General features: G+C 37.7%; 2 protein-coding genes and 1 pseudogene across 2 annotated transcripts; 2 read left to right on the forward strand and 1 right to left on the reverse strand.

Annotated features, from left to right (window-relative positions):
* Positions 1 to 11757: 11757 nt before the first annotated feature.
* Positions 11758 to 12201, reverse strand: LOC130683235 (transcription initiation factor TFIID subunit 10-like; annotated as a pseudogene).
* A 51063-nt stretch (positions 12202 to 63264) lies between these two features.
* LOC130683236 (serine/threonine-protein kinase TAO1-like) lies at positions 63265 to 85433 on the forward strand. The gene is made up of 10 exons (XM_057499498.1): positions 63265 to 63446; positions 68831 to 68902; positions 71473 to 71574; positions 72833 to 72878; positions 73445 to 73541; positions 75076 to 75189; positions 77619 to 77713; positions 80999 to 81092; positions 82674 to 82755; positions 85305 to 85433. Exons 1-10 carry the CDS (start codon positions 63315 to 63317, stop codon positions 85431 to 85433), a joined length of 963 nt encoding a protein of 320 aa, XP_057355481.1. The 5' UTR covers positions 63265 to 63314.
* A 5371-nt stretch (positions 85434 to 90804) lies between these two features.
* On the forward strand, positions 90805 to 121217 carry LOC130683482 (serine/threonine-protein kinase TAO1-like). Its single transcript, XM_057501134.1, is given in 8 exon segments — positions 90805 to 91454; positions 99540 to 99668; positions 102198 to 102401; positions 104764 to 105003; positions 108924 to 109136; positions 110048 to 110230; positions 120103 to 120363; positions 120366 to 121217. Coding segments are annotated over 8 exon segments (1602 nt in total). The 5' UTR covers positions 90805 to 91268; the 3' UTR covers positions 120552 to 121217.
* Positions 121218 to 135773: the final 14556 nt, after the last annotated feature.

Consider the following 135773-nt stretch of genomic DNA (forward strand, 5'->3'; position numbering starts at 1 on the left):
GGATTACGTGGCAAAGACTGCTCCATGCTCACCAAAATCTACATCCTGCTCTTAGCCCATCGCTCTATTTCCCAGTCTCTCCTGTAGTCGTATGCAGCTTTGTGATTGAGTTCTGCTCTAGCCCATGGGAGATGAGCAGAAATACATGCTGCTTGTGAAATTGCCCCATACGCAACTGCCAGTGACACTCCTCTCTGCTAGTGCTGCTCTCCAGCTGCCTGAAATTGAGATGCCCCCTGGGTGCCCTTGGAAACCCTTAGTTGAAGATGGCAGAGCATCCGGGAGCTTGGGACCCAGAGATGACATGAAGAATGGTCTCCTGCTGACCTCATCACGCACCAGTCCTGTAACAGAGGGAAGAAATAGCTTCTGTCATATCCGAGGCACTGTACAATTTGGGGTTTATTTGTTAGAGCATCAAGCATTACCCTAACCCGCTCAGATAGTAGCAAATGGAGTTGGAAACTGCAGCCACCCAGCCTTGACTCTGACCCAATACAGCCGAGGGATGATTTCACTGACTCCTTGCTTGCTTTTGCTAATTGAAGGAATGGTGATATCATGTGCTGAAGGCCACCCAACAAGGGAGAGTTGGTGCTCTTTGAATGGCAGCACTCTGGGGCTACAGAAAGGAAAACACAAAGTTGCACAAAATGCTGCAGGGTCGCCAAGACAGAATGATGAGTCCACGTGCTATCTGGGCTATGCTCTGCAGGATCCATAATGTGTTGGATGCTGTCCCAAGGGCAGAGACCAGTTCTGAGTGCCAGGGCAGTAGAGGCAGAAACAGGGGCTTGTGGGGAGGCCACGCAGCCAGTGGCTGGCACACAGAGTTCTCTTCCCAGAAAAGAAGGATCCTTTTAGTTAAATGTAATAAATCTCCTTTTAAGTAACACATGGCTGGGCTTGTTACTTTCGCTTTTAGGGCCCTGAAACTGGTTAAAAGAGCAATTCACATGAGCCACAAGGGAAGGAACAACTGGGATACCTAGACTGGAACCAACTCTCCCCACAGCTGGGCAGCTTTTTAAAGAGGAAACCTGGGTCGTTTACTAAAGACTTCCCCAAAAGCCATGAATTTGTGTACTTGTATCAGATCCCAGTCTCGAGGTCGGTTCTTGACTTTATGCTGACTGACAGGGGCACATCCCAGGAGGCCAATCACGGCAGAGACAGGAAGCCGTGTTACAAACAACAAAGTCTAGGGGCTGTGCAGTCGAGAGAAGACGAGACCCGGGATGGCTATGATTCCAGTTTATACATATATGAGGGCCTTTCAGGCGGGTCCACAGGGCTGGTGTCATGGTTGCACAGTTAGACAGATGTGGACATTCAGTGTAGAGGAGAACTAATCCCCTTATGGTTACAGCTGTCCCAGGGTGGACAGGTTGGCCTGACAGTAGTGAGCTGCCTATCAGGAGGGGGATGCAAGCAGAATTGGAATGGCTATCTCTCAGAAAGGTTGCCACAGGGGCTCCTCTTTGTCTGGGATAGCAGGGTCATGTGTTTGGAGGACACTTCAGGTCTAAAATGCTAAGCTTCTGAGAGAAGATCCTTTCCCAGAACAGAATGCCATCTATTGTTTTGTGCTCCCCATTCCAGCATCCACTCCCTTTTCTTGTGATAATCCATACCCCAAGCATGTTTTGCAGGGATCACCTTTCCTAGTTTAAGGGCTCAGGGACAAGTAGAGCCAACCCCTGTCCCAGGCGCAAAGCATGCTATCTGTGTTCTCTAAGCTTAAGGTCAGGCCACAGCTCTGGTGACAGTGATTAGTGCAGGAGGGAACAAGCAACTCAAGTTAGTCCAATCACAGTGAAGTTTAGGTAGGAGCTCCCAGGGAGAAAATCTTGCTCTCTGCTGCAGATCTAGAATCGGGAAGGCTGCAACTAATGCTGGCATGGGGGCCTGAAGATGGAGCCACAGAACCTGGCTGGGAAGCAGTGAAAATCCAGGTCCTGATCCCAATGCCTAAGTGCCTGGATCCAGCTATACCTGAAGTGAGTGGTTTTTCAGTGTATTGAACCAATATAATCCATTTTTTATCAATAGTGTTTGAGATGTGATTTTTTTCTTCACTCTCAACTGATAGAGGGTCCTGGCTAACGTGATGGGTTTTAGTGGAGAGTCTTGAGAAATAACAAAGGAGTAATAAGAATAGGAAACCAGCAATGACTTTGAGAAAGACCACAGAAAGAGGAAAGGGGACCTGTTAGCCTTTTGCCTGGGTCCCCAAGGCTGGCCAACCATGGAAGAGCCAACCACAGGAGCAGCTGGTGTGCATATCAGTAACGTCCCTAAAATTCCAGCCCAAGAAAATCATCCTAAATATTCAAAACCATCCTACACAAAACTGCTCTTTGAAGCATTATGTGTAACTTTGAAAACTTGGAGACAGTCTAAATGTCCAAAAACCAGGGGCTGGTCCACTGAGTTTGCTGCCTTCAAAAATGACATTTATGAAGTGTGTGTAATAACATGGGAAGTTCTTATGATGGTGTGAGTGAAATCAGGGCATGAAACTGTAGAGTCAATATGAATTCAACTCTGTGAAAAGGAAAAAAAATTGTAGAATCAATATGAATTCAACTGTGTGAACAGGGCAAACAAAGAATGTAAATGTACCCAAAAGTTGAAGCTTGGATGGTGGGACCATTTTTCTTTTACCTTTGCATTATTTTCTAAATTCTCTTCATGGTTTTTTAAATGGAAGGAAGCATTGTGTGATGTTCATTGATATATATATAGAGAGGACATCCCCACAGCGCCCCCCACACAATCAGTTTCAGAAAAAAGGGACAGATGAGGGACCTCTCTAACCCTTTGCCCAGCTAGAGGCAGAGGAACCCTGGAGCCACTCCGATGGACACGGGCCCAGCAGGAGTGTCTTGGGACTTCACAACCACAGGTCCCAGCGTGTGCCCCTTGGGATGCCCCAGCTGAGAGCCTGATATACATGCCGAAGGGCTGCCTTCCCCAAGTGGATGGAATTGTCCCCATTTCATGAAAGACCCGAGTGCTGGAAAGGGGGAGTGGTCCCACAGGCTGATCAGAACACAAAGCTCCAGAATGGGGGCTGTCTGGCTGCAGACTCCACCTCCAGGACGAGCTCGGGAGTAGAATGTGCAAGAACATAGGTGACGAGTAGAAGGCCCTTAGAGGTGACAGGGTCCACCCGCTCCTCATGCAAATGGAGAAACCAAAGCCAGAGAAGCTGTGACCAGCCGAGGTCTCGTAGCTTAGCAGTAGCAGAGCTCAGGTCGGCACCCAGCACCCCTGGGCCCTGCTTCCGCGTCCACCCAGGCAGCTCTCTGCCTGGGACAGGCAGGGAGGGGGCCTGCCAGAAGCGGAGGGAGGCCCTGTGGCTCTGGCTGGGTGGGTTTCTGTTTGTTCTCTGTGTGTGGAGCCCCTGGTCATGTTCTCTCCAGCCCTCACCCAGAATTGAGATTCTCAGGGGCGCTGAGAAGGGGGCGCCACTCTCACTGACTCTCTTCCTCCCTACCCTGGACCTTACAGCAGCCTCTACTCTGGTCTCCTGAGACAAGACTCCTGCTTGCAACCACCAGTGGGTCCCCACTGCTCCCTGCTAAGGCCCAGCCCCTCTGCTTTACTGTACAAGGCCCTCTGACCCAGCTCCCATTTGTCCCCTAGCCCCCATTCCAGCCACATTGAGCCTGCTGAGTCTAGGGTGACCATAATCTATCACCCGAACTGGGGCACCTTTAAGAGTGGAAGGGAGCTCTGTGGACAATCGTGCTGGAGCACCTTGCATTGACTGGGCTGTCCCAGACGCACCTGGGCCTGCGGTCACCCCAAGGCCAGGTCCTTTTGTAACATAATCTTACTATGTTCCCATCAGTTTTCTAACGTCTCCCCTTTCTACTTGGCAAAGGCCTATTCATCCTTCCAGGCAAGTTGAAACCACACATCCTCTGCGAAGTGAAACCCTCCCTGCCTCCAAGAGACAGGAGAATTACTCTCTCCTCTGCACCCAAACAGTTGGTTAGCACCTGTATTACAGTGCCTGACACAGTGACTTTGCTCAGGGCTTCTCAACCTCCGCACTTAGTGACATTTGGGGCCAGAACATTCTTGGTTATAGGAGTATGTCCTGTGCATTATAGAATCTTTTGCAGATCCTTGGCCTCTACTCACTAGATTCCAGTAACAACTCACCGCCTCTACCCAGTTGTGACAACTGAAAAAATGTTTCCAGACATTACCAAGAGCACCCCCAGGGAGAACCACTGTCTTACCAATGAGTTTTTGTCCTTTATGCCGTGAATTCCAAGAGAGCATTTTATTCTCTTCTGCACTGGTCAGTGCCCCGCGCAGAGTAGGTGCTTAGTACAAACTGCCTACGGAATGAATGAGTTAGAATGACCCAGAAGAACCCCAGAAATGTCTAACTCGCTAGCACCCTTGGGTGCGTTCCCAGTCGTGACCACTGGAGGGCGGGAATGGCCTGCCGAAAGCACAGAGCTGGAGGCGGGAAAGGCACAGATCAGGGAGACCCCAACTCTGGGGGCCCAGGGCCCCCATGGCTCTGGGGGCTGCGGTGACAAGGAAGGCCCCAGTCCCCTTAGCTGGTTCCTCATCACCTCCCTGCCCTGTAAATATTCTTACCCCGCAGGACTCACTTCTCAGACCTCTATTCTTTTCTATTCTCCATCCTGGGCTCTCATTCGGTGCCTAATTTTAAATACCATCTACATGCTGATAACTCCCAAAGCCACATTTCTGATCCAGAAATTTCCCCAAATTCATGAATCTATTCCAACTGCTTACCAACACCTCCATTCAGAGATCTAATTAATAGGCATGGGTAACAGTGCAGCCAAACCTGAGCTCCTGACATCCCTCCACCTCTGGGCCAAACCCCAGTCTTTCTCCACCCCGGCAGATGGCCACTCCAGCCTCCCATTGCCCCATCCGAGCCCTCGGGCTCGCTCTTCTCCATCCCCACGTCACTCACTCAGGTCATGGCTCAAACGCACCTGGAGGCGTCTCTGTCCTGCCATTTCCACTTAGTTCACCCCACGGCTGTAACTACTTACCACGACGTCATTTTGGTTAGTTTCTTGTTTATTCCCTTTCTTTGTCCCCCCCTTGTGGTCTCACTAGGGTCACAGCTAGTGTCCACTGTTATGTCCCCAGGGCAGGGCACGGGGTAAGTGCTCATTAAATAGTTGTGCAGTGAGAGTGAGTTAAGGACTTGAGGGGATGAGGGCAAGTCCTCCGTGGAAGAGCCCTGAGCTGACCGAGGAGAAATCCACTTTCAGGCCGGCGGGTTCTCCTAAAAAGAGATGGCCCGCAGCAGAGGCGCCTTTGTCCAACACAGAGCACTGAATCTCCCCGAAGTTTGGGCGAAGCGGAAGGCATGAGAGGCACATTTATTGGATGCCTATGATGGATTAGGAGGATAAACTATAAGGCCCAACAGAGTGGGCTCTGCTTGACTCTGTCCTGCCTGTGAGACCACAGATAAGCACATTAATATCTCTAGGCTGTGGTTTCATACCTGGAAACTGAGGACAGTCATCATAACAGCCTGGTAGGGCTGCTAGAGGAATGGGGACTTAGTATGCGTAAAGCACGTTGAACAGTGGCTGCCGTGTGGCAAGTGCTACGGCAGAGTAGCTGCTGTCTGCGCCATGCGCTTCCCATCGCTCATGTGGTGCTTAGAACACTGTTGGGTAAGTGATTTTATTAGCCCATTTTGCAGATAGGAATGTTGAAACTCAGAGGCGATGTGTCGCTTACCTGAGGCCTCACAGCTAGAGAGAGACATTCCAGCACAGCTGTCTGACTCCTTTCCCAGAGTGGGTGGGTGGCCAAACAATAGGCCCCACATTAGGCCCTGGGGCCCCTCCTCCCCTTGTCCCCTGCTCTGGTTTCTGCTGCCACCACCATCATCAGGGCAGCTCAGTGCTTAGTACCTCTGCTTTTTAGCTCTGGCCCAAGGGAAACACAAATTCCTTCCCACCTGCATGAGCAGCTCCAAATAAGGCTGGTGTATTAAAGAAAGCTTTGCTAAACATTGAAGCAGTCGGGGTCCTCAGGCAGGGGTTTCTGTTCCTAACCTCCCCCCCCAGCCTTCTCCCCATCCCCAGGGGACAAGAACAGCAGCCCCAGGGCACCAGCACAGTGGAGGTCCCACCAGGCCCATCTGCTGCCCAGGCCCTTCCCTGGGGATTTGGGTTCAGCGGGTGAAGAGAAGTCTGCAGTCTGCGCTCTACCAGGTTTCCAGGTGATTTTTGTCTTGGAAAAGTTTGAAAACCACTGGCATAGAATTGAGGGTGTGGATTCTAGAGTCAGACCACCTGGGTTCAGATGCCAGCACCACCTGTTCCTGTGTGATTCTGAATAGCTTTTCAACCTCTCTGATCCTCCATTTCCTTTTCTCTGAAATGTGGGTCATAAAACTACCTAGCTGGTAGGGTTGAATGAGGGTTCAATGAAATCATGCCTGCAAAGTGCTTAACACAATGGCCTGCTCTGAACAAAACAAGTTACTGTTGCGATTGTCAGTACTGCGGTCCTTTGTATTGTCCAAAGGGAAGCTTCCCGGAGTCTCAGATTCCCTGGGGCCCAAAGCTCAGTGCGGTGCCTTTTGCCAGTCCCTGGTGCCAGGCAGTCTCAGGGGTCCAGGCTCGGGATCCAGCCTCGGGGTCGTAGCCGTGGGGACCCAGCCTGAGGGGCCCAGTACAGTAAGGGCATGTTCTCAGCGCTCAAGAGAACGCTGACACCTGTCATTCAGGTAATGCCTCCTGGGTCACATGGACCCCACCCCCTAGAACTGTCCATGCAGGAGGCAGGTGGCCCTCTCAGACTCCCAGGCCCTGCACTGAGATGGAACCCATAGCCTGGAGGGAAAGTGAGGGCATGGAGGACCCCAGACACCTCCTTTTGTTTCTGGGGAGCCACTGGCATATGGCCTGTGACTAGATGCTGACTGACAGGTGTGACCTTATCTGCTCCCTGCCTTTGCCTGGAGACAAGCCACTCCTCAAGACATCAGGGATGCTGGGGCTAAGAAGATGCTGGCCCCCACTTCAGGGCCATGTGCCACTCCGGAAGGAAACACAGCGATGAGCGGGCTCTCCAACTAGCGAGCAAGAGCTCCTTCCTGGTGCTCCCCACCAGCCTCCGGACATGACCTGTGCTCTGACCCTGGCCCTCCTGGCCCTCCCCTCCTCAGCCCCTCCTGTCCCACAGGAGGTGGAAGGTGGAGGTGACCAGTCATTTGGGAAGCAGGGGTCTGGGACCAGCTGGGAGAGCAGGAAGAGCCTCAGACGGGACTTGGAGCAGAGGTGGATGGATGAAGGGACCTAGAGGGTGAGAGACATGGAAGGCAGCCTGGACGCCTTGGTGGGCCTGCGAGCGTGCAGCCTCATCCCTACGGGCGATGCTGACTTCTCCCACCCTGCCCCGAGCGCCTTGCACTGGGAGCCCTGCTCCTGCTCTGGTCCCGGCCTCCACTCACGCCCTGCTCTTGACAGGAGGCCTTCCGGGCAGACCCCCTTGTACTGACTTACCTGATCCCTGCTTGCCTCTCGGGCTTCCGCCTGAAGTCACAGTCTACATAGGCTGCCCTGAATGTCCCCCTTCCCCCGACTGGCTGGCGTCCTCCTGGACCCCTCTGCTCCCCGCACACAAGCCCACCCCTCCCCGCTCCAGGCCCTTTGCAGGACCAGCTCCCCACATCAGACTGGGCTCTCATGGGAGCAGACACTCTATCTGGTGGCCGACTCTCTCCCAGCCCCTTCACAGAGCCCAGCCTTGGAGCTGCTGACAGAAGCCTGCAAAGGAAAGAAGCTCTCAGGAGTCCCAACAGGAGGACATGCTGCCTGGCCTCTCGGCGACCCTGAGTTAAGCCCTCTTTCCTGGCCTCCAGGCCAGATTCTCTCCGTGCCACCCTGGGAGCCCCAGGCCTGGGGGAGAGGTCACCTGTGACCCAGGGGCTGAGAGATTCCTATCAGGTAAGGCCACCCTGCACAGCAGCTGGAAACATCTAGATGAGAGAGAGTCGGGAGCACCCATCAGCAGAGCTGCGGCCCTCAGAGCCTGAGACAGTAACCTGTCAGCCAAGGTGCCCCGTGAATATTTCACAGCTGTCAATGTTTAATTAGTGTGGACAGATTAACTCTGAAATCACACACACGTGGGCTGGGCTCCCCACACCTAGAGGGGGGGATTAGAGGAGAGGCCATGCTCGCTGCCATATGGCCAGAGACGCTGCTCACATCCCCCCAGCCACCCTGCTGCAGGAAGTGGGGCTCCTCAGGAACCTCAGGGAAGGGACGCTGGGAAAGCGGAGGGAAGTGCCTCCCTCTCCGGAGGGGTCTGGGTATGGTGGGGCGAGGTCAGGGCTGGGGCCTGCTCTCGCTGTCAGCAGCCCTCTTCCGGGCCTCCCAGACCCCAGCCTGACTTCCGGGAGCAGGTGTCGGTGTGTAATTACCTCCGTGCCTTTGGCATTTCTGGATTATGCTGTTTGTTTATTGCTTCTGCAGCAGTACCGGGAATCTTTTATTCCCTTTAAGTTTCTTTGAGTTTTATCACATCTTGTGCCACTTTTTAATTTAATGGAGTATCCTTGGACTTCAACATCTGGTAATAAATTACCATTGTTGATGCAGTGTTTATAAAAACATTTGATCAGGGGCTTGTAAAATTTCAGAGCTGGACCTGGGCTCTGCCTGCCTCTCCATGCTGAGGTTAACCTGCCAGCACAAAGAGGAAGTCGGGTCCCACAAACGTACCAGCTTATTCCATGCCCTTGTACCTTTGGGCATGCCCTACTTTCTGCTTTGATCACCTTTCTTCCATTTCTTCCTCCTCCAAGACTAGACAGAGATCTTTTTCCTCCAAGAAGTTGTCACTGAGATCGTATTTTGTAATCATCTGCTAAGCTGAACTCCTCAAAGACAGGAAACAAAACTTCTAAACACATCATGCCTAACTTGGGAATGGGTACATAGTGGGTGCTTAGTGATTTGTTGTTACTTTTAATAAATGGAGGTAAAAAGGAATTTTAGATAGGAACTGAGCTCTCAGAGCACACTGTGATACAGCTGTCTTTCAGTAAGCTCTTGCTGCATAACAAAACCAGCACAAAATCTCAATGGGATAGGATAGTAAGCATTTATTTTCGAGAATATTCAGGTCAGCTGAAATTTGGCTGGTCTAAGTTCAGTTGAGCAATTTGCTTCAAGCCACAGCAGCTGGGGAGCTCTGTTTCTCCCTGAAAGACTGGGGGTTGGCTGAGGGGCTCTGCTCCAAGTGTCTCTCATCCATCCTACACTAGTGGGCTAGCTGGGGCATGCTCATCTCGTGGCAGTGGCACGGGTGCAAGAGAACACACCCAACCACACAAGCACATTTCAAGTCCTTGATTTTGGCACATTGCTAACATCTCATTGAGCAAAGCAAGTCATGTGGTGAAGTCTGAAGTCAGGAAACAGGGACATAAACTCCATATATAATGAAGCCATGGCAAGGGTTAGATGAAGGGAGTAAATAATTAATCCATCACAAAGGGATTCCCAGCACACTATGCACAGGACCCCAGAATGACAATGGGGCAGGAGAGAGACTAGTTCTACAGACCTCTCCAACCATCATCCCCACCCTCTGAAGCCACCCCCGCCAGAGCACCAGAGTTAACAAAACAGCAACAGAGATGAGATTTGAGATTAAAGAAGCCACTGATGTGAGCCACGGGTTATGGCACAAAAGCAGAAAGAAGGGGACAGAACCAAAGCTGAGAATCAAAGTCAAGGCCAGTTTTTAGATGCCAAAAGACAGAAGTCAGAGACAAGGGCAAATAATGGGCTTGGCCAAGAAGCATAGAAAACAGCCTTGTTGCTCAGGCCTGGCTGTGGGTCCAACACACGCTGTTGCCTTGGGAAGCCCCGCCCACCAAGGAAGCCCCTCCCACCCAGGCGCCGTCTCCCGTCGGCGTGATCCTTAAGGACTTCGGACTTTGTGAACCTGACCGTTCCTGATGGCTCGGACGTCCGTTACCCTCAGGCCCACTTCCTCAACCTCCCCCCTATTTCTTTCTCCTCAACATACCAACTCCGAAATCCTCCCTAAACATCTCCATGCAAAAATCAGACAGCCTCTCTCTACATCATCCGAATCCCGGGGCCTCAGGACGAAGGATGATTACCAGCAGCGGGTCACTGACAGGTAGGTGAATTTCTCTCCGACGTGTGGAATCAAATATTGAGAGTTAAAGGAAGCAGCTGGTGGAAGGGAAAGGAATCTTCTTTGGAATCAGAAAGACATGGGTTCAAATTCTGCCACCACCGTTTGCTAGCTGAATAATCTTGAAGAGCCACATGAACTCAGAGGCTCCATTTCCTTGCCTGTAAAATGTGTTCATCAGGGAACCACACAGGGCCGCCAGGGGGTCAAATGACAACACGTGCAACGCAAGGCACCAGGCCTAGTGCGCGAGCTCGAGCTTGACATATGGCGTCCTTTGCGCTCCCTCTTTGGCCCCAAGCTCTTGGATTTTCACTGATTCTGCCTCCCTCCTCAAAAAATATATATACATACATATAAATTAAAATACCTGCCAAGGGTTTAGTCCCCTCAGCCCCTAAGGCCTCTATCCGGACATGGTGATTTGGACTGGGTAGGCATTATCCAATTGTTCTAAGTATTCTCTTTCCTACCTTTCATCAACTATATTAACAAGGCTTCTGTCCCTTTCTAATTGCCCATCCCTTGGATTTTTTTTCTTTTCCTTGTTAAAGACCAATTTTACAAAGCACTTCAGCAGCTCAGCCATTTTTATCATCATCATTAATTTTATTTCCCTTCTCATTTATTAATGGGCCAGGAGGCTCTCAAGGATTTCTTCCCCCTGATATATTTGTAAAACTCCCTTCCTATTCCCTTTGGCGGCCCCAACACTCCCTACAGCTTTTATTTCTTCCCTTGGCTGCCCTGCTCTTTCTCTGCTGCCTTTGCTGACTCCAGACCTTCCTTTCTGGACCCCCTCCCTGGCTGCCTCCTGTGATCCTCCTCTGCTACCCCTCCCTCCTCCCTCCCTCCTCAGACTTCATGGCAGGCCTGGCCTCTGAGACGGTCTCCAGTGGGGGCCCTGGAGGCCTTTAGTTAGCAGCAGGGGCTTGTCTGCTTGTTTCTGTTCTGCTCCCACTCTGTGAGCAGAGAGGCCCTTTTATCCACGTTGGCAGTCGGATGGAAGGGACCAGAGGCCTAGCCCCCTCCTACCGCTTCATTGCGTTAAATGTATCCTGCCACTCCCTTCTGGCCTGTAAGGTTTCTGCTGAGAAGTTCTGATGATAGCCTGATGGGTTTTCCTTTGCATGTGATCTTTTTAGTCTCTTTGGCTGCTTTTGATAGTCTGTCCTTATCCTTGATCTTTGCCGTTTTAATTATTATATGTCTTGGTGTTGTCTTCCTTGGGTCCCTTGTGTTGTGAGAACTGTGCACCTCCATTGCCTGAGAGACTATCACTATCCCCAGATTGGGGATGTTTTCAGCAATTACCCCCTCAAAGACACTTTCCCTTTTTTATTTCTCTTCTTCCTCTGGTACCCCTATACGAACATTATTCTGTTTGGATTGGTCACACAGTTCTCTCAATATTTTTTCATTCCTAGAGATTCTTCTTTCCTGTTGCTCTTTCAGGATTAGTTGCATTATATGTTCATACTATATGTGGTTTTGGGAGGAAGCCTCTGTCTCACCTCTCCTGCCACCATCTTTAAACCAATCCTGTCAGTAGTGTAGCTTCTTTACACTGATGTCATACTCACTGAGGGCCAGGGTCAAGTCTTCCATAGTTAAATGTACTTGCGGCCTTTGCCTTTGCTTTGGGAGGTGCCAGAGGCTGTGCCTTTCATTTTGTGTTGTTGCAGGGCATCATGGGCAGTATCTGAGATGAATTGATGGGCAGCTAGGGAGATGAGCTGAATTACATGTGCGTTCACGGCCTCAAAGCCAGCATGGTGCAGCAGTATCCAGTCAATACATCTGGGAATATAGATATGGAATCCTTCAGCTGCAATCAGGAAGTCCACTAGAGGTGTGCTGGGTACCATCGGCCTCACCGCTCCATTGGCAGTGTTGAGAGTGGCCCCCTCTGAGGACGCTGCACCGCGCAATGATGGCTTCCCCGCTCCGCTCGGCCAGCTCTCCAGCCTGCACTGCCGTGCTTCCCATGCCCCCTGCTCGCCTCCAGCCGCAGACACCCCTGCTGTCACTGTGGGGCTGGCCTTGTTCCTTTTTGCAGCAGTGCACTGAGGGCCGTGCTGAGGGGCACAGGCAGTAGAAGCCAGTGCTTCTTTGCAGTCTGAGCCTCAGCCGCTACGGTTTGTCAACCGGGTGCAGGACGCAGCTTTCTATTTCTTCTTGAGTGAGTTCTGGTAGTTAATAACTAGCACAACCAAGTAATTTGCCCATTTCAGCTATTTTGTCAAATTTAGGAGTTTAGAGGTGTTCATTGTATTTCCGTATCCTTTTAATGTCTTTAGGGATATAGTAATATCCCCTCTTTTGGGAAATTTGCTCTTGTTTTCTTTGGTTAGCTTGGCACCGTTCTTTCAGTTGTACTGACTTTTGTTTCTCTGCAAAAAACTAGCTTTCATTTTACTGATTTTGTTGTTTAGTTTCATTGATTTCTATTCTGTCTTTAGTATGTCCTTCTATATTTAGTTTTGGTTTTATTTGCTTTTCCCTTTCTAGATTTTAAGATGGGAGCTTGGATTGTTCTTTCGAGTCTTTTTCTACTATGACTTAGTGCCTTAATTTCTGAGTAAGAATCCTGTAAATTTTATGTTATATTTTTATTTTCACACAATTCATATTATTTTCTCTTTTCCCTTGAAATATCTTTATTGACCCATGGGTTACTTAGAAGTGTATGCAATTTCCAAACTTGAGGTTGTTTTGCTTTTGACTGTTTTGTTACTGATTTTAAGTTTATTACCCTCTTATCAGAAAATGTTTTGTATGAATTGAAATTTTTCACTTGTTAAGATTAGTTTTATGGCCCAAGGTATGATGTCATAGTGAATGTCATAATGCACACTTGAAAAGAATGCCCGTTGTGTTGTGGCCAGGTGACATACCTGAATGTCATTCGGTCCTGTTGGTTGGTGGTGTTGGTCTATGGTGGTGGTGTTCGAGTTACAGACTTTTCTCTTTTCAGTTGTATCAATTTTTCCTTCCTGTAATTTGAAGCTCTTTTGTCAGGTGAGTGTACATTTAGAATTTGATGAATGGAATCATAAAATTATGTAATGTCCCTCTTTACTCCTTGTAATTTTCATAGCTCTGAAGCTCTGAATATTTTGTCTGGTATTAATATAGCCTTTAGCTTTCTTTTGTTTAATATTTCACATTTCCCTTGAAGGAGGTCAGATTCTGTTAGATTCCATCATCTGTGTCTGTGTCTTTGTCTCTCTCTCTCTCTCTCTCTATTTTTTCTTTTTAAATTCATTCCACAAGACTTTTGCTTAGATGAAGGATTCTCTTCTGGGTTGGCAGTTCTTTTCTTTCCTCCCTTTAAAGATATTATTCAACATTCTGTGGCCTCCGTTGTATTTCATGAGAAATCTGTAATCATTCAAATTTTAGTTTATCTTTGGTTTTCAGCATCATGACATAGGCCTTATAAGGCCTGACTGTTTGTTACTGATTTTGAGTTGAGGCCTTCTCAGACCTAAACTCTTTGAAATTGCTGTTTGGGGTTAGCTGAGCATCTTGAATCTCTAAATTTATGTTTTTCTCAAATCTGTGATCTTTTCAGTATTCAGTAAGAATTGTTTTCTCTAAAATAATTAAATTTTATTTTCCTTTGTATAACACCTATAATGTGAAATTTAGACAAATTGATACTGTCCCACAAGTTTCTAAGGATGTATTCATTTTCTCCAATGCTTTTTCCTCTCTTTTCTTCAGTCTAGATAATTTCTATTGCTCTCTTATCTTCAGGTTTACAGACTCTTCTATCATTTCTTTTCAGGGGTTGAGCCCATGCACTTTCTTTTAATTACATTTTTCAGTTCTAAATTTTTCCATGTGAATCTGTTTTTATAGTTTGTATTTTTCTGCTAAGAACTTAAGTCTTTCCAGTTTTTTCAAGAGTGTTAACCATTAGCGCATGTACTATGCTTATAACAGCTGCTTTAAAGTCTTTATATGATAATTCCAGCATGAGGCATCTCAAAATAGGCATCTGTCCATTCTTCCCCTGCTAATTTGTCACATTTTCCAGTTGTGTGTATGTGTGTGTTGTTTGTTTCACCATGTGGACTAAAGTTTGAATTTTCTTCTGGCCATTTTGAATATGATATTGTCATTTCTGAGTCATGTTTGCATCTTCTCAAGAAGGTTGATTTGTTTTATTTCTTTACTTACTTACTTTTAATTTTCAGTAAGGTATGATTGATATACAACCTTATGAAGGTTTCACATGAAAAACCAATGTGGTTACTACATTTACCCATATTATCAAGTCCTCACCCATACCCCCATGCAGTCGCTGTCCATCAGGGCAGCAAGATGCCACAGATCCACTATGTGCCTTCTCTGTGGTACACTGTTCTCCCCGTGATCCCCCACACCATGTGTACTAAGCATAATACCACTCAATCCCCTACTCCCTCCCTCCCACCCGCCCTCCCACACCCCTCCCCTTTGGCAGCGTTCTTTCAGTTGTACTGACCTTTGTTTCTCTGCATAAAACTAGCTTTGATTTACTGATTTTGTCGTTTAGTTTCATTGATTTCTATTCTGTCTTTCGTATGTCCTTCTATATTTAGATTTGGTTTTGTTTGCTTTTCTCTTACTAGATTTTAAGACGGGAGCTTAGATTATTCATTGGAGTTTTTTTCTACTATGGTTTAGGGCCTTAATTTCTGAGTAAGAATCCTGTAAACTTGATGTTATATTTTTATTTTCACACAATTCATATTATTTTCTCTTTTCCCTTGAAATATCTTTATTGACCCATGGGTTACTTAGAAGTGTATGCAATTTCCAAACTTGAGGTTGTTTTGCTTTTGACTGTTTTGTTACTGATTTTAAGTTTATTACCCTCTTATCAGAAAATGTTTTGTATGAATTGAAATTTCTCACTTGTTAAGATTAGTTTTATGGCCCAAGGTATGATGTCACAGTGAATGTCATAATGCACAATTGAAAAGAATGCCCGTTGTGTTGTGGCCAGGTTACATACCTGAATGTCATTCGGTCCTGTTGGTTGGTGGTGTTGGTCTATGGTGGTGGTGTTCGAGTTACAGACTTTTCTCTTTTCAATTGTATCAATTTTTCCTTCATGTAATTTGGAACTCTTTTGTCAGGTGAGTGTACATTTAGAATTTGATGAATGGACTCATAACATTATGTAATGTCCCTCTTTACTCCTTTAATTTTCATAGCTCTGAAGCTCTGAATATTTTGTCTGGTATTGATATAGCCTTTAGCTTTCTTTTGTTTAGTATTTCACATTTCCCTTAATGGAGGTCAGATTCTCTTAGCTTTCCATCATCTGTGTCTTTGTCTCTCTCTCTCTCTCTCTCTCTCTCTCTCTCTCTCTCTCTCTCTCTCTCTACTTTTTTTGCATTCATTCCACAAGACTTTGGCGTAGATTAGGGATTCTCTTCTGGGTTGGCCGTTCTTTCCTTTCCTCACTTTAAAGATATTATTCCACATTCTGTGGCCTCCATTGTATTTCATGAGAAATCTGTAATCATTCAAATTTTAGTTTATCTTTGGTTTTCAGCATTATGACATGTTAAAGCCTTATCAGACCTGACTGTTTGTTACTGATTTTGAGTTTAGGCCTTCTCAGACCTAAACTCTTTGAATTTGCTCTGTTTGGGACTTGCTGAGTGTCTTGAATCTCTAAATTTATGTTTTTGTCAAATCTGTGATCTTTTCTGCTTTTAGTAAGAATTGTTTTCTCTAAAATAATTAAATTTTCTTTTCCTTTATATAACACCTGTAATGTGAAATTTAGACACATTGACACTGTCCCACAAGTTTCTAAGGATGTATTCATTTTCTCCAATGTTTTTTTCCTCTCTTTTCTTCAGTGTAGGTAATTTCTATTGCTTTATTATCTTCAAGTTTACAGACTCTTCTATCATCTCTGTTCAGTGGTTGAGCCCATGCAATTTCTTTTAATTATATTTTTCAGTCCTAAATTTTCCCATGTGGATCTTCTCTTATAGTTTGTATTTTTCTGCTAAGAACTTGTCTTTCCAGGTTTTTCAAGAGTGCTAACCAATAGCACATTTACTATGCTTATAACAGCTGCTTTAAAGTCTTTGTATGATAATTCCAGCATGAGGCATCTCAAAATAAACATCTGTCCTTTCTTCCCCTTGATAATTTGTCACATTGTGCGGTTGTGTGTGTGTGTGTGTGTGTGTGTGTTGTTTGTTTCAGCATGTGGAGTAAAGTTTGAATTTTATTCTGGCCATTTTGAATATGATATTGTCATTTCTGAGTCATGTTTGCATCTTCTCAAGAAGGTTGATTTGTTTTATTTCTTTACTTATACTTTTAATTTTCAGTAAGTTATGATTGATATACAACCTTATGAAGGTTTCACATGAAAAACCAATGTGGTTACTACATTTACCCATATTATCAAGTCCTCACCCATACCCCCATGCAGTCGCTGTCCATCAGGGCAGCAAGATGCCACAGATCCACTATGTGCCTTCTCTGTGGTACACTGTTCTCCCCGTGATCCCCCACGCCATGTGTACTAAACATAATACCCCTCAATCCCCTTCTCCCTCCCTCCCACCCGCCCTCCCACACCCCTCCCCTTTGGCAGCGTTCTTTCAGTTGTACTGACTTTTGTTTCTCTGCAAAAAACTAGCTTTGATTTTACTGATTTTGTCGTTTAGTTTCATTGATTTCTATTCTGTCTTTCGTATGTCCTTCTATATTTAGTTTTGGTTTTGTTTGCTTTTCTCTTACTAGATTTTAAGACGGGAGCTTAGATTATTCATTGGAGTTTTTTTCTACTATGGCTTAGTGCCTTAATTTCTGAGTAAGAATCCTGTAAACTTGATGTTATATTTTTATTTTCACACAATTCATATTATTTTCTCTTTTCCCTTGAAATATCTTTATTGACCCATGGGTTACTTAGAAGTGTATGCAATTTCCAAACTTGAGGTTGTTTTGCTTTTGACTGTTTTGTTACTGATTTTAAGTTTATTACCCTCTTATCAGAAAATGTGTTGTATGAATTGAAATTTTTCACTTGTTAAGATTAGTTTTATGGCCCAAGGTATGATGTCACAGTGAATGTCATAATGCACACTTGAAAAGAATGCCCGTTGTGTTGTGGCCAGGTGACATACCTGAATGTCATTCGGAACTGTTGGTTGGTGGTGTTGGTCTATGGTGGTGGTGTTCGAGTTACAGACTTTTCTCTTTTCAGTTGTATCAATTTTTCCTTCATGTAATTTGGAGCTCTTTTGTCAGGTGAGTGTACATTTAGAATTTGATGAATGGACTCATAACATTATGTAATGTCCCTCTTTACTCCTTTAATTTTCATAGCTCTGAAGCTCTGAATATTTTGTCTTGTATTGATATAGCCTTTAGCTTTCTTTTGTTTAGTATTTCACATTTCCCTTAATGGAGGTGAGATTCTCTTAGCTTTCCATCATCTGTGTCTTTGTCTCTCTCTCTCTCTCTCTCTCTCTCTCTTTCTCTCTCTCTCTCTCTCTACTTTTTTTGTATTCATTCCACAGACTTTTGCTTAGACAAATGATTCTCTTCTGGGTTGGCAGTTCTTTTCTTTCCTCACTTTAAAGATATTATTCCACATTCTGTGGCCTCCATTGTATTTCATGAGAAATCTGTAATCATTCAAATTTTAGTTTATCTTTGGTTTTCAGCATTATGACATGTTTAGGCCTTATCAGGCCTGACTGTTTGTTACTGATTTTGAGTTTAGGCCTTCTCAGACCTAAACTCTTTGAATTTGCTCTGTTTGGGACTTGATGAGTGTCTTGAATCTCTAAATTTATGTTTTTGTCAAATCTGTGATCTTTTCTGCTTTTAGTAAGAATTGTTTTCTCTAAAATAATTAAATTTTCTTTTCCTTTATATAACACCTGTAATGTGAAATTTAGACAAATTGATACTGTCCCACAAGTTTCTAAGGATGTATTCATTTTCTCCAATGTTTTGCCTCTCTTTTCTTCAGGGTAGGTAATTTCTACTGCTTTATTATCTTCAAGTTTACAGACTCTTCTATCATCTCTGTTCAGTGGTTGAGCCCATGCAATTTCTTTTAATTATATTTTTCAGTCCTAAATTTTCCCATGTGGATCTTCTCTTATAGTTTGTATTTTTCTGCTAAGAACTTGTCTTTCCAGGTTTTTCAAGAGTGCTAACCAATAGCACATTTACTATGCTTATACCAGCTGCTTTAAAGTCTTTGTATGATAATTCCAGCATGAGGCATCTCAAAATAAACATCTGTCCTTTCTTCCCCTTGATAATTTGTCACATTGTGCGGTTGTGTGTGTGTGTGTGTGTGTGTGTGTGTGTGTGTTGTTTGTTTCAGCATGTGGAGTAAAGTTTGAGTTTTATTCTGGCCATTTTGAATATGATATTGTCATTTCTGAGTCATGTTTGCATCTTCTCAAGAAGGTTGATTTGTTTTATTTCTTTACTTACTTACTTTTAATTTTCAGTAAGGTATGATTGATATACAATCTTATGAAGGTTTCACATGAAAAACCAATGTGGTTACTACATTTACCCATATTATCAAGTCCTCACCCATAGCCCCATGCAGTCGCTGTCCATCAGGGCAGCAAGATGCCACAGATCCACTATGTGCCTTCTCTGTGGTACACTGTTCTCCCCGTGATCCCCCACGCCATGTGTACTAAACATAATACCCCTCAATCCCCTTCTCCCTCCCTCCCACCCGCCCTCCCACACCCCTCCCCTTTGGCAGCGTTGTTTCAGTTGTACTGACTTTTGTTTCTCTGCAGAAAACTAGCTTTGATTTTTCTGATTTTGTCGTTTAGATTCATTGATTTCTATTCTGTCTTTTGTATGTCCTTCTATATTTAGTTTTGAGTTTGTTTGCTTTTCTCTTACTAGATTTTAAGACGGGAGCTTAGGTTATTCATTGGAGTTTTTTTCTACTATGGTTTAGTGCCTTAATTTCTGAGTAAGAATCCTGTAAACTTGATGTTATATTTTTATTTTCACACAATTCATATTATTTTCTCTTTTCCCTTGAAATATCTTTATTGACCCATGGGTTACTTAGTAGTGTATGCAATTTCCAAACTTGAGGTTGTTTTGCTTTTGACTGTTTTGTTACTGATTTTAAGTTTATTACCCTCTTATCAGAAAATGTGTTGTATGAATTGAAATTTTTCACTTGTTAAGATTAGTTTTATGGCCCAAGGTATGATGTCACAGTGAATGTCATAATGCACACTTGAAAAGAATGCCCGTTGTGTTGTGGCCAGGTGACATACCTGAATGTCATTCGGTCCTGTTGGTTGGTGGTGTTGGTCTATGGTGGTGGTGTTCGAGTTATAGACTTTTCTCTTTTCAGTTGTATCAATTTTTCCTTCCTGTAATTTGAAGCTCTTTTGTCAGGTGAGTGTACATTTAGAATTTGATGAATGGACTCATAACATTATGTAATGTCCCTCTTTACTCCTTTAATTTTCATAGCTCTGAAGCTCTGAATATTTTGTCTGGTATTGATATAGCCTTTAGCTTTCTTTTGTTTAGTATTTCACATTTCCCTTAATGGAGGTGAGATTCTCTTAGCTTTCCATCATCTGTGTCTTTGTCTCTCTCTCTCTCTCTCTCTCTCTCTCTCTCTCTCTCTACTTTTTTTGTATTCATTCCACAGACTTTTGCGTAGATAAAGGATTCTCTTCTGGGTTGGCAGTTCTTTCCTTTCCTCACTTTAAAGATATTATTCCACATTCTGTGGCCTCCATTGTATTTCATGAGAAATCTGTAATCATTCAAATTTTAGTTTATCTCTGGTTTTCAGCATTATGTCATGTTTAGGCCTTATCAGGCCTGACTGTTTGTTACTGATTTTGAGTTTAGGCCTTCTCAGACCTAAACTCTTTGAATTTGCTCTGTTTGGGACTTGCTGAGTGTCTTGAATCTCTAAATTTATGTTTTTGTCAAATCTGTGATCTTTTCTGCTTTTAGTAAGAATTGTTTTCTCTAAAATAATTAAATTTTCTTTTCCTTTATATAACACCTGTCATGTGAAATTTAGACAAATTGATACTGTCCCACAAGTTTCTAAGGATGTATTCATTTTCTCCAATGTTTTTTTCCTCTCTTTTCTTCAGTGTAGGTAATTTCTATTGCTTTATTATCTTCAAGTTTACAGACTCTTCTATCATCTCTGTTCACTGGTTGAGCCCATGCAATTTCTTTTAATTATATTTTTCAGTCCTAAATTTTCCCATGTGGATCTTCTCTTATAGTTTGTATTTTTCTGCTAAGAACTTGTCTTTCCAGGTTTTTCAAGAGTGCTAACCAATAGCACATTTACTATGCTTATAACAGCTGCTTTAAAGTCTTTGTATGATAATTCCAGCATGAGGCATCTCAAAATAAACATCTGTCCTTTCTTCCCCTTGATAATTTGTCACATTGTGCGGTTGTGTGTGTGTGTGTGTGTGTGTGTGTGTGTGTGTGTGTGTGTGTGTGTGTTGTTTGTTTCAGCATGTGGAGTAAAGTTTGAATTTTATTCTGGCCATTTTGAATATGATATTGTCATTTCTGAGTCATGTTTGCATCTTCTCAAGAAGGTTGATTTGTTTTATTTCTTTACTTATACTTTTAATTTTCAGTAAGTTATGATTGATATACAACCTTATGAAGGTTTCACATGAAAAACCAATGTGGTTACTACATTTACCCATATTATCAAGTCCTCACCCATACCCCCATGCAGTCGCTGTCCATCAGGGCAGCAAGATGCCACAGATCCACTATGTGCCTTCTCTGTGGTACACTGTTCTCCCCGTGATCCCCCACACCATGTGTACTAAACATAATACCCCTCAATCCCCTTCTCCCTCCCTCCCACCCGCCCTCCCACACCCCTCCCCTTTGGCAGCGTTCTTTCAGTTGTACTGACTTTTGTTTCTCTGCAAAAAACTAGCTTTGATTTTACTGATTTTGTCGTTAAGTTTCATTGATTTCTATTCTGTCTTTCGTATGTCCTTCTATATTTAGTTTTGGTTTTGTTTGCTTTTCTCTTACTAGATTTTAAGACGGGAGCTTAGATTATTCATTGGAGTTTTTTTCTACTATGGCTTAGTGCCTTAATTTCTGAGTAAGAATCCTGTAAACTTGATGTTATATTTTTATTTTCACACAATTCATATTATTTTCTCTTTTCCCTTGAAATATCTTTATTGACCCATGGGTTACTTAGAAGTGTATGCAATTTCCAAACTTGAGGTTGTTTTGCTTTTGACTGTTTTGTTACTGATTTTAAGTTTATTACCCTCTTATCAGAAAATGTGTTGTATGAATTGAAATTTTTCACTTGTTAAGATTAGTTTTATGGCCCAAGGTATGATGTCACAGTGAATGTCATAATGCACACTTGAAAAGAATGCCCGTTGTGTTGTGGCCAGGTGACATACCTGAATGTCATTCGGTCCTGTTGGTTGGTGGTGTTGGTCTATGGTGGTGGTGTTCGATTTATAGACTTCTCCCTTTTCAGTTGTATCAATTTTTCCTTCCTGTAATTTGAAGCTCTTTTGTCAGGTGATTGTACATTTAGAATTTGATGAATGGACTCATAACATTATGTAATGTGCCTCTTTACTCCTTTAATTTTCATAGCTCTGAAGCTCTGAATATTTTGTCTGGTATTGATATAGCCTTTAGCTTTCTTTTGTTTAATATTTCACATTTCCCTTAATGGAGGTGAGATTCTCTTAGCTTTCCATCATCTGTGTCTTTGTCTCTCTCTCTCTCTCTCTCTCTCTCTCTCTCTACTTTTTTCGCATTCATTCCACAAGACTTTTGCTTAGATAAAGGATTCTCTTCTGGGTTGGCCGTTCTTTTCTTTCCTCACTTTAAAGATATTATTCCACATTCTGTGGCCTCCATTGTATTTCATGAGAAATCTGTAATCATTCAAATTTTAGTTTATCTTTGGTTTTCAGCATTATGACATGTTTAGGCCTTATCAGGCCTGACTGTTTGTTACTGATTTTGAGTTTAGGCCTTCTCAGACCTAAACTCTTTGAATTTGCTCTGTTTGGGACTTGCTGAGTGTCTTGAATCTCTAAATTTATGTTTTTGTCAAATCTGTGATCTTTTCTGCTTTTAGTAAGAATTGTTTTCTCTAAAATAATTAAATTTTCTTTTCCTTTATATAACACCTGTAATGTGAAATTTAGACAAATTGATACTGTCCCACAAGTTTCTAAGGATGTATTCATTTTCTCCAATGTTTTTTTCCTCTCTTTTCTTCAGTGTAGGTAATTTCTATTGCTTTATTATCTTCAAGTTTACAGACTCTTCTATCATCTCTCTTCAGTGGTTGAGCCCATGCAATTTCTTTTAATTATATTTTTCAGTTCTAAATTTTTCCATGTGGATCTTCTCTTATAGTTTGTATTTTTCTGCTAAGAACTTGTCTTTCCAGGTTTTTCAAGAGTGCTAACCATTAGCACATTTACTATGCTTATACCAGCTGCTTTAAAGTCTTTGTATGATAATTCCAGCATGAGGCATCTCAAAATAAACATCTGTCCTTTCTTCCCCTTGATAATTTGTCACATTGTGCGGTTGTGTGTGTGTGTGTGTGTGTGTGTGTGTGTGTGTGTGTGTGTGTTGTTTGTTTCAGCATGTGGAGTAAAGTTTGAATTTTATTCTGGCCATTTTGAATATGATATTGTCATTTCTGAGTCATGTTTGCATCTTCTCAAGAAGGTTGATTTGTTTTATTTCTTTACTTACTTACTTTTAATTTTCAGTAAGGTATGATTGATATACAATCTTATGAAGGTTTCACATGAAAAACCAATGTGGTTACTACATTTACCCATATTATCAAGTCCTCACCCATACCCCCATGCAGTCGCTGTCCATCAGGGCAGCAAGATGCCACAGATCCACTATGTGCCTTCTCTGTGGTACACTGTTCTCCCCGTGATCCCCCACGCCATGTGTACTAAACATAATACCCCTCAATCCCCTTCTCCCTCCCTCCCACCCCCCTCCCCTTTGGCAGCGTTCTTTCAGTTGTACTGACTTTTGTTTCTCTGCAGAAAACTAGCTTTGATTTTTCTGATTTTGTCGTTTAGATTCATTGATTTCTATTCTGTCTTTTGTATGTCCTTCTATATTTAGTTTTGAGTTTGTTTGCTTTTCTCTTACTAGATTTTAAGACGGGAGCTTAGGTTATTCATTGGAGTTTTTTTCTACTATGGTTTAGTGCCTTAATTTCTGAGTAAGAATCCTGTAAACTTGATGTTATATTTTTATTTTCACACAATTCATATTATTTTCTCTTTTCCCTTGAAATATCTTTATTGACCCATGGGTTACTTAGTAGTGTATGCAATTTCCAAACTTGAGGTTGTTTTGCTTTTGACTGTTTTGTTACTGATTTTAAGTTTATTACCTTCTTATCAGAAAATGTGTTGTATGAATTGAAATTTTTCACTTGTTAAGATTAGTTTTATGGCCCAAGTTATGATGTCACAGTGAATGTCATAATGCACACTTGAAAAGAATGCCCGTTGTGTTGTGGCCAGGTGACATACCTGAATGTCATTCGGTCCTGTTGGTTGGTGGTGTTGGTCTATGGTGGTGGTGTTCGAGTTATAGACTTTTCTCTTTTCAGTTGTATCAATTTTTCCTTCCTGTAATTTGAAGCTCTTTTGTCAGGTGAGTGTACATTTAGAATTTGATGAATGGACTCATAACATTATGTAATGTCCCTCTTTACTCCTTGTAATTTTCATAGCTCTGAAGCTCTGAATATTTTGTCTGGTATTAATATAGCCTTTAGCTTTCTTTTGTTTAATATTTCACATTTCCCTTAATGGAGGTGAGATTCTCTTAGCTTTCCATCATCTTTCTCTCTCTCTCTCTCTCTCTCTCTCTCTCTACTTTTTTCGCATTCATTCCACAAGACTTTTGCTTAGATAAAGGATTCTCTTCTGGGTTGGCCGTTCTTTTCTTTCCTCACTTTAAAGATATTATTCCACATTCTGTGGCCTCCATTGTATTTCATGAGAAATCTGTAATCATTCAAATTTTAGTTTATCTTTGGTTTTCAGCATTATGACATGTTTAGGCCTTATCAGGCCTGACTGTTTGTTACTGATTTTGAGTTTAGGCCTTCTCAGACCTAAACTCTTTGAATTTGCTCTGTTTGGGACTTGCTGAGTGTCTTGAATCTCTAAATTTATGTTTTTGTCAAATCTGTGATCTTTTCTGCTTTTAGTAAGAATTGTTTTCTCTAAAATAATTAAATTTTCTTTTCCTTTATATAACACCTGTAATGTGAAATTTAGACAAATTGATACTGTCCCACAAGTTTCTAAGGATGTATTCATTTTCTCCAATGTTTTTTTCCTCTCTTTTCTTCAGTGTAGGTAATTTCTATTGCTTTATTATCTTCAAGTTTACAGACTCTTCTATCATCTCTGTTCAGTGGTTGAGCCCATGCAATTTCTTTTAATTATATTTTTCAGTCCTAAATTTTCCCATGTGGATCTTCTCTTATAGTTTGTATTTTTCTGCTAAGAACTTGTCTTTCCAGGTTTTTCAAGAGTGCTAACCAATAGCACATTTACTATGCTTATAACAGCTGCTTTAAAGTCTTTGTATGGTAATTCCAGCATGAGGCATCTCAAAATAAACATCTGTCCTTTCTTCCCCTTGATAATTTCTCACATTGTGCGGTTGTGTGTGTGTGTGTGTGTGTGTGTGTGTGTGTGTGTGTGTTGTTTGTTTCAGCATGTGGAGTAAAGTTTGAATTTTATTCTGGCCATTTTGAATATGATATTGTCATTTCTGAGTCATGTTTGCATCTTCTCAAGAAGGTTGATTTGTTTTATTTCTTTACTTACTTACTTTTAATTTTCAGTAAGGTATGATTGATATACAATCTTATGAAGGTTTCACATGAAAAACCAATGTGGTTACTACATTTACCCATATTATCAAGTCCTCACCCATACCCCCATGCAGTCGCTGTCCATCAGGGCAGCAAGATGCCACAGATCCACTATGTGCCTTCTCTGTGGTACACTGTTCTCCCCGTGATCCCCCACGCCATGTGTACTAAACATAATACCCCTCAATCCCCTTCTCCCTCCCTCCCACCCGCCCTCCCACAGCCCTCCCCTTTGGCAGGGTTCTTTCAGTTGTACTGACTTTTGTTTCTCTGCAGAAAACTAGCTTTGATTTTACTGATTTTGTCGTTTAGTTTCATTGATTTCTATTCTGTCTTTCGTATGTCCTTCTATATTTAGTTTTGGTTTTGTTTGCTTTTCTCTTACTAGATTTTAAGACGGGAGCTTAGGTTATTCATTGGAGTTTTTTTCTACTATGGCTTAGTGCCTTAATTTCTGAGTAAGAATCCTGTAAACTTGATGTTATATTTTTATTTTCACACAATTCATATTATTTTCTCTTTTCCCTTGAAATATCTTTATTGACCCATGGGTTACTTAGAAGTGTATGCAATTTCCAAACTTGAGGTTGTTTTGCTTTTGACTGTTTTGTTACTGATTTTAAGTTTATTACCCTCTTATCAGAAAATGTGTTGTATGAATTGAAATTTTTCACTTGTTAAGATTAGTTTTATGGCCCAAGGTATGATGTCACAGTGAATGTCATAATGCACACTTGAAAAGAATGCCCGTTGTGTTGTGGCCAGGTGACATACCTGAATGTCATTCGGTCCTGTTGGTTGGTGGTGTTGGTCTATGGTGGTGGTGTTCGAGTTACAGACTTTTCTCTTTTCAGTTGTATCAATTTTTCCTTCCTGTAATTTGAAGCTCTTTTGTCAGGTGAGTGTACATTTAGAATTTGATGAATGGACTCATAACATTATGTAATGTGCCTCTTTACTCCTTTAATTTTCATAGCTCTGAAGCTCTGAATATTTTGTCTGGTATTGATATAGCCTTTAGCTTTCTTTTGTTTAATATTTCACATTTCCCTTAATGGAGGTGAGAGTCTCTTAGCTTTCCATCATCTGTGTCTTTGTCTCTCTCTCTCTCTCTCTCTCTCTCTCTCTCTCTCTCTACTTTTTTCGCATTCATTCCACAAGACTTTTGCTTAGATAAAGGATTCTCTTCTGGGTTGGCCGTTCTTTTCTTTCCTCACTTTAAAGATATTATTCCACATTCTGTGGCCTCCATTGTATTTCATGAGAAATCTGTAATCATTCAAATTTTAGTTTATCTTTGGTTTTCAGCATTATGACATGTTTAGGCCTTATCAGGCCTGACTGTTTGTTACTGATTTTGAGTTTAGGCCTTCTCAGACCTAAACTCTTTGAATTTGCTCTGTTTGGGACTTGCTGAGTGTCTTGAATCTCTAAATTTATGTTTTTGTCAAATCTGTGATCTTTTCTGCTTTTAGTAAGAATTGTTTTCTCTAAAATAATTAAATTTTCTTTTCCTTTATATAACACCTGTAATGTGAAATTTAGACAAATTGATACTGTCCCACAAGTTTCTAAGGATGTATTCATTTTCTCCAATGTTTTTTTCCTCTCTTTTCTTCAGGGTAGGTAATTTCTATTGCTTTATTATCTTCAAGTTTACAGACTCTTCTATCATCTCTGTTCAGTGGTTGAGCCCATGCAATTTCTTTTAATTATATTTTTCAGTCCTAAATTTTCCCATGTGGATCTTCTCTTATAGTTTGTATTTTTCTGCTAAGAACTTGTCTTTCCAGGTTTTTCAAGAGTGCTAACCAATAGCACATTTACTATGCTTATACCAGCTGCTTTAAAGTCTTTGTATGGTAATTCCAGCATGAGGCATCTCAAAATAAACATCTGTCCTTTCTTCCCCTTGATAATTTGTCACATTGTGCGGTTGTGTGTGTGTGTGTGTGTGTGTGTGTGTGTGTGTTGTTTGTTTCAGCATGTGGAGTAAAGTTTGAATTTTATTCTGGCCATTTTGAATATGATATTGTCATTTCTGAGTCATGTTTGCATCTTCTCAAGAAGGTTGATTTGTTTTATTTCTTTACTTACTTACTTTTAATTTTCAGTAAGGTATGATTGATATACAATCTTATGAAGGTTTCACATGAAAAACCAATGTGGTTACTACATTTACCCATATTATCAAGTCCTCACCCATACCCCCATGCAGTCGCTGTCCATCAGGGCAGCAAGATGCCACAGATCCACTATGTGCCTTCTCTGTGGTACACTGTTCTCCCCGTGATCCCCCACGCCATGTGTACTAAACATAATACCCCTCAATCCCCTTCTCCCTCCCTCCCACCCGCCCTCCCACACCCCTCCCTTTTGGCAGCGTTCTTTCAGTTGTACTGACTTTTGTTTCTCTGCAGAAAACTAGCTTTGATTTTTCTGATTTTGTCGTTTAGATTCATTGATTTCTATTCTGTCTTTTGTATGTCCTTCTATATTTAGTTTTGAGTTTGTTTGCTTTTCTCTTACTAGATTTTAAGACGGGAGCTTAGGTTATTCATTGGAGTTTTTTTCTACTATGGTTTAGTGCCTTAATTTCTGAGTAAGAATCCTGTAAACTTGATGTTATATTTTTATTTTCACACAATTCATATTATTTTCTCTTTTCCCTTGAAATATCTTTATTGACCCATGGGTTACTTAGTAGTGTATGCAATTTCCAAACTTGAGGTTGTTTTGCTTTTGACTGTTTTGTTACTGATTTTAAGTTTATTACCCTCTTATCAGAAAATGTGTTGTATGAATTGAAATTTTTCACTTGTTAAGATTAGTTTTATGGCCCAAGGTATGATGTCACAGTGAATGTCATAATGCACACTTGAAAAGAATGCCCATTGTGTTGTGGCCAGGTGACATACCTGAATGTCATTCGGTCCTGTTGGTTGGTGGTGTTGGTCTATGGTGGTGGTGTTCGAGTTACAGACTTTTCTCTTTTCAGTTGTATCAATTTTTCCTTCCTGTAATTTGAAGCTCTTTTGTCAGGTGAGTGTCCATTTAGAATTTGATGAATGGACTCATAACATTATGTAATGTGCCTCTTTACTCCTTGTAATTTTCATAGCTCTGAAGCTCTGAATATTTTGTCTGGTATTGATATAGCCTTTAGCTTTCTTTTGTTTAATATTTCACATTTCCCTTAATGGAGGTGAGATTCTCTTAGCTTTCCATCATCTGTGTCTTTGTCTCTCTCTCTCTCTCTCTCTCTCTCTACTTTTTTCGCATTCATTCCACAAGACTTTTGCTTAGATAAAGGATTCTCTTCTGGGTTGGCCGTTCTTTTCTTTCCTCACTTTAAAGATATTATTCCACATTCTGTGGCCTCCATTGTATTTCATGAGAAATCTGTAATCATTCAAATTTTAGTTTATCTTTGGTTTTCAGCATTATGACATGTTTAGGCCTTATCAGGCCTGACTGTTTGTTACTGATTTTGAGTTTAGGCCTTCTCAGACCTAAACTCTTTGAATTTGCTCTGTTTGGGACTTGCTGAGTGTCTTGAATCTCTAAATTTATGTTTTTGTCAAATCTGTGATCTTTTCTGCTTTTAGTAAGAATTGTTTTCTCTAAAATAATTAAATTTTCTTTTCCTTTATATAACACCTGTAATGTGAAATTTAGACAAATTGATACTGTCCCACAAGTTTCTAAGGATGTATTCATTTTCTCCAATGTTTTTTTCCTCTCTTTTCTTCAGTGTAGGTAATTTCTATTGCTTTATTATCTTCAAGTTTACAGACTCTTCTATCATCTCTGTTCAGTGGTTGAGCCCATGCAATTTCTTTTAATTATATTTTTCAGTTCTAAATTTTCCCATGTGGATCTTCTCTTATAGTTTGTATTTTTCTGCTAAGAACATGTCTTTCCAGGTTTTTCAAGAGTGCTAACCAATAGCACATTTACTATGCTTATACCAGCTGCTTTAAAGTCTTTGTATGATAATTCCAGCATGAGGCATCTCAAAATAAACATCTGTCCTTTCTTCCCCTTGATAATTTGTCACATTGTGCGGTTGTGTGTGTGTGTGTGTGTGTGTGTGTGTGTGTGTGTGTGTGTGTTGTTTGTTTCAGCATGTGGAGTAAAGTTTGAATTTTATTCTGGCCATTTTGAATATGATATTGTCATTTCTGAGTCATGTTTGCATCTTCTCAAGAAGGTTGATTTGTTTTATTTCTTTACTTACTTACTTTTAATTTTCAGTAAGGTATGATTGATATACAATCTTATGAAGGTTTCACATGAAAAACCAATGTGGTTACTACATTTACCCATATTATCAAGTCCTCACCCATACCCCCATGCAGTCGCTGTCCATCAGGGCAGCAAGATGCCACAGATCCACTATGTGCCTTCTCTGTGGTACACTGTTCTCCCCGTGATCCCCCACGCCATGTGTACTAAACATAATACCCCTCAATCCCCTTCTCCCTCCCTCCCACCCGCCCTCCCACACCCCTCCCCTTTGGCAGCGTTCTTTCAGTTGTACTGACTTTTGTTTCTCTGCAGAAAACTAGCTTTGATTTTTCTGATTTTGTCGTTTAGATTCATTGATTTCTATTCTGTCTTTCGTATGTCCTTCTATATTTAGTTTTGAGTTTGTTTGCTTTTCTCTTACTAGATTTTAAGACGGGAGCTTAGGTTATTCATTGGAGTTTTTTTCTACTATGGTTTAGTGCCTTAATTTCTGAGTAAGAATCCTGTAAACTTGATGTTATATTTTTATTTTCACACAATTCATATTATTTTCTCTTTTCCCTTGAAATATCTTTATTGACCCATGGGTTACTTAGTAGTGTATGCAATTTCCAAACTTGAGGTTGTTTTGCTTTTGACTGTTTTGTTACTGATTTTAAGTTTATTACCCTCTTATCAGAAAATGTGTTGTATGAATTGAAATTTTTCACTTGTTAAGATTAGTTTTATGGCCCAAGGTATGATGTCACAGTGAATGTCATAATGCACACTTGAAAAGAATGCCCGTTGTGTTGTGGCCAGGTGACATACCTGAATGTCATTCGGTCCTGTTGGTTGGTGGTGTTGGTCTATGGTGGTGGTGTTCGAGTTATAGACTTTTCTCTTTTCAGTTGTATCAATTTTTCCTTCCTGTAATTTGAAGCTCTTTTGTCAGGTGAGTGTACATTTAGAATTTGATGAATGGACTCATAACATTATGTAATGTCCCTCTTTACTCCTTGTAATTTTCATAGCTCTGAAGCTCTGAATATTTTGTCTGGTATTAATATAGCCTTTAGCTTTCTTTTGTTTAATATTTCACATTTCCCTTAATGGAGGTGAGATTCTCTTAGCTTTCCATCATCTGTGTCTTTGTCTCTCTCTCTCTCTCTCTCTCTCTCTCTCTCTCTACTTTTTTCGCATTCATTCCACAAGACTTTTGCTTAGATAAAGGATTCTCTTCTGGGTTGGCCGTTCTTTTCTTTCCTCACTTTAAAGATATTATTCCACATTCTGTGGCCTCCATTGTATTTCATGAGAAATCTGTAATCATTCAAATTTTAGTTTATCTTTGGTTTTCAGCATTATGACATGTTTAGGCCTTATCAGGCCTGACTGTTTGTTACTGATTTTGAGTTTAGGCCTTCTCAGACCTAAACTCTTTGAATTTGCTCTGTTTGGGACTTGCTGAGTGTCTTGAATCTCTAAATTTATGTTTTTGTCAAATCTGTGATCTTTTCTGCTTTTAGTAAGAATTGTTTTCTCTAAAATAATTAAATTTTCTTTTCCTTTATATAACACCTGTAATGTGAAACTTAGACAAATTGATACTGTCCCACAAGTTTCTAAGGATGTATTCATTTTCTCCAATGTTTTTTTCCTCTCTTTTCGTCAGTGTAGGTTATTTCTATTGCTTTATTATCTTCAAGTTTACAGACTCTTCTATCATCTCTGTTCAGTGGTTGAGCCCATGCAATTTCTTTTAATTATATTTTTCAGTCCTAAATTTTCCCATGTGGATCTTCTCTTATAGTTTGTATTTTTCTGCTAAGAACTTGTCTTTCCAGGTTTTTCAAGAGTGCTAACCAATAGCACATTTACTATGCTTATACCAGCTGCTTTAAAGTCTTTGTATGATAATTCCAGCATGAGGCATCTCAAAATAAACATCTGTCCTTTCTTCCCCTTGATAATTTGTCACATTGTGCGGTTGTGTGTGTGTGTGTGTGTGTGTGTGTGTGTGTGTGTGTGTGTGTGTGTTGTTTGTTTCAGCATGTGGAGTAAAGTTTGAATTTTATTCTGGCCATTTTGAATATGATATTGTCATTTCTGAGTCATGTTTGCATCTTCTCAAGAAGGTTGATTTGTTTTATTTCTTTACTTACTTACTTTTAATTTTCAGTAAGTTATGATTGATATACAACCTTATGAAGGTTTCACATGAAAAACCAATGTGGTTACTACATTTACCCATATTATCAAGTCCTCACCCATACCCCCATGCAGTCGCTGTCCATCAGGGCAGCAAGATGCCACAGATCCACTATGTGCCTTCTCTGTGGTACACTGTTCTCCCCGTGATCCCCCACGCCATGTGTACTAAACATAATACCCCTCAATCCCCTTCTCCCTCCCTCCCACCCGCCCTCCCACACCCCTCCCCTTTGGCAGCGTTCTTTCAGTTGTACTGACTTTTGTTTCTCTGCAGAAAACTAGCTTTGATTTTTCTGATTTTGTCGTTTAGATTCATTGATTTCTATTCTGTCTTTTGTATGTCCTTCTATATTTAGTTTTGAGTTTGTTTGCTTTTCTCTTACTAGATTTTAAGACGGGAGCTTAGGTTATTCATTGGAGTTTTTTTCTACTATGGTTTAGTGCCTTAATTTCTGAGTAAGAATCCTGTAAACTTGATGTTATATTTTTATTTTCACACAATTCATATTATTTTCTCTTTTCCCTTGAAATATCTTTATTGACCCATGGGTTACTTAGTAGTGTATGCAATTTCCAAACTTGAGGTTGTTTTGCTTTTGACTGTTTTGTTACTGATTTTAAGTTTATTACCCTCTTATCAGAAAATGTGTTGTATGAATTGAAATTTTTCACTTGTTAAGATTAGTTTTATGGCCCAAGGTATGATGTCACAGTGAATGTCATAATGCACACTTGAAAAGAATGCCCGTTGTGTTGTGGCCAGGTGACATACCTGAATGTCATTCGGTCCTGTTGGTTGGTGGTGTTGGTCTATGGTGGTGGTGTTCGAGTTACAGACTTTTCTCTTTTCAGTTGTATCAATTTTTCCTTCCTGTAATTTGAAGCTCTTTTGTCAGGTGAGTGTCCATTTAGAATTTGATGAATGGACTCATAACATTATGTAATGTGCCTCTTTACTCCTTTAATTTTCATAGCTCTGAAGCTCTGAATATTTTGTCTGGTATTGATATAGCCTTTAGCTTTCTTTTGTTTAATATTTCACATTTCCCTTAATGGAGGTGAGAGTCTCTTAGCTTTCCATCATCTGTGTCTTTGTCTCTCTCTCTCTCTCTCTCTCTCTCTACTTTTTTCGCATTCATTCCACAAGACTTTTGCTTAGATAAAGGATTCTCTTCTGGGTTGGCCGTTCTTTTCTTTCCTCACTTTAAAGATATTATTCCACATTCTGTGGCCTCCATTGTATTTCATGAGAAATCTGTAATCATTCAAATTTTAGTTTATCTTTGGTTTTCAGCATTATGACATGTTTAGGCCTTATCAGGCCTGACTGTTTGTTACTGATTTTGAGTTTAGGCCTTCTCAGACCTAAACTCTTTGAATTTGCTCTGTTTGGGTCTTGCTGAGTGTCTTGAATCTCTAAATTTATGTTTTTGTCAAATCTGTGATCTTTTCTGCTTTTAGTAAGAATTGTTTTCTCTAAAATAATTAAATTTTCTTTTCCTTTATATAACACCTGTAATGTGAAATTTAGACAAATTGATACTGTCCCACAAGTTTCTAAGGATGTATTCATTTTCTCCAATGTTTTTTTCCTCTCTTTTCTTCAGTGTAGGTAATTTCTATTGCTTTATTATCTTCAAGTTTACAGACTCTTCTATCATCTCTGTTCAGTGGTTGAGCCCATGCAATTTCTTTTAATTATATTTTTCAGTCCTAAATTTTCCCATGTGGATCTTCTCTTATAGTTTGTATTTTTCTGCTAAGAACTTGTCTTTCCAGGTTTTTCAAGAGTGCTAACCAATAGCACATTTACTATGCTTATAACAGCTGCTTTAAAGTCTTTGTATGATAATTCCAGCATGAGGCATCTCAAAATAAACATCTGTCCTTTCTTCCCCTTGATAATTTGTCACATTGTGCGGTTGTGTGTGTGTGTGTGTGTGTGTGTGTGTGTGTGTGTTGTTTGTTTCAGCATGTGGAGTAAAGTTTGAATTTTATTCTGGCCATTTTGAATATGATATTGTCATTTCTGAGTCATGTTTGCATCTTCTCAAGAAGGTTGATTTGTTTTATTTCTTTACTTACTTACTTTTAATTTTCAGTAAGGTATGATTGATATACAATCTTATGAAGGTTTCACATGAAAAACCAATGTGGTTACTACATTTACCCATATTATCAAGTCCTCACCCATACCCCCATGCAGTCGCTGTCCATCAGGGCAGCAAGATGCCACAGATCCACTATGTGCCTTCTCTGTGGTACACTATTCTCCCCGTGATCCCCCACGCCATGTGTACTAAACATAATACCCCTCAATCCCCTTCTCCCTCCCTCCCACCCGCCCTCCCACACCCCTCCCCTTTGGCAGCGTTCTTTCAGTTGTACTGACTTTTGTTTCTCTGCAGAAATCTAGCTTTGATTTTTCTGATTTTGTCGTTTAGATTCATTGATTTCTATTCTGTCTTTCGTATGTCCTTCTATATTTAGTTTTGAGTTTGTTTGCTTTTCTCTTACTAGATTTTAAGACGGGAGCTTAGGTTATTCATTGGAGTTTTTTTCTACTATGGTTTAGTGCCTTAATTTCTGAGTAAGAATCCTGTAAACTTGATGTTATATTTTTATTTTCACACAATTCATATTATTTTCTCTTTTCCCTTGAAATATCTTTATTGACCCATGGGTTACTTAGTAGTGTATGCAATTTCCAAACTTGAGGTTGTTTTGCTTTTGACTGTTTTGTTACTGATTTTAAGTTTATTACCCTCTTATCAGAAAATGTGTTGTATGAATTGAAATTTTTCACTTGTTAAGATTAGTTTTATGGCCCAAGGTATGATGTCACAGTGAATGTCATAACGCACACTTGAAAAGAATGCCCGTTGTGTTGTGGCCAGGTGACATACCTGAATGTCATTCGGTCCTGTTGGTTGGTGGTGTTGGTCTATGGTGGTGGTGTTCGAGTTATAGACTTTTCTCTTTTCAGTTGTATCAATTTTTCCTTCCTGTAATTTGAAGCTCTTTTGTCAGGTGAGTGTACATTTATAATTTGATGAATGGACTCATAACATTATGTAATGTCCCTCTTTACTCCTTGTAATTTTCATAGCTCTGAAGCTCTGAATATTTTGTCTGGTATTAATATAGCCTGTAGCTTTCTTTTGTTTAATATTTCACATTTCCCTTAATGGAGGTGAGATTCTCTTAGCTTTCCATCATCTTTCTCTCTCTCTCTCTCTCTCTCTCTCTCTCTCTACTTTTTTCGCATTCATTCCACCAGACTTTTGCTTAGATAAAGGATTCTCTTCTGGGTTGGCCGTTCTTTTCTTTCCTCACTTTAAAGATATTATTCCACATTCTGTGGCCTCCATTGTATTTCATGAGAATTCTGTAATCATTCAAATTTTAGTTTATCTTTGGTTTTCAGCATTATGACATGTTTAGGCCTTATCAGGCCTGACTGTTTGTTACTGATTTTGAGTTTAGGCCTTCTCAGACCTAAACTCTTTGAATTTGCTCTGTTTGGGACTTGCTGAGTGTCTTGAATCTCTAAATTTATGTTTTTGTCAAATCTGTGATCTTTTCTGCTTTTAGTAAGAATTGTTTTCTCTAAAATAATTAAATTTTCTTTTCCTTTATATAACACCTGTAATGTGAAATTTAGACAAATTGATACTGTCCCACAAGTTTCTAAGGATGTATTCATTTTCTCCAATGTTTTTTTCCTCTCTTTTCTTCAGTGTAGGTAATTTCTATTGCTTTATTATCTTCAAGTTTACAGACTCTTCTATCATCTCTGTTCAGTGGTTGAGCCCATGCAATTTCTTTTAATTATATTTTTCAGTCCTAAATTTTCCCATGTGGATCTTCTCTTATAGTTTGTATTTTTCTGCTAAGAACTTGTCTTTCCAGGTTTTTCAAGAGTGCTAACCAATAGCACATTTACTATGCTTATACCAGCTGCTTTAAAGTCTTTGTATGGTAATTCCAGCATGAGGCATCTCAAAATAAACATCTGTCCTTTCTTCCCCTTGATAATTTGTCACATTGTGCGGTTGTGTGTGTGTGTGTGTGTGTGTGTGTGTGTTGTTTGTTTCAGCATGTGGAGTAAAGTTTGAATTTTATTCTGGCCATTTTGAATATGATATTGTCATTTCTGAGTCATGTTTGCATCTTCTCAAGAAGGTTGATTTGTTTTATTTCTTTACTTACTTACTTTTAATTTTCAGTAAGGTATGATTGATATACAATCTTATGAAGGTTTCACATGAAAAACCAATGTGGTTACTACATTTACCCATATTATCAAGTCCTCACCCATACCCCCATGCAGTCGCTGTCCATCAGGGCAGCAAGATGCCACAGATCCACTATGTGCCTTCTCTGTGGTACACTGTTCTCCCCGTGATCCCCCACGCCATGTGTACTAAACATAATACCCCTCAATCCCCTTCTCCCTCCCTCCCACCCGCCCTCCCACACCCCTCCCCTTTGGCAGCGTTCTTTCAGTTGTACTGACTTTTGTTTCTCTGCAGAAAACTAGCTTTGATTTTTCTGATTTTGTCGTTTAGATTCATTGATTTCTATTCTGTCTTTTGTATGTCCTTCTATATTTAGTTTTGAGTTTGTTTGCTTTTCTCTTACTAGATTTTAAGACGGGAGCTTAGGTTATTCATTGGAGTTTTTTTCTACTATGGTTTAGTGCCTTAATTTCTGAGTAAGAATCCTGTAAACTTGATGTTATATTTTTATTTTCACACAATTCATATTATTTTCTCTTTTCCCTTGAAATATCTTTATTGACCCATGGGTTACTTAGTAGTGTATGCAATTTCCAAACTTGAGGTTGTTTTGCTTTTGACTGTTTTGTTACTGATTTTAAGTTTATTACCCTCTTATCAGAAAATGTGTTGTATGAATTGAAATTTTTCACTTGTTAAGATTAGTTTTATGGCCCAAGGTATGATGTCACAGTGAATGTCATAATGCACACTTGAAAAGAATGCCCGTTGTGTTGTGGCCAGGTGACATACCTGAATGTCATTCGGTCCTGTTGGTTGGTGGTGTTGGTCTATGGTGGTGGTGTTCGAGTTACAGACTTTTCTCTTTTCAGTTGTATCAATTTTTCCTTCCTGTAATTTGAAGCTCTTTTGTCAGGTGAGTGTCCATTTAGAATTTGATGAATGGACTCATAACATTATGTAATGTGCCTCTTTACTCCTTTAATTTTCATAGCTCTGAAGCTCTGAATATTTTGTCTGGTATTGATATAGCCTTTAGCTTTCTTTTGTTTAATATTTCACATTTCCCTTAATGGAGGTGAGATTCTCTTAGCTTTCCATCATCTGTGTCTTTGTCTCTCTCTCTCTCTCTCTCTCTCTCTACTTTTTTCGCATTCATTCCACAAGACTTTTGCTTAGATAAAGGATTCTGTTCTGGGTTGGCCGTTCTTTTCTTTCCTCACTTTAAAGATATTATTCCACATTCTGTGGCCTCCATTGTATTTCATGAGAAATCTGTAATCATTCAAATTTTAGTTTATCTTTGGTTTTCAGCATTATGACATGTTTAGGCCTTATCAGGCCTGACTGTTTGTTACTGATTTTGAGTTTAGGCCTTCTCAGACCTAAACTCTTTGAATTTGCTCTGTTTGGGACTTGCTGAGTGTCTTGAATCTCTAAATTTATGTTTTTGTCAAATCTGTGATCTTTTCTGCTTTTAGTAAGAATTGTTTTCTCTAAAATAATTAAATTTTCTTTTCCTTTATATAACACCTGTAATGTGAAATTTAGACAAATTGATACTGTCCCACAAGTTTCTAAGGATGTATTCATTTTCTCCAATGTTTTTTTCCTCTCTTTTCTTCAGGGTAGGTAATTTCTATTGCTTTATTATCTTCAAGTTTACAGACTCTTCTATCATCTCTGTTCAGTGGTTGAGCCCATGCAATTTCTTTTAATTATATTTTTCAGTCCTAAATTTTCCCATGTGGATCTTCTCTTATAGTTTGTATTTTTCTGCTAAGAACTTGTCTTTCCAGGTTTTTCAAGAGTGCTAACCAATAGCACATTTACTATGCTTATACCAGCTGCTTTAAAGTCTTTGTATGGTAATTCCAGCATGAGGCATCTCAAAATAAACATCTGTCCTTTCTTCCCCTTGATAATTTGTCACATTGTGCGGTTGTGTGTGTGTGTGTGTGTGTGTGTGTTGTTTGTTTCAGCATGTGGAGTAAAGTTTGAATTTTATTCTGGCCATTTTGAATATGATATTGTCATTTCTGAGTCATGTTTGCATCTTCTCAAGAAGGTTGATTTGTTTTATTTCTTTACTTACTTACTTTTAATTTTCAGTAAGCTATGATTGATATACAATCTTATGAAGGTTTCACATGAAAAACCAATGTGGTTACTACATTTACCCATATTATCAAGTCCTCACCCATACCCCCATGCAGTCGCTGTCCATCAGGGCAGCAAGATGCCACAGATCCACTATGTGCCTTCTCTGTGGTACACTGTTCTCCCCGTGATCCCCCACGCCATGTGTACTAAACATAATACCCCTCAATCCCCTTCTCCCTCCCTCCCACCCGCCCTCCCACACCCCTCCCCTTTGGCAGCGTTCTTTCAGTTGTACTGACTTTTGTTTCTCTGCAGAAAACTAGCTTTGATTTTTCTGATTTTGTCGTTTAGATTCATTGATTTCTATTCTGTCTTTTGTATGTCCTTCTATATTTAGTTTTGAGTTTGTTTGCTTTTCTCTTACTAGATTTTAAGACGGGAGCTTAGGTTATTCATTGGAGTTTTTTTCTACTATGGTTTAGTGCCTTAATTTCTGAGTAAGAATCCTGTAAACTTGATGTTATATTTTTATTTTCACACAATTCATATTATTTTCTCTTTTCCCTTGAAATATCTTTATTGACCCATGGGTTACTTAGTAGTGTATGCAATTTCCAAACTTGAGGTTGTTTTGCTTTTGACTGTTTTGTTACTGATTTTAAGTTTATTACCCTCTTATCAGAAAATGTGTTGTATGAATTGAAATTTTTCACTTGTTAAGATTAGTTTTATGGCCCAAGGTATGATGTCACAGTGAATGTCATAATGCACACTTGAAAAGAATGCCCGTTGTGTTGTGGCCAGGTGACATACCTGAATGTCATTCGGTCCTGTTGGTTGGTGGTGTTGGTCTATGGTGGTGGTGTTCGAGTTACAGACTTTTCTCTTTTCAGTTGTATCAATTTTTCCTTCCTGTAATTTGAAGCTCTTTTGTCAGGTGAGTGTCCATTTAGAATTTGATGAATGGACTCATAACATTATGTAATGTGCCTCTTTACTCCTTTAATTTTCATAGCTCTGAAGCTCTGAATATTTTGTCTGGTATTGATATAGCCTTTAGCTTTCTTTTGTTTAATATTTCACATTTCCCTTAATGGAGGTGAGATTCTCTTAGCTTTCCATCATCTGTGTCTTTGTCTCTCTCTCTCTCTCTCTCTCTCTCTACTTTTTTCGCATTCATTCCACAAGACTTTTGCTTAGATAAAGGATTCTCTTCTGGGTTGGCCGTTCTTTTCTTTCCTCACTTTAAAGATATTATTCCACATTCTGTGGCCTCCATTGTATTTCATGAGAAATCTGTAATCATTCAAATTTTAGTTTATCTTTGGTTTTCAGCATTATGACATGTTTAGGCCTTATCAGGCCTGACTGTTTGTTACTGATTTTGAGTTTAGGCCTTCTCAGACCTAAACTCTTTGAATTTGCTCTGTTTGGGACTTGCTGAGTGTCTTGAATCTCTAAATTTATGTTTTTGTCAAATCTGTGATCTTTTCTGCTTTTAGTAAGAATTGTTTTCTCTAAAATAATTAAATTTTCTTTTCCTTTATATAACACCTGTAATGTGAAATTTAGACAAATTGATACTGTCCCACAAGTTTCTAAGGATGTATTCATTTTCTCCAATGTTTTTTTCCTCTCTTTTCTTCAGTGTAGGTAATTTCTATTGCTTTATTATCTTCAAGTTTACAGACTCTTCTATCATCTCTGTTCAGTGGTTGAGCCCATGCAATTTCTTTTAATTATATTTTTCAGTCCTAAATTTTCCCATGTGGATCTTCTCTTATAGTTTGTATTTTTCTGCTAAGAACTTGTCTTTCCAGGTTTTTCAAGAGTGCTAACCAATAGCACATTTACTATGCTTATAACAGCTGCTTTAAAGTCTTTGTATGATAACTCCAGCATGAGGCATCTCAAAATAAACATCTGTCCTTTCTTCCCCTTGATAATTTGTCACATTGTGCGGTTGTGTGTGTGTGTGTGTGTGTGTGTGTGTGTGTGTGTTGTTTGTTTCAGCATGTGGAGTAAAGTTTGAATTTTATTCTGGCCATTTTGAATATGATATTGTCATTTCTGAGTCATGTTTGCATCTTCTCAAGAAGGTTGATTTGTTTTATTTCTTTACTTACTTACTTTTAATTTTCAGTAAGCTATGATTGATATACAATCTTATGAAGGTTTCACATGAAAAACCAATGTGGTTACTACATTTACCCATATTATCAAGTCCTCACCCATACCCCCATGCAGTCGCTGTCCATCAGGGCAGCAAGATGCCACAGATCCACTATGTGCCTTCTCTGTGGTACACTGTTCTCCCCGTGATCCCCCACGCCATGTGTACTAAACATAATACCCCTCAATCCCCTTCTCCCTCCCTCCCACCCGCCCTCCCACACCCCTCCCCTTTGGCAGCGTTCTTTCAGTTGTACTGACTTTTGTTTCTCTGCAGAAAACTAGCTTTGATTTTTCTGATTTTGTCGTTTAGATTCATTGATTTCTATTCTGTCTTTCATATGTCCTTCTATATTTAGTTTTGAGTTTGTTTGCTTTTCTCTTACTAGATTTTAAGACGGGAGCTTAGGTTATTCATTGGAGTTTTTTTCTACTATGGTTTAGTGCCTTAATTTCTGAGTAAGAATCCTGTAAACTTGATGTTATATTTTTATTTTCACACAATTCATATTATTTTCTCTTTTCCCTTGAAATATCTTTATTGACCCATGGGTTACTTAGTAGTGTATGCAATTTCCAAACTTGAGGTTGTTTTGCTTTTGACTGTTTTGTTACTGATTTTAAGTTTATTACCCTCTTATCAGAAAATGTGTTGTATGAATTGAAATTTTTCACTTGTTAAGATTAGTTTTATGGCCCAAGGTATGATGTCACAGTGAATGTCATAATGCACACTTGAAAAGAATGCCCGTTGTGTTGTGGCCAGGTGACATACCTGAATGTCATTCGGTCCTGTTGGTTGGTGGTGTTGGTCTATGGTGGTGGTGTTCGAGTTATAGACTTTTCTCTTTTCAGTTGTATCAATTTTTCCTTCCTGTAATTTGAAGCTCTTTTGTCAGGTGAGTGTACATTTAGAATTTGATGAATGGACTCATAACATTATGTAATGTCCCTCTTTACTCCTTGTAATTTTCATAGCTCTGAAGCTCTGAATATTTTGTCTGGTATTAATATAGCCTTTAGCTTTCTTTTGTTTAATATTTCACATTTCCCTTAATGGAGGTGAGATTCTCTTAGCTTTCCATCATCTTTCTCTCTCTCTCTCTCTCTCTCTCTCTCTCTCTCTACTTTTTTCGCATTCATTCCACAAGACTTTTGCTTAGATAAAGGATTCTCTTCTGGGTTGGCCGTTCTTTTCTTTCCTCACTTTAAAGATATTATTCCACATTCTGTGGCCTCCATTGTATTTCATGAGAAATCTGTAATCATTCAAATTTTAGTTTATCTTTGGTTTTCAGCATTATGACATGTTTAGGCCTTATCAGGCCTGACTGTTTGTTACTGATTTTGAGTTTAGGCCTTCTCAGACCTAAACTCTTTGAATTTGCTCTGTTTGGGACTTGCTGAGTGTCTTGAATCTCTAAATTTATGTTTTTGTCAAATCTGTGATCTTTTCTGCTTTTAGTAAGAATTGTTTTCTCTAAAATAATTAAATTTTCTTTTCCTTTATATAACACCTGTAATGTGAAATTTAGACAAATTGATACTGTCCCACAAGTTTCTAAGGATGTATTCATTTTCTCCAATGTTTTTTTCCTCTCTTTTCTTCAGGGTAGGTAATTTCTATTGCTTTATTATCTTCAAGTTTACAGACTCTTCTATCATCTCTGTTCAGTGGTTGAGCCCATGCAATTTCTTTTAATTATATTTTTCAGTCCTAAATTTTCCCATGTGGATCTTCTCTTATAGTTTGTATTTTTCTGCTAAGAACTTGTCTTTCCAGGTTTTTCAAGAGTGCTAACCAATAGCACATTTACTATGCTTATACCAGCTGCTTTAAAGTCTTTGTATGGTAATTCCAGCATGAGGCATCTCAAAATAAACATCTGTCCTTTCTTCCCCTTGATAATTTGTCACATTGTGCGGTTGTGTGTGTGTGTGTGTGTGTGTGTGTGTGTGTGTTGTTTGTTTCAGCATGTGGAGTAAAGTTTGAATTTTATTCTGGCCATTTTGAATATGATATTGTCATTTCTGAGTCATGTTTGCATCTTCTCAAGAAGGTTGATTTGTTTTATTTCTTTACTTACTTACTTTTAATTTTCAGTAAGGTATGATTGATATACAATCTTATGAAGGTTTCACATGAAAAACCAATGTGGTTACTACATTTACCCATATTATCAAGTCCTCACCCATAGCCCCATGCAGTCGCTGTCCATCAGGGCAGCAAGATGCCACAGATCCACTATGTGCCTTCTCTGTGGTACACTGTTCTCCCCGTGATCCCCCACGCCATGTGTACTAAACATAATACCCCTCAATCCCCTTCTCCCTCCCTCCCACCCGCCCTCCCACACCCCTCCCCTTTGGCAGCGTTCTTTCAGTTGTACTGACTTTTGTTTCTCTGCAGAAAACTAGCTTTGATTTTTCTGATTTTGTCGTTTAGATTCATTGATTTCTATTCTGTCTTTCGTATGTCCTTCTATATTTAGTTTTGAGTTTGTTTGCTTTTCTCTTACTAGATTTTAAGACGGGAGCTTAGGTTATTCATTGGAGTTTTTTTCTACTATGGTTTAGTGCCTTAATTTCTGAGTAAGAATCCTGTAAACTTGATGTTATATTTTTATTTTCACACAATTCATATTATTTTCTCTTTTCCCTTGAAATATCTTTATTGACCCATGGGTTACTTAGTAGTGTATGCAATTTCCAAACTTGAGGTTGTTTTGCTTTTGACTGTTTTGTTACTGATTTTAAGTTTATTACCCTCTTATCAGAAAATGTGTTGTATGAATTGAAATTTTTCACTTGTTAAGATTAGTTTTATGGCCCAAGGTATGATGTCACAGTGAATGTCATAACGCACACTTGAAAAGAATGCCCGTTGTGTTGTGGCCAGGTGACATACCTGAATGTCATTCGGTCCTGTTGGTTGGTGGTGTTGGTCTATGGTGGTGGTGTTCGAGTTATAGACTTTTCTCTTTTCAGTTGTATCAATTTTTCCTTCCTGTAATTTGAAGCTCTTTTGTCAGGTGAGTGTACATTTAGAATTTGATGAATGGACTCATAACATTATGTAATGTCCCTCTTTACTCCTTGTAATTTTCATAGCTCTGAAGCTCTGAATATTTTGTCTGGTATTGATATAGCCTTTAGCTTTCTTTTGTTTAATATTTCACATTTCCCTTAATGGAGGTGAGATTCTCTTAGCTTTCCATCATCTGTGTCTTTGTCTCTCTCTCTCTCTCTCTCTCTCTCTCTCTCTACTTTTTTCGCATTCATTCCACAAGACTTTTGCTTAGATAAAGGATTCTCTTCTGGGTTGGCCGTTCTTTTCTTTCCTCACTTTAAAGATATTATTCCACATTCTGTGGCCTCCATTGTATTTCATGAGAAATCTGTAATCATTCAAATTTTAGTTTATCTTTGGTTTTCAGCATTATGACATGTTTAGGCCTTATCAGGCCTGACTGTTTGTTACTGATTTTGAGTTTAGGCCTTCTCAGACCTAAACTCTTTGAATTTGCTCTGTTTGGGACTTGCTGAGTGTCTTGAATCTCTAAATTTATGTTTTTGTCAAATCTGTGATCTTTTCTGCTTTTAGTAAGAATTGTTTTCTCTAAAATAATTAAATTTTCTTTTCCTTTATATAACACCTGTAATGTGAAATTTAGACAAATTGATACTGTCCCACAAGTTTCTAAGGATGTATTCATTTTCTCCAATGTTTTTTTCCTCTCTTTTCTTCAGTGTAGGTAATTTCTATTGCTTTATTATCTTCAAGTTTACAGACTCTTCTATCATCTCTGTTCAGTGGTTGAGCCCATGCAATTTCTTTTAATTATATTTTTCAGTCCTAAATTTTCCCATGTGGATCTTCCCTTATAGTTTGTATTTTTCTGCTAAGAACTTGTCTTTCCAGGTTTTTCAAGAGTGCTAACCAATAGCACATTTACTATGCTTATACCAGCTGCTTTAAAGTCTTTGTATGGTAATTCCAGCATGAGGCATCTCAAAATAAACATCTGTCCTTTCTTCCCCTTGATAATTTGTCACATTGTGCGGTTGTGTGTGTGTGTGTGTGTGTGTGTGTGTGTGTGTGTGTTGTTTGTTTCAGCATGTGGAGTAAAGTTTGAATTTTATTCTGGCCATTTTGAATATGATATTGTCATTTCTGAGTCATGTTTGCATCTTCTCAAGAAGGTTGATTTGTTTTATTTCTTTACTTATACTTTTAATTTTCAGTAAGTTATGATTGATATACAACCTTATGAAGGTTTCACATGAAAAACCAATGTGGTTACTACATTTACCCATATTATCAAGTCCTCACCCATACCCCCATGCAGTCGCTGTCCATCAGGTCAGCAAGATGCCACAGATCCACTATGTGCCTTCTCTGTGGTACACTGTTCTCCCCGTGATCCCCCACGCCATGTGTACTAAACATAATACCCCTCAACCCCCTTCTCCCTCCCTCCCACCCGCCCTCCCACACCCCTCCCCTTTGGCAGCGTTCTTTCAGTTGTACTGACTTTTGTTTCTCTGCAAAAAACTAGCTTTGATTTTACTGATTTTGTCGTTTAGTTTCATTGATTTCTATTCTGTCTTTCGTATGTCCTTCTATATTTAGTTTTGGTTTTGTTTGCTTTTCTCTTACTAGATTTTAAGACGGGAGCTTAGATTATTCATTGGAGTTTTTTTCTACTATGGCTTAGTGCCTTAATTTCTGAGTAAGAATCCTGTAAACTTGATGTTATATTTTTATTTTCACACAATTCATATTATTTTCTCTTTTCCCTTGAAATATCTTTATTGACCCATGGGTTACTTAGAAGTGTATGCAATTTCCAAACTTGAGGTTGTTTTGCTTTTGACTGTTTTGTTACTGATTTTAAGTTTATTACCCTCTTATCAGAAAATGTGTTGTATGAATTGAAATTTTTCACTTGTTAAGATTAGTTTTATGGCCCAAGGTATGATGTCACAGTGAATGTCATAATGCACACTTGAAAAGAATGCCCGTTGTGTTGTGGCCAGGTGACATACCTGAATGTCATTCGGTCCTGTTGGTTGGTGGTGTTGGTCTATGGTGGTGGTGTTCGAGTTACAGACTTTTCTCTTTTCAGTTGTATCAATTTTTCCTTCATGTAATTTGGAGCTCTTTTGTCAGGTGAGTGTACATTTAGAATTTGATGAATGGACTCATAACATTATGTAATGTGCCTCTTTACTCCTTTAATTTTCATAGCTCTGAAGCTCTGAATATTTTGTTTGGTATTGATATAGCCTTTAGCTTTCTTTTGTTTAGTATTTCACATTTCCCTTAATGGAGGTCAGATTCTCTTAGCTTTCCATCATCTGTGTCTTTGTCTCTCTCTCTCTCTCTCTCTCTCTCTCTCTCTCTCTCTCTCTCTCTCTACTTTTTTTGTATTCATTCCACAGACTTTTGCTTAGATAAAGGATTCTCTTCTGGGTTGGCAGTTCTTTTCTTTCCTCACTTTAAAGATATTATTCCACATTCTGTGGCCTCCATTGTATTTCATGAGAAATCTGTAATCATTCAAATTTTAGTTTATCTTTGGTTTTCAGCATTATGACATGTTTAGGTCTTATCAGGCCTGACTGTTTGTTACTGATTTTGAGTTTAGGCCTTCTCAGACCTAAACTCTTTGAATTTGCTCTGTTTGGGACTTGATGAGTGTCTTGAATCTCTAAATTTATGTTTTTGTCAAATCTGTGATCTTTTCTGCTTTTAGTAAGAATTGTTTTCTCTAAAATAATTAAATTTTCTTTTCCTTTATATAACACCTGTAATGTGAAATTTAGACAAATTGATACTGTCCCACAAGTTTCTAAGGATGTATTCATTTTCTCCAATGTTTTTTTCCTCTCTTTTCTTCAGTGTAGGTAATTTCTATTGCTTTATTATCTTCAAGTTTACAGACTCTTCTATCATCTCTGTTCAGTGGTTGAGCCCATGCAATTTCTTTTAATTATATTTTTCAGTCCTAAATTTTCCCATGTGGATCTTCTCTTATAGTTTGTATTTTTCTGCTAAGAACTTGTCTTTCCAGGTTTTTCAAGAGTGCTAACCAATAGCACATTTACTATGCTTATAACAGCTGCTTTAAAGTCTTTGTATGATAATTCCAGCATGAGGCATCTCAAAATAAACATCTGTCCTTTCTTCCCCTTGATAATTTGTCACATTGTGCGGTGTGTGTGTGTGTGTGTGTGTGTGTGTGTGTGTGTGTGTGTGTGTGTGTTGTTTGTTTCAGCATGTGGAGTAAAGTTTGAATTTTATTCTGGCCATTTTGAATATGATATTGTCATTTCTGAGTCATGTTTGCATCTTCTCAAGAAGGTTGATTTGTTTTATTTCTTTACTTACTTACTTTTAATTTTCAGTAAGTTATGATTGATATACAACCTTATGAAGGTTTCACATGAAAAACCAATGTGGTTACTACATTTACCCATATTATCAAGTCCTCACCCATACCCCCATGCAGTCGCTGTCCATCAGGGCAGCAAGATGCCACAGATCCACTATGTGCCTTCTCTGTGGTACACTGTTCTCCCCGTGATCCCCCACGCCATGTGTACTAAACATAATACCCCTCAATCCCCTTCTCCCTCCCTCCCACCCGCCCTCCCACACCCCTCCCCTTTGGCAGCGTTCTTTCAGTTGTACTGACTTTTGTTTCTCTGCAAAAAACTAGCTTTGATTTTACTGATTTTGTCGTTTAGTTTCATTGATTTCTATTCTGTCTTTCGTATGTCCTTCTATATTTAGTTTTGGTTTTGTTTGCTTTTCTCTTACTAGATTTTAAGACGGGAGCTTAGATTATTCATTATTCATTGGAGTTTTTTTCTACTATGGCTTAGTGCCTTAATTTCTGAGTAAGAATCCTGTAAACTTGATGTTATATTTTTATTTTCACACAATTCATATTATTTTCTCTTTTCCCTTGAAATATCTTTATTGACCCATGGGTTACTTAGAAGTGTATGCAATTTCCAAACTTGAGGTTGTTTTGCTTTTGACTGTTTTGTTACTGATTTTAAGTTTATTACCCTCTTATCAGAAAATGTGTTGTATGAATTGAAATTTTTCACTTGTTAAGATTAGTTTTATGGCCCAAGGTATGATGTCACAGTGAATGTCATAATGCACACTTGAAAAGAATGCCCGTTGTGTTGTGGCCAGGTGACATACCTGAATGTCATTCGGTCCTGTTGGTTGTTTTTGTTGGTCTATGGTGGTGGTGTTCGAGTTATAGACTTTTCTCTTTTCAGTTGTATCAATTTTTCCTTCCTGTAATTTGAAGCTCTTTTGTCAGGTGAGTGTCCATTTAGAATTTGATGAATGGACTCATAACATTATGTAATGTGCCTCTTTACTCCTTTAATTTTCATAGCTCTGAAGCTCTGAATATTTTGTCTGGTATTGATATAGCCTTTAGCTTTCTTTTGTTTAATATTTCACATTTCCCTTAATGGAGGTGAGATTCTCTTAGCTTTCCATCATCTGTGTCTTTGTCTCTCTCTCTCTCTCTCTCTCTCTCTACTTTTTTCGCATTCATTCCACAAGACTTTTGCTTAGATAAAGGATTCTCTTCTGGGTTGGCCGTTCTTTTCTTTCCTCACTTTAAAGATATTATTCCACATTCTGTGGCCTCCATTGTATTTCATGAGAAATCTGTAATCATTCAAATTTTAGTTTATCTTTGGTTTTCAGCATTATGACATGTTTAGGCCTTATCAGGCCTGACTGTTTGTTACTGATTTTGAGTTTAGGCCTTCTCAGACCTAAACTCTTTGAATTTGCTCTGTTTGGGACTTGCTGAGTGTCTTGAATCTCTAAATTTATGTTTTTGTCAAATCTGTGATCTTTTCTGCTTTTAGTAAGAATTGTTTTCTCTAAAATAATTAAATTTTCTTTTCCTTTATATAACACCTGTAATGTGAAATTTAGACAAATTGATACTGTCCCACAAGTTTCTAAGGATGTATTCATTTTCTCCAATGTTTTTTTCCTCTCTTTTCTTCAGTGTAGGTAATTTCTATTGCTTTATTATCTTCAAGTTTACAGACTCTTCTATCATCTCTGTTCAGTGGTTGAGCCCATGCAATTTCTTTTAATTATATTTTTCAGTCCTAAATTTTCCCATGTGGATCTTCTCTTATAGTTTGTATTTTTCTGCTAAGAACTTGTCTTTCCAGGTTTTTCAAGAGTGCTAACCAATAGCACATTTACTATGCTTATACCAGCTGCTTTAAAGTCTTTGTATGGTAATTCCAGCATGAGGCATCTCAAAATAAACATCTGTCCTTTCTTCCCCTTGATAATTTGTCACATTGTGCGGTTGTGTGTGTGTATGTGTGTGTGTGTGTGTGTGTGTGTGTGTGTGTGTGTGTGTTGTTTGTTTCAGCATGTGGAGTAAAGTTTGAATTTTATTCTGGCCATTTTGAATATGATATTGTCATTTCTGAGTCATGTTTGCATCTTCTCAAGAAGGTTGATTTGTTTTATTTCTTTACTTACTTACTTTTAATTTTCAGTAAGTTATGATTGATATACAACCTTATGAAGGTTTCACATGAAAAACCAATGTGGTTACTACATTTACCCATATTATCAAGTCCTCACCCATACCCCCATGCAGTCGCTGTCCATCAGGGCAGCAAGATGCCACAGATCCACTATGTGCCTTCTCTGTGGTACACTGTTCTCCCCGTGATCCCCCACGCCATGTGTACTAAACATAATACCCCTCAATCCTCTTCTCCCTCCCTCCCACCCGCCCTCCCACACCCCTCCCCTTTGGCAGCGTTCTTTCAGTTGTACTGACTTTTGTTTCTCTGCAAAAAACTAGCTTTGATTTTACTGATTTTGTCGTTTAGTTTCATTGATTTCTATTCTGTCTTTCGTATGTCCTTCTATATTTAGTTTTGGTTTTGTTTGCTTTTCTCTTACTAGATTTTAAGACGGGAGCTTAGATTATTCATTATTCATTGGAGTTTTTTTCTACTATGGCTTAGTGCCTTAATTTCTGAGTAAGAATCCTGTAAACTTGATGTTATATTTTTATTTTCACACAATTCATATTATTTTCTCTTTTCCCTTGAAATATCTTTATTGACCCATGGGTTACTTAGAAGTGTATGCAATTTCCAAACTTGAGGTTGTTTTGCTTTTGACTGTTTTGTTACTGATTTTAAGTTTATTACCCTCTTATCAGAAAATGTGTTGTATGAATTGAAATTTTTCAAATGTTAAGATTAGTTTTATGGCCCAAGGTATGATGTCACAGTGAATGTCATAATGCACACTTGAAAAGAATGCCCGTTGTGTTGTGGCCAGGTGACATACCGGGATGTCATTTGGTCCTGTTGGTTGGTGGTGTTGGTCTATGGTGGTGGTGTTCGAGTTACAGACTTTTCTCTTTTCAGTTGTATCAATTTTTCCTTCATGTAATTTGAACCTCTTTTGTCAGGTGAGTGTCCATTTAGAATTTGATGAATGGACTCATAACATTATGTAATGTGCCTCTTTACTCCTTTAATTTTCATAGCTCTGAAGCTCTGAATATTTTGTCTGGTATTAATATAGCCTTTAGCTATGTTTTGTTTAATATTTCACATTTCCCTTAATGGAGGTCAGATTCTCTTAGCTTTCCATCATCTGTGTCTTTTTCTCTCTCTCTCCCTCTCTCTCTCTCTCTCTCTCTCTCTACTTTTTTTGTATTCATTCCACAGACTTTTGCTTAGATAAAGGATTCTCTTCTGGGTTGGCAGTTCTTTTCTTTCCTCACTTTAAAGATATTATTCCACATTCTGTGGCGTCCATTGTATTTCATGAGAAATCTGTAATCATTCAAATTTTAGTTTATCTTTGGTTTTCAGCATTATGACATGTTTAGGCCTTATCAGGCCTGACTGTTTGTTACTGATTTTGAGTTTAGGCCTTCTCAGACCTAAACTCTTTGAATTTGCTCTGTTTGGGACTTGAGGAGTGTCTTGTATCTCTAAATTTATGTTTTTGTCAAATCTGTGATCTTTTCTGCTTTTAGTAAGAATTGTTTTCTCTAAAATAATTAAATTTTCTTTTCCTGTATATAACACCTGTAATGTGAAATTTAGACACATTGACACTGTCCCACAAGATTCTAAGGATGTATTCATTTTCTCCAATGTTTTTTTCCTCTCTTTTCTTCAGTGTAGGTAATTTCTATTGCTTTATTATCTTCAAGTTTACAGACTCTTCTATCATCTCTGTTCAGTGGTTGAGCCCATGCAATTTCTTTTAATTATATTTTTCAGTCCTAAATTTTCCCATGTGGATCTTCTCTTATAGTTTGTATTTTTCTGCTAAGAACTTGTCTTTCCAGGTTTTTCAAGAGTGCTAACCAATAGCACATTTACTATGCTTATAACAGCTGCTTTAAAGTCTTTGTATGATAATTCCAGCATGAGGCATCTCAAAATAAACATCTGTCCTTTCTTCCCCTTGATAATTTGTCACATTGTGCGGTTGTGTGTGTGTGTGTGTGTGTTGTTTGTTTCAGCATGTTGAGTAAAGTTTGAATTTTATTCTGGCCATTTTGAATATGATATTGTCATTTCTCAGTCATGTTTGCATCTTCTCAAGAAGGTTGATTTGTTTTATTTCTTTACTTATACTTTTAATTTTCAGTAAGTTATGATTGGTATACAACCTTATGAAGGTTTCACATGAAAAACCAATGTGGTTACTACATTTACCCATATTATCAAGTCCTCACCCATACCCCCATGCAGTCGCTGTCCATCAGGGCAGCAAGATGCCACAGATCCACTATGTGCCTTCTCTGTGGTACACTGTTCTCCCCGTGATCCCCCACGCCATGTGTACTAAACATAATACCCCTCAATCCCCTTCTCCCTCCCTCCCACCCGCCCTCCCACACCCCTCCCCTTTGGCAGCGTTCTTTCAGTTGTACTGACTTTTGTTTCTCTGCAAAAAACTAGCTTTGATTTTACTGATTTTGTCGTTTAGTTTCATTGATTTCTATTCTGTCTTTCGTATGTCCTTCTATATTTAGTTTTGGTTTTGTTTGCTTTTCTCTTACTAGATTTTAAGACGGGAGCTTAGATTATTCATTGGAGTTTTTTTCTACTATGGCATAGTGCCTTAATTTCTGAGTAAGAATCCTGTAAACTTGATGTTATATTTTTATTTTCACACAATTCATATTATTTTCTCTTTTCCCTTGAAATATCTTTATTGACCCATGGGTTACTTAGTAGTGTATGCAATTTCCAAACTTGAGGTTGTTTTGCTTTTGACTGTTTTGTTACTGATTTTAAGTTTATTACCCTCTTATCAGAAAATGTGTTGTATGAATTGAAATTTTTCACTTGTTAAGATTAGTTTTATGGCCCAAGGTATGATGTCACAGTGAATGTCATAATGCACACTTGAAAAGAATGCCCGTTGTGTTGTGGCCAGGTGACATACCTGAATGTCATTCGGTCCTGTTGGTTGGTGGTGTTGGTCTATGGTGGTGGTGTTCGAGTAATAGACTTTTCTCTTTTCAGTTGTATCAATTTTTCCTTCCTGTAATTTGAAGCTCTTTTGTCAGGTGAGTGTCCATTTAGAATTTGATGAATGGACTCATAACATTATGTAATGTCCCTCTTTACTCCTTTAATTTTCATAGCTCTGAAGCTCTGAATATTTTGTCTGGTATTAATATAGCCTTTAGCTATGTTTTGTTTAATATTTCACATTTCCCTTAATGGAGGTCAGATTCTCTTAGCTTTCCATCATCTGTGTCTTTGTCTCTCTCTCTCTCTCTCTCTCTCTCTCTCTCTCTCTCTCTACTTTTTTTGTATTCATTCCACAGACTTTTGCTTAGATAAAGGATTCTCTTCTGGGTTGGCAGTTCTTTTCTTTCCTCACTTTAAAGATATTATTCCACATTCTGTGGCCTCCATTGTATTTCATGAGAAATCTGTAATCATTCAAATTTTAGTTTATCTTTGGTTTTCAGCATTATGACATGTTTAGGCCTTATCAGGCCTGACTGTTTGTTACTGATTTTGAGTTTAGGCCTTCTCAGACCTAAACTCTTTGAATTTGCTCTGTTTGGGACTTGAGGAGTGTCTTGTATCTCTAAATTTATGTTTTTGTCAAATCTGTGATCTTTTCTACTTTTAGTAAGAATTGTTTTCTCTAAAATAATTAAATTTTCTTTTCCTTTATATAACACCTGTAATGTGAAATTTAGACACATTGACACTGTCCCACAAGATTCTAAGGATGTATTCATTTTCTCCAATGTTTTTTTCCTCTCTTTTCTTCAGTGTAGGTAATTTCTATTGCTTTATTATCTTCAAGTTTACAGACTCTTCTATCATCTCTGTTCAGTGGTTGAGCCCATGCAATTTCTTTTAATTATATTTTTCAGTTCTAAATTTTTCCATGTGGATCTTCTCTTATAGTTTGTATTTTTCTGCTAAGAACTTGTCTTTCCAGGTTTTTCAAGAGTGCCCACCATTAGCACATTTACTATGCTTATAACAGCTGCTTTAAAGTCTTTGTATGATAATTCCAGCATGAGGCATCTCAAAATAAACATCTGTCCTTTCTTCCCCTTGATAATTTGTCACATTGTGCGGTTGTGTGTGCGTGTGTGTGTGAGTGTGTGTGTGTGTGTGTGTGTGTGTGTTGTTTGTTTCAGCATGTGGAGTAAAGTTTGAATTTTATTCTGGCCATTTTGAATATGATATTGTCATTTCTGAGTCATGTTTGCATCTTCTCAAGAAGGTTGATTTGTTTTATTTCTTTACTTACTTACTTTTAATTTTCAGTAAGGTATGATTGATATACAATCTTATGAAGGTTTCACATGAAAAACCAATGTGGTTACTACATTTACCCATATTATCAAGTCCTCACCCATACCCCCATGCAGTCGCTGTCCATCAGGGCAGCAAGATGCCACAGATCCACTATGTGCCTTCTCTGTGGTACACTGTTCTCCCCGTGATCCCCCACGCCATGTGTACTAAACATAATACCCCTCAATCCCCTTCTCCCTCCCTCCCACCCGCCCTCCCACACCCCTCCCCTTTGGCAGCGTTCTTTCAGTTGTACTGACTTTTGTTTCTCTGCAGAAAACTAGCTTTGATTTTTCTGATTTTGTCGTTTAGATTCATTGATTTCTATTCTGTCTTTTGTATGTCCTTCTATATTTAGTTTTGAGTTTGTTTGCTTTTCTCTTACTAGATTTTAAGACGGGAGCTTAGGTTATTCATTGGAGTTTTTTTCTACTATGGCTTAGTGCCTTAATTTCTGAGTAAGAATCCTGTAAACTTGATGTTATATTTTTATTTTCACACAATTCATATTATTTTCTCTTTTCCCTTGAAATATCTTTATTGACCCATGGGTTACTTAGAAGTGTATGCAATTTCCAAACTTGAGGTTGTTTTGCTTTTGACTGTTTTGTTACTGATTTTAAGTTTATTACCCTCTTATCAGAAAATGTGTTGTATGAATTGAAATTTTTCACTTGTTAAGATTAGTTTTATGGCCCAAGGTATGATGTCACAGTGAATGTCATAATGCACACTTGAAAAGAATGCCCGTTGTGTTGTGGCCAGGTGACATACCTGAATGTCATTCGGTCCTGTTGGTTGGTGGTGTTGGTCTATGGTGGTGGTGTTCGAGTTATAGACTTTTCTCTTTTCAGTTGTATCAATTTTTCCTTCCTGTAATTTGAAGCTCTTTTGTCAGGTGAGTGTACATTTAGAATTTGATGAATGGACTCATAACATTATGTAATGTCCCTCTTTACTCCTTGTAATTTTCATAGCTCTGAAGCTCTGAATATTTTGTCTGGTATTAATATAGCCTTTAGCTTTCTTTTGTTTAATATTTCACATTTCCCTTAATGGAGGTCAGATTCTCTTAGCTTTCCATCATCTGTGTCTTTTTCTCTCTCTCTCTCTCTCTCTCTCTCTCTCTCTCTACTTTTTTCGCATTCATTCCACAAGACTTTTGCTTAGATAAAGGATTCTCTTCTGGGTTGGCCGTTCTTTTCTTTCCTCACTTTAAAGATATTATTCCACATTCTGTGGCCTCCATTGTATTTCATGAGAAATCTGTAATCATTCAAATTTTAGTTTATCTTTGGTTTTCAGCATTATGACATGTTTAGGCCTTATCAGGCCTGACTGTTTGTTACTGATTTTGAGTTTAGGCCTTCTCAGACCTAAACTCTTTGAATTTGCTCTGTTTGGGACTTGCTGAGTGTCTTGAATCTCTAAATTTATGTTTTTGTCAAATCTGTGATCTTTTCTGCTTTTAGTAAGAATTGTTTTCTCTAAAATAATTAAATTTTCTTTTCCTTTATATAACACCTGTAATGTGAAATTTAGACACATTGACACTGTCCCACAAGTTTCTAAGGATGTATTCATTTTCTCCAATGTTTTTTTCCTCTCTTTTCTTCAGTGTAGGTAATTTCTATTGCTTTATTATCTTCAAGTTTACAGACTCTTCTATCATCTCTGTTCAGTGGTTGAGCCCATGCAATTTCTTTTAATTATATTTTTCAGTCCTAAATTTTCCCATGTGGATCTTCTCTTATAGTTTGTATTTTTCTGCTAAGAACTTGTCTTTCCAGGTTTTTCAAGAGTGCTAACCAATAGCACATTTACTATGCTTATAACAGCTGCTTTAAAGTCTTTGTATGATAATTCCAGCATGAGGCATCTCAAAATAAACATCTGTCCTTTCTTCCCCTTGATAATTTGTCACATTGTGCGGTTGTGTGTGTGTGTGTGTGTGTGTGTGTGTGTGTGTGTGTGTGTGTGTGTGTGTTGTTTGTTTCAGCATGTGGAGTAAAGTTTGAATTTTATTCTGGCCATTTTGAATATGATATTGTCATTTCTGAGTCATGTTTGCATCTTCTCAAGAAGGTTGATTTGTTTTATTTCTTTACTTACTTACTTTTAATTTTCAGTAAGTTATGATTGATATACAACCTTATGAAGGTTTCACATGAAAAACCAATGTGGTTACTACATTTACCCATATTATCAAGTCCTCACCCATACCCCCATGCAGTCGCTGTCCATCAGGGCAGCAAGATGCCACAGATCCACTATGTGCCTTCTCTGTGGTACACTGTTCTCCCCGTGATCCCCCACGCCATGTGTACTAAACATAATACCCCTCAATCCCCTTCTCCCTCCCTCCCACCCGCCCTCCCACACCCCTCCCCTTTGGCAGCGTTCTTTCAGTTGTACTGACTTTTGTTTCTCTGCAAAAAACTAGCTTTGATTTTACTGATTTTGTCGTTTAGTTTCATTGATTTCTATTCTGTCTTTCGTATGTCCTTCTATATTTAGTTTTGGTTTTGTTTGCTTTTCTCTTACTAGATTTTAAGACGGGAGCTTAGATTATTCATTGGAGTTTTTTTCTACTATGGCTTAGTGCCTTAATTTCTGAGTAAGAATCCTGTAAACTTGATGTTATATTTTTATTTTCACACAATTCATATTATTTTCTCTTTTCCCTTGAAATATCTTTATTGACCCATGGGTTACTTAGAAGTGTATGCAATTTCCAAACTTGAGGTTGTTTTGCTTTTGACTGTTTTGTTACTGATTTTAAGTTTATTACCCTCTTATCAGAAAACGTTTTGTATGAATTGAAATTTCTCACTTGTTAAGATTAGTTTTATGGCCCAAGTTATGATGTCACAGTGAATGTCATATTGCACACTTGAAAAGAATGCCCGTTGTGTTGTGGCCAGGTGACATACCTGAATGTCATTCGGAACTGTTGGTTGGTGGTGTTGGTCTATGGTGGTGGTGTTCGAGTTACAGACTTTTCTCTTTTCAGTTGTATCAATTTTTCCTTCATGTAATTTGGAGCTCTTTTGTCAGGTGAGTGTACATTTAGAATTTGATGAATGGACTCATAACATTATGTAATGTGCCTCTTTACTCCTTTAATTTTCATAGCTCTGAAGCTCTGAATATTTTGTCTGGTATTGATATAGCCTTTAGCTTTCTTTTGTTTAGTATTTCACATTTCCCTTAATGGAGGTCAGATTCTCTTAGCTTTCCATCATCTGTGTCTTTGTCTCTCTCTCTCTCTCTCTCTCTCTCTCTCTACTTTTTTTGTATTCATTCCACAGACTTTTGCTTAGATAAAGGATTCTCTTCTGGGTTGGCAGTTCTTTCCTTTCCTCACTTTAAAAATATTATTCCACATTCTGTGGCCTCCATTGTATTTCATGAGAAATCTGTAATCATTCAAATTTTAGTTTATCTTTGGTTTTCAGCATTATGACATGTTTAGGCCTTATCAGGCCTGACTGTTTGTTACTGATTTTGAGTTTAGGCCTTCTCAGACCTAAACTCTTTGAATTTGCTCTGTTTGGGACTTGCTGAGTGTCTTGAATCTCTAAATTTATGTTTTTGTCAAATCTGTGATCTTTTCTGCTTTTAGTAAGAATTGTTTTCTCTAAAATAATTAAATTTTCTTTTCCTTTATATAACACCTGTAATGTGAAATTTAGACACATTGACACTGTCCCACAAGTTTCTAAGGATGTATTCATTTTCTCCAATGTTTTTTTCCTCTCTTTTCTTCAGTGTAGGTAATTTCTATTGCTTTATTATCTTCAAGTTCACAGACTCTTCTATCATCTCTGTTCAGTGGTTGAGCCCATGCAATTTCTTTTAATTATATTTTTCAGTCCTAAATTTTTCCATGTGGATCTTCTCTTATAGTTTGTATTTTTCTGCTAAGAACTTGTCTTTCCAGGTTTTTCAAGAGTGCCCACCATTAGCACATTTACTATGCTTATAACAGCTGCTTTAAAGTCTTTGTATGATAATTCCAGCATGAGGCATCTCAAAATAAACATCTGTCCTTTCTTCCCCTTGATAATTTGTCACATTGTGCGGTTGTGTGTGTGTGTGTGTGTGTGTGTTGTTTGTTTCAGCATGTGGAGTAAAGTTTGAATTTTATTCTGGCCATTTTGAATATGATATTGTCATTTATGAGTCATGTTTGCATCTTCTCAAGAAGGTTGATTTGTTTTATTTCTTTACTTACTTACTTTTAATTTTCAATAAGTTATGACTGATATACAACCTTATGAAGGTTTCACATGAAAAACCAATGTGGTTACTACATTTACCCATATTATCAAGTCCTCACCCATACCCCCATGCAGTCGCTGTCCATCAGGGCAGCAAGATGCCACAGATCCACTATGTGCCTTCTCTGTGGTACACTGTTCTCCCCGTGATCCCCCACGCCATGTGTACTAAGCATAATACCACTCAATCCCCTACTCCCTCCCTCCCACCCGCCCTCCCACACCCCTCCCCTTTGGCAGCGTTCTTTCAGTTGTACTGACTTTTGTTTCTCTGCAAAAAACTAGCTTTGATTTTACTGATTTTGTCGTTTAGTTTATTGATTTCTATTCTGTCTTTCGTTTGTCCTTCTATATTTAGTTTTGGTTTTGTTTGCTTTTCTCTTACTAGATTTTAAGACGGAGCTTAGATTATTCATTGGAGTTTTTTTCTACTATGGCTTAGTGCCTTAATTTCTGAGTAAGAATCCTGTAAACTTGATGTTATATTTTTATTTTCACGCAATTCATATTATTTTCTCTTTTCCCTTGAAATATCTTTATTGACCCATGGGTTACTTAGAAGTGTATGCAATTTCCAAACTTGAGGTTGTTTTGCTTTTGACTGTTTTGTTACTGATTTTAAGTTTATTACCGTCTTATCAGAAAATGTTTTGTATGAATTGAAATTTCTCACTTGTTAAGATTAGTTTTATGGCCCAAGGTATGATGTCACAGTGAATGTCATAATGCACACTTGAAAAGAATGCCCGTTGTGTTGTGGCCAGGTGACATACCTGAATGTCATTAGGTCCTGTTGGTTGGTGGTGTTGGTCTATGGTGGTGGTGTTCGAGTTACAGACTTTTCTCTTTTCAGTTGTATCAATTTTTCCTTCATGTAATTTGAAGCTCTTTTGTCAGGTGAGTGTACATTTAGAATTTGATGAATGGACTCATAACATTATGTAAGGTCCCTCTTTACTCCTTGTAATTTTCATAGCTCTGAAGCTCTGAATATTTTGTCTGGTATTAATATAGCCTTTAGCTTTCTTTTGTTTAATATTTCACATTTCCCTTAATGGAGGTCAGATTCTCTTAGCTTTCCATCATCTGTGTCTTTGTCTCTCTCTCTCTACTTTTTTTGCATTCATTCCACAAGACTTTTGCTTAGATAAAGGATTCTCTTCTGGGTTGGCAGTTCTTTTCTTTCCTCACTTTAAAGATATTATTCCACATTCTGTGGCCTCCATTGTATTTCATGAGAAATCTGTAATCATTCAAATTTTAGTTTATCTTTGGTTTTCAGCATTATGACATGTTTAGGCCTTATCAGGCCTGACTGTTTGTTACTGATTTTGAGTTTAGGACTTCTCAGACCTAAACTCTTTGAATTTGCTCTGTTTGGGTCTTGCTGAGTGTCTTGAATCTCTAAATTTATGTTTGTGTCAAATCTGTGATCTTTTCTTCTTTTAGTAAGAATTGTTTTCTCTAAAATAATTAAATTTTCTTTTCCTTTATATAACTCCTATAATGTGAAATTTAAACAAATTGACACTGTCCCACAAGTTTCTAAGGATGTATTCATTTTCTCCAATGTTTTTTCCTCCCTTTTCTTCAGTGTAGGTAATTTCTATTGCTTTATTATCTTCAAGTTTACAGACTCTTCTATCATCTCTGCTCAGTGGTTGAGCCATGCATTTTCTTTTAATTATATTTTTCCTAAATTTTTCCATGTGGATCTTCTCTTATAGTTTGTATTTTTCTGCTAAGAACTTGTCTTTCCAGGTTTTTCAAGAGTGCTAACCATTAGCACATTTACTATGCTTATACCAGCTGCTTTAAAGTCTTTGTATGATAATTCCAGCATGAGGCATCTCAAAATAAACTTCTGTCCTTTCTTCCCCTTGATAATTTGTCACATTGTCTGGTTTTGTGTGTATGTGTGTGTGTTGTTTGTTTCAGCATGTGGAGTAAAGTTTGAATTTTATTCTGGCCATTTTGAATATGATATTGTCATTTCTGAGTCATGTTTGCATCTTCTCAAGAAGGTTGATTTGTTTTATTTCTTTACTTACTTACTTTTAATTTTAAGTGAGGTATGATTGATATACAATCTTATGAAGGTTTCACATGAAAAACCAATGTGGTTACTACATTTACCCATATTATCAAGTCCTCACCCATACCCCCATGCAGTCGCTGTCCATCAGAGCCGCAAGTTACCACAGACCCACTATGTTCCTTCTCTGTGGTACACTGTTCTCCCCGTCATCGCCCATGCCATGTGTACTAAACATAATACCCCTCTGTCCCCTTCTCCCTTCCCCCCACACCCCTCTGCTTCGGTAACCACTAGTTCCTTCTTGGACTCTCTGATTCTGCTACTATTTTGTTCCTTCTGTTTTGCTTCACTGTTATCCTCCACAAATGAGGGAAATCATTTTTCATTTGTCTTTCTCCGCCTGGCTTATTTCACTGAGCATAATGTCTTCCATCTCCATCCATGTTGCCTAAATGGTACGATTCATTTCTTATGGCTACGTAGTATTGCATTGTATATATGTACCACATCTTCTTTATCCATTCATCTACGGATGGACACTTAGGTTGCTTCAATATCCTCGGTATTGTAAAAAAGTGCTGCGATAAACTTAGGGGTGCATATGTCTTTTTCAATCTGAGAACTTGCATTCTTCGGGTAAACTCCAAGGAGTGGATTCCCGGGTCAAATGGTATTTCTATTTTTAGTTTTTTGAAGAACCTCCATATTGCTTTCCATAATGGTTGAACTAGCTTTCATTCAACCAGCAGTGTACGAGGGCTCCCCTTTCTCTGCATCCTCACCAGCATTTATTGTTCTTAGTATTTTCAATGCTAGCCATTCTTACTGGTGTTAGTCCAATCATGATTTGTTTGTTTTAGATGACATGTTCTGTCTCACTTTCTGTATGTGGTGCTTCTAATACTAGTTCTGTTTTCAAAACTTTCCGAGCTCTTTGCATTTGCTCTGTGCTATGTCTCTCAGTGATAGCCTAGGACTTAGGCAGTAGTATATGTCATCCATTATTAGTTCTCTTTCTCATAGTCTTTGCTATACTTTCAGAGTCTATTTTCAACAAACACAAGTTGTTATTTGTATTACTTCATACCCAGAATGGGGTTGTCTTTTCCAGTTGTTTTCTTCTCCATGATTTCCTCCATAATCTTCAGTTTCCAGTGGCCTTTTCCCAGTTACTTTGATCAGAAAGACACAGACGCGTTTAGACTTCTGCCTTGTACAGCTCCCCCATAACTGGGACTGTTCTTGCTTAAAGTGCAGAAGGAAGAGAGAAAATGAGAAAAAACACAATGACAGTTCCCCTCATCCTTTGTGAATGACAGAGACCCTGTTTCCTAGCTTTCCTGGCCTGAGAGTGAGGTTTTTCTCACAGGGCTGTTCTGTTCCTTTGGCACTGCATGTCTGTGGCTCAGAAAAAAAGAAAAGGGGAAAAACGGCATATTTCCTCACAACCTGAAGATCACAGGGTCCCCTTTGGGACAGAAGAGCAGGATTCCTTTTAAGGGTTTTCTTGTCATCAGCACTATCAAAATAGTTACTCAGGCAACTCTTTGGTCAAAGCCAGGAGATAGAGGAAAGCGGAATCAGAAAACTCATGACTACACCCATTATATTTCAGGTTTTGACTTCTCTGTCCAATTGTTTATATTACCTGCTTATGGAATATTGATATCCTTTGGCCATTTATATATTGTTGGATTCGGTACTTTGTGAATGATTTGAATGATATGTATATATAGTTGAGGAATATTAACCCTTAATGTGGATGTTTCTGTTGTTGTGTTTGACTCAAATTTTTTGACATAGAAATTTTTTAATGAGTTAGTCTTTTGTGGATTAAAAAAATTTGCTAAAAGGTGTTTGGATAGTCTCCTAATCAGAGTTTGTGTTGTAGTTTTAAAAACATTCTATTTTATTTTTCTCAAATTTGAGCAAAATTTCTTAAATTTCTTTTAAGGGGCTGTAGGAAGAAGAATTAAGTAATCATTTAGTCCAACAAATATCTGTATATTAACTGTAAGAGGTAGTGTGTAGGATGTACAAAGGTAATGCAAAGATGAATGAGTCACACTGTGCCTACTTGTCTAGAGCAGAGGGATACTTGTGGTGTAGTAAATGCTGAAGGATGTTTTGGAGCATGAAGGGACAGTGACCAGCTCGTCCTACTGAAATTAAAACTTCACAAACATTACCTTTAATCTAAATTTTGAAAGATTTTGAATGGGAGTTTCTTAGGCACATAGAAAAGAGGATGCAAATCATTCAGGTACTTACAAATTTTTATGTAAAATAATGCTTGTAATAAAGGTACTATAATTTGATAATTCAGAGTTCTTAAATAAGCTCTTAAGTAACATAGAAGGCTTTTTGTTTGTCACAGGTATATTAATCGAATAGTAAGAGTTTATATAGAATTTATTTCAGTCTCCTCATTTTAGAAGTGATAAGTTAAGTGACTTTCCTGTGGTCACATATTCTTGGAAGAATTGTAATTGAAGCTCTGTTCCAGGGAACTAACTTCCAGAGCAGAGAGATTGGTAAAAGTGTAGAATATGGGGCAGCTTTGAAAATATGTTAGAAAAGGAATACAAACTAATGATTTGAGTTTTTACTGCAATGTAGTATTAATTTAGGGAGGAGCAAAAGATATGTAAATGTGTTTTATGTAGTTAGAAGTTTAATAGCAAGCATTATAATTGGTTCAGTTGACTTCACTAAAAATGAGACAGACTTAAGAATTTTTCTTTAGTTTAAAAAATTTCTGAAATTTAAAAAAATTTTAAACATTTAAAAATTTAAAAAATATGCTTTGGACATGGAAAAAACTGGCTAGAGCTTTATTTTCCCTTATGAGTTTAATGAAATCAATTTTGGAGTTTTTCATTTTAATTGGTACATTTAAGGAGGTCATGATAACTAACATTTAATGTACTGCTCGTTGTTCCTGAGTACTAGTCTGTACTTAACATTTATCAATTCATTTAACCCTCACAGCTACCCTAGGAGGTAGGTTATTTCTTTCATTTTATAGATTTGGAAAATGAGGCTACCCAAATTCATAGCTGGTAAATAATTGTTGCCAGAATTCCTATGTAAGCAGTGTCATTCTAGAACCAGGTTCTGAAGCCTCTCATTTATGGCAGTCATTTTTAAAATTTGGTAATCTGATATAAAGGAACTGCTATCAGAACCACCAGGAATTCTGTAGTGTATCTACTTATGTAAGGAAGCAGATCTGATGAGGCCATATTTTAATGTGAATCAGGTTATGAAGGAAACAGTTATCTGTCTATGTTAAATTCATTATTTTCTCGCATTTCAGTTTTCTTAGGAATGTCTGTGTTAAAGTTGATTAAACACTGCCATGTGGTATCTGAAAGGAAAAGAAATCTTACTGATTTAATTTACCAAATTAAATCTATTGCCTTATTTTCTTGCATTTGAAGGTCATTAATAGGTGGGAATCTTCCTGTTGTCAGAAACATATTATGGGTACATTTTGAGTTGTTGGGCATGTTTTTAATGGTCTTCCTACTATATTTACCTCTTTTGCTGATGAGCTTATTGCATCAGAGTTAGATAAATCTTTAAGTACTGATACAGAAAGCCTTCCAGGACATAAAGATTTATCTAAGTTTTAGAAGTGTATGTATAGTATGTACTTACATACTATGTATAGTGGGAATCTTTTTTTTTTTAAAGCAGCGTAGGTGATTGTGATGATGAGCCGGGTTTAAGACTCCTGCCCTAGTAGGCAACACTTCTTTTCAGTGAAATTCCACGTCTAAGATAATTTTATATATGTAGTCAGAAAATGATGTTATACTAATTATTCTTAGCAACTTTTGATTTTCCTTTTTTCTTTTCTTATTTCTCTACAATAGTTTATGCCAAAGTGGCTTCATTCATATGGATGAACCAAGGATTGGGATAGCGCTATACCATTAGAATCAGACAGCTGATTGCCCAGCAGGATGCCGTCGACTATCCCAACAGAGGGCCTGAAGGACCCTGAAACTGCAGAACTCTTCTTCAAAGAAGATCCAGAGAAGCTCTTCACAGATCTCAGAGAAGTTGGCCATGGGAGCTTTGGAGCAGTGTACTCTGTAAGTGTTAAAGGCTTAATGTCAGTGACCAGCGTTTATTTAATATCCAGTCCTGGAAGAGCAAAAATCTGTAATACAAAGAGATATAGGCAATAGTCTATTTTACAGTCACTTGCATTAGGTGTATATGAAAAGATCATTTTATTTATTGAGCTTCTTAGATTATTGAAAAAAATGGGAAAGATATTCTGCTTTAATTTCCATGTTGTTTACACTACTTTAGCAGTTTTATGACTTACATTGCTATTGATTCAAATATTGCAAAATACTGACTTACGTAAAGTCCCGTACACACATTTCATTATTATTCATTCATTATTTCTTCCTATTAAGACTGCTTTTTTGCCCTCAGCAACAAGTTTTGTATAGATGTTTAATATTTTCGTAGTATTACAGATTTAGCTTTTTTAGTTTTAATGGGTACCTTAAGAATAAAACAACAATTTGAAATATTATTTCCATAGAGAAAATGTGTTCCAAATTTGTAACAATTTGAACTTTTTATTTATTTCCCATTTGTAAATTAGAGGTAAAAATAAGGTAGTAGAAATCCCCTCTGTAATCTTCCTACCCAAGGAGAGCTGCTGTTAAAATTTAGATAAACATCCTTCAGAATATTTTTGTGTACACATGCTTTATGTGTGTGTGTGGTGTAGGTTATGTTTGTTGATTTCTGAGTTGGACACAGAATAAGGGAAGAGGCACTCAGAAACAGGTATTTCATAAACAACCTTTTTTCTGTGCTACAGTTTTGTCTGAATGTACACTTCTCCTGTTGTTCTCCTTAATACTAATGTGGAGAAATATAGAATAATAAAGGAAAAAAATATACAGACTCTTAGAAATGGGCCCAATAAGAGAACCCTGTTGAAAAAATCCCTGTCATGTAGCCCTTCAATGTGTGTCAGTAGTGTTTTTAAATTGACTTACTTTATTAAGTATATTTTGTATACAGTAAATACAGATATATTAAATGTATAGGTCGATGAAATTAGACAAGTTATATGCCATACAACAACAATTCAAGATACAGAATAGTGATACTGTGGGTACTAGAAAGAAGTAGATAGAGGACACAATGATAACTTGTTTTACCTCTTTTGATAATAAATATTCTATATAGTTAAAAGTTAAAATTAAGTCATTATGTATGGGGGGAGTCATGAAAAGGTAAGCAGGAACTATGAATCCAACTGTATTTGGGCTATAACCACATTGGAGTAAAAACCAAAACTAATATGAGTAACTTTCATACATAGTATTTTAACTTTATACCCTCTGTCTCCTTGGGAAGAGGAAACTGCAAGAAAATCTTGAACTCTTCTCAGTAAATTTGTTTCATATTGGTATGGGTGTGACAGTTCTGAAACTGTGTGATTCAAGATTGAGCAGTGAGTAATTTTGATGTCATTTGGAGTCAGATCCTAACTGAAAGAATGATAGAAATAGGAAATTGGCAAAAGTAAGGAAGAACCATGTGGGACTAGACAGGTATTGGATAGGAATTTGTGGCATTAATATGAACTAATTGTATGACATATATATTTCCTAGCTCTCTCTTCTGTAAGATTCTAGTTGCATTGATATCCCAGTAGCAACAAGCACACTTAGCACTCAGATCTTGAATTCCTCACTACATGGATCAAGAGCTCTTGGAGTAATGGTTAATTCTATTGTGGGGACAAGGATCATTAAAGATAAGCTCTAGAATATCTTGTACCAGAAGGTTAAAAAGTGCTTTAAAAAAAAGGGGGCCCTTTCAAGAGGATGCTAGAACCAGCTTGAAGGTGCTCCCACTGGCCAGATCTGGAACAATTTGAGCATCAACATAAACATCTATTGATTATAACCCATTGAATAAAATAGGAATTCCTAATTTCCATGATAGATGAAGGATGGATAGATAGTTGGAAAGGGAGGGCTTTTCTTTATAATAGAATGCTGACTGATACATGTGAAGGGAATGGTAGAGTTGGGAAAAACCAGCATTTTGAAGATTGCAGCAATCATTGCAAAGATTGTTTTGGGTAGAATCTTCAGTGGTTGCTAAACCTCGGGGGAAAGTTTGATGAGCAGGATATTTATATAGTTTAAAAGTATCTCTGCACGGATTGCTTGTTAGATACAAAGTAGGAAACAGGGGTATAACTATATACATTGGAAAGAAACAGTCAAATACCTTGAGTGGGTGATGAAAATTAGTAACCAGTGATGAACAGACATTGTATGTGTCCAGATATGATACCCTGAAAAGGACACAATATAACTCATGTAGTATTTCAGCCAGAGATGTGTAACCAGAATCTAATCTTGGAAAAGCTTCAGACAAACACAAATTTAGTAAGGTAAGTGCTGCTGTGTAGTCTCAGCAACTGCCAGTGTTATAAAAGACAAGGAAGGGTTGAGCAAATTGTTCCAGATTAGAGGAGATGTATAAAACATGATGAGTAAGCACAATTTGTAATCCTGAAGGGAGAGAGAAACATGACTGTGGACATTAAATATTTTTCTGTGGGTTTTTTTTTTGTGTGTGTGTGTGTGATAGGCAAAAGTAATCTCATCTTAATCTGATTTAATTTTAATGTAATCTAATGAGTTTGGATTTTAATAAATTACCATGACTTTAATGTACTGTTTTAAAGTAAGACTAGATTTGCAGATTTTGCAATAATAGTAAAGTTTTACCCTATAATCTTCACCCAAATCCTTTAAAGTTTACAAGTTTCATAACCACAGCACCTTAATCAAAACTAAGAAATCAACATTGATACACGGATACTATTAACTAAACTACATACTTTATTCAGATTTTCCCAGTCTGTGTGCTCTTTTCTGTTCTGGAATCTACTCCAGGATACTACACTGCATTCAGTATACCCACTTTTGAACTTTATCTTGTGCTAATTAGAAAGGTAGCTCTTTAGCAAAACAATGAAATTGGACCCTTACCTCTTACCATATATGAACATTAAATTGTATCAAAGACCTAAATATAACAGTTACAACTATAAAACTCTTAGGGTAAAACTGCATGACCTTGGTTTTGTCAAAGGATTCTCAGAAATGACAATAAAAGCATGAACAAAAGAAAAACATAGGTATTGGATTTGATCAAAATGTAAAACTTCTATGCTTCAAAACAGTGCAAAGACAACCAACAGAATAAGAGAAATTATTTGAAATCATATGTCTGCTAAGGGACTTGTGTCTAGAACATATAAAGAACTCTTACAACTCAATAATAAAAAGGCAACCCAATTTTTAAATGTGCAAAGGATCTGAATTGACATTTCTCCAAAGATGTACAAATGACCAAAAAGCACATGAAATGATGCTCAACATTCACTTGTCACAGTCTTGAAAAATTATACTAAGTGAAAGAAGCCAGTCACAAAAGACTGTATATTATATGGTTCCAAAGTGTACAGAATGGGCAAATCTCCAGAGACACAGAAAGTAGGTTAGTTGTTCCTTAGGGCTGAAGGGGTGAGGAAAAGGGATAAGAGAGTGATAGCTAAAGGGTGTGGGGTTTTGTTTCTTTTTTTTTTAATTGGGAAAAAATTTGAGGTAAGATACACATAATATAAAATTTACCATTTTAATCATTTTTAAATGAAACAATTTGGAGCTTCTTTTTGAGGTAATGAACGTTCTAAAATTGTAGTTATCAGTAAATTGCATGTATCTGTCATATCAATCAGTATTGCCCTGTATCTGTCAGTGTACTAAAAGCTATAGAATTACACACATTCAAATGGGTGAAATGTGTGGTATGTAAATTGTATCTCATTAAAACTGTTAGAAAAGAATATAGCTGGTTAGACCTATTGACTAAAATCAAGGGGCTCACAAATAGATGAGTAGAGAACATTTTGGAAAAATAAATTCATATTCAAGATCTTATGCAGATATATCCACTTCACCCATTATGGTAAGTGGTGCACGTTTTCATTAACCAGTCTGCCAGTAATTGAAATTGGAATGTCATTAGTTGTTCCCAGGACCCACTTAAAAATATATATATATATTTTAAGGAACTCTATTTAGGTGTAATTGACATATGTGCTTGTGTAATTTTTTAACAGTTTTTTTGAGATTTAAATTCCATACCCTAAGTCCACCAATTTTAAGTGTGCATTGCATAGATTTTTAGTAAGTTAGAATTTTGTAGCTATCACCATAATCTAATTTTAAATTTAAAACATTTTATCTTTGGGAATTCATTAAAGACTGAATTGAAGATGAATTCTCCCACAGATGACTAGAGATGATTAACCCTTTTTACTGAACTCATTTGAAATATTTTGCAGCTATCCTCTTGTGCCCTCTTTATATATAATCTTTTTTTTTTAAACATGTAATGAGAACTTGGCTCTTAGTTTCTAAAGAGTTAACTTTTATGTTTCTGTTATGCTTTTATTTTTTTATCAAAATTTCCAGAACAGTGGTAAATACTAATTGTGGTAGCATTTTAGCTGTCTTGTCTTAATTCTAGTTAATAGTTTATCATGTTGAGGAATTACCTTTCCCGTGTGGGTTTTCTAAGAGTTTGGTCTTCCCTGCATTGAATACATTTGGAGTTGGGCCTTTTCGGCATTTTCAGCATTTATTGAGCATTTACATATATAAGTATATATTTTTCCCCTTTGATTTGTAAAAACATATGGCAAATTCTGAAATGTTTTCCTGTATCAAAATTTTGCATTTCTGTGGTAATGTATTTTTCCAAGTGAAATATTGTTTTAATGCCCTGTAATATTTCATTTTAAAATTTTATTTTGAGTTCCCTTGTCTAAATTTATAAGTCAAATTGGTACCTAAGTTTCTATTTTGTGCTGCTGGTGAGGGTTTAGTTGCTGGGTTAGACTGCCTCCATAAAATTAATGGGATAGCTTTCCTTTTTTCTCCCCTTTTATCCTGGGAAGTTCCCTGGTGAAACTTTTCCACTCACAACTATTTTAAAGACAATTAGTATTCTTTTCAGTCTGCCACCACTGTTTTACTCAAATGTTCTTCTCTAGATCAATTTTAGTAGTTCTTTCCTAGAGAATTGTCCATTTCATTGAAATTTTGAAGTTTATAGGCCTAGCATAGACTTGTATGTACTAGTCATTTTTTTGTTTGTTGACAGTTCTATTCAACTTTCTATATTTTTCCTCTCAACTAGCTCATTCAAAGATGAACATTCATTATTTTTATTTCTAAAGTACCAGCTCCTTGATAATTTGATGTTTTTTGTATCTATTGAGTTATTTTTTAATGTTCTTTAAAAGCAGTTTTGATATCTTTTTTGACATGGTAGTTTATAAATACTTTTATTCTCCGAGAAATGATTTCCCAGATTTAATCTGATAATTTTTACAATGCTCTTCTGTCTTTTTTAGGCACGAGATGTGCGCACCAATGAAGTGGTGGCTATCAAGAAATTATCTTATACTGGAATGCAGTCTACGAAGGTAGGTGAAATATATGTGTTTGTATTGGCATGTTAAAGAACCCATACCGTTTTAAATTGGGGATAGGTGGGAATTTTTTCAAAAAATGTTGAAAAATATACAAATATTAAGTGTATATCTCAGTGAATTTTCTTCCACAGACTCAGTGTGCCCATTTAAATTGTACCTAGAGCTGTAAACATTCCTGACATTCTAGAAACCTCCCAACTGTGTCCCTTACTTTTAATTGTTTTAGATATGTGCTGCTGACACGAGTTTAATTTTTTAAATTGTTGTTTAGCAGTTTATTCTATAGTAGAGGGATTATCATGTCTAAGAAAGTAAACTAGAATAAGGTACATTTGACAGTAAGTATACTGGATATAAATTTTTAATGGTAGAGAAATTATCTAATGGCTGTTTCAAATAATCATCAGGCAGCATATATCTAGTCTGAAAAATAAGGCAGTGGTAATAATCTGAAAAATAAAATGATTGATACTGTATTGCATGTACTTTTGTTCTTCAGTATTCTGATTAGTTCTTAATTGCATAAGTTTATAAAATGTCTACTTCCTAAGTGTTATCTGTTTCTTGAATTCTTCAAAAATTTAATTATTTTTAATTGTGGTAAAGTACACAAAACAAATTTACCATCTTAATCACTTTAAGTGTAAGTTCAGTGGCGTTAAGGACATTCACATTGCTGTGCAACCAACACCACCATCCATCTGCAGAACTCTTTCACTTTGCAAAAGTGATATTCTACCCCCATCAAACAATAACTCCTCATTCCCTCTCCCCGCAGCCCCTGGAAATCACCTTTCTACTTTCTCTCTCTCTGAATTTGACTCCTTTAGCTATCTCATGTAATTGAAATTATGCACTATTTGTCCTTTTGTGACTGGCTTGTTTCACTTAATATAGTGCACTCAAAGTTCATCCATGTTGTTGTGTGTGTTTGTGACTGTGTGTGTGTCTTTGTAAAAACACCACATTTTGTCCATCCATCATCTGTAAATGGACCCTTAGTTGCTTCTGCCCCTTGGTCATTGTGAATAATGCTGCTGTGAGCATAGGTACACAAATATTTCTTTGAGTCCCTGCTTTTACTTAATATCTCAGGGTATTGCTGGATCAGTCTTTAATTTTTAAAGGTTTTGGTTTTGTATATTTCTGGAATCCCTATTTTGTGGTCAATCTTGTTTTTTGTGATAATCACACTTATGGGGTTGATAACACTGTTGTGATTGATCACTGTTCCTTTATGTTGATACCTAAAAAAACTCTTAATAATTTCTAAAACCCCTTTAAAAAGTCCATTTTTTTACAAGTTTACTGTAATTTTATTTGCCATTCCATAGCATAACTTTAAAACTAGCTTTCCTAGCCAACTTGTGTTGGAGTCTGTTTAATTAGTCACACCTAGAACAAAAAGTTTCACCTAGGGCAGCATCTTCTCTCATCTAATATTGTATCCTTCCTGGAAGTGTTTTTTACATTGAAGAATACATGTTTTAATTTTGTTTTGTTTTGTTTTGAGAGTTTGCCTCCCAGATCATTCAAATTTGAAATGTAAAGCCCATGAAACACTTTTTAAACTTAGCATCTTCCAGCTTACACATTTTACACTGTGAATATCTTCTGCTCTATTTTGTTGAGGGCTTATGAAATAACATAGGAGATATAGGATCTTAAATTCTAGTACAAAACATTTCTTAAAGTTCTGTATTCTAGTTCCCCTACCTTTAGAAATAGGATACAAGTGAGTGATAAAGCTTGGAAAAGCTGAAACAAGAACAAAATACAGATTCCAAGTTCCCATCCCACATCTACTAAGCTTCTAGAGTCTCTGGGTATGGGCCCAAGTACCTGTATTTTCAGAGTTCCCTGATTGCTTCTTAGAAGTAACTATAGTTAGGATATGGCCTAAGTTTCTGAAGTTGTCATAGAGCAGCTTTAATTGCTGAAGGTTCATCTGTTATTTACTAGTAGGCATCAATGGGAAGGCTGTTCGTAAAATCCTGTAGGAAAATGTTTTCATGCTGCTTGGTTTTTCTGGGAACTTCCCTCTGTTATAACCTAAGTGTTCACTAGCATTTTAGAATATGTGCAAGGAATTTAGGTAATTACTTGATTTGAGTTTAAACAGCAGGAAAAACTTAACATTTGGTAGACAATATAAGCCAAAAACACAAAAGCTGAACTTAAGGTATGTAAATTATGCAACAATAAAGCTGCACCAAAGAAGGGAGAGGTTGAACTTTTGAAGAAAAACCACTAAATATAGTATATAGTTTTCAACAGGCTTAGTGTGTGGTTGTAAAATTTTGATAAGACTCATTGGTAATAAATTTTATGAGAATAAAAATATGTCCTACCTGGAATGAATTTTATGTAATTGAGTTGTAAACTATACGGATGTAAGTTCTTTAAAATGTATTAGTTTGACATTTAAATATTACAAATGAAACAAAGTTGTATGTTCTTATTAACATATTGATCTAATAATTACTTTTTTACTTGTATAGCTTTCTAAGGAAAAGGAACTGTTCCTAATTATTTCCTGTATTCTTTTTTTCTCCCCATAGAAATGGCAGGACATTATTAAGGAAGTCAGGTTTCTACAAATATTAAAACATCCCAACATTATAGAATACAAAGGCTGCTATTTAAGTGAGCACACAGCATGGGTAGGTATCTGTTCTCCCCTTGCTGTAATTTTAGTAGATTTAGTTTATAATTAATTCAAAAATGTCTCAAAATAGTTGTGTAAAGCCATGCACAAGCACCTTGAAATGTTAGTTCATACCGAGAAAGGAGGAGCAGCTTTTCCTGGAACTCTTGGGCAGTAGGAGATAATAGAACTTTTGCCAGTTTACTTCAGAGATTCACCTGATCATTACATGCATGGGAAAATGTTCTGATGTATGTTAGCGGTATCATTCTTCAAATGCTTTATCAGACATTTGTTGAGAACAATCCTATCACTCAAGGATGAAAATCAGCATATATTTTTGACATAAATGTATTGTAAACTATTTAACCACAAGGATCTTGTGTGGAATATTGGTGGTGAATCCTGAAGGAATCTGAACTGATTGTGATTCTTTGGCTGAATGATCCTAAAGGTAGAAAATTGAGACATTTTATTGTAGAAAATGGAAATTAATTTTGCCCCATTGTTAAAACTAAGATAAGGTAGTAATCTTAGAACAGTATAGGCATAGTAATTATGTCTTTTAAGAGGAACGATAAATTTTCTTTCAACAGGAATGACCTTTTACTTTTAATAAGCTATTGCTGATTATCATTTTAATATACTGAACTTAGATTTAGATTTGTAATGTTTGGTTTAATTTAGTGGTGATGGTACTCCAAAATTTGAGGCTGTGGTTAAAGAAAAAACAGTGGCCGACAGGGTAGACTGCCTCCCTGTCTTTCAGGTTTCTCCATCTGTAAAACAAGGATGATAATAGGGTCTACTTCCAAATGTGGTTATGAGGATTAAATTAGTTAATATATATAAAATACCTTGCACATAAGAGGTGCTCTGTGTTGGCTTTATAGGAAAGATTTAAACTGTAACCTAAACTTTGTATATATAGTACCAGAGGATAATTTTCTGTTTCCTAACAATACCAGTATTGCTACTATAGGTTAATATTAATAGAATATGTATATTCCTTTATAGCTTTGGTTGGTAATTATGTGAAACACACATCTGCAAGCAGTTCTATGTTGGCATTATAAAAGATTAATGTAGTATTGGCTTAACTTCATGTATGCATTTAACAAGTTCCAAAAATGTGTAATTAAAGGTAATTGATAACTAGAGTTTGTTACTTCAAAGTGTCTTCTCGATCTCCTTGGTGAATTTGTTTTATCTCATATAGAATCTTTTAGTTTTAATAGTGTATTTTAATGTTTTTATCATTTTTTCCCATGTAGCTTGTAATGGAATATTGTATAAGATCTGTTTCAGATTTCCTGAAAGGTAAGTTTCCTTTATTTATTAAGAAAAGAGAAATATTAGTATAATAAAATGAGAATTTGTGCAGTAAGAGATTTTTTTAATAATGTTAAAACTCTTCAGGAAGAGTGAAAACCTTTGTCTTTTCTAGAGTCTCAGCGTGGTGTGCACTGTCCTCATTAAATATTATGTTTCAGCATACAGATGAGTTTTCGTTCATTATGATTTAACAGGCATTTTTCTGCATTCTTTATCATTAAATTTGATTTGTTCCTTCTGTTCAGAATGAAGATATGTAGGAATATAAAAAGGGAAAGCTTCTCTTTCATTGTTTTTATAATCACAAAATAATTGTTAAATGTTGTTTGTTAACTTTGAGGAAAATTGCCTGTGAACTATAACAAATAGGCACAACTGCACACTTGTTATAAAGTTAAACTGCCTTGTTTTATTATCTTGGAAAGCAAAAAGTTCCTTCTTGCTAAATGTTAGTTTTTAAAGATTTCCCCATATATTAGATATGTGTATATATATTTTTAAATAGAAATGTTCTATAGAATAATCATTTTTAAATGAATTCTTATTTTAAGTTCACAAAAAGCCATTACAAGAAATGGAAATAGCAGCAATTACACATGGTGCTCTCCAGGGCTTAGCCTACTTACATTCTCATGCCATGATCCATAGGTAAGTACTTTAAAAATGATCATATGTCAATAAGCAAATGGCTTATTGAATTTATCAGACCTAGAATTTATTAATCCTGAAAGCTTTATTTGTTTTAGGTAAATAAAAGTATTCTGGAGTTTTACAAACTCATATTTTTTTTTAGGTTATCCATGTCTTAAAAAGAATATACTAATTTATTTGATCTCTTTGTTGAGGATAATTTTTATCTTTTTCTACACATGCTGCCAGGCTGTGTGAAGTATGTGCACTTTATAGATTTGTGATAGAAATTTAATTATAGAATAATTTAATTTGTGAAGCGGAAAAGACGATTGGGATGATGTATTCTTACTTTTTTCATTTTACAGATGAAGAAACTGATGCCCCAATTTGTGACTAACTTCCCAAAGCTTACAAGCAAGATGGATTAGACTAGAACTAACCTAGATAGATCTTTTGTCCTCCTAGTGACTCATAATGCCAGATTTGATTCCATGACAGAGACAAGTGAAAGCTACTTAAGACTCTATGCTTTTGAGATAATCCTTGATAATCCTTGATAGTGAATAGTAATTTAAAGATTAAACCATCATAAACTACATTTTTAGCATTGGTATTGGTTTTCCCTGGTTTTAGAAGGAAACTAGCATTTTTAAAATTATCTATGAGAACTAGACAATACATAGTAAACTTATATAGTAGAGTCATTGCAAATTAATGGGTTATCAGTTTTTTAGATGAGAATACTAAGGTCCAAGAGAAATCCACATGCATAGTAAGTAAGAGAATCGAAGAGTTGGAAGTAAAACCTAAGGTCTTCTCAACTTCAAAGAACCAACCATTTGTTAACAAAATCAAATGGAAGAAAATAGATTGACTTACTATTATATCCATTATAGTACTATGTAGTATGAATTGACAAGTGCTTAGAAATTTATTTTTTTTGAATGTATGGTACCCATTGGGCATATAATTCCATTATAATTTTCTTAGTTCACTTGTACATTGTTGATTTAGAAAGAGCTTAAAAGTAAATTTGGGATCATTGATATTACCTTATCCATGTGTTTCAGTTTTCATTTCATATTTAGGTAGGAGAACTATGCTAAAGTTTGGAATGATATGAGTAATTAAAAAAAACAAATTTAGGGAATGAGGTTCTTTTTTTTCCATTTTAATGTTAAGGGTATGCTCAGAAATCTTACAGTTACATAAGAATTTTCAGCTGAATTTTTAAAACCATTATTTGTACCAATGAACAGGAACTCAAATATAGAGTATGTGCTATTAATTACCTAATTTTTTCTTCTGTTTCTACTGCTATTTTATCTTCTCTTTTAGAAAATTGTTACTATATACTTACAGAAATTCTGTGTATCTCACTTCTTAATTTGGATCTTAATTCTCATTATCTCATACTGAGAGATTATCAAAGGCCTTCATTATTCTGATTTCTCCTTCTGTGTTTTATAAAATTTTATATGATTTTTATCATTTTCAGTATAATCTTATGATGGAAAGACAAATAATTTTCTGTGTTCTTTAAACCCAGAGATATCAAAGCAGCAAATATCCTTCTGACAGAACAAGGCCAGGTGAAACTTGCTGACTTTGGATTGGCTTCCATGGCCTCTCGTGCCAGTTCTTTTGTGGGAACGCCGAATTGGTAAGAATAGTCCTGTCTGGTATTGATCCCCATAATTGAAATAGGCAGTGTGTGGTTATACTTTTTTCAGATGCTTTATCTTTTTTCTTGGAAATACAGTGCTGCTTTAGACATTACTCTAAGCACTACAGTTAGTTTCAGATATAGATTTGGAGTGCTGCCCTTGTATCTCCTATTGTTTCATTAGTCCCCCCAATGTTTCTTTCCTCTTATCATCTACATCATGTATTGGGTGTAGGAGTGAAAACATTTAAATATTTAAGAAGGGAGAGGATAGAAGTGCTAAATAGAAATTTTCTTTAGATTTATACTTACTGTGTGTCAGTATCTCTGAATAAGAGTATCTGAAGACTGGTAGCTAATTACAAATATAAAAAAATTTTTTTATTCTGGAGAATTTCAAGTATACAGGGAAATAGACAAAAATATAAGGGAGGCTCACACAGCGGTCAGCTCAGCCTAACAGCACTACCCCGGGGCCCAGCTGCCCTGTGTACTTGCTCCTCTTGCCCTCCCTCCACCTCCAGTTATTTGAAACGAGTTCTAGACATCATCTAACTTAATTCATAAATAATTCCATATTAATGTCAGCAAGCCTGAAGGGAATAATTTTCCACATCTTCAACTTCCAAAGGTGTTTTCTCTCTGTATATGTTGAGAGGTGTCTTAGGTCTACTGCATCATCTTCTCCACTTACCTTTCAAATCTCCCAACTCCCATTTTGTTAAAGAAAGGCTTCTCACCCATCCTGAATAGTAGAATGATGCATTGTTCTGAGGATTAAAAGCCTCAAACCATCACCAGAGGGACAACTTGAGAATACATAACATCTAGAGTATATAGCATCAGAAATATTGAAGAGTTAGGACACAAAGTTTTGGCAAGGGCCTTCTGCCTTCACAGTCATCTCTCTTCACTTCCTTTTACTCCTTGCTCTTTCTTTTCCCCAATTATCTTCCCTCCCATCTTCTTTTCTAGTGGATCATAAATTACCTCATTTATAACTGGGACAATTGCCATGAGGACACATTAACATGTTATTTACATTGAAAAATGAAGTTTGGCATTTCCTGATAGAAAATAATTCTGATTTGAATGGTTGATATGACCATGCAGACTGGGTTTGCTAATTAGGTTATTATACAGCAGTGTTTTTAATGAATTGAATGAGCTAGGTCCTCAGCTCCAAGTTGTACATATCTGTAAAGCACATATACAAAATAATGTATATACATATGTGTACACTATATCCTTTGCAACTAAGTTTATAAAATTTCGATACCAACTCAAAAATGTACAAGCAGATACATTTTTAAAATAAATTCATTGGAAGTAAGAAAATAAAAAGGTTGAAGGCTACTGTTCTGTATGACCAAAACTTTCTTATGTTGAACCCTAGTTTAGATAGAATCCTCTTCCCCTGTATAAAAAAAGGGTTCTTTGGAGAAATCATTCTTTTTCGTGGTCCCCTTTCACAAGTCAGTGATCAATGTTTTATACTAGAAAGGAGCTGGAAAGTTGTGCATTAAAAACAAAACTACTTTTTTAACTTTGTTGAACTTACTGACTCCCCAAGCTTACTTCAACATCTTAACACATTAGAAGCCCTCTATTATTGGCAATTGGAAGTTACATATGTATGAATTTGTATATAGTATATTAGGAACACAGCACTGTGTACATATTTACATGTTTTTACACAGAGGAACACACATACGCCTGGTGACAATCTTACTAAGCAGTCAGAAACTGTTCTAAATGTCTGTCTGTGCTTAACAACAAGTACAAAGGAAGTATAAGGTGAAGCATACCAGTGAGAACATTAGAGTCTAGCTGAAGATGTGAATGAGCATTTCATTTTATAACCAAGACACCTATAAAGTTAATAATTGTATGATTTATTTAGTTATGAGTGGCTGTCGTAGCCACTTTTATCACAGAACACTACTCCTATTTGCAAAAAAGACTGACAAACTGCTTATTCGTTGTTGCTTATTGTGGCAGATATTTTCTCAGCTAAATGTAGTGAGCTGGTTTACTTCAAGGAAACAAGTGCCGTGATAAAATGCCCTCTTTCAAGCAAAACTTAGACTTTTGTAATAAGATACTAAAATGAAAATGTTTGAGAATCACTGGCATAAAGGATATACAATATTAGAATCTGCAAACTTGAGTTGATGCAGAATACAACCCTGCTCTGGGGAATCTTTCCTCCAGGACGCTGTTACATGATCATGACAAATGGTAAGAATAAGTCTAGCACTGTATATGCAATGGTAAATATTTACCTCACAACCTGTAATGCATTTATTTCCCTTTACAAGAATTCTTTTGTCCAGTTATATCATGTGGAATTCACACAGGTGTTCTCCATGGAGACGGTCATTATGTTTTTAAAGAATAATATACTTGGACATTTTATGTTTTAGGATGGCCCCAGAAGTAATTTTAGCCAAGGATGAAGAACAACAATATGGTACCGAAGTAGATATTTGGTCTCTTGGAATAACATGTATTGAACTAGGTAAGCATTGCTCTTTATTACTGTGTAGTAAGTTTTGATCAATGTTTTACCTCAATTTCTGTACAAAATTACAAATTTTTATTTTTATGTCAGTGTTTAAGGGGAGCAATAAATCTATTAAAATTGTCACATTGGTTATTTGGCTATATATATATATATTAGGTTAGGTGTATTATATTTGCTGTATTAAATTAGGTCTAAAATAGTTTATAATGTGGTATTAATTTTGAGGTATCTGTGTCTAACATTTAATGAGTATTTGTTAAACACCTAGAATATGTCTATGGTTATAGATTTACCATGTATGAAGGGTCTGTAAAGCATTCAATACACTAAAAAGATAATATATCATGATTAACTGTGACATATCCCAGGGGTGCAAATATGGATCACTATCTGTAGATCAGTGTGATCCACCACATTAACAAAATGAAGGCTGAAAATCATGATTATCTCATTAGACACAGAAAAGCATTTGACTAAATTCAGCATCCATTTGTGATAAAAACTCTTAGCATAAGTATAAAGGGAACATAGCTCAACATAACTAAGTCCATAAATGGCAATCCCACTGCTAATATCCTACCTAGTAGCCAAAAGGTAAAAGTTTTTCCTCTAAGATTGGGAACAAGACAAGGATATCCCCTCACCACTTTTATTCAACAGAGTATTGGAAATAACATTCAAAGCAATTAGATAAGAAAAAGAAACAAAAGGTATACAGATCAGGAAGGAAGAAGTAAAACTATCACTGTCTACAGATGACATGATATTATTACATATAGAAAACCCTAAAGACTCCACCAAAAAATGGTTAGAACTAATAACCAAATTCAGCAAAGTTGCAGGATACAAAATTAATACACAGAAATCTGTTGCATTCCTATATACTAACAACAAACTAGCAGAAACAGAAAACAGGAAAACAATTCTATTTAAAACTGCATCAAAAAGAATAAAATAGCTAGGAATAAACCTAACCAAGGAGGTGAAAGACCTATACTTTCTTCACGAGAGAAACTAACCAATAAATGGAAATAATCCCATGTTCATGGATAGGAAGAATTAATATCATCAAAATGGCCATCCTGCCCAAAGCAATTTACAGAGTCAGTGCAATACCTATCAAAATACCAATAGTATTTTTCAATGAGCTAGAACAAATAGTTCTAAAATTCATGTGGAACGACAAAAGACCCCATATAGCCAAAGCAGTTCTGAGAAAGAACAAAGCAATTCTGAGAAAGAAGAAAGCTACTATGGGGGAGGGGTTGGGGTGAGTAGTTGACGGTGAGGGGAATAAAAGGGCACAAAAATTTTCAGTCATAAATTGGTCACAGGGATAGTAGTATAGCATGGAAAATAAAAGCACTGCTTCTGTAACATTTTCCTATGTTGACAGTAACTGCAGTGGGGGGGGGTTGAGGATTTAATATGGGTGACTGTAGGACCACTGTGTTGTATACTTGAAATCAATATAAGATTGAATATCAAGGATACTTTAATTAAAAAAATAATTGAAATGTAAAATGTCCTTTGAATCCACTGAAGGCTCCCACAGTTTAGATTGAGTAAATCTCTATGGTTTTTAGCGAAGTGCAGTGTTCTTTGACTGAATTGAGATGGTCAGGTTTATGGTAAACGACAGAATCAAAAATCATCCTCTGGTCTGATATATTGATGGTACACCATTTAGAATTTTTGAATACTTTAATAAATCACAGTAGAAACACAAGTTATTTTATTTATTAACAATTTCTTCAGTAATCCCTTCCCCTTCCTGGACCAAACTAGTCATTCTTAAAGCTGTTGGGAGGACAGTATAAAGCAGGTGTCCACGTCACCTGCTGAGTCATGGTAGCCCGGAGTGGCGTGTCAGAGTGCTGTGAGGAGAGGAGGGAGTTCCCACAGACAGAGTGCCTTGTAAGTGGAAGCAGAACCTATGCAGGAAGGGCGGCAGTCACGTTTGGAGATCAGAGTCCTGGTGGGGTAACCGAAGCACTCATACCTGGAAGTAGCCCAGCATGGGGTGTCAGAGGCCAAGGAGCAGGTCCACATTTTGGGGTGGGTAAACCTGACACATGGCGGTGCCTGACTGAAAGGAAGGGGGCTTCCCTCCTGAGGACTGATGAGGAGGGCCTCACCGCAGAAAGTGATCCAGTTTGGATGGGGTGTCAGAAACTGAGTGGATGAAGTAGACAGACTTGGAATGGGGTTTGAAAACTTGATGGGGAAAAGCGGAAAGGGTGGTGGCCAAGATGGGAGACTGGCTATGTACAGGGGAGATTCATCACATATATTAAGGATAATCAGAGTGAGGTCTCTTATTGTCAGAGACAATACAAAGGATATTTTACAAAGGAAAAAAGTGAAACTTTACTATGAAAACTTGTGGAATGGCCGTAAGTGATCAAAGTGAACACCATCAATAACAAGACGATCTGAAACCATGAACTACATCACAGAATACACTGAGAAAAGTGTGGTATTTGCTACTGTGATATTCCTGCCAGAGATGTTGAAACGAAATTTAGTAACAGCACAAAGCCAAACTGAGGGACATTTGAGAGTCAAAATTATACTTGTAAATTGTCAAGGTCATGACTTCAACTGTCACCTTAAGACTAGAAAAAGAAGGCAAATTCAATCCACAGTAAGCAGAAATAAAGAGACCCACAAAAGATCAAAGCAGAGAAAATGAAAGCAGTAGAGAACATCAATGAGATCACAAATTAGTTCTTTGGGAAAAGTAATGAAATTAATAAACCTCTAGCTAGATTGAGCAGAAAGAAGACACAAACGACCAATATCAGGAATGACAGGGGACATGACTCCAGATTTTACACATATTGAAAGGATTATAGGGAAATTTTATGAACAATTTTATGTAAGTTTAAAACTTAGAAAAAATGGACTATTTCCTTGAAGGATGCAGATGGTTGAAGCTCATTTTTGCTACAAAGGACATTATTGGGACACTTGATTGAAACTACAATGGAGTTTGAGGATTAGATAATAGTCATGTATTCATATCAATGGTCTGATTTAATGAATGTACTAGGTTCTCTTAGAATGTTCTTGCTTATTGGAAAATACACTATTTAGAGATGATGTGCATCAGGGCTGCAATTTCCTCTCTATTGGACTCCCTTGAATAAGTTCTCTGAACTCTACTTTCAACTTTTTTGCTAAGTTTGGGTTTATTTAAAAAAAAAAACTAACAGTACTTCCATTCTCCTGTATAACAGGCACATATTTTAACAGGAACTTTTCTTTCTTTTACAGCGGAAATGAAGCCTCCTTTACAGAGTAATAGTTCAGTAAGTGTCTTCAGTCGCATAATCAGAAGTGAATCCCCTACACTACAGTCTACTGAATGGTGAGTATGGCTGAGAGATGTATTGTTCACACGGTAAAATTTAAATATTTTTCATGATGTTATCAAAATGATTTCATTTCAATGAGGTGAAGTGTATATAACCTGAAGAAATATTAAAATAGCTTAATTTTATCCATACATCATGTATATCCTTTATTACCTCTATTTTTCATAGCATATAAGTAACTCAGTTTAGAAATAAAAGATACATGATGCTACATGGGAGCAAAAAGTATGGCTTTTGTATAAAAATTAATATATTTTTTGTACCTTAGCAACACATACAACCCTAATTACGTAATAAATAGCATGATTTAAAGATTCACATTTTATAACTGCAATATATAGATTGCCACAACCTGTACAGATATTTAATTGGGGAATGGTTTATAATTGATATGGTATAAAACATAGGTAAAAATGATTAGATAATTTATCAGAGTTACCAGATAATTGATAATTTTTGGATCATTCTAATTGTCATTATTTATTATTCAGAATGTACTTTGATGTTGCATCTCCTAGTGCTTCTTTGATAATACTGTTATTCATGTAAAGAAGTTTATTGAAAACGGATGATTTTAGGAAACAAGGATTTTTATCAGTGATAGAAAATTTTAATGGGAAATTCTTCAGGTGTATGTAGCATTTGAAAAGTTCTAGGGGACTACCTACCATACTTAACAAATACTTTAAAATTCACAAGTAAAATGCATAAATTAGCAAAAATTTATTTTTTATCATTACGGAATTAAGGCACGTTCACAGGTGTTTGCTCCTTCTGTAGAGATGTTTTGAAGAAATCCTCACAAAGAGTTTATTATGGTACTTCTAAATAATAGATACACTAAACACAGGCTGTCTTTACACTGGCTGATACTTGGGGATTCAAAAAAGAATTCTTGTATAAAAGAATTAAATCTTATTTGAATATTGATGACAATCTTGTATAAAAGAATTAAAAATCTTATTTGACTATTGATGACAAATATTGATGGAGTATTTTTTACCTACTGCCTTACTGAACTCTCATCATTAACACTATATGATAGTATGTTACAGAATTCTAATTTTAAAAAATCTTACTATTTTCTGGAACTTTTATCCATTTGCTCAAGGATGCTAAAAACATAGGTATAAAAAATGTTCCTTCCAAAACAAATAGCGTGATGTTCTGAAACATGCTATATGGAAGATGATCCAAGGGTCAAGCAAGAAAGAGACGTGGCTAGGGAAAAGAAAAAAAAACTAAGAAGAATATTATCTTAGATTTGAATGTGAAAAGGAAAATGATTGACTTCCCTAATTCACCTCAACGTAGAATGAGTTGTGATACTTAAGTATGTGAGAGCAGGATTTTAAAATAATGTGTGCAAATTTATCTTTGGGAAATGGTAAAGATTCATTAGTTACTTTGCATAACTTTTTATAGACTTACATGATGAAATATATAGTGTATTTTGTCTGCTTTGTTTTTAATCATTTCTATTCTCCCTCCCACCTATAGGCACATGCCTTGATTTGTGGATATGTTTTTAAAGGAAATAGCAATATGTTCACTTGATACTTTCCTTTCAATAGGTCTTATCATTTTCGACACTTTGTAGATTCTTGCCTCCAGAAAATCCCTCAAGATCGTCCTACATCACAGAAACTTTTAAAGGTCAGTTATACTCTGTTTTGTACACCTAAGAAATTGTTTTAAAGAATGTGTTTTATTCTTCTTTGATTCTGAATCAGTATTAAGTACGGTACCAGTTGTTGCTAAAATACTAATTTCATAATACTCTTCTTTCTTGGAAACTTTGGTTTCTAAGTTACTAAGTTTTTTCATTTGTTTTTCAAAATTAACTGCTTTCACCATGTCTGAATAGAATATATAGTTAAATATTCAATTCAGTCGTATTAAATGGCTTAATTTTTATATGTGCAAGCATATATTCATGAGTTACAACTATAAATTTTAATTCATGTGGAACCATGGCATTTCAGAATTGGCAAAACATAGTTTAACTTTGGATTTAATTTTTGTATGTACCACACTTGATATATCCATCTGTCATATATAAAATAATATGAAAGTAAGAGAAATGATGTGTAATACATTTACGTAAATACTGTGGGAGAAAGGAGATTTCAAAAGAACTGCTAAAAATGGATATCACATTTTTATTTCCTTTTGAGAAACATGTTTTTCTAACATAGCAATGAAAATATTTTAAAAGTAATGTGAATTCTATTCATTTTTCAGTAGGCTTGGTTACCTAATTTAAATAAATTACTAGTATATGCTTTCTGTTCTCAAAAATAAGTATTCACAATAGCAACAAAAGGTTTACTATAGCTATGAGTTATGTTAGTGAAAAATAAGCAGGATGCATTTGTAGAAAACTGTTAAATAACAGAATTACAAGATATATTTATTTCATTTTGAGGTTGATATCTTATTAATAGCAATAATAGTATTATTCAATTTAATATAGTTTTCAAAACATCTAGATAAGGCATTATTGAGTAGCAGTTAACTCTATCTCTTTGTGACCCTAAGGAATTTTGTGGATTTTTCACTAGAAAATAAGAATTTCTGCATGAATGTTTTAGAATTTTAAAGAAGTTCAGTTTATTTTCACCAACACACAGTTCAAGATGCAAGGATACTGAAAGGATCATGTACATATTCAGTAAGGTTATTTGCAACTACAGTATGTAGAAGAGCAGTATAAAGTTTCAGTAACACTTCGGGAATTCTAGGCCATAAGCACACTTACAGTCTCAAACGAAAGCCCAAAAAATAGGTATTCACGGTAGCAACAAAAGGTTTAGTAGAGCTGCGAATTATGTTAGTGAAAAATAAGCACGATCCATTCATAGAAAACTGTTAACTAACTTAGAATTATAAGATATATTATTCTCGGATTAAAAAAAGACCAAATATCATAAATAGTGGTACATATCAAGCTAAGGCTCAGGAAAAGGAAGAACATGACTGGCTTCTTACATTTGCCAAATGAAGGTAAAAGAAGCCCTTTCGGTAATAACCCAACCCTCCAGGAGTGGATACTTGGCCTTGGGTGATCAGATCCCAAACATGCATATATATATTCACTTACCTGGTCCATTTTGTATATTGACCTTATTGGAAGTGATAGGAAGTATCTATCAAGTGCATCCTTCACTTTGGCCTGATCACATTTCTGTTACAGTCTGTCATAAGGAAAAAAACTAAGATGGAAAAAAGTGACTTACTGTATGAAGCTATTTGTCTCAGAATGCAAAATTGAAAATAATTATCCAGAATTAGAATAACGGTTATGTAATTTTGGCATGAACATTTGATGAAGTAGTCTGTAGGCATTATGTTTATGAGTTGAAATAGTATAATACTTACAGCAATGAAAAGAGAATAATATATAGTTACAACTCTTCAGAGAAGAAATAAATTTGAGCTAGTAAAGGAGGTAGAAGTCTTAAAAGAATTCAAGATTATCTCATGAACTCCAGTGCACAAGGCATCTTTCTGCAATCCGTGCTAACTACAAAACAAAATCTATACACAGAAAATTTCTGAGAAGAAATAAATATCCAAAAAATACCAAAAGTAACAATGATAATCTTATGGCAGAATTGTTCTTTCTACTTTTCTGTATTTGATAATGTTAAGCTGTATTAAGTATTAATGGTAAAAATCACTGATACATGTCTTTTAATCAACTGCTAGTGTTTTATGAAGTGTCATTTAAGCAACATAAAGGAACCCGAAATACCCAAGTGGTATGTTACGTAATTCACCATCACTGAATACATTCCTGTTGAAATCTAATGTAATTCAGAACTGAACATGTCTCCTCTATGAAATCAGTTCTAAGAATTTGTGAGCGTTTACTTAGGGATGTAATTGGACTTAATTCTTAATGTTTACTTAGACTCTTGATTATTTCAACTCTGCATTTTCAGTTGGCCAACAAAGGTGTCATGTTCAAAGTTTTCATAAAAAGTACGGGGGATGTTATGTAGGCACAGAGTGTATACATGTAAATTAAATTTTATAAATATAAGAAGTAAAAAGCATAACAGAACTAGGTAGCTACAGATTACATGCATTATCTATCATTATTTAGGATAGTAACTCTAGGGTCTAAGAAGGGATTCATTTGTTCTGAATGAAAAAATATGTAGGTCTCAACCTGACTTTTGCCTTCTACTCTTAACCAGCACATGTTTGTTCGTCGGGAGCGCCCTGAAACAGTGTTAATCGATCTTATTCAGAGGACAAAGGTGCTTTCCCAGGAGGCACATAATGGACCAGCAGTAGAGTCACAGGAAGAAGAGGTAATAACTTAGAAATGGCTCAAGTATTGGGGTCTCTTTATTGACTTCTTTCCTTATGCAACTTTTCTTGCCAAGAATCTTTTATATCAATGGATTCCAAATTGTGCCTTAACAGTGATTCTCTAAGGTTCCACCCAGATGGGGAAAAAGGTTTTCCATTCTTTAAACCATCCTCTTGGTGGTGCACATTAGCATAGTAAAGCTCTGTGAAGTCTATTAAAGAAACCTGTTTAACTTTGATTTAATCTAGTCCCTCTCAAAATTCTGGGCTACGGGGCACTTTTTTCCTGATTGTCTGATGGCTTGGGACATGCTTCTGGAAGTATTTGAAATTACAGGCTTTGGAAGTTGACGGTGCTCACACAGAAGTCATTAGAATTACCAACCATTGTCCTTATCTTGGTTATTGTATAAACCTTTCCCCCAGTGCCTTTTATATAATGTTTGATAAGTGTTTATTAAATTGGAAATTTCTTGCTTCTTTAAAAATAAATAAGTAAATAAAATAAACATGTAACTTAACTAAACTTATCCTGAGGGAAAAAAATTACCAAGCATTCTTATTCTGTTACTAAGAACACTTGATTCTTTTCAGTTGTGTACAGGGATTCATTCCTCTACATGGTTCTAAAATACTCATTTTATAGGTGAGTAAAGTAAGGCTCAGAGTGGTTAACTAACTTATTACTGTAGAAGCATATGTGTTCGGATTCATATATGACTCCTGAGACCAAGTTCTTTCCATTTTGCCATGTTTCCAAATTTGCTGGAGAAATGTTATAGAACTTTCTCACAAGGAAAATATAAAGTTTATTATTTGTGGAGCTATCTTTTTTAGTCTAAGTGTTTTCTGTTTTCTTCTTTGCTCATGTCACAATGCCAAAGCTTTGATTCTTTTTTATTGCTTTCTACTGAGAAAGATCCCTGCATTCTGAAAACAGGAGTAGTAGTTACTTTTCTTTTTAAAAGCACTATATGATTAATGAACTATAAAATAAAAGACTCTCTTGCATACAGTTTTGGTGTTTTTGATATTGCCTTTTAGATCTAACAGTAGTCACTAGAAAATTGGGGCTATTTTAGGTATACGAAATACTTCAGTAAAGTGAAATTAATAAAATCCTAATGTCATTAAACATTAGAATAACAGCAACTTTTTTAGGCTGTGGATGTAAGAAAAGACCCTCTATATACCATGGGTCTGTATTTATTATTCTGCTTATCTTAAATAATTTTGGTATGGTAAGACTATAATATTGGGGCCCAGATACCAAAGCTTGCCGGATTTGTTCAGAATAGTCTTCTAATTATGATTAAATATACAATTTTTAATTTTACACAGAAATAGATAGGAATTAATATTAAATTACTTAGTGGAAAAAGTTTAGGCTAAAGACTATATTCTGAGAAGAAAAGAAATATAAAAGGCTTCAATAAAAAATAAGTAAAAGTGATGTTTATAGGATTAAAAAAAAGGTTGGTGTTTGTTTTCACCATTGGAATCATTGAGAAATGAGCAGCGTCCCTGTGTATACCCCGTGAGATGTGTAGTAGAAATGGATTTCAAACTAATGTCAAAAATTATAGAAAAAGACTACACTTTGGAAATAACTTGGAATTGACATGGTTGGGCTTTTTGGTATTTGCTTTTTGGTCACTTTTTTTATCTGTCAACTAACAATTGATAAACTTCCTGGTCTTGGCAAATACAAGGAATTTCTCAAAATAAACCACCAACTTTCTAAAGACTGTGTGTGCCAAGCAGTGTGCTAGGTGCTAATAATCAAGTATTTAGGAGATAAAGATATTTGAATCTAATGCTCTTTTCCCTCAGGAACTAGATTACTGTGTTGGATGGAAAGGGACAGTGAATAGTGTTGAAAGTCATCAGGCTGTTCCCAGTATGTCCAGCGGGGCCAGTAGTCAAAGCACTAGTGTCAGCAGTTTTCCAGATGCCTCAGATGCTGAGAGAGAGCTAGACATGATGGAGGGAAACCACCCAGTCACGCCTAGTAGTTCTGTCATCGATTTAAAACCTGTGAGTATTTGGATTTCAGTGAAAAAAATTTCAAATTTGGTAACTAATTTTCTTAGTCTGGTTAGTCTAAGAGTTTGAGTTTTTTTTTCCTTTGATGTTTCAGAAGTTTGGAACATAATTTTAGGCAACTTATTTTAAAGTGGCAAAAGGCTTTTAAATTCCCAGTTTAATGTCTGCATTTAGGGAACATGTTTTGGAATGCAAAAAGAATATTTTTTAAATCTTAAAAGAAAGAGAGAAAGAAATGCCATATAATGTATTATCTGAAGTTACATAGATGAAAATGAAGGTATTTAAAAATAGTAAGTATACAACACGATATTAATGATAATGGTTGCCTTTGGGAAGTGGAGAAAGGGTTAAGGTGGGTGACAATCAAAAGTGATTTTTGCATTTTCCATAATGTTTACATTTTTTAAGTAAAACAGTGTAACTGTAGAAAATTACACCTTCTTGGTTTAGGAAATACGGATGTTTGCTACACTTTCACGTGTAAGATTTTAAATTTTCTTGAAAACATTTGAAGGTCAGGTAACTCCTTTTTGCAATTGATGGAAATGCTTCCTTTTTAACTTCACTATTTTCAATATTACCAAAAAGTTACTGGGCACAATAGCTAAAAGATGGAACCAACCCAAGTGTTCATCAACACATGAATGGATGAACAAACCATAATATATACATATAATGGAATATTATTCAGCTGTGAAAAGAAATGGCATTCTAATGTATGCTACAATGTGAGTGAACCTTGAAAACATGCTAAGTGATATAAGCCAGACACAAAAGGGAAAATGTTATTAGAATTCCACTTATATGAAATATCTAAAATAGTCATATTCATAGAAAGTAGATGAGAGGTTGCTAAGGGGCAAGTGGAAAATGAAATAAATACTTTTATTCTTTTTATTTTGGTATCATTAATGTACAATTACATGAGCAACGTTATGGTTACTAGACTCCCCCTATTATCAAATCCCCACCACATACCCCATTACAGTCACTGTCCATCAGCATACTAAGATACTATAAACATTGTACATGTCTTTATGTGAACATGATGTATTAATTTCTATGACAAATACATAGGGTAATATTGCTGAGTCATAGGGCATATGTATGTTGGACTTCATAAGAAACTGTCAAGCAGCTTTCCAAAATGGTTGTACTGTTTCACATCCCCATTAACAATGTATAAGAGTTGCAATTGGTTCACATATTCTCCAGCATTTGGTTTGTCAGTCTTTTTTATTTTAGCCGTTCCAGTGGGAATGAAATGGAATCTCATGATAGTTGTTTTTGCAATTCCCTATGACTGACAATGGCACCAGAATCACCTTTTCATGTGTTTATTGTCCATTTGTGTATCTCTTCAGTGAAGTGTTTTCTTAAGTCTTTTGTCTGTTTTCTTATTCCGGTGTTCATCTTTTAATACTGATTAGTAGGAGTTGTTATATACTCTGGGTACAAGTATTATATCTCAGATATGTCTTGCAAATATTTTTTCTCCATCTGTAATAAATTAAAACTTTTTGGTTTTAAAATCCAATTTAAACAACCCATTAAAAATGAGTAAAGGCCATAAAAAAGCTTCCTCTAAAATCGGGAATAAGACAAGGATGCCTACTCACAACACTTTTATTCAACAGAGTGTTGGAAGTCCTAGCTACATTAATCAGGCAAGAAAAAGAAATAAAAGGCATCCACACTGGTAAGGAAGAAGTGAAACAAAACTGTCACTGTTTGGAGATGACCCGATAGTACATAGAGAAAGCCCTAAAGACTCTACCAAAATATTATTAGGATTAATATATCAACTGTACCTCAATTTTTTTAAATGTGTTAATGACCTGAATAGACATTTATCCAAAGAATATATACAAATGGCCAAGAAGCACATGAAAAGATGCTCAATATAAGTAGTTATTAGGGAAACACAAATCAAAACCACAATGAGGTACCACCTTACAGCCACTAGGATGGCTAACTATTTTGTTTTTTTGTTAAGGTATCATTGATACACAATCTTATGAAGGTTTCACATGAGCAACATTGGTTACTACATTCATGCATATTATTGAGTCCCCTGCTAACACCAATTGAAGTCATTGTCCATCAGCGTAGTAAGATGCTATAGAGTCACTGCTTGTCTTCTCCGTGCTATTACTGCCTTCCCGTCTCCCCCTTCTACACTATGTGTGTTAATCATAATGCCCCTTAATCCTCTTCTCCCTCCCTCCCCACCCACCCTTCCCACCCCCTTCCTTTGTTGACTGCTATTCCCTTCTTGGACTCTGTGAGTCTGCTGCTGTTTTGTTGGATGGCTAGCTATGAAAAGAGAAGAGCAAAAACAAAAATGGAAAATAACAATTAGGGAGCACATGGAGAAATTGGAACTCCTGCTCTGTATTTCTGGTAGGAATGTAAAATGTGAGCTGCTGTGGAAAACACTTGACGATTTCTCAAAAAGTTAAACATAGCATTTCCCCATGACCCAGAAATTCTACTCCTAGATATACACCCAAAACAATTGAAAGCAGGTACTTAAGCAAATGCATATACACAAATGTTCATAACAGCAGTATTCACAATAGCCAAAATGTGGAAATAACCCAGAGGTCCAGCAACAAATAAATGGATAAACAAATTAGGGTATGTGCATACCGTGGAATATTAATCACCTATAAAAAGGAATGTAGTACTAATACATGCTATACAATATGGATGAACCTTAGAAACATGCTAGGTGAAAGAAGCCAGATACAACAGGTCACATAGTATATGAAACATCTAAAATAGATCAATCCGTAGACAAAAGATAGATTGGTGGTGACGAGAAGGGGAGAATGGGGAGCACGTGCTTAAAACATACAGGGTTTTCTGTTTCCTCCTGAGGTGTTAAATATGCTTTGTAACTAGACACGGGCAGTCATTGCAGAACATCATGAATATACTAAATGCTACTGAATTCCTCACATTAAATGATTAATCATACATTGTGTGAATTTTGCCTCTATTTAAGAATCCAGTTTGTACATTTTTTTCTTTATACTAAGGGCAGTGGTTGCAGAACATCATGAATATACAAAATGCTACTCAGTTGTTCACTTTACATGATTAATCTTACATTATGAATTTTGTCTCTGTTTGAGAATGCAGTTGGTACATTTTTTCATTATAATCAGTGTTTTTTGTGTCCTTTCCAAGAAATATTTGCTGCCCCAAGGTCATGACAATATTCTGTGTTTTCTTCTGCTGTATGATTCTGGATTTTAGGTTTAGGTCAAGTCATTCTTTTCAAATCAATTTCTGTATATAGAATGATTGAGCATTGATTCACTTTGAATACAGAGAACCAGTTGTTACAGCAGGGTTTGTTAAAAACACTTTCCTTTCCTCTTTGAATTAACTTGACTTTTTGGTAGCACATCAATTGACTGAATATATGTGGGTCGGTTTCCAGATTTTACTGTGTACCTTTGCTCTATTCAGTCTGTCCTTATACCAGTACCAGTGTTTTGATTACTGAAGTTTACGTCTTCCAACTTTTTATTCCCCCTCAAAATTTTGGCTATTCTAGGTCTTTTACATTCCCATTTAAATTTTAGAACCAGCTAGTTTGTCTGCTTCTTCAGATGAAATTTTATTAGAAGCTGTTGACTGGGTTCTCCTACATGAATTACCTGCTTAGTTGATAGTGGACTGGTCCAAGATGGTTTTGAAAGAAAAAGGTTTTGCTTTATTTCACTCTTTCCTCTCCATTGCTGTAGGTTACAAGGCAAATACAAGAACAGGAGCCTAGAGAACAAATGTTTTGTTACATCGAAATGAGGCGGCAACATCGAAGAAAGCTGGTGACTCTGGAAAACAAGCTAAAGGCTGAGATGGATGAACATCGTTTCAGATTAGAAAAAGATTTTGAAACTCAGTGTAACAACTTTGCGGCAGAAATGGCGAAACTTATCAAGAAACATCAGGCTGCTCTGGAAAAAGAGGTAGCTGATCAGTATTACTAATGTATTTATTCTAACTTGTGACTATTTCAAATTAACCAAGATGGCATTTTGCTATTAGGGTGTCTGTTCCCCAGAACCAAGCAAATCAGTTGAGGAAAGGGAGAAATATTTATATAATAGGTAAAATTTCCAGTGCTGAGTCTGGGAACCTGTAGATATGGGATTGATGACTTGATAGTTTTATCGTGTAACAGTGGTTAAGTCAGGTAGATCAGATTGAAGATGATGACGTGACAGGTGACAGGCCTCCTCCCAAAACCACATATAATACAAAAATATAGTTAATACAACTAACCCTAAAAGATCAACAGGAAAAAAGGCTGCCCCAGACTGCTTACACCTGGAGAAAAAACAAACCTCTAAAAGGTAACATATGAAAGCCGTGATCTGGAGGGACCCACACTCTTCCCCCACCCCAACTCACTGGCAGAAGGAAGAGAAATGGAGTGGGGATGGGTGGAGGCCTGGGACGGCTGAACACCCAGCCCTGGAGAGCTGCAGTGCTGTGGGAGCACAAACCCACATTGCATGGTGCTCTGGCAGTTAGTGGGGTTGGAAAGCTAAGACAGGAGGAACACTTGGAGAGACTGAGATTCCAGCTGCTTGTGGAAAATGGGGATCCACATCTGGCTGCTCTGGGACAAAAGAAAGGCAGGCAGTATGAGAGACTTCCTAACAGTGAGAGGACTACTAAAGGGGCAAGGATTACATAGGGCTAGCTGCTCAGGAAAAAGGACAGGTAGACAAAATTGTCCAGGTACACTCTGCCCAGCAGATTGGGAACTTTTCAGAAACCTCAGGCGCTACATCCCCCAGGCTGGCTACCCAGCTCCGAGGCCTTCCACCATGATACGCAGCCTGCTGCACCTTCCAGACAGCTGGCACTGGCTTGCAAACCAGCTGCCCCTGCCCTGGTGTCAGTCCAGCCAGAGGGAAGCCCTGCCTACAGCAGCTACAAATGCAAAGCATACAGGGTTACACCTGTGTGTTCGGCCCACTGGTCTGGCTGTGGAGAGAGGCACAGTAGCCAGGAAGCAGGAAACAGCTCTTCCCAACCCCCAGTGACCAGCACCACTCCCCTGCGACCCCCGACTTCCCTCCATGGGCTAAGCAGCTCCAGAGAGTAGACCTTCTGAGTAATAGAGGGTGCCACATATAGATAAGGAACATCAAAGGGATGAAATGCTTTAGAACAGATGGACCTAACAGATATCTACAGAATAGTCCACCAAAAAGCCACAGGATACACATTCTTCTCAGGTTCAACCCCTGATCCCAAAAATGCCAGAAAAAGAATCAAGTGAAAATGAACTCATCAACCTTCCTGAAAGACATTTTAAAAAGAAGTCATAAACATGCTCATAGAGGTACAGAAAAATATTCAAGAACTCAGGAACGAATTCAAGGCAGAGATCCATTCATTATGGAATACAATAGGGGGATTTAAAAGCAGATTAGATATGATAGAGGAGACAATAAATGAAAAAGACAGTAGAGAAGAGGAATACAACGAAGCTGAGGCACAGAAAAAAGGATCTTTAGGAATGAAAGAATATTGAGAGAACTGTGTGACCAATGCAAATGGAACAATATTTGTACTATAGGGGTACCAGAAGAAGAAGAGAGAGTAAAAGGGAAAGTGTCTTTGAGGAGGTAATTGCTGAAAACTTCCCCAGTCTGGGGAAGGAGATAGTCTCTCAGGCCATGGAGGTGCACAGATCTCCCAACACAGGGGACCCAAGGAAGACAACACCAAAACATATAATAATTAAAATGGCAAAGATCAAGGATAAGGACAGAGTATTAAAAGAAGGCACAGAGAGTAAAAAGATCATATACAAAGGAAAACAAATCAGGCTATCATCAGACTATGCAGCTGAAACCTTACAGGCCAGAAGGGAGTGGCATGATATATTTAATGCAATGAAGCAGAAGCAAGAATACTCTACCTGGAAAGATTATCATTTAAAGTTAAAGGAGGGATTCAACAATTTCCAGAAAAGCAAAAGCTGAGAGAATTTACCTCCCACAAACTGTCTCTACAGTGTATTTTGGAGGGACTGCTATAGGTGGAAGTGTACCTAAGGCTAAACAGCTGTCACCAGAGGTCATGAAAGCACAGTAAAGAAAGGAGAAAAATTAATTACTAAGCAAATGCAGAATTAAATCAACTACCACAAAGTAGGTGAAGGGTAGACAAAGAGTACAGAATATGATACCTAATATATAAAGAATGGAGGAGGAAGAAAAAAGAGGAAAAAAAAAAACCTTTGGATTGTGTTTGTAATAGCATAGTAAGTGAGTTTAGTTAGACTCTTAGATAGTAAGGAAGTTACCCTTGAACCTTTGGTAACCACAAATCTAAAGCCTGCAAAGGCAATAAGTACATAATTATCGATAATCACTATAAATGTAAATGGTCTGAATGCACCAATCAAAAGACATAGAGTCACTGAATGGATAACAGAAGAAGAACCGTCTATATGCTGCCTACAAGAGACTCACTTCAAACCCAAAGACATACACAGACTGAAAGTAAAGGGATGGGAAATGATATTTCATGCATCTAATAGGGAGAAAAAAGCAGGAGTTGCAGTACTTGTGTCAGACAAAATAGACTTCAAAACACAGAAAGTAAGAGACAAAGAACGACATTACAGAATGATAAAGGGGTCAGTCCAACAAGAGGATATATAACCATTATAAATATCTATGCACCCAACACAGGATTACCTACTTGTGTGAAACAAATACTAACAGAATTAAAAGGGGAAATAGAATGCAATGCATTCATTTTAGGAGACTTCAACACACCACTCACTCCAAAGGACAAATCAAGTAACATGACAGAGGCACTGAACAACACTTTAGAACAGATGGACCTAACTGATATCTACAGAATGCTCCACCAAAAAGCCACAGTATACACATTCTTCTCAGGTGCACATGGAACATTTTCCAGAATAGATCATGTACTAGGCCACAAAAAGGAGTCTCAGTAAATTCAAAAATATTGAAATTCTACCAACCAGCTTCTCAGACCACAAAGGTATGAACCTAGAAATAAACTACTCAAAGAAAGTGAAAAAGCCCACAAACACATGGAGGCTTAACAACATGCTCCTAAATAATCAGTGGATCAATGACCAAATAAAAACAGATCAAGCAATATATGGAGGCAAATGACAACACTAATTCAACACCACAAAAATCTGTGGGATGCAGCAAAGGCCGTGCTAAGAAGGAAGTTTATTGCAATATGGGCCTTCCTGAGGAAAGAAGAAAAATTCCATATGAACAGTCTAAACTCACAATTAAAAAACCTAGACAAAGAAGAACAAATGAGGCCCAAGTCAGTAGAAGGAGGGACATAATAAAGATTACAGCTCGCTTAAATAAATTGAGAAGATTAAAACAATAGAATCAATGAAAGCAGGAGCTGGTTTTTTGAGAAAATAAGCAAAATAGATAAACCCCTAGCCAGACTTATCAAGAAAAAATAGAGAGTAAACATAAAGAGTATCAGAAATGAAAAGGAAAATCACTACAGACACCACAGAAATACAAAGAATTAGAAGAGAATACTATGAAAAATTGTATGCTAAAAAACTGGATAACCTAGAAGAAATGGACAACATTCAAGAAAAGTACAACCTTCCATGGCTGACCCAGAAAGAAACAGAAAATCTGAACAGACCAATTACCTGCAGCAAAACTGAATTGGTAATCAAAAAACTACCTAAGAGTAAAACTCGTGCACCAGATGGCTTCACTGCTGAATTCTATCGAACATTTAGTGAAGACCTAATACCCATCCTCCTTAAAGTTTTCCAAAGAGTAGAAGAGGAGGGAATACTTCCACCTCATTCTATGAAGCCAGCATCACTCTAATACCAAAACTAGGCAAATACCCCACAAAAAAGAAAATTAGAGACCAATACCCCTGTGAACCTAGGTGCAAAAATACTCAACAAAATCAAATAAAAAAATATACCAACCACATCGTCTATCATGATCAAATATGATTTATTCCACGGATGCAAGGATGGTACAACATTCAGACATCCATCAGCGTCATCCACCACATTGACAAAAACAAAGACAAAAACCACATGACCATCTCCATAGAAGCTGAAAAAGCATTCAACAACATTCAGCATCCATTCATGGTAAAAAATCTCAACAAAATGAGTATAGAGGGCAAGTAACTCAACATAATAAAGGCCATATATGACAAACCCACAGCCAACATCATACTTAACGGTGGGAAGCTGAAAGCTTTTCCTCTAAGATCAGAAAGAAGACAAGGATGCCCACTCTCCCCACTTTTATTCAACATAGTACTGGAGGTCCTAGCCATGGCAATCAGACAACACAAAGAAATAAAAGTTATCCAGATTGGAAAAGAAGAAGTTAAACTGTCACTGTTTGAGATTACATGATATCATACATAAAAATCCCTGAAGAATCCACCCCTACCCTACTAGAACTAATAACTGAATTCAGCAAAGTGGGAGGATACAAAGCTAATACAGAGAAATCTGTTGCATTCCTATACACTAATGATTAACTAGCAGAAAGAGAAATCAGGAAAACAATTCCATTCACAATTGCATCAATAAGAATAAAATACCTAGGGATAAAAACAAATGAAGAAAGTGAAAGACCTATACCCTGAAAACTACAAGACAGTCGAGAGAAAGAAGATACCAATAAACATGGAAAGGAAGATTTAATACTGTCAAAATGGCCATCCTGCCTGAAGCAATCTACTAATTCAATGCAGTGCCTAGCAAAATGCCAACAGCATTCTTCAATGAACTAGATCACATAGTTCTAAAATTCATATGGTACCACGGAAGACCCCAAATAGCCAAAGCAATCATGAGAAGGAAGAATAAAGCAGGTGGGGGATTATGGTCCCTGACTTCAAGCTCTACTGCAAAGACAATTTGGTACTGGCACGAGAACAGACCCACAGACCAGTGGAACACACTAGGGATCCCAGATAAAAACCCAAGCACATATGGTCAGTAAATATATGATAAAGGAGCCATGGACATACAGTGGGGAAACAACAGTGTCTTCAACAACTGGTGTTGGCAAAACTGGACAGCTACATGCAAGAGAATGAAACTAGATTATTGTCTTACCCCATACATGAAAGTAAACTCAAAATGGATCAAAGACCTGAATGTAAGTCATGAAACCATAAAACTCTTAGAAGACAACATATGCAAAAATCTCCTGAACATAAACATGAGCAGCTTTTTCCTGAACACATCTCCTTGGGCAAGGGAAACAAAAGCAAAAATGAACAAATGGGACTACATCAAGGTTCTGTATAGCAAAGGACACCATCAGCAGAACAAAAAGGCATCCGACAGTATGGGAGAATATATTTGTAAATGACATATTTGACAAATGATTAACATCCAAAATATGTAAAGAGCTTACATGCCTCAACACCCAAAAAGCAAATAACCTGATTAAAAAATGGGCACAGGATATGAACAGACACTTCTCCAAAGAAGAAATCCAGATGGGCAACAGGCACTTGGAAAGATGCTCCACATCACTAATTTTAAAAGCACAATGAGCTATCACCTCACACCAGTTAGTATGACCAACATAGAAAAAACTATGAGCAATTATGGTGGCTAGGATGTGGAGAAAGGGGATTCCTCCTACACTGCTGGTGGGAATGTAAACTGGTTCAAGCATTGTGGATAGCAATATGGAGGTTCCTCCAAAAACTGAAAATAGAAATTCCATTTAGTCCGGGAATTCCACTCCTAGGAATTTACCCAGAGAAAACAAGCTGTCAGATTCAAAAAGACATATGCACCCCTATGTTTATTGTAGCACTATTTACAATAGCCATGATATGGAAGCAACCTAAGTGTCCACTAGTAGATGGATGGATAGAGAAGAAGTGGTACATATACACAACAGAATATTTTTCAGCCATACAAAGAAAACAAATCCTACCGTTTGCAACAACATGGATGGAGCTAGAGGGTATTATGCTCAGTGAAATAAGTCAGGGAGAGAAAGACAAATACCAAATGATTTCCCTCATTTGTGGAGTATAACAATGAAGCAAAACTGAAGGAACAAAACAGCAGCAGACTCACAAACTCTGAGAAGCGACTAGCGGTTATCAAAGGAGAGGGGTGTGAGAGGGTGGTTGGGGAGGGAGCGAGAAGGGGATTGAGGCTATTATGATTAGCACACATGGTGTGGGGGGGATCATGGGGAAGACAGTGTAGCACAGAAAAGACATGTAGTGACTGTGGCATCTTACAACACTGATGGACAGTGACTGCAGTGGGGTTTTGAGCAGGGACTTGATATGGGTGAATGTAGTAACCACATTGGTTTTCGTGTGAAACCTTCATAAGAGTGTATATCAATGATAACTTACTAAAAAAAAGTCATTAAGTATTCTGCTCTAGGCCTTGGACACTTTGGTTATATGAGGAGTTTGATAAATCAGTATTTAATTTCGGTTTCAGAAATCATTCATCATTCTCTGTATACTTTTTGGACTTAAATTTATAGTGGCATTTTTATATCAGAAGAACTGAAGAGTACTATAATATACAGAGAATGTTAAAGTAAGAGGGATTAAGAGGGTTTCAGATCCAGATTTAGCCCATTTGTTTACTGCAAATAAGTATCATTCGACTATATGATAAAGTTGCATTTTTTTAGGAGTTACGTGAAAACTTGTCTTCTAATTTCCTTGCTTTCCCATTTGTTTCAATTTATTTTGATCATCACAGTTGTCAAGTAAAATGTAAACTTCTCAATAAACTTACACTATATCTTCAAATATGTCTGGCTAGTCCACCCTGAGGCATTTATAGCTACCCTGCTCACCCTTCCCTGCAAAAAAAGAAGAATCACTCTCTCACAGTAATAGAGAATTTAGCAAAATAATTTCTGGTGTAAATGAATATTTGATTTTGAAATAATTTGGTGAGAGAATGTAAAAATATTTAGAATCGTGTTTGGTGTTTACTTTCTTGAATAATTTGTAAAGTGGTAGATACTAACATGTTTAGGAAAGCAATTCATGAAACATGATGTGCAATATGATTTTAGATTCATTTTATATATTTATATCTATGTCTATATATGCCTAGAAAAAATTAGGAAGGATCCGCACCAAAATGTTAATATTGGTTGTCTCTGGCTGGTAAAATCATACAAGATTTTTCTTCTTTGTGTGTTTCTGTATTTCCTAAATGTTCTGCAATGAATATGTATACTTCACCCTTGAATAACATAGGTTTGGACTGCACGGGCTCATTTATACACGTATTGCTTTTCAATAAACATCTTGGAAAATGTTTTGAGAGATGGTTTGAAAGATCATTTTCTTTTTTCTAGCTTTCTTTATTGTAAGAATGCAGTATATAATTTATACAACACACAGAATATGTGTGAATATCTGTTCCTGTTGTTAGTAAGGTTTCCAGTCAGCAGCATGCTGTGTTAAGTTTTTGGGGAGTGAAAAGTTATATGAGGATTTTTTTACTGTGTTGGGAGTCAACACCCCTAATCTCCACATTGTTTATGGGTCAACTATTGCATATATCATCAGAAATAAGATAATATTATACTGGGATTTAATATTTAACATTTTCATATTACTTAAAATACAAATTAAAAGTCAGGGATTAATTTGAAGATGAATGTATTACATTATTTAATATACAAGTCAAGCTAGATAAAAGGTCATAAGTTAATTACATTTGTTTTGCTTTATTGGAGGGGTGTCAGGCAGCATACTCCAGTATGGGGGAAAAAAGGTGAAAACACTGACCCTGTAAAAGATCAGCATTTTAAAGATGAGTTCCATTTTATTGGTTCTCTGAAATTCAAATAAGGATGCTGAGTAATACTTAATAATTTATTGGATATTCTTGCTTTGGTAATGATTATACTGATGTTATATTCTTAGGTGGGAGGAAGTATCCTTGCTAATGTGTATTAAACGGCTGCTTTGAACTTATCTGCTGAGCTAATTTGATCCATTAAAAAAATTTGCTATAGGCTAAAGTGATGTCCAAGGAGGAGGAAAAATTTAAGCAACATCTTCAGGCCCAGCAGAAGAAAGAACTGAACAGCTTTCTGAAGTCCCAGAAGAGAGAATATAAACTTCAGAAGGAACAGCTTAAGAAGGTATTTACTTTATAGAACTTTTCAAGCCACTTACCCGCTTACTGATTATATTCAATAGTGATCTACTCATAGAACCATTAGCATAAATTTTTCTTTTGTTTGTGGCCACTAACTATATATCAGTTTAAGTGAGGACATTGATTATAACCTATTTTCAATGGCTGATATCCTCAGTTGAGTGGGATCTAGAAAGAGTGATCTCTTGAACATTTAAATTATTTTATGAAGCTATTATTTATAATAGCTTTCCTAAGCACTTACTGAGTAACTGAGTCACTAGAAATAAAAATACTTTAGCTGTGAAAAAGAGCCATACATTTCTTCCTTGAAAAGTAAATCATACCTTCTTACTTTGGGCTCAGATTACAATAATTTGTTCTTATTCTGATTTTAACACAGAATAAGGATAAGAGGCATTTCTGCTCATCCCATTTTCTTTAATAGGAAAGCATGCTAATCATGTCTTTGTGGTTACATGATTTCATGTGTATTTGCCCTTTATGTGCTGCTTTCTTGAACTTCTTTTTATCGCAGATGTACTCTAACTTTGAGGAAAGCCATGGTTGTTCCAAGGCAATTTCTGAAAGGGGATTATTATTCAGGATAGTGGTCAGGACATGAAAATGATATGTGTCAGCTATTGCATATTTATTATATTGCAGAGAATATAAATCAACCATCTTTCCCAGGTCTAAGATGATTTTTCAGAGAATATTAACCTTATGGTTCTTTACCTGTTATTCAAGAAAGAAACCAATTCTTTATTAGTTTTGTTGATAAGATACTCAAACACATAAATATAAAAAAATCATATAAAGTTGTAGTTCTCAACTTAAAGATGTCAATGAGAAGACAGAGATAATACAGGCATACACACAAAGAATCATTTGGCTATGTTTTTCAAAATCTCTTGCCAAGGAAATTCCCCACCCACCAAGACTTCTCCAGTTACACCCCCTCTTACAAACTGATGGGCTGAAATTTTTAGCCCATGTAATAAATTATTAGCACACAGATAAATTAATATTGATAATATAACCATAATATCTTTGGTACAGTGCTTTTGTGTGTGTAGGAATTTGACCTATAATTAGATATTCAAGTCTTATTAAGGACATATTGGTGGCACAAAGCCTTGCTATATATATCCTGCCAAGTGAGGTTCATTGATAAGATTTTTCTGACTCGAAAGAGTATAAACTGGTATGTATTCCCATTACTGTAATCTAAAAGCTAAACTCAGTACTAGAACATGGAATTTGAAAAGATGGTAAATAGGATTCCCAACTGTAAATAAATACCAACAAAATGCAGTTCTATAGTTGTTTCTTAGTGAAATGAGCTTTTAGTTTTATAAGTGAATGTGTTGATTTAGATAATCCTTAAGCATATAATTCATAGTCTAACTAATAAGTTCATTTTCTTTTAGAGGGTAGTTTTGTGCATTTGTGTGTGTGTGTGTGTGTGTGTGTGTGTGTGTGTGTTCATTTAGAATGATTATTATCGGTATAGAGGAAGGGACATACTAGAGTCTTGGTGGGTGGGGAGTTTCCTTGGCAAAAGATTTTGAAAAACAGCCAAGTGAGCTTTGTGTACATGCCTGTATTATCCCTGTCTTATCACTGACATCTGTAAGTTGAGAACTACAAGCTTATGAGCTTTTTATTTTTATGTGTTTGAATATCTTATTAATGAAAGTAATGAATAATTGGTTTCTTTCTTGAATAACAGATGAAGAACCATAAGGTTAATAGTCTCTGAAAAGTCATCTTAGACCTAGGAAAGATGGCTATATTCTCTACAAGGTTGATGCATTTTAGGTTGAAATATACTAGTATTAATTAGCATCCTCGGGTTTGTATCATTGAATGTATTGTCAACATTCTCATCTTGTCCAGTATAAATAAATTTTTTTTAGGTAGTTTGTGAGATGATATTTAAAATGCTGTAGAAAAACATTGGTCTTGCCTTGTACCGTGGTTATAGTGCTGAATATTAAATCCATTCTAAAAGGTCTCTATTTTCCTATAGTTTTCTTGATTTTCCATTTAATTTCCAAAGTCTTTTATACTGAACCCATCCTTAACTTTGCCAAAAACTTAGCATTTCTATTGTTGAAAATCAAGAAGTGAGACATAACTATATTTTAACCTTGATTTTAATTCGTGTGTGATTTTTACTTGAAAGAACTGCCTTCTTCCCCTTTTGGGGAGGGATTTAAAGAAAGATGCTTTACTTCATTCACCAATCATTGTGTGCTTTCAAAGCGACGAGCCATCATAAATATGGCTGTGCAAAGCTAAAAAGTATGCATGTTTTCTAGTGTATGTTTTCTCTTTTCTTGTCCTACTTCATGGATAACTCAAGAAATGGAAAAATACTACCTACCTCCTTAAGGTCATCGCCCTGCCTGCCCTTGAGAGAGGGCACAAATTAAGTACTTTTACTGAAGATTACCAGCTGCCAAATAATATATTCATGTAGTTAATTTTTATGTATTTTGAACTCAGTTGTTTTTTATCTTGCCAGGCGCTGAATGAAAGCCGGAGCGCCCCAAGGAAAGAAAAACAGGAATGGCTGTCAAAGCAGATAGAGAACATCCAGCATCTCCGAGCCGCGGAAAAGACTGATCTTCTTCAACATCAGAGACAGTGCCTAGGGCTGCAATGCCGTCGCTTCCAAAGAAAGATATTCCTTGGGCGCTGTAACTTGGAGCAGGACCTTGTCATGGAGGTATGTTTAACTGGTGTGAAATCAGAATCTTCCAGAAAAGATGTCAGTCACATCCCACCCTCAAGGCCTGAGAGCGCTTCTGCTTCCCTTTGCCTAAGTCCTTCTTCCCTGGAAACCCAACCCACACGGTTCACCTTCTCCCTCACTTCATATCTCCCCAATTCTGATCACCAAATCCTTCTCCTTCTTTAAATATTCTTGCACTCCTCTCTCTCTCTCTCTCTCTCTCTCTCTCTCTTTCTCACACACACACACACACACACACACACACACACATGCACACTTTTTTCGGGGGATCTCTCTCTCCCCAAGGAGAATGGAAATTATATGAAGTCCCAGGTTCTGTTCAGGGCTTTATATCCAGTGGATAGATATCTCCAGGCCTTATACCTAGTGGCTGGCCCATAACAGGTATTCAATAAATATGTATTAAGTAAATATTTAATAAATATCAAATCCATGAGTGAAAGAAGTATTAATTTTTAAATGTGAGAAAATTAATTGGATAATTTATGTCTTTTCATCCAAAATGGGTGCCATGAAGATATATACTACCATTTAACATATTTTTATAATCATGAAATTATTCATTGGGCATATGTAGAAACTTATGCCAATGAAAACAATGGTTCTCATTATCAGGTATACCTATGAGCAAAGATCAATTTCTTTCCAAGAATGGCTTAAACTTCAAATATAAGTTAATTATTCAAATTCACTAATTAAAGAAATTCAAATTAAAACAATTGAATCAATTCGATAAGATCAGTCTACAAAATTGGTAAGTCCTAGTAGTGGCACGGGAAAGTGGGCAACGTTGGGAAGAGTATAAATTGCTACTGCCATTTTGGAGCATAATTCAGCAGCTTTTACAATTTAATTTGCATGTATCTTCTATCCATCAAATCCACTTCTCAAATTCTATCCTAAAGAAATAATAACATAATCATGTGGTGTATCATGTGTAGATGTTTATTGAAAATTTGTCATAAGCAAAAAATGGAACAACTATGGCATCACAAAGCAGAAGCTTACTATAAAACTTAAAAGAAAGATCTGTATGTCCTGATCTGATCTGGATATTTGTCCATTATATTTTTCGGTAAAGAAAGCATATTATATACCTATAATATATTTTTTTATTCAATTTTAAAACTATATGTTTTCATGCAATAGTTGTGTCATGACAGCATGGGGAAGGTTGGGAAACATATGCACCAAATGTTGGCCCCTGGAGAAGGGGCAGCAGAGGCGAAAGGGCCAAGTCTGGCTTCCTTCGACAGAGAAAAAGAGAGAGTGTGTGTGAGTGTATGTGTGTGTGTTGTATATTTGATCTTTTTAAACTGAAAAAATTGTTGTAACATTTACTGATCATGAGGTAGGTATTCTGAGAGCTTTCCACTTATGAATTCATTTCAGCCTCATGTTAATTTTATGAAACAGCTATGTTATGGTCTCCATTTGAGAAGTGATGAAATTGAAGCACAGAGAGTTTAAGTAATTAACCCAAGGACTCACTGCTAGTTGGTAGCAGAGCCAGGGTTTAGAAAGCAGGCAGTCTAGCCCTAGAGTCTTGTGTTCTTTTTTGTTTGTTTGTTTGTTTGTTAATATTTTGTTAAGGTATGATTTATATACACTCTTATGAAGGTTTCACGTGAAAAAACAATGTGGTTACTACATTTACCCATATTGTCAAGTCCCCACCCATACCCCAATGCAGTCACTGTCCATCAGTGCAGCAAGTTGCCAGAGATCCACTATGTCCCTTCTCTGTGAAACACTATTCTCCCCGTGATCCCCCACACCATGTGTACTAAACATAATACCCCTCAGTCCCCTTCTCCCTCCCTCCCCACCCACCCTCCCACACCCCTCCCCTTTGGTAACCACCAGTTCATTCTTGGAGTCTGAGTCTGCTGCCATTTTGTTCCTTCAGTTTTGCTTCATTGTTATTAGAGTCTTGTGTTCTTAACCACTACACTATACTGGGTATACTGCATGTAATAGAATTGAATGTATACACTGAAGAAATTCAAAGGATGACTTAGAAGTCCTCTTCAAATACAAAATTAGGAAACATAAATGAAAGAGAGTGGAAAGGACATTAAGTCTCTTGGGACAGATTTGATATATCTTAAGCTTATTGCTAAAAATAGTATAAATAGCTAATGAACAGATAAGGAAATTATGCTACCAATTGCCCATTTTCTACAGTTACAGTAATAAAACCCTAATATTTACTGTGCAGCCATTATTAAATCAGAGGATTACATCTATATCCTGGTTATTCTGCTTCTTAGGATTTTTTTCGCCTGGCACTGTACATCAGTAAATTATGCCTTTGTCTTTTGTTATGAATTAGGAGTTAGATAAGAGGCAGACTCAAATGGACTTGGAGCATGCAACGCTACTGCGACATCACGAATCCATGCAAGAACTGGAGTTCCGCCAGCTCAACACAAGGCAGAAGATGCGCTCTGAGCTGATCAGACTGCAGCATCAAGCCGAGCTCACTAACCAGCTGGAGCATAATAAACGGAGAGAACAAGGACTAAGGCGAAAGCATGCCATGGAGGTTCAACAACAGTCTAAGAGTCTAAAGGTACCTTTAGCCTAAGCTTCTTGACAAAGGAGAACAGATAAAAGGCATCATGTAAACACTAAAAGTCTGAGCCAGATGTCTGCCATAAAGAAATTGAATAAGCTTTTTTTCTTTTCATTTTAAGCATGCTTGGTTAGTTTTGATGTAGAGGGTCTGTAGCTACAGATTTCTGCTTATGTATTTCTCAGCAGAGTACCAAAAAATGGCCAGAACATTTTCACTGCAGAAAGTGCCATAAATGAGATTCAAAATTCTTATTTTAACTGTACCCAGATGTCCAATGTTGATACTACAAATATATATCAACATACTAACCTGTTGGCTTCTCTCTGTTGTTCCAAGTTCTATAGTTTTGGGATCTTGTTTCCTCTGAATGTGATTTGTATCCAAAAGAGGCAGTAAGTTCTTGATTAGTACAGAAACCAGTGAATGAAAAATGCCTTTTTACTCCCTCTCCCTTCATTGTCTATACTCATCCTAAGAAGAATAGTGGAATTATCACATTGTTACTCCCATTCTTTCTGTGCTTGATAGCATAGGTAAGACCAGGGCATGTGTAGTTGGAGTGTATTTTTTTAATTAGCACATCAGAGTGAAGCAAGCTATTATTATATGACCTCTTGTAGACAAATAAGGAAAGACAAGTGTTGGTGATATATAATTTCTAAGTACTTTAAATTTTGTATTTGCTTTGCACAGACGAATTTATTCATAGGATACAAAATTCAAAAGATGCCGAAGTGTATTTATTATAAAGTTAAAGGTTTCCCTCTCCTTGTCCTTTAAGCCACCTGGTCCAGGCCCCTCTACCAAAATTAACCAGAGTTAACAATTCCAAGGAATTTTCAAATTTTATAACTTGTAATAAATATGTGAAGTTTAATCACATGCATCTTAATAAACAAAAAACTGAAACAACCCACTATATATGTTGTCATTCATAGTAGTACGTCAATTAATCTGTACAAGTCTGCACATTTTAAACTTTTATTTACATCCAATAAGGCCCAGATCCCACAGTATCTTCTTTACCCCCTTTTTCAAACTCTTTGACAATTTAATTATAGAACTATCATGTAACAACACTTACCTGAGTAACTGTCCTGAAGTGAAGTGAACTTCACTCACAGAAGTAATCTGTGTCAAAACCAGAAGCAAAATCAGAGGTATCTCTGATTCCTATGCAGCTCCATTCATACAGGTTGTCCTGAACAAAATACAGAAGCAAAGCTAAGATTCACCCTTTCCTTGTGAATCTAAGTAAAATGTTACTTTGCTGTATCTTCAAAACAGCTAATGAACATCGCTTCCAGAGTGGCTCATATGTTGACTACCCACATAACCATTATTAGTTAATGCTTATGAAAATCAGAATTCTTAATGATTTTCCAGATTTATTTTGTCTTTGTAGTAGCTACACAGTACAGTTTCCCACCAAAAGATATTTAAAGCATGTCTATAAAATTAATTACAATTTTAAAGTGAGCAGCACCCAGAAGTAAACCACACTGAAAGCTTCCTGGTTTTCTTTGGTCAGACCACAAATCTGATACGACTTCATTACTCTGGGGCTTGGCATAGGTTAGTTGTTTGCTGTTTAACCCTTCCTTTTTTTCCCTGTTGTTACAGCCTTCTCAGTTTGAAAGCTTGTACAACACTAGTCTTATTCTCACAGATACTATTAAAAAATCAAGGGGAAAAATAATGTTTCACAATCATAGTCAGACCTTGGATAGAAAACTTCCTTCTCGTGATACTTAAGCTCAAGATTTTCCATTAAAGAAATTCTTCTGTTACTTTAGTGGGAAAGAAAATCACCATGTTCCTCTTAGTTGTATATATCTACCTACTTGCACAATTTGAACAAAACAGACTCTTTTTCTTTAAATTAAGGTATCATTGATAAACAATCTTATGAAGGTTTCACAAGAGCACATTGTGGTTTCAACATTCACTCATACTATCAATTCACTCATACTATCACCCTCCAACCCCACTGCAGTCACTGTCCATCAGCGTAGTAAGACACTACAGAGTCATTACTTGTCTTCTCCGTGCTGTACTGCCTTCCCCATGACCCACCTATATTGTGAGTGCTAATTATAGTGCCCTTTAATCCCCTTCTCCCTCCCTCCCCACCCACGATCCCCAATCCCTTCCCTTTGGTAACCCTAGTCCCTTTGTGGAGAAAACAGACTCTATTTTAACACCAGGTCATTTCATTTATGTAAGTAACAGTTGCAATTTTTTTAGGTAAATTTTTATTTACTAAGTAATAGCTCAACTGCAATAGTGGCAACTATTCCAGCTTTCTCCAAGACTTTAAGGGGGATAGGAGGACGTCAGTGTGCACACTTAGATAAGCTGACAGTATTTGTAGACACTGGGCACCATTTCTGTGGAATGACTTGGGTAAACACCTATTGTCTATCTGCCATTTCTTCATCTGCCATCAGGTGATGTTTTGTCAGTATTAAGTGATTAAGAAACAACTGGAACACGTTTATCCTGCTTTCACTTGAGCGAAACATTGTGGGATGTAGTTAATTCTTGGTATAAGTATTAATCTTGTTAAAAAAAATTTTCAGGGCATTCCTTTTTGTCATTAGCTAGTGATACGGAGTACTATAGTTTTCTTGGCAAAAATATTTGAATATTTAAAAGTTTTTTAAAGAATGGAGTCTGTTACACAAAGTCAGAAGAGAATTCTAAATTTCATTGTTCCATTCCTAACTTGGAGGAATTTTATTAACCAAGGGCAGTATTTAAGAGCAGTGCTAAGCCAACTAAACCAAGAGTTTGTCTTTCTAGCTAGACATTTCTTGACCCTTCACAGAATAAAGGTACATAACTATGGCTTAGTACCTCAATTGGTGTAAAATGCAGAAAAGGATATATATTTGATTTTGTAGTATTGGAGCAAAGAGCATGAACTAGTTCCTTGACAAGAGTGTTTGGTCATACATGCATCTGCACACTGACTCAACCATTCAATATCTGGCAATATATATATTGAGGGAAATAATTTCAACTATAGGTTCTGCCTTTGTGTAGTAAATGAGTGTTGTTACTTGTAGGCTTGAGGGATATACCTTATAAAATATATCTCATCTTACTAAGTTTTGTTAAAACTTGAGTTCACAGAAAAATTAACCTGTGATTTAAAGCCAGAGTTTTTCTGTTTCTGAACCCAAATTATTTTATCTCAAAACTGCTTATGTAGTTCATGTCTGTTATCATTACCGCAAGAAGGGTTGTTGTCCCTTCCCTTGCCTCATAACTTTTCTTTGACCTTTGAAAGATTAGTTAACTTTCAGGTTTTTGCTCATGGTGCTAAAGAGTAAACCCTTATGAAGTAGTTTCTACCTAGTTCAGTATCGTAAGGAAAAGACAATTGTAATAACAGTATCAGTCAGTTACTAGTACCCTACTTTTATGGGGTCCATCACAGACTATATTTACAGTTGAGATTGTCATTAAAAGAAATTGGAGCAAAATGTCTTAGACAAGGAACAGAGTAAATATACTTATTTTCTGCTTCAGAGATCTGATAAAATACTGACTGGCCAGTAAAATTATTTTATATATACTAAGTGCATGAAAAGAAATATAATTTTCTGCCATCTATATACACAGTTATCAAAGGTAATTTTAATATTTACTCACTTCACTAAATTAAAAACAAAATAAATGTTGCCTGAAGTACTATGATAAATGAAGTTCTTGGTATTCTTATGTTTTAGAGTTTGTTATAAAATTGCATGGAATCCAATGGTTTGACCCAAGTATAGAGGTACCTGTCACCTTATGATCTGAGTTTTTGTTTCCTCTTCTTTTCTATTCTAGCCTTTTCATGTAAGCATAAGCTATACCAAATGCCATATGTTAAAAATTATATGTCTTGCTTCTTTTCTTTACAGTCTAAAAAACTCCAAATCAAAAAGCAGTTCCAGGACACCTGTAAAATCCAAACCAGACAGTACAAAGCTTTAAGAAAACTCTTACGGGAATCTACACCAAAGAGTGAGCGCAAAGCTGTTCTGAAACGGCTTAAGGAGGAGCAGACCCGGAAGTTAGCCATCTTAGCTGAGCAGTGTGACCACAGCATTCGTGAAATGCTCTCCACTCAAGCCGTAAGTTTATTTTACTTAGGCAAAACAAATATAGTGCCCCTTTCCTTCCACCACATTAATAAAATCCCAACAATTAAAATATTAAGGTGGAAATGAAAACTCTGCGGCACCTTGGGAAATAGTGCTGCTGGTCCATATTCTTCTTGTTCTCAGCATTGCTTGGAAATATGCATGATGTATATATAATCCTCTTTGATACACTTGGACATGAGGTTCTCCATAGGCTCTCTGCTGGTGCCTTGCAGGGGTTTAGTACAGATACCAGCAGCATATCAAGATTGGAGAAGCAGCTTTGTTAAGCAGAGTTTGAAAAGTAGTACTTGATTGGGAATCCAGGTGGTTCCATTTGAGTGCAGATACAAAATATCTGCTATGTTAAGTTTACGGATATTTTCTTAATTGGCCAGATAGTAAATATTTTAGGCTTTGTGGGCCAGGAGGAAAAATTGGGGTTATTATGTGGGTATTTACATTGCCATTTAAAATATGTCCATTTCAGATTGTAAAAACCATTCCTAATTAGTGGGCTGTTGAAAAACAAAAACAAAAATCATGTAGCTGTTCAGATTTGGCCCATAAGCTGTAGCATGCTTGTCCCTGTTCTATAGTTATTTCCACTGGAGAGAAAAGATTCAGAGTCTTATATCAATCAGAATCTATATTTTTCTTTAAAAAAATAATGATTATTTAGGCATCATCCAAGTAGCTTATGATAGCTTTATCCTTATAATGCCATCATTGGTACTATGTTTTCCTTTTTTCGGAGATGTTTACTCCAAGATGTAAGCGAGAACAGCTGTGCCCTATAGAAGAGTAGTCTGTCTTAACTTACACCTCCTCCTTTCCAGACGTCATGAAAAGATAGCTCATAGCTCATAGGAGGATATATCTGTTTTCTTTCTCTCTTTCAGCTGCATTTGGATGAAGCACAGGAGGCAGAGTGCCAGGTTTTGAAAATGCAGCTGCAGCAGAAACTGGAGCTGCTGAATGCATATCACAGCAAAATCAAGCTGCAGGCTGAGGCACAAGATGATCGAGAGCTTCGGGAGCTTGAACAGAGGGTCTCCTACCGCAGGGCACTCATACAACAACAGGTATAAGTAATAGAAAAAAGTAATTGTGGGGAGGTGGAGTCAAGATGGCAGCATGAGTAGAGCAGTGGAAATTTCCTCCCAAAACCATATATATATATATATATATATACACATACATATTTGGTATCATTAATCTACAATTACATGAAGAACATTATGTTTACTAGGATCCCCCCTTCACCAAGTCCCCCCCACAGGCACCTTCACAGTCACTGTCCATCAGCGTAGTAAGATGCTGTAAAATCACTACTTGTCTTCTCTGTGTTGTAGAGCCTGCCCTGTACCCCCCCATATTATACATGCTAATTGTAATGCTCCCTTTCTTTTCCCCACCCTTACCCTCCCTTGCCAGCCATCCTCCCCAGTCCCTTTCCCTTTGGTAACTGTTAGTCCATTCTTGGGTTCTGTGATTCTGCTGTTTTGTTCCTTCAGTTTTTCTTTGTTCTTATACTCCACATATGAGTGAAATCATTTGGTACTTGTATTTCTCTGCCTGGCTTATTTCACTGAGCATAATACCCTCTAGCTCCACCCATGTTGTTGCAAATGGTAGGATTTGTTTTCTTCCTATGGCTGAATAATATTCCATTGTGTATATGTACCACATCTTCTTTATCCATTCAACTACTGATGGACACTTAGGTTGCTTCCATTTCCTGGCTGTTGTAAATAGTGCTGCGATAACATAGGGGTGCATCTGTCTTTTTCAAACTGGGCTGCTGCATTCTTAGGGTAAATTCCTAGGAGTGGAACTGCTGGGTCAAACGGTATTTCTATTTTAAGCATTTCGAGGAACCCTCCATACTGCCTTCCACAATGCTTGAACTAATTTAAATTCCCACCAGCAGTGTAGGAGGGTTCCCCTTACTCCGCAACCTCGCCAACATTTGTTGTTGTTTGTCTTTTGGATGGTGATATTCCTTACTGGTGTGAGGTGATATCTCATTGTGGTTTTAATTTGCATTTCTCTGATGATAAGCAATGTGGAACATCTTTTCATGTGTCTGTTGGCCATCTGAATTTCTTCTTTAGAGAACTGTTTATTCAGCTCCTCTGCCCATTTTTAATTGGATTATTTGCTTTTTTTTGTTGAGGCATGTGAGCTCTTTATATTTGGATGTCAACCCTTTATCGGATCTCTCATTTATGAATATATTCTCCCATACTGTAGGGACCTTTTCAATCTATTGATGGTGTCCTTTGCTGTACAGAAGCTTTTCAGCTTGATATAGTCCCACCTGTTCAGTTTTGCTTTTGTTTCCCTTGCCTGGGGAGATATGTTCATAAAGAAGTCGCTCATGTTTCTGTCCAAGAGATTTTTGCCTATGTTTTTTTCTGAGAGTTTTATAGTTTCATGACTTACATTCAGATCTTTGATCCACTTCAAATTTACTTTTGTGTATGGGGTTAGACAATGATCCAGTTTCATTCTCTTATATGTACCTGTCCAGTTTTGCCAACACCAGCTGTTGAAGAGACTGTCATTTCCCCATTGTATGTCCATGGCTCCTTTATCATATATTAATTGACCATATATGTTTGGGTTAATGTTTGGAGTCTCTATTCTGTTCCACTGGTCTGTGGCTCTGTTCTTGTGCCGGTACCAAATTGTCTTGATTACTGTGGCTTTGTAGTAGAGCTTGAAGTTGGGGAGCAAGATACCCCCGACTTTACTTTTCCTTCTCAGGATTGCTTTGGCTATTTGGGGTATTTGGTAGTTCCATATGAATTTTTGAACTATTTGTTCCAGTCAAAACCATATATATTATTGAAAATACAACAAATACAACTATTCCTAAAAGAGAGACCAGAAGACACAGGGCAAAAGCCAGACTACATCCACAACCTGCGAGAACCCAGTGTCTCACAAAGGGAGTGAGATACACGCTACAGCCATGTGCGACCCGAGCGCCCCTCACCCCAGCTCCTGGCAAGAGGAGAGGAGTCAGAGCGGGGAGGGAGAGGGAGCCCAGGACTGCTAAATAGCCAGCCCCAGCCATCTGCACCGCAGCACAGACACACAGTGTGTGGTGTGCTGGATGCTAGGGAAACAGGACAGGAAGACCTGTGAGTGGGTCCCCACTGCTGGCACCCCTGGGACAAAGAAAAGCGAGTGCCCTTTGAAAATCTTAAAGGGACAGGGGCTTCACAGCTGGATGGAAGCGCCCCAGCACAATCGGCCCAGTAACTGGGAATCCCAGGGAACTCCGGGTGCCCCAACCACCTGCGCAGCACGGAGGCCCCTCATTTTGATAAACAGCCTCTGGCCCGTTCCCCCTCTGGCGCAACTCCACCATAGAGGCAGTGGCCATGCCCAGAGCAACTGGGAAGAGCTTCATCCACAGCGGCTCAGCAAGAATCAGACACCCTGTCTTCGAGCAGCTGCCCAGCACAAGCCACTAGGGGTCACTGTTCTCCCAGGAGAGGAAGGCCACAAACCAGCAAGAAGGGACGTTCTCCCAGCCATCACATGCGCCAGCTCCACACAACTACCTCTATCGCCATGAAAAAGCAGAAGAATTTGATCCAGACCAAACTAACAGAGACAACCCCTGAGAAGGAGTAAACCTAACCAATCTTCCTGAAAAAGAATTCAAAATAAAGGTCATAACCATGCAGATGGATCTTCAGAGAAATATGCAAGAGCTAAGGGATAAAGTCTGGAGGGAGATTACAGAAATGAAACAATCTCTGGAAGGACTTAAGAGCAGATGACGTGCAAGAGGCCATTAATGAAATAGAAATCAGAGAACAGGAATGCAGAGAAGCTGACACAGAGAGAGATAAAAGGATCTCCAGGAATGAAAGAATATTAAGAGAACTGTGTGACCAACCAAAAGGAACAATATCCACATTATAGGGGTACCAGAAGAAGAAGAAGAAGAGAAAAAGGGATAGAAAGTGTCTTTGAAGAAATAATTGCTAAAAACTTCCCCAAACTGGGATAGGAAATAGTTGCTCAGACTACAGAAGCACACTGAACTCCCAATAGAAGGGACCCAAAGAGGACAACACCAAGACACATAATAATTAAAATGGCAAAGATCAAGGACAAGGACAGAGTTTTAAAGGCAGCTAGAGAGAGGAAAAAGGTCACCTACAAAGGAAAACCCATCAGGCTATCATCAGACTTCTCAACAGAAACCTTACAGGCCAGAAGAGAATGGCATGATATATTTAATGCAATGAAACAGAAGGGCCTTGAACCAAGAATACTGTGTATCCAGCACAATTATCATTTAAATATGAAGGAGGGATTAAACAATTCCCAGACAAGCAAAAGTGGAGTGCATTTGCCTCCCACAAACCACCTCTACAGGTATTTTAGAGGGACTGCTCTAGGTGGGAGCACTCCTAAGACTAAATAGATGTCACCAGAGGAAACACAAAAGAGCACAGAATAAAACAACCAACATATAAAGAATGGAGGAGGAGGAATAAGAAGGGAGAGAAATAAAGAATCACCAGACAGTGTTTATAACAGCTCAATAAGCGAGTTAAGTTAGACAGTAAGATACCAAAGAAGCTAACCTTGAACCTTTAGTAACCATGAATGTAAAGCCAGCAATGGCAATAAGTACATATCTTTCAATAATCACCCTACATGTAAATGGACTGTATGCACCAATCAAAAGACACAGAGTAATAGAATGGATAAAAAAGCAAGACCCATCTATATGCTGCTTACAAGAGACGCACCTCAGACCCAAAGACATGCACAGACTAAATGTCAAGGGATGGAAAAAGATATTTCACGCAAACAACAGGGGGAAAAAAGCAGGTGTTGCAGTACTAGTATCAGACAAAACAGATTTCAAAACAAAGAAAGTAACAAGAGATAAAGAAGGACATTACATAATGATAAAGGGCTCAGTCCAACAAGAGGATATAACCATTCTAAATATATATGCACCCAACACAGGAGCACCAACATATGTGAAACAAATACTAACAGAACTAAAGGAGGAAATAGAATGCAATGCATTCATTTTAGGAGACTTCAACACGCCACTCACTCCAAAGGATGGATCCACCGGACAGAAAATAGGTAAGGACACAGAGGCACTGAACAACACACTAGAACAGATGGACCTAATAGACATCTGTAGAACTCTACATCCAAAAGCAACAGGATACACATTCTTCTCAAGGGCACATGGAACATTCTCCAGAATAGACTACACACTAGGCCGCAAAAAGTGCCTCAGTAAATTCAAAAAGATTGAAATTCTACCAACCAACTTCCCAGACCACAAAGGTATAAAACTAGAAATAAATTGTACAAAGAAAACAAAAAGGCTCACAAACACATGAAGGCTTAACAACATGCTCCTAAATAATCAATGGGTCAATGAACAAATTAAAATAGAGATCAAGGAATATATGGAAACAAATGACAACAACAACACAAAGCCCCAACTTCTGTGGGACACAGCGAAGGAAAGTATATAGCAATCCAGGCATACTTAAGGAAGGAAAAACAATCCCAAATGAATAGTCTAATTTCACAATTATTGAAATTGGAAAAAGAAGAACAAATGAGGCCTAAAGTCAGTAAAAGGAGGGACATAATAAAGATCAGAGAAGACATAAATAAAATTGAGAAGAATTAAACAATAGAAAAAATCAATGAAACCAAGAGCTGGTTCTTTGAGAAAATAAACAAAATAGATAAGCCTCTAGCCAAACTTATTAAGAGAAAAAGAGAATCAACACACATCAACAGAATCAGAAATGAGAAAGGAGAAATCACGACAGACACCACAGAAATACAAAGAATTATTAGAGAATACTATGAAAACCTATATGCTAACATATGGATTCCTAGAAGAAATGGACAACTTCTGAGAAAAATACAAACTTCCAAGACTGACAAAGGAAGAAACACAAAATTTAAACAAACCAATTACGAGCAAATAAATTGAAGCAGTAATCAAAAAACTTTTGTTCTTACCTAAATAAATTGGAGAAAAAGTTGGATAGTAAAGGAAAAAACTTTAGTAATTGCTTGGGAGAGACAAGGAATAAGGATTAGGAATATACTTTATTCATTCATCCTTGGTCTGGCACTGTACAGATTGGTAGATTACTAGAAAACAAGGTAAAACCAGTTTTACACAGATGAAGAGTTAGGCTGAAAATATTATTTCTAGATGTATCTTTATTTTTTTTACTTATTCTGTCATATACATTAGAACAAGAATCCCTAAATTCACTTGTATCTTTTAAGGTACTGAGGCTCTATGTCTGTGTGTGTTTGGAGAAAGAATAATGGGCAGAAGATTTAGAGAAAGAAAGAGAGGAAAGACATTTGTTTTGAGTAGTAGTAGAATATCAGTTGTATCCAGGATTGAATGTTATGTTCCAGAATTCCTGAGCCATAAGTTCTCAGCAGCTGGTATGGTCTTAGGTGCATTGGTCCCTTGTAAGTTACCATGTGCCTAAGGGTTTTGTCTATTAAAAATTGTCATTGCTTCTGGACTATTAATTGGCCCATAGATTTTCCTCTGTTTTCTACAGTTCTTGTGATAAAAGTAGAATACCTCATTTATATTAAGAAAATATGGTCTTAAGGTGTTGCTATTTCGCTGGCTCAGCTGTCTTTATTACTGGCTCCTTTGACAGTTACTTGCCTCTAAAATTGATCTCAATTATGTTTCTCGTTCAAGATGGGCAGATTGAAACACATATAAATTTTTAGAAAAATGTAGTTGTCCCATGTACAGAATTCATAAATCTGCCTGATTTCAACTTGCATATTTGAAATTTAATCTAAAGTTCCATCTCTTATGCTTCAAAATTATCACTAAAAGAAAAACCTATACTATTTCAGTAACAGTGTTAAGAGAGAAATATTGGTAGTTTTATTTGTATTTGTAGCTCCACCTAGTGGCTCAGTTAAAGAGTGCTAATAAGTATCTTAGGTGTAGTCTTATTTCAATATATGAACTAAGGCCTTCATGTTCTACAAAACCAGGTAAAATGTTGGCATAGGGCTGATAGCATTGCCAGAAGTGCAGTGGAACTCTCATACATTGTTAGTGCATTTTGGAAAGCAATTTGGAAGTATGTATTGATCTTTGAAAATGTTAAGCAAAGAATTTAGAGAAAAGAAATCCTGAATACAGTAAAAGCAATATGCATAAATATGTTAATTATGGCATCATTTATAATGGTTTAAAACACCTAACCATCTAAAATAATTAAGTGCTCATGACCAAGCCACTTAAAATCTTACTCAGACATTTAAATGATGGCTACAAAGATAGCAATAATGGGGAAAATGCTTATGAGGTGTTGAATAAAATAAAGACAAATCACACTTAAAGTGAATTGAACTAATGCTTATAGTGGCTATATTAATATAGGAGACTGGTTGTGATGGTTTACATTATTTTGATAATGGACATGCATAAGGTCATTTAGTATTAAAAATAATAAAAGAAACAGTGGAATAAATCTACAGTGCTTTGAGTTGCTACTTGATTTTTAGGGCTCATGTTTACATTTCAAGTGAAGTGCATGAATATAAAGCAGTTTGGGGTCAGCCAGTTGGTTACTCCCAAGGCCGTGATACACCCATGGTATGATTTGTAAACATTGTAACATCTATATTTTCTGTACTTTGTGCTTACTGATTGTACAGATAAGAAACAGTCATCTGAAAATAGAGGTGGAACCAGAGAGAATGTTAGTTGTTTCTAGATGAATAATAATTCTGTTTGAAGATTGCTTTGAGCCTCCAAATGAACCAAGAACTGTCCTCCAGGTCACCAGCAGAGTAAGCCTCAGTTGAGGCTCACATGAGGTCTTACTGCAACTTTTCTTGTGCTTCATTTACATTAAATTTCAGCAAAATGACAACATAACTATAAACGTTAAAATTCTATGTGAATTTCATACATGCATAAAAAGTGGCAGTATTTCCAAGTATAAATAGGCTTTTCTTTGTTTTATCATTTCCTTTAATTTTTCCTGAATATTTCACTTAGTATCAATAACATGGTTGGTAGTTTTTAAATAAGAACTGACAATTGGAATATCTTATAGGACATTTCAAACTGAAAGTATTCACACAAAAATATCACATTTGATTTCAGAAAAGATAGGTTAGGAGAGAAGTCTCAGAAGTCTTATATTCAGTGAAACCACCCTTCTTAATTAGTTTTAATTTTTATTGAAAAATATTCTGAGTTTCTTAAATGACAAAACTAATTCAAAAACAAAATTGAAGCTGTGCTTACTGAATAAAAGTGGATAAGCATTAATGTGTTTAACATTTTTATCATGAGTTTCCTTCAAATAATATACAAGGCATTCAAATTAGTTAAATCCTCAGTACAAGCCTATCATTTATTAGGTCCTTTGAATTAAATGTTCTTAATAAATGGAGTTTTGAAAATTTAAAATAGAAAAGAAAGAAAAATATTTAAAAGAAAAATTTGAAGTTATTTGAATCCTTGCAGATATATTAATTTAATTCTATATGAGTTGGGTATTTTATATGTAGATATTAAAGAGTAGAAAAGTTATTTTACAAATACACATTTTTTTTAATTTGGCAATTATAGAGAAACAAATAGAAATTAAAATGTCTTTAATCCCACCACTCAGAAGTCACCACAGACAATTTAATACCTTTCCCTTAATAGAAGCATTGTGTCTAATCTAAGTTCTCTTTCAACCTTCATTACGAAATGCCCTCTTTAAACCTTTGTAACACGTTAGCACTTAGAGTTTAATAATTTTCAAATTCACCCTACCAAAGTCCTATTTGTAATTCCCCACACACATTTTATCATTTTGCATGCCTTTGCCCATGTTCCCTCTGCTGAAAATATCTTTCCCTTCCCTTGTCTTCTGGTAAACTTGTGCTTTTCCTTCAGAATCCAGTCTCTGTCACCCTCTCTGAGAAGACTTCTTTGCCCTACTCTTCTTCCCCTATACAGTGAATTACTCCATCCCTTTGTATTTCTGCTTCACCTTATAAATCTGTTATTACTTCTGATCACATTATGTGGTAGTTTTTTATTTGCATGTGTTTCCATGCTAAATTGTGTTTTTTATAAAGGGCACTTTAAAAAATGACATATAAGAGGGGACGTGATAATATGGGTGAATTTTGTCACCACAATGTTGCTCATGTGAAACCTTCATAAGATTGTATATCAGTGATAACTTAGTAAAAAAAAAATACACAAAAATTAAACATATCCGTTGAGCTAGATTTCTGTAGAGAACAATGACTATTGGTTTAAGTCCTCAAATATCTTGAAACCTAATTGAATATTTATTTAAAATACTCTTTATTTCCTATTTTTAAAAATCTTTGTGTCATGGAAATTTTCAAACATACACAAAAATATTAGTGGAATTATTAAGAATTAGTACAATGAAGTCCCCAAATACTCATTACCCAACTTCAACAGTTACCAGTATCTTGCTAATATTTCATGTGTTTCCCCACTCCACATGCAGCTTTTTAGGGGGGCAGAATATGGGGCAGAGTATCTGGAATATTTTAAAGCAAATCCCAGCATAGAATCATTTCACTCCAAACACAGATAAGGAAATAAGGACTCTTTTACTTTAACATAGTCATAATTCCACTGTGTTAACTAACAAAATTATAATAAATGTTTAAGATTACCTAATACTCAGTCCATACTTAAATTTTCCTTTGTATCTAAAAAATGTCTTCTTGGTTTATTTAGACTGGGGCCCAAACACGGTCTAGACATTGCATTTGATTGTCTTTTAAGCCTTTCGGTCTCCCCTGCCCTTTCTTGTATTATTGTGGACTGGGTCATTTGCTCTGTAGGAATTCTCACCTTTGGATTTGGCTGATTCCAACCTCATGGTGTCACTGAATGCATTCCTCTTTACTTTATATTTCCTGTAATCTGGTAATTAGATCTAGGGGCATGATTATATTAAAAAGTTTTTTTCCTTTTAAAAATTTTGGTGAGGAATTTTCGTAAGGGTTACTCTGTTACACTTCCTTTTGCATCACATCAAAAGATGTATAATGTCTAGTTGTCCCACTTTGAAGTGATATTTGATGAGTGACTTCAGGTATTCTCATTCATTAACAAGTTCTCCATCAGCTTCTTCCCATTGTCATTGACTTTATTATGTATTTTTTCACATTAAAAAAATTTATAGTCAGCTGTATGTATTTGTAAGCCTGTGAGTTGTCCAGAACTGATTGTGATGGCTACCCAACCACTAATTTCTAAGTACATAGAGTGTCCTAACTTTCCAATGGAAACTTTATAGTTTTTGTTTGTTCAGTGCCTTCACTTACACTCTTAATCCCTTAATGCTCTGATCTGTGTGGAATATGGTATCAGATGAGGTTCCATTTTTATTCTTCTCCAGGTGGTTGGCCACTTGTGCCTGTGTTGTTTTTCCCATTAAATTAATTAGTGCTTTCGTTCTGCATTAAAAACTTACAAGCTTCATTCTGTTTCTGTTTTACTAATTGCTGGTTCCTACACCAATACCATATTTATTTTATTAGAGTGACATGATGGTATGTCTAATAAGGCTAGATTTTCCTTATACATTTTCTTTTTCATTGTTTTTACCTAGTGGATTTAGTAGCCATTGATGATAATTGCCTTCATTTATTATTTTAATAGAGGTTAAGACCTTTGCTTTTAAGAACTTGTTTTTATATATTTTAGCAATATAAGTTATATATGATTCCTACAGTACATCTCTTTGATTTTTAAATGTACATCCTTTAAAATAGCCTGAGTGGACATTTTATGATTCACTTTAAACCACAATAATTATTGCTTCTGTAGTTTATAGATTTTTTAAAATAAATGAGCTTTCTTTTTGCTTCCCCCCCCAAACCACAACAGATAGAAGAAGAGGTACTGACGTTTCAGAATGAATCTACGGAACGAATACAAAGCCTGCTGGAGCGTCGAGCAACACAATTGAACGCTTTCAAGTCTGAAAGCGAAAGACTAGGTTTTAGTAACCTTTCCTCTGACGCATTCAGCCACAGCTCCTCCAGAGCTTCTGATTTGCCTCACAGTCCAACTGGGGGTCCAGGACCTCACTCGGGGCATCCCATAGGTGGCCCACCACAAGCCTGCGGCCATCCAATGCAAGGTGGGTCCCTAGTCATGGAGGTCACCATTCCACGCCAATGCCTTGGGTACCCCGAGGTAGCAGTATGGGAGTTGGCAATGGCCCTCAGGCTCTGAGGCGGACAGCTGCTGGGGGATGGACCGAACAGGGCATGAGCAGAAGCACGAGCGTCACTTCACAAACATCCAGTGGGTCACACATGTCTTACACGTAACTTAATAACTGAGAATGGCAATTCCGCTGAGCTGGCCGCCACTACAGACATCACCCCAGCAGCCTCCTCACTTGGCTAATACCGTGTGGAAGCTGAGTGCATGTGGTATATTTTACTCATTTTTGTAAAGCGTTTTGTTTTGTGTTTACTAATTGGGATGTCATAGTATTTAGCTGTTGGGTTTTGTGTTTTTTGTTTTTAACTTTTGGGGAAATTTTATGAAAAGGGGAATTGGTGTGTATGTGTATTTATCAAATATGCAGACACACACACACACACACATAATGCACGTAGGAAAAAGAAACTGGTTAGATAGGGTATTTTCTGAAAACTGCAAAAACAGAATTCAGCAGTGGCCTGAGTCATCATCACCTTTGGGCAACTCTATCCTAAGAAATTTGTGAAAAGATCTAAAGCCTTTCTCCGTATACCCCACCCAGATTCTTATGAGCCACTCACAGCAGGGAGCATGTGCCAGAACAAGTTATTATGGAAACACCTGTATCCCCTCACCAATGTATTTTGTTTATTAAATAAATGTATTTTGTCTGACTTTTGTTTATTAAATTGGCCTCATTTGAAGTAGGAAAAAAAGTAGAAATCCATGAACACTAAAGGGTTGCATTGACTTTTTCAGAGAGAAGACAACCTAATTCTTTTTCTCAATGCTGCAAGTTTGTCAGGGACTTTTTTTTTTTGGTCCATTCAATTGTGCCTTCTTTGAGGCATGGTGAGATTGAGGTGCTTCAGGGGGTCACACGTTTTGTGGGAATTGCTTCACAGCACTGATCTGGGTCATCTTCAGCCCCATCAATACTAGTTGTGAGACCTTAAGCACAGCTTCTCTGACCATGATTCAAAAGAAATAGGAAAACAGGTGGTTTCTGGCTGGAACAAATGAACCAGTGTGAGACTCATCAGCCATATTATGGTTCTCAGAGTGTGTGTGTCTGTGTGTGGGGAGTGTACAGTGGGCAGCCCAGGGCCCAGCCTGAGAGCCTCAGAGATGCCCATCTTGCAGGCCCTTCCCAACTTTGCAATGGAATTAATAACTGGGACGTCTGGCTTTGTAAGAACTGGAGAATAGATTCGGATCAGAAAGTAGATGCCATTTCATCATAGAAGTCTTTAATAGACTCGGAGAACAGGATCTAGCTACTTTGACTGTTTCATTATATTCTAACAGACCAAATTAAGGTCTATTCACAGTCTCAGTCTTTTCATAGGGAACAACTCATGAGTCAGATGAAGTAGAAACTAAAAGCCACATCTCCAAACTACCTCAGTGCTCTATCCCCCACACAAGTTACTAATTGCCCTCTGGAAAATATCTCTACATAGATACCATTGATAATCAGGGAATTTTGAGCTTGCTGGCAAATTATTAGCCCAGAGCAGGAGGCCAGGTTGTTGATTAAACAGAGCCGCTACTGGTTAATGTTGGGCACAGAGGCTAGATCTACAAAGCAGCACCTAGAGGATGGAGGGTGGACAGGGGGCTCTGCCAGCTCCACAGGTGGGCGAGCATGGCTCAGCACACAGAGCTTCAGAGGACAGACAGAACATTTCTTTCTGGGCATTCAAAAAATAATGACATGCCATCATTGCAGGGAAACTGTAATTTATATATTATTCAGAGGCGAACGAGTTGGAGATTTTTTCTCAGCCACACTAGTGATAAACACTAGGGCAAGGTACTCTCTGATTACACAGGATGACTGAAAGGCTAGAGATGTTTATTTTTTGATGCATTGGTGTCTTTTATTCTTTGTTTTCATGAAATTCCACTTTTCAAACTTTTAGCTCTTCCTGGACACTTTAATGCAAGATTATTGGTTATTTTAAATTACTCTCTCATCACTTTAGCAGAGTTATCTTAATTAAAATCTTTATGTCATCTCCCAACTCCCAGGATCTGGATCAGGTCTGTGATCTGATCTTCAAGCCCATAAACCAACCAGACAATTTTAAACCCACTGAGCTCAACAGCATTATTTCAGTTCACCGGCTCTCAGATGAGAAGAGAACTTATATCTAATCTAGGCCACCTTATTTCCCCACACATGTCCTCCCATGATCTGTGCCAAGTGGCACAGAGAGATGACAAATCTCAAAGCAAGGATCTGGTGATATGTTTTTCATACTACCATCTTTGGCCAAGTCACCCTGGAAACCTATGTATAAGTATATAAAATACTATATTTTTGAGAGAGTTAAATTATCACTTAGCAGCCTTAGTGTGGATAAAATGAGAGTTCCTGTGGCGAGGATTCTCACCTGGCGTTGGTTGACTAGCTCACTGCACACCTGTGGGCAATACATGGCTGTTGACTCTATATGAAGAACCCTGCCCAGTGTTCTGGGTGTGACACGGTGGCAGGGCTGCAAGGCTGCAGGAGAGCAGAGCAGAGGCTGGAGTGGTGACAGCACTGAGGACAGAGGCCCAGAGGACGGCTGTGTGGGACGACTATGCAGAGAGGCCCAGAGGACAGCTGTGTGGACAGAGGGGCCCAGAGGATGGCTGTGTGGACAGACAGGCCCAGAGGATGGCTGTGCAGGCTGAGAGGCCCAGAGGCAGAGACCGACTTGCTGCATGCAGACTCACTCTGAGTGAACAGGACTTTAGGGACTGACCTGCCACCTGGGAATAAAGTTGGGAATAACCCTTTCACCCCAAGAACGTATTGCTGTCAATCTCTTTGGTCACATTGAATCCATAGTGAACTTGCCCAGGACTGAAACCCATTGGCAAGACACTTAGGTATCAGAAATCAGAACTCAGCAGAACTCAAAGAAGCCTGCAGAGGCAGCTGTCTGCTTCCTGCATTCTGATTCATTGGTGTAGACAGAGGACCCAGTCTCTACTTCAGAAGTAATGCCTCCTTTAATTACATCACTGGAGTGTTCCCCCTCACCGCCTGGAGGTGTTTATGAGTAATGAGGAGACCAAGAGGTGGCAAATGAGGCCTGAGAGGATCGCTAAAGACTCACTACCTGGAAAACTCCAAGTCAGTGGTACTTTGGGTTTGTCTGTTCCTTGCTTCCTCAAACTTGTAGCTTACTCTGTTCAAGGAGGGACTCACATTCTCTCAGAAAAGTGAAGCTGGGGTTTCTCTAACTGGTGTCATGTGATTTGCTATTAACCAAAGCAGAGCCAATTCAGGTGATTCCTTCACTGCTAGACTAAAGGACATGGTCACCCAAGCCTGCTTGAATAGGAACTGTACTTTCTTGGCCAAAGGGGACTGAAAAAGTAGTGATGCCATCAAGTAATGAGGAGATGAGAAAGAAGCAGCTTCCTGAGATAGCCTGTGAGCCCAAAGGCCACAGAGGAGAAATAGTTGAGGGCTTAGGTGTTAGTGCTGTGGGTCCAAGGGAATTAGTGGAACCTGGACGAGGGCTGTTCTGCTGTTCTGAGAGCTTCAAGACTATACCCGAAAAGGTATATGTCTGTGTACCCACCCCCTGCAAGCTTGCTTTCCTATGAAAAAGGAAAGGAAACCAACCATAATTTCTCCAAAAGATATTATCTTAAAAAATCAGAGTCCCATGGTATCTGGCCTAGAGGCATGATCCAGATTTAGTCCTTAGGGGCCCTTTCAGCAGGGTGGGGAGGGGGGAGGTGAGGGGTGTTAAAACACCACGGGGCTGCTTCCACTTTGCTGGCAGTTCTGCATAATCCTGCGGTCCTGCACATGGGACAGGAGACCCTAATTAATGAAATCCCCACTGCACCAGGTGCTGGGGGAGGGGGGCCGGGTGTCAGACATTCTTCCTCATCAAGCCTTATGCAGAGGCTGTTACCCAGCAGTAGAATGGCTTCTTTGGATTTCATTTTTTTGTTATTTCTCCTGATCAGAAATGGTGAAAGAATGTTAGGTGAGGAATGTGGGGAGGAGGAGCTAGGTAATTTCTCCAGGACAGAATAACCTGCCTAAGACAACTGAGTGTTATTTGCATTTCAATTTAGATTCTTGGATAGTTCATTTTCTTTTCATTTGCTCTATAAGAACAAGGCTAGGTTAAGATTATCCAAACCTCAAACTGTAACCCCAGGAACTCCCCATACCAAGCCTTAGGATATGGCTTTTGGTAAACATCTCGCCTCTTTAAACTGCTTCGTTGTTGTTTGCGAGGCCAGGATGGAGCTTCCTGTCAAAGCAGCTGCCCTCTTTCTCAATGACTAATTTAAATTTCATGGCAAAGCTCTTAGATGTCCAATTGTAGTGTTTAACGGCCTGACCCAAACCGGGGATACTGGTCTATAATTTTCTTTTTTTGTGGTGTCTTTACCTGGTTTTGGTATTAGAGTGATGCTGGCCTCAGAGAAAGAGTTTGGGAGTATTCCCTCCTCTTCTACTTTTTGGAAAACTTTAAGGAGGTTGGGTATTAGGTATTCACTAAATGTTTGATAAAATTCAGCGGTGAAGAGGAGCTTCTCAAGATGGCAGTGTGGGTAGGGTGGTGGAAATCTCCTCCCCAAACCATATATATTTTGAAAATACAGCAAATACAGCTATTCCTAAGAGAGAGCCCAGAAGATACAGTACAACAGCCAGGCTACATCTACATCTACAAGGACTCAGCATCTCATTAAAAGGGTAAGATACAAAGCCATGACCCGGCGGGACCCGAGCACGCACCCCCACCCCAGCTCACCCATGGGAGGAAAAGAGTCAGAGTGGGGAGGGAGTGGAAGCACAGTACTGCTAAATGACCAACCCTAGTAATCTGCGCTGGGAGCACGGCCACATTGCATGGTGTAATGGATATTAGAGAAAAAGAAAAGTAAAATCCGAGACTAAGACTGCAAATAGGTCCCCACAGCCGGCTGCCCTGGGACAAAAGAAAAGCGGGCACTTTAAAAGTCTTAAAGGTGAGCCAGGTGGAGAGGGACAGCTATCAAATGATTTCACTCATCTGGGGAGCATAAGAACAAAGAAAAAAACTGAAGGAACAAAACAGCAGCAAACTCACAGAATCCAAGAATGGACTAACAGTTACCAAAGGGAAAGGGACTGGGGAGGGTGGGTGGGAAGGGAGGGATAAGGGGACAAAGGGGCCTCATGATTAGCACACATAATGGGGGGGTCATGGGGAAGGCAGTATAGCACAGAGAAGACAAGCAGTGATTATATAGCATCTTAATATGCTGGTGGAGAGTGACTGTAATGGGGTATGTGGTGGGAACTTGATAATGGGGGGAATCTAGTAACTACAATGTTGTTCATGTTATTGTATATTAATGATACCAAAAAATTAATTCATTAATTTTTAAAAAATTCTTAAAGGGACAAGGGTTTAACAGGTGGACAAAATCGTCCTGGCACACTCATCCCAGCAGGCTGGGAATTTTAAGGAACTTCAGGTGCCCTAATCCCCTGGGTGGCAATGCAGCTCTGAAGCCCCTCATAGTGATAAGCAGCCTGCCATTGATTGCCCCTTGCCAGCACTGCAAGCAAACTGGCTGACCCGCCATTGCTGCAGAGCAGCCGGGGAGCAACCCTGCCCACAGCAACCACACAGTCTTCTCCCAGCAAGCAGCTAACCAGGCCAGACCCAGAGGCTGCCCTTGTGTGCAGCTTCCGGGCACAGACAGCAGAGAGACAGTGCAGAGCTGGAAGGCACAAAGGGGCTTATTCTCACAGCGAGCACGTGCTGCTCACCTGCAACCCCCACAGTGCCCTAAGCCATCCAAAAGGCCCCCAGCCCAGGGCAGCTCAGAGTATTAACCCAGAAGCTTCCCCCTGCACCCTGTTGACTGACACAGGCAGAGGAATCCAGTGCAAAGTCCAGAAGGCATGTAGGGGCTCTGCTCTTGCAGCAAACACATGCAGATTGCCTGCAACTCCTGCCAGTGCCCTAGGCAATCCCAAGGACCACCCTGCCCATGACAGCTCAGGGAATTAAACCAGAGGCTGCTACCTGTGTGCAGGTAACCTGCACAGACAGCAGAGATGGGCAAGGCGATCAGCAAGCAGGAAGGGACTTTGTGCTCTTAGCTGACACACACGCCACATGCCAGCAATCAATTCCATCACCAAGGAAAGGCAGAAGTATGTGATTCAGTCCAAAATCACTCAAACACCAGATAGAGGGTGTGGTGAGAATGAACTAACCAATCTTGCTGAAAAAGAATTCAAAATAAAAGTCATGACCATGCTGATGGAGCTGCAGAGAAATATGCAAGAGCTAAGGGATTAATTCCAGAGGGCAGTAAGAGGAATGAAACAAATAATGGAAGGAATTAAGAGCAGACTGGATGAAGTGGAAGAAACTGTTAATGGAATAGAAATCAGAGAACAGGAATACAGAGAAGCATTACAGACAAGAACAGGGTATTAAAAGCAGCCAGAGAGAGAAAAAGATCACCTACAAAGGAAAACCCATCAGGCTATCATCAAGCTTCTCAACAGAAACCTTACAGGCCAGAAGAGAATGGCATGATATATTTAATGAAACAGAAGGGCCTTGAACCAAGAATACTCTATCCAAAATAATAAATTGGTTATCATCTATTATCTTCCTGTTCAAAGATAGCTTCTATTAGTAACATATTTCCAATCTCTAATTTCTTTTTTTTGGTAACATTAAGTTACAATTACATGAGGAACATTATCTTACTAGACTCCCACCCACCAAGTCCCCTCCTATACCCCATTACATTCACTGTCCATAAGCATAGTAAGATGCTGTAGAATCCCTACTTGTCTTCTCTATGTTGTAGAGCCCTCTCCGTGATCCCGCTACATTATGAATGCTCATAGTAATGCCCCCACCCCCGGCTTTTTTTCCCCTCATCCCTCCCTTCCCACCCATCCTCCCCAGTCCCTTTCCTTTTGGTAACAGTCCATTCTTGGGTTCTGTGAGTCTGCTGCTCTTTTGTTCCTTCAGTGTTTTCTTTGTTCCTATACTCCACAGATGAGTGAAATCATTTGATACTTATCTTTTTCTGCCTGGCTTATTTCAATGAGCATAACACCCTCTAGCTCCATCCATGCTGTTGCAAATGGTAGGATTTGTTTTCTTCTTATGGTTGAATAATATCAAATTGTGTCTATGTACCACATCTTCTTTATCCATTCATCTACTGTTGGACACATAGGTTGCTTCCATTTCTTGGCTATTGTAAGTAGTGCTGTGATAAACATAGAGGTGCATATGTCTTTTTAAAACTGGGCTCCTGCATTCTTAGGGTAAATTTCTAGGAGTGGAACGCCTAGGTCAAATGGCATTTCTATTTTGAGTTTTTTGTGGAATCTCCATACTGCTTTCCACAATGGTTGAACTAATTTACATACCCACGAGCAGCGTAGGATAGTTCCACTTTCTCCACATCCATGCCAACATTTGTTGTTTGTCTTTTGGATGGTAGCGATCCTTACTGGTGTGAGGTGATATGTCATTGTGGTTTTAATTTGCATTTCTCTCATGACTAGGGATGTGGAGCATATTTTCATGTGCCTGTTGGCCATCTGAATTTCTTCTTTGGAGAAGTGTCTATTCAGATCCTGTGCCCATTTTTTCATTGGATTATTTGCTTTTTGTTTGTTGAGATGCATGAGCTCATTATATATTTTGGATGTCAACCCTTTATCAGATCTGTCATTTACGAATATATTCTCCCATACTGTAGGATGCCTTTTTATTCTATTGATGGTGCCCTTTGCTGTACAGAAGCTTTTCAGCTTGATATAGTCCCCCTTGTTCATTTTTGCTTTTGTTTCCCTTGCCCAGGGAGATATTGTCATGAAGAAGTTGCTCATGTTTATATCCAAGAGATTTTTCCCTATGTTCTTTTCTAAGAGTTTTATGGTTTTATGACTTACATTCAGGTCTTTGATCCATTTTGAATTTACGTTTGTGTATGGGGTTAGACAATGATCCAGTTTTATTCTCTTACATGTAGCTGTCCTGTTGGTGGTAGCCAACACCAACTGTTGAAGAGGCTGTCATTTCCCTATTGTATGTCCATGGCTCCTTTATTGTATACTAATTGACCATATATGCTTGGATAAATATCTGGACTCCCTATTCTGTTCCACTGGTCTGGGGGTCGGTTCTTGTGCCCATACCAAATTATCTTGATTACTGTGGCTTTGTAGTAGAGCTTGAAGTTGGAAGCGAGATACCCCCGCTTTATTCTTCCTTCTCAGGATTGCTTTGGCTATTCATGGTCTTTTGTTGTTCCATATGAATTTGTGAACTATTTGTTCCAGTTTGTTGAAGAATGCTGTTGGTATTTTGATAGGGATTGCATTCAATCTGTAGATTGCTTTAGGCAGGGTGGCTGTTTTGACAATAATAATTCTTCCTAGCCAAGAGCATGGGATTATTTTCCATTTGTTAGTGTCCTCTTTAATTCCTCTTAAGAGTGTCTTGTAGTTTTCAAGGTATAGGTCTTTCACTTCCTTGGTTAGGTTTATTCCTAGGTATTTTATTCTTTTTGATGCAATTGTGAATGGAATTGTTTTCCTGATTTCTCTTTCTGCTAGTTCATCGTTAGTGTATAGGAATGCGACAGATTTCTGTGTACTAATTTTGTACCCTTCAACTTTGCTGAATTCAGATATTAGTTCTAGTAGTTTTGGAGTGGATTCCTTAGGGTTTTTTATGTACAATGTCATGTTGTATGCAAATAGTGACAGTTTCACTTCTTCTTTACCGATCTGGATGCCTTTTATTTCCCTGTGTTGTCTGATTGCTGTGGCTAGGACCTCCAGTACTATGTTGAATAACTGGGGAGAGTGGGCATCCCTATCTTGTTCCCAATCTTAGGTGAAAGCTTTCAGCTTCTTGCTGTTAAGTATGATGTTGACTGTGGTTTTGTCATATATGGGCTTTATTATGTTGAGGTACTTTCCCTCTATACCCATTTTGTTTAGAGTTTTTTCTGAATGGATGTTGAATTTTGTCGAATGCTTTTTCTAGCATCTATGGAGATGATCATGTGGTTTTTGTCCTTTTGTTGATGTGGTTGATGATGTTGATGCATTTTTGAATGTTGTACCAATGCTGCATCCCTGAGATGAATCCCACTTGACCATGGTGTATGATCCTCTCTATGTATTTTTTAATTCAATTTGTTAATATTTTGTTGAGTATTTTTGCACCTATGTTCATCAGGGATATTGGTCTGTAATTTTCTTTTTTGGAGGGGTATTTGTATGGTTTTGGTAGTAGAGTGATGCTGGCTTCATAGAATGGGTTTGGAAGTATTCCCTCCTCTTCTATTTTTTAAAAAAGTTTAAGGAGAATGGGTATTATGTCTTCTCTAAATGTCTGATAAAATTCAACGGTGTATTCATCTGGCCTGGGAGTTTTGTCACGATGGACACCACATGCTTTAACTATGGTATATATGTGGTATATATATGAAGCCTTTACAATTCAAGCAATTGAAAAATATCAAGCAATTCAAGACTTGAAAGATCAATGTGAAGTGATAAAAGATACAAATATCAACAAATGTTCCTTATGTCTGTGTGTATATGTATACACCACATATATGCATAAGTGTGATATAAAAAACACAATATACATAAATTTATGCATGTATACATACACATAGTGCAATGAAGAGAGAAGAAAGGGATAAAATAAGTAAAAATAGCCAGATTCAATCTTAGTATTTAAGATGCAGATAAGATGGCCAACCACCCCAGTTTACCCAGGACTGAGGGATTTCCTGGGACGCTGGACTTCTAATGCCAAAAGCGAGTAATTCCAGGCTTCCTCAGAAAGAACCAGTCACCCTAAATGCAGATGTACTCAGTCCTTTCCTTTAGGCATTTGGTGTATTTTTATGTTTCCTACAATAAGGGTGCCACCATTCAAAAATCACTGGAAGTTCTTCTGGCATCTTATTCTGAGTTAGGGGAAATGCCAGGGAAACATTTCAGAAGTTCTTAGAAGTGTCACAAATCCTCACAACGTTTCCAGTAAGTGAAAGAAAGGAAGGCCTTCCTCAAATGAAACCCACCTGAACCCGGCTGCAGTTTCCTCTTCCCCCACCTCCCCTTCCCTTCCCCTCCCCTCCCCCTTCCCTCCCCTCCCACCCCTCCCCCTGTCCCCTCCCTCCCCCTTCCCTCCCCTCCCACCCCTCCCCCTGTCCCCTCCCTCCCCCTTCCCTCCCCTCCCACCCCTCCCCCTGTCCCCTCCCTCCCCCTTCCCTCCCCTCCCACCCCTCCCCCTGTCCCCTCCCTCCCCCTTCCCTTCTCCCTCCCCTCCGTAAGCACCCGAGGCCCCTCTCCTCTGATTGGGTGTGATTAGCGCAACCTCGGAGACTGCAATGAGAAAAGCAATAGAATTAAACACCACAGAGCTAAAGCTGCCCATTCTGGAGCTGTACGCTGCAGTCACAGTTTCTTACCGGAGATTCCCAGTGCGGAATGAGGCCGGCCTGGCAGCTGCAGGCGGAGAACGAGGTCACTTCCCCAAGGTGCTCAGGCCGGGAGCCCCGGGGCTGGGCGCCCAAGCGGGCGGCGCCTGGAGAGATGCACAGCTTTCCAGTCGTTCCTATGCTAGAATACATGAATGTTTACTATTCTGGCCTAAAGTTTCTACCATCTACTTAATGTTACACACTCTTATCTTTAAAAATGTAGAATAAAAACCAGTTGTTCTTAAACAACCATTTGATCAATAAATATGAGAGGTGCCCTCTCAAAAATTAAATTAAATTAAAAAGAGGAAGGAATCAAAGCCCCTAAAACTGGCTTCTAGCCAACATAATAACTATGAGGTCTTACTTAATAAACAAGGTATTATTAAAAATTAAAAAAAAAAACAGTTGTTCTGACATAAAGATAATAGAACATTTTGGTTCAGAATGTTCTGGAGTATAATATATAGTATTACATCAGATAGACTGGTCAAAACTTAAAAGAACACTGATGTAAACAGTGACTATTTTGCATGTGATAAAGAACATTTCATAGCACAATGACTTCTTGCAGTGTGTAACCTGGAGGCTCTTAGCCTTCCTAAGTGTAATCGTGACTTCATAAATGAAATAAAAGCATTGCCCTAAGGAACATCTGCATCCATTAAGGGCTTTGTAATAATTTCCTCCTTTTACTGAGTTGATGTAGATAACGTGACATGGTAGTCATTAATATAGTTCCTTGACATTTAGGTAAAGTCAATTATGCAGCGGGGTGGGGGAGCAAAAATAACACAGCTTAATTTAGAATGCTATGGGAGTGCCCTAAATATGATGAAACTATTTAGACTCACCACTCGGCCTTGAGTTAACATAAAAGTCTTTTCTAAAAAGGAGTGGGCTATTTTGAACATGAAATATTAGAAATTGTTTAATCGAGGAATATCACGTAAAACTGTGGCTTCTTTACAATGCTTAACAGTTAGTAAACCAATATGGATAACATAGAGCATGCAGTGGGGACTAGAAATCCCAGCTGATATTTCCAGTTCTTATTCAGAATGGCTGGATTATATTCCCAGGCCATCTTGAAGACAGGCAAGATGTCTGACCCACTTTGATCAATAAAACATAAGCAGAAGTGACATATGTCACTCCAGGCAGAGGCCTTTGAGAGTTAATATAAGAATCTCCATGTCTCTTTGACCTGCCTTGGTGACCAGGCATATTCCTGATGAAAGAAATCTAACAGCCCAAGTGAATAAAGACTAGAGCAGAACCAGAGCCCTCCACTCAGTTATAGTGAGGAAACTACTGGAAGATGGCTAAGAACAACCTATGATATGCTGTGCCATGCTGTTCCACACTGTTCCACAGCCACCAGAGGAGACAGAGCAGGGTGAGGCAGTGCCTAGAGTCCACACTACCAAGCCAGCCAAAAACCCAGGATCACAACAAATGACCCCACATGACCTCAGAGCAGGCCAGGAGGCTTCCATCCACACCCCAATGACACCCCAAAAGGGCAGGAGCAACTGAACAGCCTGCCTGCTGCCATCAACACAAAGTTCTCATAATAGTGTGGACTTGCCCCATTAAGTCGAGCAACCCTGCCTACCTCTCCTCCTTGCACCTACCCGGTATCCCCCAACACCACTGAGAAGTTTATCCTAACATTCCAGTTTTTTCCATGAAGTTATAAAGAACAAGAACAACAGACATTAGGAGATAATTTCCTGAGTCTCAGAAAGTGCTCTGTGCCACACAAATATTAGGCATTGAGTGGGGCAAGATGATGCCAGGGCTTGGTGGAATAAGCTACATGTCCCCAAGCCGAAAGAGAATCTGCTCGTGCAACCCATGGGAGACGTATCAGTAATCCTTTGTGAAATTATTTACATTCCCACTGGGCTCACAATTGCTTCTCCCTGTAACATGAATTTTCAGGCACAAAACATTAGAGCTTCTAGGGCCTGTCCCGCCAGGGACCAAGCAAAGGGGCCTAGTGCATAAATGGGCATGGTGATTGCATCTCTGAGCTCTGGTTTTAGTTCTTTACTAAGTTGTCAGAGGGACTCTGGGCACATCATTCTCCCACCCTGGGCCTCAATTTACAAATCTGTAAATGAGGAATTTGAACAAAGGTAGTGGCTCCCAAACTGGCCATCGTTTGACCTGGAGCGTGAGTTGAGGCATCACCTCTAAGGATTCTGAGTCATTCTGCTGGAGTGGGTTAAGGCCTCTCTTACTAATAGCTGCCCATCATGATATTACAGGGAGATCTGAGGAAAAGATGTGTTGGATAGTCTCTGAGGCTTCTGGGCCCCTTACTGTAGCTTCTGTCTGCTTCTTATCATCTAACCTGGAATCTCATAATGGCTTTTGTCCTGACACAGCCACTCGCCAGTCCTGGCTTGTTATGGAGCAGCTGCACTGCCTTGACAAATGGTTTCACCTTTATAATTCTTTCTCTCGCTTGTAAAGGGAAAGGGTTGAATAAATTAAATACAAACGTCTCTTCCAGCGCATCCTATAGTTTTGTGACCATTGAGGATATTTGGGACAGAGCTGAAACACAAAAGCAGAAGTTGTGATACCTACGATGTGGTCTCATGTAATCACATTCCTCTAGAACCACGTAAGAAGTAAGAACCCAGATCTAGCTCCACAGCAAAGTACCCTCTCTTGCCCTCTATTCACAGACACTTGTTTCTGACCTCAGGCTACGCTTCACAACCACTGAGCTGGGTCGGGGGCGGAGGGTGGGGGGGTGGGGGGTGTTCTCAAAGCTGCTTTAGGAAGCTGCTGATTGGAAGACACCAAGAGGAAAAAAAAGAGGCAGAATAGCCACTTCCTTAAACAGCACGGCCAAGCAGCTAGACAGGATTTTGCATGACCTAAAGTTTCATTTTAACGTTTTATGTTGGGATTTCTTGAATTCAGTTTAAAAACAAAACAAGAGAGGGGAATTGGATAATCAAAGTGATTTACCGACTGGGATCTCTGCACTCCTGGTAGAACTAGGGCCCTGGTGCCCCTCGTTGTGTCAGCTCCAGGATCTGACCCCCACATCCTCTCTAAGCCCCCAAACATTCCACTCTTCTGGTTCATAGCAGTGAGACAGGGACCGTGGGTGCAGTCAGAGTAGGGGGAGGGCCTCCGGAAAAGGCAAAGCAAGATAATTACAGTCAGAGCAGGGAAGCCCCCTACCAAAACTCTGTGTTGAACATTAACCTCTAGAGTCATTCTTCAGTAATATCAGTTAATATTCTCCAGATAAAGGAAAGTAGCCCATGTTTTTTATTACGCTAATCATTTGTAATCATGTGTAAGATTCACTTTAGCATGCTAAAAGGCCCAGGCCTATGTGCTGTTTTTCCTCCTTTAGACCTGGTAAGATCATTTGCAATATGGGCAATTAATGGCAAGCAAGCCCAGCCATAAACAACATAGTAAAAAGCAGGAAGGATTCCATCTTAAAAATAAGATTGCATTTTAATACCCAGGAAGTTAAGAAGTAAGATTCTTAACTTACTCTTTAGCAAACAGACAATAACTCAGCCCACCTTGGGGGCTGGGCAGGCAGTCTTGTTTGATATGCTCCCAGACCGAGACACCAGTATCTCAGAGAGAAATCAAAGAAGTAAATTTCTTGTGTTAAGTTAATTTGAAATATTCAGGGACCACTTAACAAGTCCACACCCCTAAGCCCTTTATCAAATTCCCCAAAATATTTAACTGCCTATAAAACCCCTAGAGCACCACCACGGGCTCTCTTGTCCCCTCCTGGTGTGAGCCAGGAGCTCTGACCTCTCACTGTATCTCTCAATGAAAGCCTCTCCCTGGCTCTCCTACCTTGACTGTTTGCTAAGTTCATTCTTTGACTCCGCAAACAAGAACCCCGGCATCAATACCATCCCTCTTATTCTCCAAGAGCTTGCCTTCTCAGATGTACCTTTTCTCCTCTCCCCCAGGGGCTGAAATATGACTGCTTTCCTGCCCCAAAATTCATCTTTGTTGTTTCCCATGTAATGTGTACTGGCCTCAGCCTCCTGACTGTTGCCAAATTTAACTAAGTTTGGTCTTTGGTCTTGAACACTTTGCAGAGTCATTCTACCTTGATTTATTAATTCCATTCATTTATTCAGTAAATATTTATTGAGTGCCTACTATGTGTGAGTCAGATTTTCTCAACACTGTAAAATTTGTAGAGTTACTATTAAAAACCCTATTTTCTTTCAAGTTAGAGTAGAGGCAAAGGATGCTTAATGCCTAGATCTTGTTTTCTAAATATCATTTCCCACTAAAAGGGATCATTTGAAAAACCTTTTTGACTCCCAATAACTATGATTCACATATTTGTCATCTGCTTAGAGATGAACTTTCCGCATAAAGGCAGCTCAGAGGAGACATTAATGAGCTCTGGAGGGCATTCTGTAAGAAAGTGACTTTATTTCTGATGCATAATTGATGCAAGCTTGGCCTTTTAGCGAACATACCTGCACAGGGAGCAGTGCTACATGGGACACCTGGAAGAGGGACTGTCCCCAAAGTGATTAAAAAGCCACCACCCAAAGAGTTCAACTTCCCTTTTGGCCAGAAGAAATCCTGATGACACTGATGCAGCCCACGCTTTGCAAATTCTTTACTGTTACAAGTTCACACAATATTTGCAATAAATGGAAATGCATGAAGTAAATGTTCAAAAATCTCTTGTGAATCAATATGAAAAATAAAAGTCCATCTGATATAAGAAAACGAAGCCTTTATCACAAGAAAAAAATAAACCAACATACACATAAAAAGCAAATAAATTGAAATGTAAGCAAAATAAAGCT

The sequence above is a fragment of the Manis pentadactyla genome, chromosome 4 (assembly GCF_030020395.1).
Source record: "Manis pentadactyla isolate mManPen7 chromosome 4, mManPen7.hap1, whole genome shotgun sequence".
NCBI lineage: Eukaryota > Metazoa > Chordata > Mammalia > Pholidota > Manidae > Manis > Manis pentadactyla.

Bases quoted from the DNA above. Each gene is read 5' to 3' on its own strand.
- LOC130683236 (XM_057499498.1), top strand. From the start codon at position 63,315: ATGCCGTCGACTATCCCAACAGAGGGCCTGAAGGACCCTGAAACTGCA. The intron at 73,542-75,075 runs GTAAGTACTTTA...CTTTAAACCCAG, and splicing joins TCTCATGCCATGATCCATAG to AGATATCAAAGCAGCAAATA. The intron at 81,093-82,673 runs GTGAGTATGGCT...TCCTTTCAATAG, and splicing joins ACACTACAGTCTACTGAATG to GTCTTATCATTTTCGACACT.